Here is a 106,429-nt window from a genome sequence, read left to right on the forward strand (position 1 = left end):
AGCGGCGCTTCGGAGCGGGCAGCATTTAGGAAGAACGGCTGCAAAAGGCAATCTTTTTTTTTTGTGTGCATTATGGCCACACAAAGGGGATGCCGCTGGGAAATTCGAGGCATTATCAAGTGCTTCTCAAATTGTGAATGACAGACTGGTGAAGTTATTTTTTCAAATCATCATTAGTTGCATCATGCAGCCTTACAATGTATTAAAAATCTAAACATATAGCCCAACGTTTGTATAACAACTAAATTTACATTAATAACTCAAAATTAAGCATATAGGAGTACCTATTTCTTTGTTAACCGCTCAACACAGAATAGCCGCATGTGCGCACTCCCTCATCGTTTAGAGAAAATATCCTTTCTATTTTATTCAGCTTTGTTCAATTGTATTCTTCATACTATAAAATAATGCCACGGAATTCTAAGCAAATCTTGTCTGCTAAATGAACTAGTGTAGCCCACAGCCGTATGGCATAGCCAGATCAGGACCTAACATAAGTACAACTCAGATTATGCTATTCTGAAATAGACTACATTTTCTTCATATCATGTTTCTTTAGACCTGTCTAACATAAATAATGGATTTATTGTGAAGGTGTAGGCTATATTACATGGCTTTATTAGGCTTTTTAAAATGTAGATCAGCGTCAGTGGCTTATAGGCTACGTGTGGAAGCCAGGAGATGCTAAATGTGTTTGTTAATTAACGGTCAGTTACCGTGAGACCGACCAGTTACTTGCTTGACAATCACCGGCTGACAAAATGTCATAACCGCCACAGCCCTAGTCATGACCCATAGAGATGGCTGCCATATACACTTTCAATATAGATGGGGACTTCCCTGCAGCCATACCCTCCCGGAGGAAAGTCAAAGTGACAGAAATTGGGCAGGAAGATGGTAATTCTGCATGGTCGACACACCACTTCCTGAACACATTCCATTTGTAGGAATACAGCGTTCGCGTAGAGGATACCCTGGCTGCCTGAATTGTATCAATTGGCAAGGACGGCAACCCTGCAGCTACAAGGCGGTCACATTCAGGGGCCACACCCACATCTTCGGTATGCTGAGTTTGGGGTGCCAAAGCTTGCTGTTCGCTTGTGACAGGAAGTCCACTCGAAGAGGGAATTCCCATGGTTGGGAGGTTGTCAACTGTACAAGGTCTGAAAACCAGTGATGCTGTGGCCAATGTGGAGCAACAAGTAGAACTGACGCGCCTACAGTGCCTTCAGAAAGTATACACACCCCTTGGCTTTTTCCACATTTTGTTGTGTTACAGCCTGAATTTAAAATGGATGTTGTGTCACTAGCCTATACACAATACCCCAAAATGTCAAAGTAGAATGTTTTTCAACAAATTTACAAATTAATAAAAAATGAAAAGCTGAAATGTCTTGAGTCAAAAAGTATTCAACCCCTTTGTTATGGCAAGCCTAAATAAGTTCAGGAGTAAAGATTTGCTTAACAAGTCATAATAAGTTGCATGGACTCACTCTGTGCAATAATAGTGTTTAACATAATTTTGAATGGCAACCTAATCTCTGTACCCCACACATACAATTATCCGTAAAGTCCCTCAGTCAAACAGTGAATTTCAAACACAGATTCAACCACGAAGACCAGGGAGGTTTTCCAATGCCTCGCAAAGAAGGGCACCTATTGGTAGATGGGTAAAAATGAAAGAAACAGACATTGAATATCCCTTTGAGCATGGTGAAGTTATGAATTACACTTTGGATTGTGTATCAATACACCAAGTCATTACAAAGATACAGACTCCAAAGTGACAATTTTAGGTTGTTCTGAATTCAATAGCTCAAATGTCACCAAATCTGTTTGTGCATGCTTTTGAAAATACATACGAACTGAGGTCAACTACTTTGTGTCTGTCTTTAGCTTCAGGTGGCGAGATTGGTTTAAGGTGCTTGATATGATTAAACAAGTGCAACAGTTTTTCCACCATCGTGAACATTTACAAAGATGGTACCTTACATTTACATTTTTACATTTTAGTCATTTAGCAGACGCTCTTATCCAGAGCGATTTACAGGAGCAATTAGGGTTAAGTGCCTTGCTTAAGGGCACATCGACAGATTTTTCACCTAGTCGGCTCGGGGATTAGAACCAGCGACCTTTCGGTTACTGGCACAACGCTCTTACCCACTAAGCTACCTGCCGCCACACCTTCTGTCATCAATACAAAAAACTTGGGCTTAACGTCAAGAAGGTTGATCTATCATGGAAAAGAAAACATACAAAACCTGAAAGGCCCTGGAGAGCCTGAGTGGAAAAGGCAATGTCTGACGCCCTCACAGCTTGAAGACGGGGATTTGGAGACTGATGTGGGTGGTGTCGGGTTACAATAGGCCCCTGAAGCAGAGAGAGAGAGTCCTGCTGAAAACATTCTTTCTATTAACAAAATATATTTTAAAAACAGTCTTTCCAACAAAAAGAATGATTATACATGTAAACATTTATTAGGTATTAAAGTGTAGTATTGTGTGATAATAATATGTAGGATTTATATAAAGGTTTAGTAAAAAACATTTGGTTTATAGTTTCATATTTAATATTGTATAATAAACTTTTAATAATAGTAGTATGTATGCATTTCTGTACTAAAGATTTTAGAAGAAAATAAAGGATTTTAAAAGAAAATGTTATTTACCTCTGTGTCGGTCTCCCCATTTTACATTTTAGTCATTTAGCAGACGCTCTTATCCAGAGCGACTTACAGTTAGTGAGTGCATACATTTTTTATACTGGCCCCCCGTGGGAAACGAACCCACAACCCTGGCGTTGCAAGCGGCATGCTCTACCAACTGAGCTACACGGGGCTGTTTCTCTCTCTACACAATAGTCAAGGTTTCGTTGTGTGTGTGTGGTGTGTCATTGAAACAACTGTTTTTCAAACCTGTTTAACCTTTCAACTTTAAAAAAAAAAGAGTTGTCGGTGGGGGGCATCCTAGGTTGTCCGGGGGATATGTCCGGTGAATGCCCCCCCCCCAAAAACTATATGTACATAAGGCGCGCCCCAAACAACTGTCTGAAAACAGTTGTTTGGGCATGCTGGAATGTCCAGTGTATGTCTGTCAATCAAAACAAATAAAAAACTCCAGAGGCCTCACACCCTCCTCTTTGAAAGGGTCATTGTACTCTTTAAGATGGGCCCTTATGCCTTAAACAGATCATTTTACCCCCTTAATAACCTTTTAATGCAGTGGGCTAAATAAGGGGCACACAGTGTTTCTTGGTAGTCTTAAACAAATCTACTGTGAAACAAAAGTATACACCTCACACACATGGTTATGGGCTTAAAAAATAAGACACCAGTAACATGTCAGATATAGTTTAAATTGATAATTTTTTTCAGTTTGCATCCCAATATGACACTTTAAATACATCTTAGAAGACTGAAATGTAGCAAAACGCCTAGTGTTTATTGAGCTGTACACTGAGATGCTCAGTTGGTCAATATTCCCCTCCAGTGATTCCCCCAACATCTTGTCAACATGTGCCCCAGAAATGGAGCAGATATCTTATACCAATCTATCTTTATAGACATTTAGCCATAACAAGGCCTAGGAAGCCCCTATAGTGTCCAGACATCTCTCCAAAATGTCACATTTTTTAAGCATATTTTATTTCCCTTGTGAAAAAGCATTTTTATGACCAAATTCACATTATTTAGTGTAGACAATTTTTTCATGAGTTTTTGAGATTAGGTCCATGAATGCTCAAAAACCTCTTCAAATAGAAGTATGTTTGTAGCACAAAATATCTTACAGGTAGGCCCTCTCTTACTCTTTCATCATGTCGCAAGCTGACAGGCTCCCAGAGGCAGGGCCATAAAAGGCCCCAGCTCACTCAACTGCCCCTCCCCTCTCCATCAGCCCAGAACATCCTGAAGACATAACATCTAAAAGATAGAAAGTCATCATGGAGCTTTTTGAAGGTGAGTTGAATATTTAATGTGATGTTTGTATATAGATATATATTATTTAAGACTAATATACAGTTGAAGTCGAAAGTTTACATACACCTTAGCCAAATACATTTAAACTCAGTTTTTCACAATTCCTGACATTAAATCCAATACAAATTCCCTGTCGTAGGTCAGTTAGGATCACCACTTTATTTTAAGAATGTGAATTGTCCGAATAATAGTAGAGAGAATGATTTATTTCAGCTTTTACTTCTTTCATCACATTCCCAGTGGGTCAGAAATGTACATACACTCAATTAGTATTTGGTAGCATTGCCTTTAAATTGTTTAACTTGGGTCAAACGTTTCGGGTAGCCTTCCACAAGCTTCCCACAATAAGTTGGGTGAAATTTGGCCCATTCCTCCTAACAGAGCTGGTGTAACTGAGTCAGGTTTGTAGGCCTCCTTGCTCGCACACACTTTTTCAGTTCTGCCCACTAATTTTCTATAGGATTGAGGTCAGGGCTTTGTGATGGCCACTCCAATACCTTGACTTTGTTGTCCTTAAGCCATTTTGCCACAACTTTGGAAGTATGCTTGGGGTCATTGTCCATTTGGAAGACCCATTTGCAACCAAGCTTTAACTTCCTGACTGATGGCTTGAGATGTTGCTTCAATATATCCACATAATTTTCCTTCCTCCATCTATTTTGTGAAGTGCACCAGTCCCTTCTGCAGCAAAGCATCCCCACAGCATGATGCTGCCACCCCCGTGCTTCACGGTTGGGATAGTGTTCTTCGGCTTGCAAGCGTTCCCCTTTTTCCTCCAAACATAACGATGGTCATTATGGCCAAACAGTTCTATTTTTGTTTCATCAGACCAGAGGACATTTCTCAAAAAAGTACGATCTTTGTCCCCATGTGCAGTTGCAAACCATAGTCTGGCTTTTTTAATGGGGGTTTTGGAGCAGCGGCTTCTTCCTTGCTGGACGGCCTTTCAGGTTATGGCGATTATAGGACTTGTTTTACTGTGTATATAGATACTTTTGTACCTGTTTCCTCCAGCATCTTCACAAGGTCCTTTGCTGTTGTTCTGGGATTGATTTGCACTTTTTGCACCAAAGTACATTCATCTCTAGGAGACAGAACGCGTCTCCTTCCTGAGCGGTATGACGGCTGCGTGGTCCCATGGTGTTTATACTTGCGTACTGTTGTTTGTGCAGATGAACGTGGTACCTTCAGGCGTTTGGAAATTGCTCCCAAGGATGCACCAGACTTGTGGAGGTCTACAATTTTTTTCTGAGGTCTTGGCTGATTTCTTTTGATTTTCCCATGATGTCAAGCAAAGAGGCACTGAGTTTGAAGGTAGGCCTTGAAATACATCCACAGGTACACCTCCAATTGACTCAAATGATGTCAATTATCCTATCAGAAGCGTCTAAAGCCATGAAAAACATTTTCTGGAATTTTCCAAGCTGTTTAAAGGCACAGTCAACTTAATATATGTAAACTTCTGACCCACTGGAATTGTGATACAGTGAAATAATCTGTCTGTAAACAATTGTTGGAAAAATTACTTGTGTCATGCACAAAGTAGATTTCCCAACCAACTTGCCAAAACTATAGTTTGTTAACAAGAAATTTGTGGAGTGGTTGAAATACGACTTTTAATGACTCCAACCTACAGTGAGGGAAAAAAGTATTTGATCCCCTGCTGATTTTGTACGTTTTCCCACTGACAAAGAAATGATCAGTCTATAATTTTAATGGTAGTTTTATTTGAACAGTGAGAGACAGAATAAAAACAAAAAGATCCAGAAAAACGCATGTCAAAAATGTTATAAATTGATTTGCATTTTAATGAGGGAAATAAGTATTTGACCCCCTCTCAATCAAAGATTTCTGGCTCCCAGGTGTCTTTTATACAGGTAAAGAGCTGAGATTAGGAGCACACTCTTAAAGGGAGTGCTCCTAATCTCAGCTTGTTACCTGTGTAAAAGACACCTGTCCACAGAAGCAATCAATCAATCAGATTCCAAACTCTCCACCATGGCCAAGACCAAAGAGCTTTCCCAAGGATGTCAGGGACAAGATTGTAGACCTACAGAAGGCTGGAATGGGCTACAAGACCATCGCCAAGCAGCTTGGTGAGAAGGTGACAGCAGTGGTGCGATTATTCGCAAATGGAAGAAACACAAAAGAACTGTCAATCTCCCTCGGCCTGGGGCTCCATGCAAGATCTCACCTTGTGGAGTTGCAATGATCATGAGAACGGTGAGGAATCAGCCCAGAACTACACGGGAGGATCTTGTCAATGATCTCAAGGCAGCTGGGACCATAGGCACCAATAAAACAATTGGTAACACACTACGCCGTGAAGGACTGAAATCCTGCAGTGCCCGCAAGGTCCCCCTGTTCAAGAAAGCACATATACAGGGCCGTCTGAAGTTTGCCAATGAACATCTGAATGATTTAGAGGAGAACTGGGTGAAAGTGTTGTGGTCAGATGAGACCAAAATGGAGCTCTTTGGCGTCAACTCAACTCGCCGTGTTTGGAGGAGGAGGAATGCTGCCTATGACCCCAAGAACACCATCTCCACCATCAAACATGGAGGTGGAAACATTATGCTTTGGGGGTGTTTTTCTGCTAAGGGGACAGGACAACTTCACCGCATCAAAGGGAAGATGGATTGGGCCATGTACCGTCAAATCTTGGGTGAGAACCTCCTTCCCTCAGCCAGGGCATTGAAAATGGGTCGTGGATGGGTATTCCAGCATGACAATGACCCAAAACACACGGCCAAGGAGTGGCTCAAGAAGAAGTACATTAAGGTCCTTGAGTGGCCTAGCCAGTCTCCAAACCTTAATCCCATAAAAAATATGTGGAGGGAGCTGAAGGTTCGAGTTGCCAAATGTCAGCCTTGGAAACCTTAATGACTTGGAGAAAATCTGCAAAGAGGAGTGGGACAAAATCCCTCCTGAGATGTGTGCAAACCTGGTGGCCAACTACAAGAAACGTCTGACCTCTGATTGCCAACAAGGGTTTTGCCACCAAGTACTAATTCATGTTTTGCAGAGGGGTCAAATACTTATTTCCCTCATTAAAATGCAAATCAATTTATAACATTTTTGACATGCGTGTTTCTGGATTTTTTTGTTGTTTTTCTGTCGCTCACTGTTCAAATAAACCTACCATTAAAATTATAGACTGATCATGTCTTTGTCAGTGGGCAAACGTACAAAATCAGCAGGGGATCAAATACTTTTTTCCCTCACTGTAAGCCCACCTTAAATAGCATGAGAACATCCGGACAGGATGTCCTTAAAAGGTCATAAAAAAGTCCTGGACACAGGACTTTTTGACAGCAACCGTCTACTATATTCTCTCTGTTGCCATACGAATGTCCAGTGACTTAAATCTCCTTGAACATCTCAGTACGTGAAGATTGATGCCCAGTCGAGGATAAGCGATGGTGTTTATTAGGAGACCAGTCATTAGACCTGGAGCGTTTGGAATGATCATTGATCTGTGTGGCAGACTCATCTGATGAGCCTCATCCGGAGCCTCCACCCCAAACCGCGCAAGTCAAGATTTCAATGACAGTGAGTGCAAGAGCTGCTACCCTGTGCAGCTGCTTGAGCATGTTCAGCTCCCAAGCAAAGAATTCAAAGTTTGTTGGCTGCTTTTCCTTCACTCTGGCATCCGACTCATCCCAAACCATCTCAATTGGGTTGAGGTCGGGGGATTGTGGAGGCCAGGTCATCTGATGCAGCACTCCATCACTCTTCTTCTTGGTAAAATAGCCCTTACACAGCATGGAGGTGTGTTGGGTCATTGTCCTGTTGAAAAACAAATGATAGTCCCACTAAGCCCAAACCAGATGGGATGGCGTATCACTGCAGAATGCTGTGGTAGCCATGCTGGTTAAGTGTGCCTTGAATTCTAAATAAATCACAGACAGTGTCACCAGCAAAGCACCCCCACAGCATAACACCTCCTCCTCCATGCTTTACAGTGGGAACTACACATGCGGAGATCATCCATTCACCCACACCACGTCTCACAAAGACACGGCGGTTGGAACCAAAAATCTCAAATTTGGACTACAGACCAAAGGACAAATGTCCACAGGTCTAATGTCCATTGCTCGTGTTTCTTGGCCTAAGCAGGTCTCTTCTTATTATTGGTGTCCTTTAGTAGTGGTTTCTTTGCAGCAATTAGACCATGAAGGCCTTATTCACTCAGTCTGAACAGTTGGTGTTGAGATGTGTCTGTGACTTGAACACTGTGAAATATTTATTTGGGCTGCAATTTCTGAGGCTGGTAACTCTAATAAACGTATCCTCTGCAGCAGAGGTAACTCTGGGTCTTCTATTCATCAGCTAATTCACAGCTAATTTCCTGTAATTCTACACATTTTGTCATAGGGTGGAGGCAAATGTAAGTTTTTTTTTTTTACCTCCTTTTTCTCCCCAATTTCGTGATTTCCAATTACCATCTCGTGTCATCGCTGTAACGCCCCAACGGGCTTGGGAGAGGTGAAGGTCGAGTCATACGTCCTCCGAAACTTGAAGCTTCTTAACACCCGCCCGATTAACCCGGAAGCCAGCTGCACCAATGTGTTGGAGAAAGCACCGCCCAACTGACGACCGAAGTCAGCCTGCAGATGAGCCAAGTAAAGCCCCCCCGGACGACGCTGGGCCAATTGTGCGCCGCCCTATGGGACTCCCGGTCACGGCCGGTTGTGACACAGCCCGGGTAGTGACACCTCAAGCACTGCGATGCAGTGCCTTAGACCGCTGCGCTACTCGGGAAGCACGTTTGCAGTTTTTAATATGATAACTGATGATCAATGGCCCCACCCGGGTCGGTAATTCGACCATGCTTACTACAAGTTTAGATAGCTGGCCGCTAAACTAATTTAACAATCTAAAAATATTTTGCTGACAATTGAGTGACTGCTGATGCGCAACCAAATTTCAAAATTGCACCTTGTGTATTGTATTATTCTAACTCTCAACAGTAAGTTGAGACCCCGACTAAGTTCCTAAAAAAGTATAAATTATATTTTTTAATTGGTCCGAGGGCCTACAAAAGGGAGGCAATGCAGCCCGCCAGTTGCCCATCTCTGGTTTAGACCATGGTCTAAGCAAAAGTTCACAAGTATGGCCCCGATGAGTTAGACTACAGTCGTGGTCAAAAGTTTAAAAAATGACACAAATAATAATTTTCACAAAGTCTGCTGCCTCAGTTTTGATGATGGCAATTTGCATATACTCCAGAATGTCATGAAGAGTGATCACATGAATTGCAATTAATTGCAAAGTCCCTCTTTGCCATGAAAATGAACTTAATCCCCCCAAAACATTTCCACTGCATTTCAGCCCTGCCACAAAAGGACCAGCTGCCATCATGTCAGTGATTCTCTCGTTAACACAGGTGAGAGTGTCATGCTGATTGAGTTAGAATAACAGACTGGAAGCTTTAAAAGGAGGGTGGTGCTTGAAATAATTGTTCTTCCTCTGCTAACCATGGCTACCTGCAAGGAAACACGTGCAGTCATCATTGCTTTCCACAAAAAGGGCTTCACAGGCAAGGATATTGCTGCTAGTAAGATTGCACTGAAATCAAACATTTATCGGATCATCAAGAACTTCAAGGAGAGAGGTTCAATTGTTGTGAAGAAGGTGTCAGGGCGCCCAAGAAAGTCCAGCAAGCGCCAGGACTGTCTCCTAAAGTTGATTCAGCTGTGGGATCGGGGCACCACCAGTGCAGAGCTTGCTCAGGAATGGCAGCAGGCAGGTGTGAGTGCATCTGCCCGCACAGTGAGGCGAATACTTTTGGGGGATGGCCTGGTGTCAAGAAGGGCAGCAAAGAAGCCACTTCTCTCCAGGAAAAACATCAGGGACAGACTGATATTCTGCAAAAGGTAAAGGGATTGGACTGCTGAGGACTGGGGTAAAGTCATTTTCTCTAATGAATCCCCTTTCCGATTGATTGGGGCATCCGGAAAACACCTTGTCCGGAGAAGACAAGGTGAGCGCTACCATCAGTCCTGTATCATGCCAACAGTAAAGCATCCTGAGACCATTCATGTGTGGGGTTGCTTCTCAGCCAAGGGAGTGGGCTCACTCACAATTTTGCCTAAGAACACAGCCATGAATAAAGAATGGTACCAACACATCCTCCGAGAGCAACTTCTCCCAACCATCCAAGAACAGTTTGGTGACGACCAATGCCTTTTCCAGCATGACGGAGCACCTTGCCATAAGGCAAAAGTGATAACTAAGTGGCTCAGGGAACAAAACATCGACATTTTGGGTCCATGGCCAGGAAACTCCCCAGACCTTAATCCTATTGAGAACGTGTGGTCGATCCTCAAGAGGCGGGTGGACAAACAAAAACCCACAGATTCTGACAAACTCCAAGCAGTGATTATGCAAGAATGGGCTGCCATCAGTCAGGATGTGGCCCAGAAGTTAATTGATAGCATGCCAGGGCGGATTGCAGAGGTCTTGAAAAAGAAGGGTCAACACTGCAAATATTGACTCTTTGCATAAACTTAATGTAATTGTCAATAAAAGCCTTTGACACTTATGGAATGCTTGTAATTATAATTCAGTATACCATAGTAACATCTGACAAAAATATCTCATAACACTGAAGCAGCGAACTTTGTGAAGACCAATACTTGTATCATTCTCAAAACTTTTGACCACGACTGTAGAGTTGCATCCCAAATGGGCCCTGTTCAAAAGTAGTGGACTTTATAGGAAATAGGGTACCATTTGGGATGCAACCACAAATATTGTGCAAATGTATTGAGTAAAAGTCACTAGAGAATTGAGACCATTGGTAATTATTATGAGACACCCACCAAACAACATCAAAATGATCACTTATTGTTTAATTAAGAAACATGGCATGAACACAGTACTGTCTTCGTAAAGCAAGATGCACAGAAACATTCAAATTGTAACCATGGACACCAGTAAGGCCAAAACCCATTTATAAGACAATATTGAATATTATAACCAAAATCGGTCGCTCTAGGGGGTTCGATTCAATCCGTATCGCCGAAGTTCAGCACTATAGTGCGCTTGAAATATAACGGTAATTTCAGGTTGAGCCAGCATAAACAAGAATGTAGTCTGCTTCAATCACACTATAGTGCTGAACTTTGGCGATATGGATTGAATCGAGCCCTAAGTCTCCTTATAACCCATGTGTTTATATGGTAATTACGTACTGGTAAGTAGTTAGTGTAATGAATTAGTACTTACAGCTTTTAAACTGTTTGTACCTATGTAACAATGTTTGCCTAGCTGCCTACAATGTAATTACACGGTACCTACTACTGTATAATGTAGTTACGACATAAATACATGGCTTTTACACCTAATATAAAGTGGGACCACAATATCTACTGGAAAAAGAGTGGGGACAACATTAATTGTTGCACCCTTAGATTGATATAAAAGACAGTCTGGTTCAAACCAAACCCATAGCATGCAAAACACACAGGTCCAAAGGTAAGATAAAAATTTTTTTTTATATATATATGTATTTGGGAAGGTTTCCCAGACACAGATTAAGCCTTATCCTAGATTTATAAACATTTTACATGAAGATACTTCATTAAGCTGGCTTTTTAGTCCACTAGGAAAGCATCCCTTTATGCCCTAAATCAATAATCATTACTATCCTATCCCTTTGGCTGGTTGAGAATCCATGATAGCACCACATGATAAAGGGTATGTATGATACTTCAGTCATCTTTGATGTACAGAGGACAGGCCGTAGCGTGGCTCTTTCGTTCTTCATGGTACTTAAGAAAGGAGAAAGAAAAGAGAGAGGGAACAAGCTGACTGACAGAACTTATAATGATGGGACTGTGACACATTGGTATCATCCCAAATCGCACCCCATTTCCTATACAGTGCACTACTTTTGACCAGGGCCCTATATAGGGAACAGGGTGTCATTTAGAACGCACACATTGACCTCCTAGTAGTGTAGATTATCATGGCTTCCAGGCCTCCCTTAAAAAAAAGAGATTCAATGGGAATCACCTGGTTAAATAAAGAGTAAAACATAAAAATGATTGTTGAATGCTATTCAGCATAGGATTGGTGGGTGAGATGAACTGAACTGGATGAGGTTGAGGATGGGGAGCTGAGCAGGGCAGGTCATCTGTATTGGATGCGACTCCGGCTGACTACATGGGATGCATTAACATAATCAGCTACCACATCATATGGGGATGAACTGGGCAGAGTAGGCCATCTATAGTGTTGTGACTCAATCTCAGTCCGGGGGGGTCTAACTCATATAGGAAGGGCCAGGGGGTGCTGGTTAGCGTTAACCTTTATTTCCAACCTTCTTCATGTCCGATGAGAACAGCGGAGTGGTGAACTTGGGTGTAGTGTATGGTAACGAGAGACTAGGTCAGCGTAGATCGAAGCTGTGTTATGCTCTTTGACTGCATGGCCTGCCTCAGTCCGTCTTGGTGTTGTTTAGCCTGGCCTGGCCTTGGTCAGCCTGGTTTGGTTACGTCTGGCTCATCTACCGGACTCCCATGGCTGATCCTGCCGAAACATTAACAGGAAAGCAAGCGCCTTCAGAGCACCTTGTGACACAAACCCAGTAGCTTCTAGAAGCCTGGTTTGGTTACGTCTGGGTCATCTACCGGACTCCAATGGCTGATCCTGCCGACCCAGGGCTATGAAGATCAGCCACTGTAGGGTGGGTGGGCGGGTGCTGTGCCCCCCCCCCCCTCCCCCATAGCTAGCTTGTTAGTGCTCCAGTATATGTGCGTTAGAGATGTCGACGATAAGTATGACGTGTCTCTAATATCCAGGAACCTCCGATTCAAACTCCCATTAGACAGCTCTGCAAGCGTTATAGGTTCGTTACTCACCAAATATGGACTTTCGTTGAGCAACTATCTTAATTTACTCCTGTACCGCCAGTATGTACTTCCAAAAATTATCTAAATAAAAATGTACAAGCAACCGAAAATCACTCATTACTGCCATGCACAGGTCAGAAGACTACAACAGCTCAATACATTGAAGGTGCTTTTTTCGGTTTCTTGTAAATTTTTATTTAGACCTTTTTTGGAAGTACATACTGTCCGTAACGGGAGTAAATGAAGCTAGTTGCTCAGCTAAACTTCACTAGCGCTAGCGGAGCTGTCTAATCTGAGTTTGAATTTGAGCTACCTGGGTTAGAGAGGAGACACGTCAAACTCATCGTCGACATCTTTTAGCGCACAGATACTGGGGCAGCTTGTTAGCAGAGGTATGGCTGTACATTGAGCAATAGATCTGACACATAGAAGGGGAGGAAACATTAACAGGAAAGCAAGAGCCTTCAGAGCACCTTGTGACACAAACCCAGTAGCTTCTAGAAGCATGTTCCCAATTTTCAGTTCAGAGAAAAGGGGTCAGCGACACACAGTACAGTACACTCCCTTGTCACCGCCAGATACTATTTGTGTTGTCAACTACCTACCAAATGGTGTTTAATGACCCAAAACCCTATAACCCATAGTGTCTATTCTAACACCACGACATTACAATCTACTGTAAGGCAATCTGACTGGTATCTAGCAGCAGAGGACTATAATGATACTAGTAAAGAATAAAGGCAAGCCCACATCTGATACCGGCTGCGACATTCAGACACTGTAGCCCTCAGCAGCCGACTATAGCAGAGAACCCACAGTAAAATGACAGTATGGGAGGGCAGCGCAGTGGGACAGCAAACAGAAACATCAAGTTGGAACGAAGAAACAGATATATCTAGTTTTCGGGGTTACGGTACTCAACTTTAAATTCTAGGTTTACTGTTAGGTACATAACACTAGAAATGTTTCTTTCCGTAGAAGGCGGCGGCACTCATATCAAACTGGTAATCACCACAAATCCACTCCCTGTCCAGAATAAGGGCAGTTCTTTGTGCCACAGCGCCACCGCGAGGCTGGAGAGGAGGGTGCAAGGCACCAGGTACAACAGGGCCGGCTGACCCATCTGCATCAGGGCCAGAGCTACAAAGGTGATGAGTAGCCCGATACCATAACCTGGAGAGAGGGAGCGAGGGAGAGGGTGAAAGAGGTAGGGGAAGAGCGAATCAGGAGTGTTACTGCTTGGTTGGAACAAATACTGTCTGTTATAAAGACTATCAAAAAGATGATGCAAATAAAAATGAATTGGTCTTACTGATAGTGCAGGCCAGGAAATAGAACCGTGAGGACTGCATGAGGATGTCAAACCTGTGACAGTAGGCTACCAGCAGACCTGACACGCACAGAGAGACAGCGAGGTAGAGAGCGAGAGACCCTGTCAGCTATGCCGGGACGAGTTCAGACAGAAAGATACTGTATGATATAAGGCCAGGTCAGGGAAAACTCCTGGCCCTAGTTGAGATTTAGATTAGGCACCATGGTTGTTACCTGGTACTAAGACAGGATACAAGAGTAGAGTAAATCAAATCAAATTGTATTTGTCACATACTTCGTAAATAACCGGTGTAGACTAACAGTGAAATTATTAATTACGGAGTTATGCATTCGGAAAAGTATTCAGACACCTCGGCTTTTTCCACATTTTTACGTTACAGCCTTATTGTAAAATTGATTAAATTGTTTTTTTTCCCACTCATCAATCTACATACAATACCCCATAATGACAATGCAAAAACAGGTTTTTAGAAATTTTTGCAAATGTATTGAAAATAAATAACTGAAATATCACATTTACATAAGTATTCAGAACCTTTACTCAGCACTTTGTTGAAGCACCTTTGGCAGCGATTACAGCCTGGAGTCTTCTTGGGTATGACGCTACAAGGTTGGCACACCTGTATTTGGGGAGTTTCTCCCATTCTTCTCTGCAGATCCTCTTAAGCTGTCAGGTTGGATGGGGAGCGTCGCTGCACGGCTATTTTCAGGTCTCTCCAGAGATGTTAGATCGGGTTCAAGTCCGGGCTCTGGCTGGGCCACTCAAGGACATTCGGAGACTTGTCCCGAAGCCACCCCTGCGTTGTCTTGGCTATGTGCTTAGGGTCGTTGTCCTGTTGGAAGGTGAACCTTCGCCCCAGTCCGAGGTCCTGAGCAGCTTTTCATCAAGGATCTCTGTACTTTGCTGTCATGTGTCTTTTGCTAAGGAGTGGCTTCCATCTGGCCACTCTACCATAAAGGCCTGATTGGTGGAGTGCTGCTGAGGTGGTTGTCCTTCTGGAAGGTTCTCCCATCTCCACAGAGGAACTCTGGCGCTCTGTCAGAGTGACCATTGGGTTCTTGGTCACCTCCCTGACCAAGGCCCTTCTCCCCTGATTGCTCAGTTTGGCCGGGCGGCCAGCTCTAGGAAGAGTCTTGGTGGTTCCAAACTTCTTCCATTTAAGAATGATGGAGGCCACTGTGTTCTTGGGGACCTTCAATGCTGCAGAAGGTTATTGGTACCCTTCCCCAGATCTGTGCCCCGACACAATCCTGTCTTGGAGCTCTACGGACAATTCCTTCGACCTCATGGCTTGGTTTTTGCTCTGACATGCACTGTCAACTGTGGGGCCTAATATAGACAGGTGTGTGTGTGCCTTTCCAAATCATGTCCAGTCAATTTAATTTACCACAGGTGGACTCCAATCAAGTTGTAGAAAAATCTCAAGGATGATCAATGGAAACAGGATGCACCTGAGCTCAATTTCAAGTCTCATAGCAAAGGGTCTGAATACTTATGTAAATAAGGTATCCGTTTATTTTTTATTTTTATACATTTGCAAACATTTCTAAAAACCTGTTTTTGCTTTGTCATTATGGGTTATTTTTATTTTAATTTTATTTAACCTTTATTTAACTAGGCAAGTCAGTTAAGAACAAATTCTTATTTACAATGACGGCCTACACCGGGGGGTTCAATGCAGATAGTCCGGGTAGCTATTTGGCTAAGTATTTAGCAGTCTTATGGCTAGGGGGTAGAAGCTGTTCAGGTTCCTGTTGGTTCCAGACTTGGTTCATCGATACCGCTTGCCGTGCGGTAGCAGAAGGAACAGTCTATGACTTGGTGGCTGGAGTCTGACAATTTTTAGGGCTTTCCTGACACCGCCTGTTATAGAGGTCCCGGATGGCAGGGAGCTCGGCCCCAGTGACGTAATGGGCCGTACGCACTACCCTCTGTAGTGCTTTGCGGTCGGATGCCAAGCAGTTGCCATACCAAGCGGAGATGTAGCCAGTCAAGATGCTCTCAATGGTGCAGCTGTATAACTTTTTGAGGATCTGAGGGCCCATGCCAAATCTTTTCAGCCTCCTGAGGGGGAAAAGGCGTTGCCGTGCCTTCTTCATGACTGTGTTGGTGTGTGTAGACCATGTTAATTCCTTAGTGATGTGGACACAGAGGAACTTGAAGCTCTCAACCTGCTCCACTACAGCCCCGTTGATGTGGATGGGGGCGTACTCGGCCCTACGTTTCATGTAGTCCACGATCAGCTCCTTTGTCTTGCTGACTTTTAGGGAAAGGTTGTTGTCCTGGCACCACACTGTCAGGTCACTGACCTCCTCCCCATAGGCTGTCTCATTGTCGTCGGTGGTCAGGCCCACCACCATCGTGTCGTCAGCAAACTTGATGATAGTGTTGGAGTCGTGTGCGGCCACGCAGTTGTGGGTGAACAGAGAATACAGGAGGGGACTAAGCACGTACCCCTGAGGGGCCCCAGTGTTGAGGGTCAGCGTGGCGGATGTGTTGTTGCCTACCCTCACCACCTGGGGGCGGCCCATCAGGAAGTCCAGGATCCAGTTGCAGAGTGAAGTGTTCAGTCCCAGGGTCCTGAGATTAGTGATGAGCTTGGAGGGGACTATGGTGTTGAACGTTGAGCTGTAGTCAATTAACAATATTCCTCTTATCCAGGTGGGAGAGGGCAGTGTGGAGTGCAGTAGAGATTACGTCATCTGTGGATCTGTTGGGGCGGTATGGCGTCTGGGATGGTGGTGTTGATGTGAGCCATGACCAGCCTTTCAAAGCATTTCATGGCTACAGATGTGAGTGCTATGGGGCGATTGTCATTTAGACAGGTCACCTTGGCCTTCTTAAGCACAGGGACTATGGTGGTCTGCTTGAAACATGTACAGTGGGGAGAACAAGTATTTGATACACTGCCAATTTTGCAGGTTGTCCTACTTACAAAGCATGTAGAGGTCTGTCATTTTTATCATAGGTACACTTCAACTGTGAGAGACGGAATCTAAAACAAAAATCCAGAAAATCACATTGTATGATTTTTAAGTAATTAATTTGCATTTTATTGCATGACATAAGTATTTGATCACCTACCAACCAGTAAGAATTCCGGCTCTCACAGACCTGTTAGTTTTTCTTTAAGAAGCCCTCCTGTTCTCCACTCATTACCTGTATTAACTGCACCTGTTTGAACTCGTTACCTGTATAAAAGACACCTGTCCACACACTCAAACACACTCCAACCTCTCCACAATGGCCAAGACCAGAGAGCTGTGTAAGGACATCAGGGATACAATTGTAGACCTGCACAAGGCTGGGATGGTCTACAGGACAATAGGCAAGCAGCTTGGTGAGAAGGCAACAACTGTTGGCGCAATTATTAGAAAATGGAAGAAGTTCAAGATGACGGTCAATCACCCTCGGTCTGGGGCTCCATGCAAGATCTCACCTCGTGGGGCATCAATGATCATGAGGAAGGTGAGGGATCAGCCCAGAACTACACAGCAGGACCTGGTCAATGACCTGAAGAGAGCTGGGACCACAGTCTCAAAGAAAACCATTCGTAACACACTACGCCGTCATGGATTAAAATCCTGCAGCGCACACAAGGTCCCCCTGCTCAAGCCAGTGCATGTCCAGGCCCGTCTGAAGTTTGCCAATGACCATCTGGATGATCCAGAGGAGGAATGGGAGAAGGTCATGTGGTCTGATGAGACAAAAATAGAGCTTTTTGGTCTAAACTCCACTCGCCGTGTTTGGCGGAAGAAGAAGGATGAGTACAACCCCAAGAACACCATCCCAACCGTGAAGCATGGAGGTGGAAACATCATTCTTTGGGGATGCTTTTCTGTAAAGGGGACAGGATGACTGCACCGTATTGAGGGGAGGATGGATGGGGCCATGTATCGCAAGATCTTGGCCAACAACCTCCTTCCCTCAGTAAGAGCATTGAAGATGGGTCGTGGCTGGGTCTTCCAGCATGACAACGACCCGAAACACACAGCCAGGGCAACTAAGGAGTGGCTCCGTAAGAAGCATCTCAAGGTCCTGGAGTGGCCTAGCCAGTCTCCAGACCTGAACCCAATAGAAAATCTTTGGAGGGAGCTGAAAGTCCGTATTGCCCAGCGACAGCCCCGAAACCTGAAGGATCTGGAGAAGGTCTGTATGGAGGAGTGGGCCAGAAATCCCTGCTGCAGTGTGTGCAAACCAGGTCAAGACCTACAGGAAACGTATGATCTCTGTAATTGCAAACAAAGGTGTCTGTACCAAATATTAAGTTCTGCTTTTCTGATGTATCAAATACTTATGTCATGCAATAAAATGCAAATTAATTACTTAAAAATCATACAATGTGATTTTCTGGATTTTTGTTTTAGATTCCATCTCTCACAGTTGAAGTGTACCTATGATAAAAATTACAGACCTCTACATGCTTTGTAAGTAGGAAAACCTGCAAAATCGGCAGTGTATCAAATACTTGTTCTCCCCACTGTAGGTATAGAGTAGAGGGCAGAGTATAGTACAATATAGTGTTACCTGGTACTAAGATGTCTCCAAATCCCAGCAGAGAGAAGGGCCTGTCACACAAAGCCAGGGGGGAGGAGTTGAGGCGGGGCACTTTAAGCACCATAGGAAGCTGGAGAAAGGACAGGAAAGACAGCGAGCATAGATTACTTACATTTTTTCTTACTTCTATTCCCACATTGGTTCAAGTGAAAAAAAACTATTGTGACGCAAAATCAACAACAAAACATATCAAATCAATTGATTGATGGATTTATTCATGATGCCAACTGTACCTTTTCATGTGTAGAGGAGTCAGAGGGACCAGCCGCAACCTCCACCATTATACTCTCACCACTCTGAAGAGAGAAACACAGGAAACATGGTAGCGGCTTAATGTATAGTACAATTATCTAGCAAGTTATAGTTCTTTAAGTTCGTCCTGTAACAAAAAGCGTTTTAGAATGAAAATGTATGAGTATTTCTTATTGAAAAGTTGGGCTCAACCGCGAATGACTGTAACGTACCTTGGTAAAGAGAGGTGTAATAAATACAAAGAAAACATCGTAGACAAATAGGGTCACCAACAGCATGGTGCAGGCCTGGAAGAGAGAACATGGAAGAAAACATTAATATGACTGTCTTTTCCTGCCCATGGTTAGATACACAGGTCATTGAGTGTCATAAGGCCTGGTCATTAACACACATGCATGATCATCAGTACAACTCGTTACACTAGTTAGTTATTAAATGTGGTCAGTACCAGTAAATTGATTTGCATTTTAATGAGGGAAATAAGTATTTGACCCCCTCTCAATCAGAAAGATTTCTGGCTCCCAGGTGTCTTTTATACAGGTAACGAGCTGAGATTAGGAGCACACTCTTAAAGGGACTGCTCCTAATCTCAGCTTGTTACCTGTATAAAAGACACCTGTCCACAGAAGCAATCAATCAATCAGATTCCAAACTCTCCACAATGGCCAAGACCAAAGAGCTCTCCAAGGATGTCAGGGACAACATTGTAGACCTACACAAGGCTGGAATGGGCTAAAAGACCATCGCCAAGCAGCTTGGTGAGAAGGTGACAGCAGTTGGTGCGATTATTCGCAAATGGAAGAAACACAAAAGAACTGTCAATCTCCCTCGGCCTGGGGCTCCATGCAAGATCTCACCTCGTGGAGTTGCAATGATCATGAGAACGGTGAGGAATCAGCCCAGAACTACACGGGAGGATCTTGTCAATGATCTCAAGGCAGCTGGGACCATAGTCAACAAGAAAACAATTGGTAACACACTACACCGTGAAGGACTGAAATCCTGCAGCGCCCGCAAGGTCCCCCTGTTCAAGAAAGCACATATACATGCCCGTCTGAAGTTTGCCAATGAACATCTGAATGATTCAGAGGAGAACTGGGTGAAAGTGTTGTGGTCAGATGAGACCAAAATCGAGCTCTTTGGCATCAACTCAACTCGCCGTGTTTGGAGGAGGAGGAATGCTGCCTATGACCCCAAGAACACCATCCCCACCGTCAAACATGGAGGTGGAAACATTATACTTTGGGGGTGTTTTTCTGCTAAGGGGACAGGACAATTTCACCGCATCAAAGGGACGATGGACGGGGCCATGTACCGTCAAATCTTGGGTGAGGACCTCCTTCCCTCAGCCAGGGCATTGAAAATGGGTTGTGGATGGGTATTCAAGCATGACAATGACCCAAAACACACGGCCAAGGCAACAAAGGAGTGGCTCAAGAAGAAGTACATTAAGGTCCTGGAGTGGCCTAGCCAGTCTCCAGACCTTAATCCCATTGAAAATCTGTGGAGGGAGCTGAAGGTTCGAGTTGCCAAACGTCAGCCTCGAAACCTTAATGACTTGGAGAAGATCTGCAAAGAGGAGTGGGACAAAATCCCTCCTGAGATGTGTGCAAACCTGGTGGCCAACTACAAGAAACGTCTGACCTCTGTGATTGCCAACAAGGGTTTTGCCACCAAGTACTAAGTCATGTTTTGCAGAGGGGTCAAATACTTATTTCCCTCATTAAAATGCAAATCAATTTATAACATTTTTGACATGCGTTTTTCTGGATTTTTTGTTGTTTTATTCTGTCTCTCACTGTTCAAATAAACCTACCATTAAAATTCTAGACTGATCATTTCTTTGTCAGTGGGCAAACGTACAAAATCAGCAGGGGATCAAATACTTTTTTCCCTCACTGTAAGTAGTAACATTAACACTATGCCATCTAATTGCAGTCGCTGTACTCATAATATACAGGAGAACTATCGCCTTATGGTGAGGATAGCCGTGTTGCAAGCACAGCTTCAGATGCAATCGTTAGGCAAGGGCAATTTAAGTGTAGGAAAGAATGAAACAGCGTCTGTGCCACCAGTAAGTAAAGATAGTAGTATAAATCCCCCCGCACATTCCCCGCAGCCGGACAATTTTCTCAAGGCTTCTGGAAAGAAATGCTGTCATCATGCTTAACCTGTGTCGCTCATTCAGCCGACAGAAACTTTCAACCGGATCTCCCCATTAAGCAATGAGTCGGAGTCAGAGGCCGAGCCTTCTCAGGTCTCTCCTCCACCCATTACAGGGTCTGAGCCGTCGAAGCCTCCCACCATTAGCTCTGACAAACTGAAAACTCTAGTCATTGGAGACTCCATTACCCACAATATTAGACTTCAAAAGAATCATCCAGCGATCATACACTGTTTACCAGGGGGCAGGGCTACCGACGTAAAGGCTAATCTGAAGATGGTGCTGGCAAAGGCTGAGTGTAGAGAGTATAGGGATATTGTTATCCACGTCGGCACCAACGATATTATGATGAAACAGTCAGAGATCACCAAGCGCAACAAAACTTCAGTTTGTAAATCAGCTAGAAAGATTTGTCGGCATCGAGTAATTGTCTCTGGCCTCCTCGCAGTTAGAGGGAGTGATGAGCTCTACAGCAGAGTCTCACAACTCAATTGCTGGTTGAAAACGGTTTTCTGCCCCTCCCAAAAGATAGAATTTGTATTTAAAAGTCGGCCCTCTTTCTGGGACTCACCCACAAACCGGACCAAGCCTGGCCTGCTGAGGAGTGACGGACTCCATCCTAGCTGGAGGGGTGCTCTCATCTTATCCATGAACATAGACAGGGCTCTAACTCCTCTAGCTCCACAATGAGATAGCCAGCCTGCCAGCTTAGTGGAGTCTGCCAGTAGCACAGTCAGTGTAGTCAGCTCAGCTAACCCCATTGAGACCGTGTCTGTGCTTCGATCTAGGTTGAGCAAAACAAAACATGGCGGTGTTCGCCTTAGCAATCTCACTGCAATAAAGACCTCCTCCATTCCTGTCATTATTGAAAGAGATTGTGATATCTCACATCTCAAAATAGGGTTACTTAATGTTAGATCCCTCACTTCCAAGGCAGTCATAGTCAATGAACTAATCACTGATCATAATCTTGATGTGATTGGCCTGACTGAAACATGGCTCAAGCCTGATGAATTTACTGTGTTAAATGAGGCCTCTCCTCTTGGTTACACTAGTGACCATATCCCCTGCACCTCCGGCAAAGGTGGAGGTGTTGCTAACATTTATGACAGCAAATTGCAATTAAAATAAAATAAAAATGACTGCGTTTTCGTCTTTTGGGCTTCTAGTCATAATCTATGCTACTCAATCACTTTTTATAGCTACGGTTTACAGGCCTCCTGAGCGTTCCTCACTGAGTTCCCTGAATTCCTATCGGACCTTGTAGTCATGGCAGATAATATTCAAATTTTTGGTGACTTTCATATTCACATGGAAAAGTCCACAGACCCACTCCAAAAGGCTTTCGGAGCCATCATCGACTCAGTGGGTTTTGCCCAACATGTCTCCGGACCTACTCATTGCCACAGTCATACCCTGGATCTAGATTTGTCCCGTGGAATAAATATTGTGGATCTACAAGTTTTTCCTCATCGGACCACCATTTTATTAAGTTTGCAATCACAACAAATAATCTGCTCAGACCACAACCAAGGATCATCAAAAGCTGTGCTATAAATTCTCGGACAACCCAAAGATTCCTAGATGCCCTTCCAGACTCCCTCAACCTACTCAACGTCGGCGTACAAAAATCGGTTAACCACCTGAGGATCTTAATTTAACCTTGCGGAATCCCCTAGATGCAGTCGCACCCCTAAAAACAAAAAAACATTTGTCACAAGAAAGTTGCTCCCTGGTATACAGAAAATACCCAAGCCCTGAAGCAAGCTTCCAGAAAAATGGAACTGAAATGGCGCTCCACCAAACTGGAAGTCTTCCAACTAGCTTGGAAAGACAGTACCGTGCAATATCGAAGAGCCCTCACTGCTGCTTGATCATCCTATTTTTCCAACCTAATTGAGGAGAATAAGAACAATCCCCCCCAAAAATGTATACTGTCACAAAGCTAACTAAAAAGCAGCATTCAACAAGAGAGGATAGCTTTCACTTCAGCAGTGATAAATTCATTAACTTCTTCTATGAAAAGATCATGATCATTAGAAAGCAAATTTCGGACTCTACTTTGAATCGGCGTATTTCTCCAAAGCTCAGTTGTCCTGAGTCAGCACAGAACTGCCAGGACCTAGGATCAATGGAGACACAAGTATTTTTTAAATCCTCTATCTCTTGACACATTCATGAAAATAGTAATGGCCTCTAAACCGTCAAGCTGCATTCTGCACCCTATTCCAACTAAACTACTGAAAGAGCTACTTCCTGTGCTTGGCCCTCCTATGTTGAACATAATAAATGGCTCCCTATCCACCGGATGTGTTCCAAACTCACTAAAAGTGGCAGTAATAAAGCCTCTCTTGAAAACGCCAAACCTTGACCCGGAAAATGTAAAAAACTATCTTTCTATATCGAATCTCCCATTCCTCTCAAAGATTTTAGAAAAAGCTGTTGCGCAGCAACTCACTGCCTTCCTGAAGACAAATAATATATACAAAATGCTTCAGTCTGGTTTTAGACCCCACCATAGCACTGAGACTGTACTCGTGAAGGTGGTAAATTACCTTTTAATGGCGTCAGACCAAAGCTCTGCATCTGTCCTCGTGCTCTTAGACCTTAGTGCTGCTTTTGACACCATCGATCGCCATATTATTTTGGAGAGATTAGAAACCCTAATTGGTCTACACGGACAAGTTCTTGCCTGGTTTAGATCTTATCTGTCGGAATGATATCAGTTGTTCTCTGTGGATGGTTTATTCTCTGACAAATCAATTGAACGTTTTGGCATTCCTCAAGGTTCTGCTTTAGGACCACTATTGTTTTCACTATATATATTCTACCTCTTGGTGATGTTATTCGGAAACACAATGTCAACTTTCACTGCTATGTGGATGACACATAGCTGTACATTTCGATGAAACATGGTGAAGCCCCAAAATTACCTACCCTGGAAGCCTGTGTTTCAGACATAAGGAAGTGGATGGCAGCAAACATTTCACTTTTAAACTCTGACAAAACAGAGACGCTAGTTGTAGGTCCCAAGAAACAAAGAGATCTGCTGTTGGATCTGACAATTAATCTTGATGGCTCTACAGTTGTCTCAAATAAAACTGAAGGACCTTTGGTGTTACTCTGGACTCTGATCTCTTTTTTGACAAACATATCAATATTTCAAGGACAGATTTTTTCCATCTTCGTAACATTGCAAAAATCTGAAACTGTTTGTCCAAAAATGATGCTGAAATGCTCATCCATGCTTTTGTCACTTCTAGATTAGACTACTGCAATGCCCTACTCTCCGGCTACCTGGCTAGAGCACTAAATGAACATCAGTTAGTGCTAAACACGGCTGCTAGAATCTTGACTAGAACCAAAAAATTTGATCATATTACTCCAGTGCTAGCCTCTCTACTGGCTTCCTGTTAAGGGCTGATTTCAAGGTTTTACTGCTAGTCTACAAAGCATTACATGGGCTTGCTCCTACTTATCTCTACGATTTGGTCCTGCCGTACATACCTACACATACGCTACGGTCACAAGACGCAGAACTCCTTATTGTCCCTAGAATTTCTAAGCAAACAGCTGGAGGCAGGGCTTTCTCCTATATAGCTCAATTTTTATGGAATGGTCTGCCTAACCATGTGAGAGCTGCAGACTCGGTCTCAACCTTTAAGTCTTTACTGAAGACTCATCTCTTCAGTAGGTCCTATGATTGAGTGTAGTTTGGCCAGGGGTAGAAAGGTGAACAGCAAGGCACTGGAGCAACGAACCGCCCTTGCTGTCGCTGCCTGGCCCGGCTCCCCTCTCTCCACTGGGATTCTCTGCCTCAGACCCTATTACAGGGGCTGAGTCAATGGCTTACTAGTGCTCTTCCATGCTGTCCCTAGGAGGGGTGCGTCACTTGAGTGGGTTGAGTCACAGACGTGATCTTCCTGTCTGGTCTTGCGCCCCCTCGGGCTAGTGCGATGGAGGAGATCTTCGTGGGCTATACTCAGCCTCGTCTCAGGGTAGAAAGTTGGTGGTCTGTTGATATCCCTCTAGTGGTGTAGGGGCTGTGCTTTGGCAAAGTGGGTGGGGCTATATCCTGCCTGGTTGGCCCTGTCCGGGGGTATCGTCGGATGGGGCCACAGTGTCCCGCGACCCACCCGTCTCAGTCTCCAGTATCTATGCTGCAATAGTCTGTTATATCTGGTGTAATTCTCCTGTCTTATCTGGTGTCCTTTCTGAATTTAAGTATGCTCCCGCTAATTCTCTCTCCCTCCCCTCCCGGAGGACCTGAGCCCTAGTATCAGGACTACCTGGCCTGATGACTCCTGGCTGTCCCCAGGATATTTACTGCTGAGGTACTGACCTGTTGCACCCTCTACAACCACTGTGATTACTATTTGACCCTGCTGGTCATCTATGAACGTTTGATCATCTTGAAGAACAATCTGGTCTTAAATGGCCATGTACTCTTACAATCTCCACCCGGCACAGCCAGAAGAGGACTGGCCACCCCTCAGAGCCTGGTTCCTCTCTAGGTTTCTTCCTAGGTTCCTGCCTTTCTAGGGAGTTTTACCTAGCGACCATGCTTCTACATCTGCATTGCTTGATGTTTGGGGTTTTAGGCTGGGTTTCTGTATAGCACTTTGTGACATCTGCTGATGTAAAAATGGCTTTATAAATACATTTCATTGATTGACTGACAGCTTTCCACACTCTTGGCAATCTCTCAACCAGCTTCACCTGGAATGCGTTTCCAACAGTCTTGAAGGAGTTCCCACATATGCTGAGCACTTGTTGGCTGCTTTTCCTTCACTCTGCGGTCCAACTCATCCCAAACCATCTCAATTGGGTTGAGGTCGGGTGATTGTGGAGGCCAGGTCATCTGATGCAGCACTCCATCACTCTCCTTGGTCAAATAGCCCTTACACAGCCTGGAGGTGTGTTTTGGGTCATTGTCCGGTTGAAAAACAAATGATAGTCCCACTAAGCCCAAACCAGATGGGATGGCATATCATTACAGAATGCTGTGGTAGCCATGCTGGTTAAGTGTGCCTTGAATTCTAAATAAGTCAAAGAACAGTGTCACCAGCAAAGCATCACCACACCATCACACCTCCTCCTCCATGCTTCACGGCGGTGAACCAAAAATCTCAAATTTGGACTCAGACCAAAGGACAGATTTCCACCCGTCTAATGTCCATTGCTCGTGTTTCTTGGCCCAAGCAAGTCTCTTCTTATTATTGGTGTCCTTTAGTAGTGGTTTCTTTGCAGCAATTCGACCATGAAGGCCTGATTCACACAGTCTCCTCTGAACAGTTGATGTTGAGATGTGCCTGTTACTTGAACTCTGTGAATCATTTATTTGGGCTGCAATTTCTGAGGCTGGTAACTAATGAACATATCCTCTGCAGCAGAGGTAACTCTGGGTCTTCCTTTCCTGTGGCGGTCCTCATGAGAGCCAGTTTCATCATAGCGCTTGGTGGTTTTTGCGACTGCACTTGAAAGAAACTTTCAAAGTTCTTGAAATGTTCTGTATTGACTGACCTTCATGTCTTAAAGTAATGATAGACTGTCGTTTCTCTTTGCTTATTTGAGCTGTTCTTGCCATAATATGGACTTGGTCTTTTACAAAATAGGGCTATCTTCTGTATACCACCCCTACCTTGTCACAACACAACTGATTGGCTCAAACGCATTAAGAAGGAAATAAATTCTACAAATTAACTTTTAAAAAGGCACACCTGTTAATTCAAGTGCATTCCAGGCGACTTCCTCATGAAGCTGGTTGAGAGAATGCCAAGAGTTTCCAAAGCTGTCATCAAGGCAAAGGGTGGCTACATTGAAGAATCTCAAATATAAAATGTATTTTGATTTGTTTAACACTTTTTTGGTTACTACATGATTCCGTAAGTGTCATTTCATAGTTTTGATGTCTTCACTATTATTCTACAATGTAGAAAATTGTACAAATCAAGAAAAACCCTGGAATGTAGAGAAGTACATGTCGAAAGTATAAGTCATTTGATAAGTCACGTAGAATTAATACCGGGAGTGAGACCTAGGAGTTTTCCATTAGCAGCACCCTTTAGGCATAAGAAACTGTCAGTATCTGGTAATGTGTATGGAGTTAGACCGTTGCCTGTGAGTTCTGGACGGGCCTGACCTCTGTGGTTGGAAAATAACAGCAGTATTAAGAAGTTATTTGATTTCGGTTCGTGCCCTATTGGGGTGGGTAATAGAGATTGACTGTGCAATAAAATAACATTGGTTGTCAATATTAGTAATGGAACTTGAGGCATGACACAGGTGATAGGACATTAGGTCTCCTGTATTCCCCAGTAACACATTGGCAGACGCTTCAGTGCCGTTCTCAACACAAGGTATCACGTCCTGTGACCAAATTATTAGGCACATACTGTATACCGTAACTACGCTCCGGAGAAATGGGTATCACTACCTGGGAAAAACAGTTAATAGAGGGTGTGCATTAGAGCTGTGGGTGAGGAAATCTAAAACACCCTAGACATCGGGAGGGGCGCAGAAATAATAACTATTGAAATGGCATCCGGGGGTCCTGACACTCCTGTAAAATGGGGGATAGAAGAGGAACATTTTAACAAAGCCATTGAGGCGCTAAAAGAGGCGCACAAGTAATCTACCAATTCGGCTTGAATATGGGGAAAGTTTAACAAATTGGTAAGTACTTCCCTGCTGATGGAAGATTCCGATCTAATAAAGAACTCATAGATGCTATTGTGGTGTGGCACAGTGACATCAAGGAGAAATCACAAGCTCAATACACAAGCGTTTTGATGTCGATGTTTTATCAACAGAAAGGTAAAACAAATAAAGCTAAAATTAAAGATATGCAGTGTCAGCTACACCAGACAACTGACAAGTATGAGACAAGTAAAAAACTAGGAAAAGCAGAGGGGCGCGCACACAAATTGGATGAATGGAACAAGGATCTTGCAGATGTGCTGGAAAGGTGTCAAAAACTAATTCAACTACTTACAGTTACCCTCCAACAGTATCAGAACACCTGTGGACAGGGTATATGGCTTAAGGTGTCTGCATGCTTCCCAGCCGAAATAGTTGGGAACAGTTTGTGCATTATGATGACATTTAGTGATTTTTTTCTGTTCGTTTTGGACTTCGGCAAGGGTTTTTTCTGCTGTTCGGACACACAAAAAATGTTTGAGGCAAGCTGAAGTCGGTAGCCGAAGTCTATGCCCCCTTGTCGGTGATTGGGCAACAGTAGGGATTTTTCAATGAAGTGCCTATTGTCATTCAACGAGAGACGACTCATCCTCATGCACATTTATTCACTTAAGAAATACTGCATCAAACATCCTAGTCAGATGCTAAATTGCGCAACTAAGATCTCCTAGGCAAAAATGTCAAAATTAATGACAGATTTCTTGAGTTATCTTAGATTAATCCAGACTATTTTGAGGAAGTGGGCTACGGCGTCTCAAAATGGACAAACAGTACTATTGCAGGAAACCCCATACTGCCAGATGGCCAGCCTAGAACACGGCTCCAAATGCAACACCAACATCAGCCGTTGAAGATTGGAGAAATGCACAGCATAATGCAAGAAGCACCTGACCCAGTTAAAGAGGGTCAGGAATGTGTCAGCTTCATGAGGAAACAGGGCCAGATTTTTTGGTTTTCATGCGGGCGATTATGATCACGTAGTCTGCTCTCTCCACCCAGAGCAATGTTGGCGCAACTCCTGGCACCTCACCAAAACCCTGCTTTGTCCTCCAGCCACGAGGCATGTGATCCAGCAACCTCACGTGGCGGTGGAAGGATTCTTAACCGCTGCAGGGAATCTTCTGTTCAGACCAGGTGAACAAAATCAGTAAATGTATTCAGGGTCCAAAAGAGGGAGTCCGCGAATACAGCGATAGGATGGAATAATTTGGCTCTTGCTGGCAATTTTGATGCTAATGCAGGAATTTGTACCTCCGCCTGGGATCAACACTCCACCTGGGAACAGATAGTACCATTCTCATCGACGGGGCTGTAGTGGAACAGGTTGAGAGCTTCAAGTTCCTTGGTGTCCACATCACCAACGAACTATCGTGGTCCAAACACACCAAGACAGTCGTGAAGAGGGCACGACAAAGCCTATTCCCCCTCAGGAGACTGAAAAGATTTGGCATGGGTCCTCAGATCCTCAAAAAGTTATACAGCTCCACCATCGAGAGCATCCTGACTGGTTGCATCACCGCCTGGTATGGCAACTGCTTGGCCTCCGACCGCAAGACACTACAGAGGGTAGTGCGTACGGCCCAGTACATCACTGGGGCAAAGCTTCCTGCCATCCAGGACCTCTATACCAGGCGGTGTCAGAGGAAGGCCCTCAAAATTGTCAAAGACTCCAGCCACCCTAGTCATAGACTGTTCTCTCTGCTACCGCACGGCAAGCGGTACCGGAGTGCCAAGTCTAGGTCCAAAAGACTTCTCAACAGCTTCTACCCCCAAGCCATAAGACTCCTGAACAGCTAATCATGGCTACCCGGACTATTTGCACTGCCCCTCCACCCCATCCTTTTTACGCTGCTGCTACTCTGTTAAGTATTTATGCATAGTCACTTTAACTCTACCCACATGTACATATTACCTCAACTAGCCGGTGCCCCCGCACATTGACTCTGCAACGGTACCCCCCTGTATATATAGCCTCCCTACTGTCACTTTATTTTACTTCTGCTCTTTTTTTCTCAACACTTTTTTTGTTGTTGTTTTATTCTTACTTTTTTTGTTTAAAATAAATGCACTGTTGGTTAAGGGCTGTAAGTAAGCATTTCACTGTAATGTCTGCACCTGTTGTATTCGGCGCATGTGACCAGTAAAATTTGATTTGATTTGATTTGATAGTACAAGCTGCATTGCGAGCGGAATCTAATTCTGCTCACTTTGCAGCAGTGCGTGTAGTCGCTGCTACCCATACATTTACATTTTTTACATTTTTAGTCATTTAGCAGACGCTCTTATCCAGAGCGACTTACAGTTAGTGAATACATATATATATATATATTTTTTTTTTATACTGGCCCCCCGTGGGAATCGAACCCACAACCCTGGCGTTGCAAACGCCATGCTCTATCAACTGAGCTACATCCCTGCCGGCCATTCCCTACCCAAGCACCGGTAATGGATTAGAGAGAAGGGAACATAAAAGCATGCAGAGGTCAATCTGACAGAAAATCCATTCGGCAGCGAGGAAACAAAACCCTTGCCACCAACGTGGCGCATTTGGCCATTTGTGTGAAAAACGGTACGGTGGTGCCTGAGCCCTCTGAGCCGACTCATTCCGGGGTAAGTGATGCAGTGCAGACATTTTCTTCACGGACTAGTGAGCAGCAGTAAACACTCCTGAAAACAGACGAAGTTGAGAGTAATGCATAGGGGTGTTTGGCCTCTGTGCAGTCGCTCTAGGTTTGGTGAGACAACGGTTTCTATGTGGAAGGGAACGTAGGAGGCAACGTCAGACACAACTTCCTAGTAGACACCAGAGCTCAAATATCACCGATTCCTTACAATGAAAAATTAACAATTTTCGATGGGAAAAAGCATTACGTTCAGCGAAGTAAGTGGGGTGGTATCTAAAGCTATGCAACTACTACCCATGCCATTAACAATAGGTCCAATAACAATACCGGGCTCATTCTTTATGGTAGCTGCGGTAGAACCGATTTTGGGTTGGATCATCTTTGTGAACTGTGGGCAAAATAATGGAAAGGGGTATACTTATACAATAGTCAAACCGTTGTAACAGCCCTTTATTCCCAGTGAGAAAGGGAAGGAAGTGGGATAACACGGATTTTGGTCGTGTCCGGTGGATGAGGGTTCATAAAGCATGGTAAAAAATAAAGGAAATTGGCAAAACAGTAGTTAATTTATCTGGGGGGGCATGAAAAACATTACCAGCACCCGCATCGACACTATTCGTTCACTGGCACGACCAAACACTCCTATCACGCTCACAAAAAACCCAGGGGGTTTTCAATTTCACGAAACACTTGAATTCGTCTTACTCGGAAAGAGCTGAATCTCTTGCAGAAGTTATGAAAGGGGGAGAGGTTCACACGAGAGAATAGGAAGAGTGGAGTTAAGATAGTGAGGAAGCGTTTGTAGAGTTAAAGAAACAAGTGTGTCAAGCACCTGCATTTTGGTAACCTAAAATTGCCCTTTAAAATGTTTGTGCATGAACAGGATGGGCAATGTAGCGCAGCAGTTACGCAAAACAAATGAGGAAAAGACAGACCTGTCATGTACTGGAGTAAGTCTTTAGACTCAGTGGTAAGAGAAATGCCACCGTGCTTAAGAGCAGTACAAGCAACCGATGGTTCTGCATAACACCGCCTCGATTGCTATGGGTCAAAAAGTAGATTTGTATGTTCCACATGCAGTAGGGACTATAGTTAACATTACAAAAGCCCAACATGTTACTAGCGACTGCTGGACAAAATGGGAAACGACACAGAAAGCGGTAAGGGGTAGTTCAATCGATACAGAACGTTTTAATGTGGAAAACATTGGTATCTGGCTGATGTATTTTATAATTTGGGCGCATTACATATTAATCTAAAAATAATAGACATTAATAAGTGTGAAGCAAATAGTGACTATCCAATGGAGATCGGTAATAAATATACTGAACAAAAATATAAAACGCAACATGTAAAGTGTTGGTCCCATGTTTCATGAGCTGAAATAAAAGATCCCAGAAATGTTCCATACGCACAAAAAGCTTATTTCTCTCCAATTTTGAGCATTTCTCCTTTGCCAAGATAATCCATCCACCTGACAGGTGTGGCATATCAAGAAGCTGATTAAACAGCATGATCATTACACAAGTGGACCTTGTGCTGGATACAATAAAATGCCACTCTAAAATGTGCAGTTTTGTCACAACACAATGCCACAGATGTCTCAAGTTGAGGGAGAGTGCAATTGGCATGTTGACTGCAGGAATGTCCACCAGAGCTGTTGCCAGAGAATGTCGTTTTAGAGAATTTGGCAGTACGTCCAACCGGCCTCACAACTGCAGACCATCTGTAACCACGCCAGCCCAGGCCCTCCACATCCGGCTTCTTCACCTGCGGGATCGTCTGAGATCAGCCACCCGGACAGCTGATGAAACTGAGGAGTATTTTGGTCTGTAATAAAGCCCTTTTGTGGGGAAAAATCCATTCTGATTGGCTGGGCCTGGCTCCCCAGTGGGTGGGCCTGGCTCCCAAGTGGGTGGGCCTGCCCATTCATGTGAAATCCATCTATTAGGGCCTAATTTATTTATTTAAATTGACTGATTTCCTTATATGAACTGTAACTCAGTAAAATCGTTGAAATTGTTGCATATTGCGTTTATATCTTTGTTCAGTATATACACAGTCAAAAACGTTAGGGTAGATTAAAACACAAACAATACCTTCCAATAAGGAGAAAGTAAAGGGGGACAGTGGCCTCCTTGTAAACATAAGTTATCATGTTTTGTTCTGTCTGTATTTAGGACTGATTAAGATTTTGCATACTGAAAACTAACAAAATGTTTATTCTCTATTCCAGGAGAGGATGGGGTGTCCCTTTGAAATGCTTCCTGAGGTCGCTGCCTTGGGAGAGCAGTTTAGACCAAATTACTCCAAAACCCCAATTTAAAAGAACCAGAACTAGAATTCTACATACAGACACTCTAGTTACATGACAACAGGAGGAAAGTGAGTAACTGGGTATTCTGTATGTGATGATGGGGGAGTAGTGATAGCTGGCCCATTGCCAGCCTCCGTTTCAGCCCAGGGTGCTGAGCTCTACTAGCAGAGGCCTGTAGGTTGTCGGCAGGGGAGAGGGTTACAATATACACAGACTCTCGCTATGGGTTTTAGGTAGCTCATGATTTCGGGACACTGTGGTCACAAAGGGGCATGTTAACAGCGACAGGGACTCCAATTTAAAATGGCCATGAAGTAGAGGCATTAGAAGCGTGTCCATTACCCAGTCAATTAGTCGTGGTAAAATGTGAAGCTAACACCAATTGTACTGATAAAATAGCAGTAGGGAACTCTCAGTTCAAGACCGCCTGTTGGGGGCGGGAAGTGTTGCCTACACCCACCAAACAGCTACCACTACCAGACAGACCCTTTACATCATTGCAGATGGACTTTATAGGAGCAATTCCTCAAAGTAGGGGAAGACTCACGCACTGGTAATTGTGGACCAGTTTTCAGACTCTCCTAAAGGAGGTGATTCCACGATGGGTAAATCAATGTTGTCATACTGTCAGAAATGTACCCATGCCTGTGTATTCACAGGTAAAAGTAGCACACAAGGAACGGATCCCAGGAGATGACCGCGAGCACGACCTGAGTCCGGGAGGCCGAGTGTACATCCGGGCCCCACACGGTACTCCTCACCATGCCTACAGCTGTTAAAACTACAGCTATCAGAAAACCCACTCTAGATTACAGCTTGGGCAATGGGGGAAGTCTCACATGAAACGAGATCCGTCTGACTAATGGGTGAGCTGGAGAGTAGGAGTTTATGTTAAGAAAAGTGTTGTCATAACAGCATCCATCTGTGTACTGATAACAGTATTCCTAGCACTAGCAGTAGTGAGTGATCTATTGGAACAATGATAATGACAACATTTCACTGCCAGTACAATGGATAGGAGAGTGGGCAGATGAGTGGGTGAAATGGGTGAGAAGTGCTATTAATGTCACGGGGCAAGCAGAGCATTAATCACAGAAGTCATGTTGTGTGGGTGGTTCCGGGAGATAATCAAACCAGCATTTTGAGGGTGGGTTGTGCCCGAGACGGAGTAATTGTTTTCCAGGAAGGAATCTGGTGAGCAAAATGGCACTTCATGACTGAAGGATCAGACGAGAATGTCTTTCCTGCCTGCACTCAAACCAAACCTGTGTAACGGCGCTGATAGTAACCTCACTGAACCCTTTCATGTCCTCCAAGAGGGAGGTTATCAGAAAACCCACTCTAGATTGCAGCTTGGGCAATGCTAACCATAATTGGGATCTTGATGGCAGGGGCTTTGTTCTACCATGCCATAAAAGCTCTAAATATAAAGCGCATTAATACATATGGGCTTGCCGGACGATACAGTCCAATGAATTACTTATAAGTTTACGTCTTTCTATGACACCCGAGGATGAGGATATAGGGGAGGGTGCGAGTGAGCTGTCTCTGATGATCTGAAGGGAAATGGGGGAAGTCGGAGGGAACATGCGAGAGAAAACCAATAGGGGTCCTATTTTCACGGAGCTCTGCAGAAGATCTAGCATCCCATTGGCATAGAACAGATCAGATGGATGGTCCTGGCCCCAATCTCATTCTAATCAAGAGCGGTGTGAAATTATTAAACATGTATTTTCCTTCCCTCTTCTCTTCTCAAGTCGTGTTTTTCAAGTGGTGTGGAACACGTTAGTGTTCACTGTTCCAGATGAGGGACTGTTGGATACGGACTTGAGCCCGTTTTAATATAATTGTTTAATTAGCCTAGCAGTAGTAATTATTGTGTTATGGGTTAGATGGAATGTTCTATATGCATTGTTTATGGGCAGAGGGAAAGTACAAAGGGGGCCCGTCTCTGAGGAGCCAATTGTCTGGAGTTAGAGCTGATAATTACTGTTCTATAACACTGTCTTATATCTTTACTGTACCATTATATACTCTTAAAATGAATATACAGCACACACACATATACAGTGCAGTCGGAAAGTATTCAGACCCCTTGACTTTTTCCACATTTTGTTACGTTACAGCCTTATTCTAAAATGGATAAAATTGTTTTTTCTCCTCATCAATCTACACGCAATACCCCATAATGACAAAGCAAAAACAGGTTCTTAGAAATATCACATTTACATAAGTATTCAGACCCTTTACTCAGTACTTTGTTGAAGCACCTTTGGCAACGATTACAGCCTCGAGTCTTCTTGGGTATGACACTACAAGCTTGGCACACCTGTATTTGGGGAGTTTCTCCCATTCTTCTCTGCAGATCCTCTCAAGCTCTGTCAGGTTGGATGGGGAGCGTCGCTGCACAGCTATTTTCAGGTCTCCCCAGAGATGTTCGACGGGTTCAAGTCCGGGCTCTGGCTGGGCCACTCAAGGACATTCAGAAACTTGTCCCGAAGCCACTCCTGCGTTGTCTTGGCTGTGTGCTTAGGGTCGTTGTCCTGTTGGAAGGTGAACCTTCACCCCAGTCTGAGGTCCTGAGCGCTCTGGAGCAGGATCTCTCTGTACTTTGCACCGTTCATCTTTCCCTCGATCCTGACTAGTCTCCCAATCCCTGCCGCTGAAAAACATCCCCACAGCATGATGTTGCCACCACCATGCTTCACCGTAGGGATGGTGCCAATTTTGAGTCTCATAGCAAAGGGTCTGAATACTTCTGTAAATAAGGTGTTTCTGTTTTTCATTTTTTATAAATTTGATAACATTTCTAAAAACCTGTTTTTGCTTTGTCATTATGGGGTATTGTGTGCAGATTGAGGGGAAAAATGTATTTAATCAATTTTAGAATAAGGCTGTAACGTAACAAAATGTGGAAAAGGGGAAGGGTCTGAATACTTTCCGAATGCACTGTATATATTCTTAGGGATTGAAAGTCGTGTTAAGTTTAAGCTCTTTGTGTATGAGAAGAGTAATTATCTAGTGGACTGCAGTAGACTTCAAGAATATGTACTCATTAACGCAAGGCCTCTACTGACTGATAAGACCTGAGAGAGGCGTGGAGGAGTACCGGACTCAAGCTGGGACGATAACACCCCCTGCCCAGCCACAGAGACTGATTGTTCATCCTAGACCCAGAAAAGGGGTCTGTTTGGGAAGGGGGCCTAGTCGGAGGTTATAAATACATGTGCTTGTGACGTTGCATCTTGTCTTGGAAGCAACAACGCCCAGTGTGGTGAATAAATCTAGCCTGAGGTTTCTTTGGTATCCATCTGGATTATTGAACCAGAATTTAGAACCTAACAACTTGAATCGGGATACCCATTCTAGTTATTCTACTTCTATGGTCAGTACATTATAGAGCTCCATCTATGCTGGTGTACCCATAGAATAACATATAGTCATATTATTATTATAGGATCTCTATACAGGTGTACCCACCTTAAATGTGGGCAGTCTGATAGTCTTGAGCATGTAGAGACAGAAGGATATGCCCAGGGCGTCCTGTAACACCCACGCCCACCTAGGTGAGGACACAGCAGATGGAAGGAACCAGAGTTAGCCTGGCACACACACAAGCATGCACACAGTCGGTAATAGCCGGCTTTTGGCCGATAAAATAAATAAAAAGCAGATAAATAAAATCACCACAGGCCAATTGTCAAGGAGAATAAAAAAATCACATAGCAAAATACTGCTTTTTCGACTATTAATTTATGAAAATACCAGTTGATGATAAATATATTTGATCAGTCATGCTTATCAGTCTATGGGTTTATTTGCATAATTTAGTGGAATTAAATTGGTGTGTGTATTTTCATTAGTCGTTATGATTTATATTCATCACACGTGCATTTTATTCATCAGACAGCGCGAGAACTGCTGCTGGAGTGAAACATGCTTTTATAAGCCCAATCATTGCGCAACAATTCTAAATGAAATCTCATGTTAAAAACAGTTTCGATGTTTACGATTAAAAAGAGCTTCCCATTCGCCATTTAAGTGCATAGGCAACAGTAGGAAGGCTTCAGCGAGTCACACTTTACAATGCGAGTTGGAGACAAGTATATATTTTCAAAATGCATACTAATTGTGTGAAACCTGAATGTTTTACTTTATATTACATGGGTTAAAGCAACAACTAAAAAATCCCATGACTGAAACATAAGTTGTCTGGGGCCAAGTTAACCTCCCCTTTCATGTATGTAAGAAAGTCATGACTATCATGCTTTGATTCAGAGGGGTTGGATTAAATGCGAAAGACACATTTCAGTTGAATGCATTCAGTTGTACAACCCCTTTCTTTATTTATTAAACTGTGAGTTCGACCAATTCCAGTCCCCTTGCTTATGGGGTCCGGGGTCCTCCCCGTATAATTTTTATGTAGAAGGACTGAAAAGCTTATTTCTGGTTACTTTTTAAAAAGGACATTCTACTCCAAAATTTATGAAAATAAAATGGATGCCGACACCATCTAAAATATAATTTCCACCTCCAGAAATTGCTCCATTAACATATTGGTAAAAACTATGTTAAAATTATTAAGTTATTGGACCATGCATATATAGCCTATGGTCTATATTATCAGATGTGCTATTAGCAATAAGCATTATCACCTGTAGCCTAACTGATGCAGCATAGTGGCTATAAAATGTACTTAGGATGAAGCATGGGGTTTGTCCATCTGCATTTACCCCACTGGACACAACATCCTGATTGTTATATATTTTTTTACATATATTAATTATTATTCACTTGAAAAATTTGATTTTTTGGTTTCTATTTCAAAGTATGTCATTGCCCTTTTAAGATGTCATTGCCCCTTTAAGAGCTCTGTTGGGCAGCTGCACCTAAACCATTCCTGAAACTCTGGTTGTAAAACTGCATTTGTAAAACGATGCCACGCGCACAATTGAAGGAGCAGAGAAATAAACGTGGTAGCAAAGGCCAAAACTGCTTTCAAAATACATATGCCAAAACTGCTTTCAGAAGTGTTTTCCAGCGATTGCATTAAGAATTGTTGCACACAGCACTGACTGCTTGTCAGAATACATGTTTCCCTCCTATGGGTCTCCCAACTTGAATGCACCTCGAGAGGAATATTACTCTCGCATAGAACACACAACAAGCAGACTAGGTAAATAGGTCAACTATTCTACTATGGGGTTGTCTGATTTAGGTTTAATAACAACATTACATGGCAAATATAGTAGCACTGGAAAGTTACATCCTGAGTGATAATATATACAGTGGGGAAAAAAAGTATTTAGTCAGCCACCAATTGTGCAAGTTCTCCCACTGAAAAAGATGAGAGAGGCCTGTAATTTTCATCATAGGTACACGTCAACTATGACAGACAAAATGAGAAAAAAAAATCCAGAAAATCACATTGTAGGATTTTTAATGAATTTATTTGCAAATTATGGTGGAAAATAAGTATTTGGTCAATAACAAAAGTTTCTCAATACTTTGTTATATACCCTTTGTTGGCAATGACACAGGTCAAACGTTTTCTGTAAGTCTTCACAAGGTTTTCACACACTGTTGCTGGTATTTTGGCCCATTCCTCCATGCAGATCTCCTCTAGAGCAGTGATGTTTTGGGGCTGTCGCTGGGCAACACAGACTTTCAACTCCCTCCAAAGATTTTCTATGGGGTTGAGATCAGGAGACTGGCTAGGCCACTCCAGGACCTTGAAATGCTTCTTACGAAGCCACTCCTTCATTGCCCGGGCGGTGTGTTTGGGATCATTGTCATGCTGAAAGACCCAGCCACGTTTCATCTTCAATGCCCTTGCTGATGGAAGGAGGTTTTCACTCAAAATCTCACGATACATGGCCCCATTCATTCGTTCCTTTACACGGATCAGTCGTCCTGGTCCCTTTGCAGAAAAAAAAATGATGTTTCCACCCCCATACTTCACAGTAGGTATGGTGTTCTTTGGATGCAACTCAGCATTCTTTGTCCTCCAAACACGACGAGTTGAGTTTTTACCAAAAAGTTCTATTTTGGTTTCATCTGACCATATGACATTCTCCCAATCCTCTTCTGGATCATCCAAATGCACTCTAGCAAACTTCAGACAGGCCTGGACATTTACTGGCTTAAGCAGGCGGACACGTCTTTCACTGCAGGATTTGAGTCCCTGGCGGCGTAGTGTGTTACTGATGGTAGGCTTTGTTACTTTGGTCCCAGCTCTCTGCAGGTCATTCACTAGGTCCCCCCGTGTGGTTCTGGGATTTTTGCTCACCGTTCTTGTGATCATTTTGACCCTACGGGGTGAGATCTTGCGTGGAGCCCCAGATCGAGGGAGATTATCAGTGGTCTTGTATGTCTTCCATTTCCTAATAATTGCTCCCACAGTTGATTTCTTCAAACCAAGCTGCTTACCTATTGCAGATTCAGTCTTCCCAGCCTGGTGCAGGTCTACAATTTTGTTTCTGGTGTCCTTTGTCAGCTCTTTGGTCTTGGCCATAGTGGAGTTTGGAGTGTGACTGTTTGAGGTTGTGGACAGGTGTCTTTTATACTGATAACAAGTTCAAACAGATGCCATTAATACAGGTAACGAGTGGAGGACAGAGGAGCCTCTTAAAGAAGAAGTTACAAGTCTGTGAGAGCCAGAAATCTTGCTTCTTTGTAGGTGACCAAATACTTATTTTCCACCATAATTTGCAAATAAATTCATAAAAAATCCTACAATGTGATTTTCAGGATTTTTTTTTCTCAATTTGTCTTTCATAGTTGACGTGTACCTATGATGAAAATTACAGGCCTCTCTCATCTTTTTAAGTGGGAGAAGTTGCACAAATAGTGGCTGACTAAATACTTTTTTGCCCCACTGTATATATTTTTTAAATACTTTAAGTTATGTCCCCCCCACACACTTCTAAAACCAAAGTTGCACCCCTGGATGAGACCATTTTCACATCAATAGAGACATCCAGCCTTCCAGGTAGTGTTTGAATTGGGCCTGGGGCGAGAGACTGGCTATGTCTCGATTCTCCTCCCTTTTCCAGAAGTGTGCACTTGCAATGGTGGAAAGTCCCACCAGCCAATGCTTAAACCAATCCTAAGATTTTTTTAAATCCATGACAGGGAGTGAGTGTTCAAGTGCACACTTCGGGAGAGGGGTGGAGAATTGGGACGTGTTGAATGTCAAAGGAAGGTCTCATGTTAACATGCTACATGTGGAAGTCATTAGGCTAAGTATAGGCTTTGAATTACTTTGCCAGCACCTACAGTAGGCTACACACCGCTGTTTGAGTTGAGCACAGCATTGGTGCGCGTTATACACTATTTAATTCTCTTCATTTGAACATCAGTGTCAACAACAATCATGCATGTCAGTTCAGTGCACACTGCGTAAAAGAAAATACCATATTTGAGGCTGTCATATCCAAACCAGTGCATAGCCTACTGCTGCGCTTACAATGTGCAGAAATAATAGTTTAACACATTTTAAGCTAAATGTTCTGATCTGTTGCATCAGTCTTATTGCTTTTCAACCTTTTTTTTTTATGTACTGGTTGTATGAATTTGGGATATATCATTCCACAACTGTCCCAGAGTCTGTTTGGAATAGGCTATTCCTTTCTCGCACAGAAAGACAAGCTGACCAATAGAATAGGTCAACTTTTCTACTATGGGGGATAGTAGATTGACATAGGATAGTGATTTTGCTGTTTGCTACTCGTCTTGTTGGCTGAGGAAAAGTAAATGTCTTCAAAGTGCGCATCGGAATTCGGTAAGAAGAACACGCCGTTGCATCCTTGAGTTGCATGTTCGGTTAAGATTATGGGAATTAATCTAAATGTGATATGTCATTCTGCCCTAATCAGGTTACACACCCAATGCATATGGGTCCGGTAAACTTCTCAAATGTCTGGTAAATTAAAATGCTTCCGGACAAATGTCCAGCGACACATTCTCCCAACGGAAACCCTGACACACACACAGACCTCAAGAAGACTATGTTAGCCTACTGAGCTGAAACCACCTGAAGCCTATGCATTCATTAGCTCTGGGAGCTAAAGGGCTAAAGGCTAAAGCCAGTCTTCAAGTCTCAGGCAACGTTACTCATCCCTCTAGCATAGTTAACCAGTGAGACAATTGGAAGATTCCCGGAATCAGGAGAGAATAAGCAGGAAATCTGGGAATCCTTTAACCATTTTCGGAATTGCGGAATTTTGCAACCCTAATACTCACTGGTCTTTGTTGTGGAACACGCCCCTGGTGATGCTGACTGCCACATCCACCCTCCCACACTACACGCCCACAGAAACTACGCTACGCAGACGACAAACAATTCATTTTCTGATAACCAGGTGGCGAATCGCATCTCTGCATGTCTGGCAGACATATCAGTGTGGATGTCGGATCACCACTTCAAGCTGAACCTCGGCAAGATGGAGCTGCTCTTCCTCCCGGGAAAGGACTGCCCGCTCCATGATCTCGCCATCACGGTTGACAACTCCATTGTGTCCTCCTCCCAGAGTGCAAAGAACCTTGGCGTGACCCGGGACAACACCCTGTCGTTCTCCGCTAACATCAAAGCGGTGACCCGATCCTGCAGGTTCATGCTCTACAACATTCGCAGAGTACGACCCTACCTTACACAGAAAGCGGCACAGGTCCTAATCCAGGCACTTGTCATCTCCCGTCTGGATTACTGCAACTCGCTGTTGGCTGGGCTCCCTGCCTGTGCCATTAAACCTCTACAACTTATCCAGAACGCTACAGCCCGTCTGGTGTTCAACCTTCCATGGTTGACCATTGTGCTTGCCTATGGAGCTGTGAGGGGAACGGCACCTCCTTACCTTTAGGCTCTGATCAGACCCTACACCCAAACGAGGGCACTACGTTCATCCACCTCTGGCCTGCTAGCCCCCCTACCTTTCGGAAGCACAGTTCCCGCTCAACCCAGTCAAAGCTATTCGCTGCTCTGGCACCCCAATGGTGGAACAAGCTCCCCCACGATGCCAGGACAGCGGAGTCACTGACCACCTTCCGGAGACACTTGAAAACCTACCTCTTTAAGGAATACCTGGAATTGTATAAAAGTAATCCTTCTACCCCCCCCCCCCCCCGCCCCATTAAAAAAAAAGTGGTTGTCCCACTGGCTATCATAAGTTGAATGCACCAATTTGTAAGTCGCTCTGGAGAAGAGCGTCTGCTAAATGACGTAAATGTAAACTCACTGGTCTTCGTTGCGGAACACGCCCCAGGTAACACTGACTCCGATGCAGAAGGCTGACAACAGCAGCATGCGGACCTGAGGCCTCTTGTGGCAGTAGGGAAGGTTGTTCTCTGGGATCCTACACACACACACACAAAACCAGGAATAAGTTAGAAGTTGGAAAAAGTTAAAAATCGACAATAGTTAGAGAAGAGTAAACTATTTGCATTGATTCAGTTTGTGTTTTTGATTGGTTGATTGTATAGGCCTACTCCTCTTGTGATTTGTGTTAGGTTGATTGGGTACTCCTTAATCTGTGATTATAAAACAGATCTTTGTTAGGTTGATATGGTAAGTCTCACCTGCACTTGCCAAAGGGGAGTCTCCTCACAAAGGGCCAGAGACAGCTGTAGAGGCCAACAGAAGAGGCCAGGCAGAATATCCCAATGATGATATACACTAAACCGACAGAGAGAGCGAGGATTAGCATACACACACAGAGAGACATGAACAGGATGGCTGTGGTTAAAGCAACAAAAAAGAAAGTCTAACTCAGATTGTCTGTGGAGCCAAGTTAACCTCCCCTTTCATGTAAAAAAGGCATGACCATCATGCTTTTAGGGAAAGAGGATTACATCTTGTACATGTATTAAACTGTGCGTTTGACCAATGCCAGTCATTTTCAATAGGAAAAAAAGAACAAATTTGACAAATCTGTTGCTGTGACGGATAACTTTAACCCCTGCAGGAAGGGCAGTGTATTTCAACTAGCTTATTATAATGTAATTACTTATTTTTTCACTGACAACTGCAAAGACAGGTAGAGAGACATGGAGAAAGGCTGAGGGAGGCAGACAGACAGACAAAAAGAGAGAGACAGAACGCTACAGGTAGAGAGACAGGTACAGACAGACAGACAAAAAGATTAGAGACAAACGGACAGCTACAGGTAGAGAGAGACAGCTACAGGTAGAGAGAGACAGCTACAGGTAGAGATAACGACAGCTACGGGTGCATATCTAGGTGTGTACCCAGGTGGTCGTAGAAGAAGTAGAGCAGCACCAGCATCGAGCAGCACATGACCACAAACATAGAGATCATGATGGGCGTCACGTCCACCGTCTCCTCATCCTCCTTCTCCGCGCTGTCGTCACGCTTGTGCTTCATGTAGCGCCTGCAGAGGGACACAACAGGGACATGTGAGGGAGGGAGGATGCCCCTGGGATGCCGAAATTGACCTCTGATCAGTAGAGGCAATTTCACTCTACCCATCTCTCGCTCTCTCCAGTCTGCTCTTAGTCACCCCAGCAATGGCCACTCAGCCTTGCAGTGTAGCTGGCGCTGTCTCGCTGGTCAACATCAATATGGAGTCACTAAACGACAACACCAGTCACACAGCCTTGCCCTCCACTCCACATAGAATGTCTCTTCAGACAACACAAGGATTCACTCAGCCTTGCCCTGTGACACTGCCTCCACACACAGTAGAATGGGTCTTCAGACTGCAATGCAATGGAATAACATACAACAAGATGAGAGAGATGGGTGTGTTTTCCCCAGAGATGATAACTAGGGATGTGCATCTTTCCTTTTCAAAACGACTCTATACATGGGCTCCAATACGATACAGGAACGATCTATTTTAGTTTTAAACGATTCGGCTTGATTAGAGAACGAATCGACGCACTAACATTTGTTGCATAAACACATTCATTTTCCATTCTAAATTAACATCTACAGCTGATGGAGCTCATGAGCTTGGCCTCCCTGAGCTGACTTCTGTGTGTGTGTGTGTGTGTGTGTGTGTGTGTGTGTGTGTGTGTGTGCGCGTAAATTATGTACAGTATGTCTACGGTGTATACTTCCAAGATGGCGTAGCAGTGCGGTCGTGTTCTTTGTTGTGTGTCCGTGTATATATATTTTTTGTATTTTTCGAACATATTTCCCTATCACACTTTCCTGCAACCCGCCTCACTCAATGTGGAACGGATTCTATTATTTACTCACCTTAATCTAGAATCTCCAGTTGAAACTAGTTAGCCAGCTAACTAGCTACTTGCTATTAGCCACCGTTAGTGGTTTTCATCCAGAACATCGGATTTTCTGACGGAATAACTGAATCACTGGACCCTAACAACGGATCGCAACTAGCTAGCCGCAACCGAATGGATGTTGCTGTAGGCTAATCACCACTGCCCCCGAAGCAAGCACCAGTTAGCCGGGATATGGGCCTGGCTCAAGGCTATCTACCTCTTTGTCTACCGGACGGGAGTGGCCCGCTAACTAGCTACTTGCTATTAGCCAACATTAGCGGTTCTTCAACATTGTCCGTGGCCTGCACTACCTACCAGCCAGCTCTAGCCTGGACTATTATCGGCCAGTCTGCACTGTCTGCACAGCGCGTTATCGACCCAGAACATAATCAGATTTTCTGCCGGAATCACTAAAATCACTGGACCTTTCACACCTGATCATCGCAACTAGCTAGCTGCAACCAAATGGATGTTGTTGTTGGCTAATCAGCCTTGAGCTAGCCTCGAGTTAGGCACATCTCCCGGCTATCTACCTTTCTGTCAACCGGACGGGACCTCCTAGAGTCAACACGGAGCCCCGCCGATCCATCACAACTGGTCTGCCGACGTAATCGTATGTGGTTTCAACAGTCTTCTCGTTGCGACGACCACGAAGGTCCATCTGCTAGCCCCGGCATGCTAGCACACGCAAACAACAGCCGTGCTTCCTGCTCGCTGTGCTTTAGCACCAATTCAAACTGCTCTCGGACTCACATATTGCTGTTCACTGGACCTTATGCCTGCTGGACTGTTCCTTTACACGGTACCCTGTCCTGTTTATCTGTTTAGCCTCAGCCCAAACTATCATCGCCATTACCAGTTGTTGTCTTAGCTCTCTCTAATAACACCTGTGATTGCTTTATGCCTCTGTCCCATGTCAATATGCCTTGCCTATTGCCTATACAATTTCAATATAGAACCCCAAGTCATTCTCAAACTGCCTCAAATAGCTCCTTTGTTCCACCCCCCATACACGCCGAGACCGGCTAAATCGGTGCCTCCAGTGATGCTAACGCTTAGGTTTACCTACACTGTACTCATATCCTTCCATATCCTTGTCTGTACAGAATGCCCTGAATCTAGTCTACAACGCCTGGAAATCTGCCCCCTTTATTCTCTGTACCCAACGCACTAGAAGACCAGTTCTTAAAGCCTTTAGCCGTATCCTTATTCTAGTCCTCCTCTGTTCCTCTGGTGATGTAGAGGCTAACCCAGGCCCTGCAGCCCCCAGTATCACTCCTACTCCCCAGGAGCTATCATTTGTTGACCTCTGTAACCGGAAAAGCCTTGGTTTTCTGCACGTTAACATCAGAAGCCTCCTTCCTAAGTTTGAGTTATTCACTGCGTTAGCACACTCTGCCAACCCTGATGTTCTAGCAGTGTCTGAATCCTGGCTTAGGAAGGCCACCAAAAATTCTGAAATTTCCATCCCCAACTACAACATTTTCCGTCTAGATAGAACTGCCAAAGGGGGTGGAGTTGCAATCTACTGTAGAGATAGCCTGCAGAGCTCCATCATACTATCCAGGTCTGTGCCCAAACAGTTTGAGCTCCTACTTCTAAAAGTCCACCTTTCCAGAAACAAGTCTCTCACTGTTGCCGCTTGCTACCGACCCCCCTCAGCCCCCAGTTGTGCCCTGGACACCATATGTGAATTGATTGCCCCCCATCTATCCTCAGAGTTTGTACTGCTTGGTGACCTAAACTGGGATATGCTTAACACCCCGGCCATCCTACAATCCAAACTAGATGCCCTCAATCTCACACAAATTATCAACGAACCTACCAGGTACAACCCTAAATCCGTAAACATGGGCACCCTCATAGATATCATCCTGACTAACTTACCCTCTAAATACACCTCCACTGTCTTCAACCAGGATCTCAGCGATCACTGCCTTATTGCCTGCGTCCGTAACGGGTCCGCGGTCAAACGACCACCCCTCATCACTGTCAAACGCTCCCTAAAACACTTTAGCGAGCAGGCCTTCCTAATTGACCTGGCCCGGGTATCCTGGATGGATCTCATTCCGTCAGTAGAGGATGCCTGGTTGTGCTTTAAAAGTGCTTTCCTCTCAATCTTAAATAAGCATGCCCCATTCAAAAAATTCAGAACTAAGAACAGATATAGCCCCTGGTTCTCCTCAGACTTGACTGCCCTTGACCAGCACAAAAACATCCTGTGGCGTACTGCATTGGCATCGAATAGCCCCCGCGATATGCAACTTTTCAGGGAAGTTAGGAACCAATATACACAAGCAGTTAGGAAAGCGAAGGCTAGCTATTTCAAAACAGAAATGTGCATCCTGTAGCACTAACTCCAAAAAGTTTTGGGACACTGTAAAGTCCATGGAGAATAAGAGCACCTCCTCCCAGCTGCCCACTGCACTGAGGCTAGGAAACACTATCACCACCGATAAATCTACAATAATTGAGAATTTCAAAGCATTTTGCTACGGCTGGCCATGCTTTCCACCTGGCTACCACTACCCCGGCCACCAGCTCTGCACCCTCCCCCGACTCTTTTCTCTGTGTATATCAATGTCGCTCTTGCTGCTGGTGACTCTCAGATCCACCTCTACGCAGACGACACCATTTTGTATACATCTGGCCCTTCATTGGACACTGTGTTAACAAACCTCCAAATGAGCTTCAATGCCATACAACACTCCTTCCGTAGCCTCCAACTGCTCTTAAACACTAGTAAAACTAAATGCATGCTCTTCAATCGAACGCTGCTGGCACCCGCCCACCCGACTAGAATCACTACTCTCGACGGGTCTGACCTAGAGTATGTGGACAACTACAAATACCTAGGTGTCTGGTTAGACTGTAAACTCTCCTTCCAGACTCACATTCAGCATCTCCAATCCAAAGTGAAATCTAGAATCGGCTGATGTAGTTAGATGTAGTCTATCACAGTGCCATCCGTTTTGTCACCAAAGCCCCATATACTACCCACCACTGTGACCTGTACGCTCTTGTTGGCTGGTCCTCACTACATATTCGTAGCCAAACCCACTGGCTCCAGGCCATATATAAAATCACTGCTAGGCAAATCTCCGCCTTATCTTAGCTCATTAGTCACCATAGCAACACCCACCCGTAGTATGCGCTCCAGCAGGTATATCTCACTGGTCATCCCCAAAGCCAACACCTCCTTTGGCTGCCATTCCTTCCAGTTCTCTGCTGCCAATGACTGGAACGAACTACAAAAATCTCTGAAGCTGGAGACTTATATCCCTCACTATCTTTAAGCATCAGTTGTCAGAGCAGCTTACCGATCACTGCACCTGTACACAGCCCTTCAGAAATTAGCCCACTCAACTACCTCATCCCCATATTGTTATTTATTTTGCTCATTTGCACCCCAGTATCTCTATTTGCACATCATCTCTTGCACATCTATCATTCCAGTGTTAATACTAATTGTAATTATTTTGCACTATGGCCTATTTATTGCCTTACCTCCATAACTTACTACATTTGCACAAACTGTATATATACTGACTTTATGTTTTGTTTTACCCCATATGTATCTGTGTTGTTGTTTTTAAATCGCACTGCTTTGCTTTATCTTGGCCAGGTTGCAGTTGTAAATGAGAACTTGTTCTCAACTGGCTTACCTGGTTAAATAAAGGTTAAAAAAAAGAAAAGAAAAAAAAAAAACCTATGTAGGCACCTGAGCTGAGCCAAAGGGAGCGCAAACTGGCTCTAACCAGAATAGAAAGAGGAGTGGGAGGCCCCGGTGCCCAACTGAGCAAGAGGACAAATACATTAGTGTCTAGCTTGAGAAACAAATGTCTCACAGGTCCTCAACTGGCAGCTTCCTTAAATAGTACGCGCAAAACACCAGTCAACGTCAACAGTGAAGAGGCGACTCCGGGATGCTGACCTTCTAGGCAGAGTTGCAAAGAAACGCCATATCTCAGACTGCCCATCTTAATCTTTTATTGGCCAGTCTGAGATATGGCTGACATAAGTAATTTTCCAACAATTGTTTATTTCACATATAATTTTACGCCTTTTCTATAGGATTGAGGTCAGGGCTTTGTGATGGCCACTCCAATACCTTGACTTTGTTGTCCTTAAGCCATTTTGCCACAACTTTGGAAGTATGCTTGGGGTCATTGTCCATTTGGAAGACCCATTTGCGACCAAGCTTTAACTTCCTGACTGATATCTTGAGATGTTGCTTCAATATATCCACATAATTTTCCTTCCTCATGATGCCATCTATTTTGTGAAGTGCACCAGTCCCTCCTGCAGCAAAGCACCCCCACAGCATGATGCTGCCACCCCCGTGCTTCACGGTTGGGATGGTGTTCTTCGGCTTGCAAGCAGCCCCCTTTTTCCTACAAACATAACGATGGTCATTATGGCCAAACAGTTCTATTTTTGTTTCATCAGATGAGAGGACATTTCTCCAAAAAGTACGATCTTTGTCCCCATGTGCAGTTGCAATGCGTAGTCTGGCTTTTTTATGGCGGTTTTGGAGCCGTGGCTTCTTCCTTGCTGAGCGGCCTTTCAGGTTATGTCGATATAGGACTCGTTTTACTGTGGATACAAAGAGGCACTGAGTTTGAAGTTAGGCCTTGAAATACATCCATAGGTACACCTCCAATTGACTCAAATGATGTCAATTAGCCTATCAGAAGCTTCTAAAGCCATGACATCATTTTCTGGTATTTTCCAAGCTGTTTAAAGGCACAGTCAACTTAGTGTATGTAAACTTCTGACCCACTGGAATTGTGATACAGTGAATTATAAGTGAAATAATCTGTCTGTAAACAATTGTTGGAAAAATTACTTGTGTCATGCAAAGTAGATGTCCTAACCGAGTTGCCAAAACTATAGTTTGTTAAAAATAAATTTGTGGAGTGGTTGAAAAATGAGTTTTAATGACTCCAACCTAAGTGTATGTAAACTTCCGACTTCAACTGTATGTATGTGTATGTATATATATATATATATATCTATTGGTGAGCGACTACTGTTTAATGTCTGCCACACTTACTTCTTGATGTCCTTGCTGCTACAACTACCACCACCAGACTACTGCCAGTCTTACTTCTTGATGTCCTTGCTGCCGGCCCAGTATCCTCCGATGGCCACCGTCCCCACAGCCATGAGGAAGATGATGACCATGTTGTAGTCCAGGAAGGGCTCGCTGGGGGCGTACATGGCCACCTCTCGGCTCTGTCCAAACGTCTGCAGGGGACAGGAACATGGCATTTGGGTCAATTGATTGATATTTGTTAGTTAAGTTAGTTACAAACATGAAGTTTGTTTGAACAGGGTCACATACAGGAGGATACAACATACCAACCGTGGCAGATAGAAATGTCATAAATAGAACTGACCTGGTACATTACCCTCAATGTTTACTCTACAAGTCAGAGGTATCTCTGATCTATAGGATATATTTGTAACTGAACATTGCACAACCCAACGTTGTGCCCTGGTGAACAGTGTTGATGTAGCCTGGTCCCAGATCTGTTTGTGCCATCATTCTACTCCTTGACACTCCTTGTCATCCCAAACAAGCATGATGGCCAAAACAGACTGGTACCCAGGCTAATATTGGTTGGTCTCTCCTCTCACCTTACTGATGTCCAGCATGTCAGTGTAGCTGAGCAGCGCCACAGGGATGTCAATCTCCTCATACTGAGTCTTGTTTCCTGCTGGTGGGGTCTGTGATAGGAAAAACAGAAATGAATTAGCAAATACTGTACAGAACAGAAAGCCTTTCGGAAATCTACTAGGACAGACGATGACCTACAGTCACCTCCAAAATAATTGGCACTCTTGATAAAGATGAGCAAAAAATACAGTATAAAATAAATAATACTGCGCTATATTGTATGCTAAAATTATATTATTTTATACTAATACAATTGCTCAGAGAAATATATTTTGTTTAACAATTAATACCCCAAAAAAAAATAGGTGTCAAAATTATTGGCAGCCCTATTTTTAATACTCCGGCACCCTCCCGTTGCAAGGATACCGGGACTGAGTCTTTTTCTAAAATATTTCATGAGATTGGAGAACACATGGGGAGGGATCTTAGACCATTCCTTCATACATAATCTTTACAGATCCTTGATATCCTTCAGTCTGCGCTTATGGACTGCCCTCTTCCATTTAAACCACAGATTTAACATCAGGTTCAAGTCCGGAGACTGAGATGGCCATTGCAAAATGTTGATTTTGTGGTCAATTAACCATTTCATTGTGGATTTTGAAGTGTGCTTGGGGTTATTGATCCACAAGTTTCAGCCTCCTGGCAGAGGCAGCCAGGTTTTTGGCTAAAATGTCCTGGTACTTGGTAGAGTTCCTGATGCCATTGACCTTAACAAGGGCCCCAGGACCAGTGGAAGCAAAACAGCCCCATTACATCAAAAGATCCTCCACCATATTTTACAGTAGGTATGAGGTTCTTTCCTGCATCCTTATTTTGATGCCAAACCCACCACTGGTGTGCATGGCCAAAGAGATCTATGTTCAGGTCATCTGACCATAGCACCGGTTCCAATCCAAGTGTCAATTCCATTTAGCAAACTCCAGGCGTTTACATTTGTTGGTTGCTCTCAATAAAGGCTATTTTTCTGGCAACCCTTCCAAAAAGCCTATTGGCATGGAGGTGGCGTCTAATTGTAGATTTGATTTTGAGACTTAATGAAGATGCGACCAAGTTCTGTAATTCTCCAACTTTGGCCCTTGGATTTTTCGTTGACTCCCAAACCATCTTCACTTTGCGTAGGGACACTTGCGTCCAATCCAAGGCAAGTTTACCACTGTTCCAGTGGTTTTAAACTTCTTAATTGTTGCCCTAATAGTGGTAAGTGGTATATTTGTTTGTTTCTTATTAGCAATTTTTGTTGTACCCATTGCCTGATTTATGAAAGTGAACAACCATTTGTCTCTTCTTTGCATTTTCTCACGGGGATGGATGACATACAGTGGGGGAAAAAAGTATTTACCGTAATTTTCGGACTATAAGCCGCGCCTTTTTTCCCATTTTTCGACCCTGCGGCTTATATAACGGTGCGGCTAATCTATGGATTTTTACAGCTAACGGCCACTAGAAGACCTCCTAAATCTATGGATTTTACAGGTTACAGTCCACCAACTTTAACTCTATGGGCTCTATGACCGGTCCGCGCCCCCCACCTTTAAGCGGCGGGCTCCAGCAGGAAAAGCTGGAGGCCGGAAAATCAAAAGTAACAGTCAGTATATGGTGTGGCCACCAGCTGCATTAAGTACTGCAGTGCATCTCCTCCTCATGGACTGCATCAGATTTGCCAGTTCTTGCTGTGAGATGTTACCCCACTCTTCCACCAAGGCACCTGCAAGTTCCCGGACATTTCTGGGGGGTATGGCCCTAGCCCTCACCCTCCGATCCAACAGGTCCCAGACGTGCTCAATGGGATTGAGATCCGGGCTCTTCGCTGGCCATGGCAGAACACTGACATTCCTGTCTTGCAGGAAATCACGCACACAATGAGCAGTATGGCTGGTGGCATTGTCATGCTGGAGGGTCATGTCAGGATGAGCCTGCAGGAAGGGTACCACGTGAGGGAGGAGGATGTCTTCCCTGTAACGCACAGCGTTGAGATTGCCTGCAATGACAACAAGCTCAGTCCGATGATGCTGTGACACACCGCCCCAGACCATGACGGACCCTGCACCTCCAAATCAATCCCGCTCCAGAGTACAGGCCTCGGTGTAACGCTCATTCCTTCGACGATAAACGCCAATCCGACCATCACCCCTGGTGAGACAAAACCACGACTCGTCAGTGAAAAGCACTTTTTGCTAGTCCTGTCTGGTCCAGCGACGGTGGGTTTGTGCCCATAGGCAACGTTGTTGCCGGTGATGTCTGGTGAAGACCTGCCATACAACAGGCCTACAAGCCCTCAGTCCAGCCTCTCTCAGCCTATTGCGGACAGTCTGAGCACTGATGGAGGGATTGTGCGTTCCTGGTGTAACTCGGGTAGTTGTTGTTGCCATCCTGTACCTGTCCCGCAGGTGTGATGTTCGGATGTACCGATCCTGTGCAGGTGTTGTTACACGTGGTCTGCCACTGCGAGGACGATCAGCTGTCCGTCCTGTCTCCCTGTAGTGCTGTCTTAGGCGTCTCACAGAATGGACATTGCAATTTATTGCCCTGGCCACATCTGCAGTCCTCATGTTTCCTTGCAGCATGCCTAAGGCACGTTCACGCAGATGAGCAGGGACCCTGGGCATCTTTCTTTTGGTGTTTTTCAGAGTCAGTAGAAATGCCTCTTTAGTGTCCTAAGTTTTCATAACTGTGACCTTAATTGCCTACCGTCTGTAAGCTGTTAGTGTCTTAACGACCATTCCACAGGTGCATGGGAAACAGTGTTTAAACCGTTTACAATGAAGATCTGTGAAGTTATTTGGATTTCTACTAATTATCTTTAAAAGACTAGGTCCAGAAAAAAGGGACGTTTCTTTTTTTGCTGAGTTTACATGCGTGTTACCATTTGCCTGTCTCTCATGGTGATGGATGACATACGTTGTACATGCGTTACCTCATTTTTATACCCCCAGTGAACCGGGAAGGCATGGAAGGCCACAATACAGTACAAACAGAGATTACATTTTTATAAAGTAGAATATTATAGCAGATTTAATTTTGTTTGATTTAATTTATAAGAATCTTTAGGGGTGCCAATAAAATCTATTTCTCTGAGCAATTGTATTACTATAATAAAATATTATATATTTTTTTGTTGCATACAATATAGCTCAGTATTTATATTATTTATTTATACAGTCTTTTTTGCTCATCTTTATCAAGGGTGCCAATAATTTGTGGTGACTGTATATAACCTGAATACTAAGGTGTGTCCCAATGCTCTTATTCTGCTCCTCTCCTTCCAAGCCAATTAGAACTGCAGTAGTGAAGTTCAAAGGGAACAGGCCAGCTAGCTAAAGCACATAGACAAGTCTGGAACCACAAGGCTAATATGATAGGACTTGACTCCTACCAGCCTGTTTACTGAATGATATGGTTTGAATCTTACCAGCCTGTCTATGCTATGAGTTGTCTCTTACCAGCTTGTCTTTGCTGAATAATATGATTTCACTCTTACCAGCCTGTCTTTGCTGAACAATATGAGTTGACTCTTACCAGCTTGTCTTTGCTGAATAATATGATTTCACTCTTACCAGCCTGTCTTTGCTAAATAATGAGTTGACTCTTACCAGCCTGTCTTTGCTGAATGATATGACCAGTAATGTAGTGGTAAACGCTGATTGCCATTCGCTGTATGTAAAGTAGAGCTCCCTATACTTTCAATGCCTTTTTTTGCAAAAGGTGGGTAAACGCTTGTGCAGAATAAATGGTTTTACCCTCCACTACACCCTTGGATATGACTCTTACCAGCCTCTTTGAAGAATTATATGGTTTGACTCTTACCAGCCTGTCTTTGCTGATGATGAGCAGGCCTTTAGCTCCGTTAAGCTGGGCCAGGCGGACCTTCTCATAGAAAGTGCAGTTCCCCCTCATTACCATGGGGATACGATTGGGGAAGCCCCCCACGGGGACGTCCGACGAGGAACACAGGGCTGACGGTGTCAGGTCATAGATCTGGAGATGGGACTGGAGACAAAGGATAGGTTAATAATGGGTGCCGCTCGCAATATTTCATCATGCACACACATCAGTATTCTGATGAACTTGTCAGGGCAGCTGTATTTTGAGATTATCCACCAGAGAGCACACACACAAATGTTTGTCCAACATTGCTCAAGAAGTGACAATGACTTAGTAGTCATAAGTTAGGTTAGGTTACTCCACCACTTACTGCTTTGTTGAGGTCCAGAGGTAGACGAGCCCACTGGGAGTTGAAGAAGATGCAGTAATCTTTTCCTTTGCTCTGGCCTTTGTTTCTGAAATGGGCCATGCCATATTCCCCCACAACCTGGCATGAGAGAATGAAAATGTATAACAGATAGTGTCTTAAAGAGGGGTGAGAGCAACAAACATAGATGTGACAGAACAACTTGTTTCATAGACTGGCCTAGGATAAAGTAATCATTCTACCGAGTGGCGCAGTGGTCTAAGGCACTGCATCGCAGTGCTAGCTGTGCCACTAGAGATCCTGATTCGAATCCAGGCTCTGTCGTAGCCGGCCGCGACCGGGAGACCCATGGGGCGGCACACAATTTGCCCAGCGTCGTCCAGGTTAGGGGAGGGAATGGCCGGCAGGGATGTAGCTCAGTTGGTAGAGCATGGCGTTTGCAACGCCAGGGTTGTGGGTTTGTTTCCCACAGGGGGCCAGTATAAAAAAGAATGTATGCACTCACTAACTGTAAGTCGCTCTGGATAAGAGCTTCTGCTAAATGACTAAAATGTACCCCCCTTACCCCACCCCAAAGAAGAAAAAAAAAAGAAAAAAAAAAAATATATATATATATACACAGTGGGGAAAATAAGTATTTAGTCAGCCACCAATTGTGCAAGTTCTCCCACTTAAAAAGACGAGAGAGGCCTGTAATTTTCATCATAGGTACACGACAACTATGACAGACAAATTGAGGAAAAAAAATCCAGAAAATCACATTGTAGGATTTTTAATGAATTTATTTGCAAATTATGGTGGAAAATAAGTATTTGGTCACCTACAAACAAGCAAGATTTCTGGCTCTCACAGACCTGTAACTTCTTCTTTAAGAGGCTCCTCTGTCCTCCACTCGTTACCTGTATTAATGGCACCTGTTTGAACTTGTTATCAGTATAAAAGACACCTGTCCACAACCTCAAACAGTCACACTCCAAACTCCACTATGGCCAAGACCAAAGAGCTGTCAAAGGACACCAGAAACAAAATTGTAGACCTGCACCAGGCTGGGAAGACTGAATCTGCAATAGGTAAGCAGCTTGGTTTGAATAAATCAACTGTGGGAGCAATTTTTAGGAAATGGAAGACATACAAGACCACTGATAATCTCCCTCGATCTGGGGCTCCACGCAGGATCTCACCCCGTGGGGTCAAAATGATCACAAGAAAGGTGAGCAAAAATCTCAAAACCACACAGGGGGACCTAGTGAATGACCTGCAGAGAGCTGGGACCAAAGTAGCAAAGCCTACCATCAGTAACACACTACGCCGCCAGGGTTTCAAATCCTGCAGTGCCAGATGTACTGGCTTAAGCAGGGGGACACATGTCCAGGCCCATCTGAAGTTTGCTATAGTGCATTTGGATGATCCAGAAGAGGATTGGGAGAATGTCATATGGTCAGATGAAACCAAAATAGAACTTTTTGGTAAAAACTCAACTCGTCGTGTTTGGAGGACAAAGAATGCTGAGTTGCATCCAAAGAACACCATACCTACTGTGACGCATGGGGGTGGAAACATCATGCTTTGGAGCTGTTTTTCTGCAAAGGGACCAGGACGACTGATCCGTGTAAAGGAAAGAATGAATGGGGCCATGTATCGTGAGATTTTGAGTGAAAACCTCCTTCCATCAGCAAGGGCATTGAAGATGAAATGTGGCTGGGTCTTTCAGCATGACAATGATCCCAAACACACCGCCCGGGCAACGAAGGAGTGGCTTCGTAAGCAGCATTTCAAGGTCCTGGAGTGGCCTAGCCAGTCTCCAGATCTCAACCCCATAGAAAATCTTTGGAGGGAGTTGAAAGTCCGTGTTGCCCAGCGACAGCCCCAAAACATCACTGCTCTAGAGGAGATCTGCATGGAGGACTGGGCCAAAATACCAGCAACAGTGTGTGAAAACCTTGTGAAGACTTACAGAAAACGTTTGACCTGTGTCATTGCCAACAAAGGGTATATAACAAAGTATTGAGAAACTTTTGTTATTGACCAAATACTTATTTTCCACCATAATTTGCAAATAAATTCATAAAAAATCCTACAATGTGATTTTCTGGAATTTTTTTCCTCATTTTGTCTGTCATAGTTGACGTGTACCTATGGTGAAAATTACAGGCCTCTCTCATCTTTTTAAGTGGGAGAACTTGCACAATTGGTGGCTGACTAAATACTTTTTTTCCCCACTGTATATATATATATATATATATATATATATATATATATATATATATATATAGTAAAGTGGTTGTCCCACTGGCTATCATAAGGTGAATGCACCAATTTGTATGTCGCTCTGGATAAGAGCGTCTGCTAAATGACGAAAATGAAATGAATGACGCTCAGTCTGAACCAGTGGAGGCTGCTGAGGGGAGGATGGCTCATTCCAGACATTATTATGAGCCGTCCTCCCCTCAGCAACCCCCACTGATCTGAACATTAACACCCATCTCGTGGTACGGTTTTGGAAGCAAAAGGACCGTATCCTTCATAGCTCAGTTGGTAGAGCATGGCGTTTGCAATGCCAGGGTTGTGGGTTCGTTTCCCATGGGGAACCAGTATGGGAAAAAAAAAAATGTATGCACTCACTAACTGTAAGTCGCTCTGGATAAGAGCGTCTGCTAAATGACTAAAATGTAAATGTAATATAAGCAAGACATTTTTTTTTAAACTACAGGTTAAATTGATACACACTTTTATAGGGTTAGTGTTCCCACGCGGCCATATCTCCATGTTACAGCGCGTTTACGGAAGACAGACAGAAGACAGAGGGACCACCTGTGCTAATTAGCTATCTAGCATGTTCCGAACACCTGGGTAACAGAAGAAGCGGTTTTAACACTGTACAATAAGTGTATATTTTGCATTTGGCAAATTATTTCGATGTGATATTAAAGTAAAGGGCTTTATGTTTCTAGAACGGTATCGCAATTGAGAATCGATTGACGTTTAGATGGAGTATTTGGCTGTTTTGGCTGCCAGAGCCAGTCTACCTCTGAAAATAACAAGGTCATTGGACCTTAAAGTGGCAATCAGCATTAGAAACAATAACAAAGGTGATCCCCGCCCCTGTTTCGGTAAAATGCTGATGGCTAGGGCTGGAGAAATGTAACCACCCTCAAATTCATAGACAGACCTTGTACATTTCAGGTAAAATAACAGCCCAATGTTTATTTCCCAGGACAAATTAGCTAGCAACAGCAAGTTGTTAGCTAAATTGCCATACATGTTTAATGCTTTTCGACCTGTCCCCAAGTTAATATAGTTGGTTCAGAGTTCGTTTTGATATTTCAACCTGCGTGTCCTTGATCGCGTCTGGTGTGGGGGGAAAAAATCTACATGCACGCTGACAATATTTGGTAGGCGCAAAGCGATGCGGTACAGAGCTAGATTTGGCCTTTGCAAGCATCTGGAGGCTCCGCAATTGCGTCAAACCCTCCGTATGGCGCCTCCGGTTCGCATTTCCAGATCAAGCATAAACTAGCTTTAAGACTGGCCACACTAACGTTAACTGTGGGTGCAATATTGCATATTTCCACCACCAGTTTACGTTAGCTAACTAGCTTTACTCTTATGCACAAGTTTAGCTAGACAATTTCCCAAACTGATAATACCCGCAAAAACGATATGAGAGGCGTCTAAACGTTTAGGAAATTAATCTTAAACCACCGCGATACTTTAAAAAAAGGATCAAAGTCATGTTACATAAGGATTTACAGACTATGTCTTGCAGATAGGCCCTAGCTAGGAATATTCTTAGCTCCCTACTGACTGTACTCAATCGTTGGTGATCTCCGCAAGCTAACAGTTTTGTATGAGAGCACGCAAGCTAATTACCTCAACAACAAAGTACAAGTACTGACTGTTTAGATAAGCCACATTATCTTGGGTGAATAGACATGAGACCAATCTCACCTGTTTTATGAGAAAAACTGCCCAAACCAGGCTTCGCGAAGCCTTCATGTTGCCAAGCTTGTTGTTGTCTCCCCATTAACCGCACTGCTCGGGTCCGGTTGTCACACAATTATGGCTAAACCCCGCCTATTTCTAAAAAGTATCTTCTTAAAATCTGATTTTAAACTTAACCTTAACTACCCTTCTAACCTTAAATTAAGACACAAAAGCTCATTTTAGTTTTCATGAACTTTTACGATACCCACTGCTCAGCACACACATTGCTGCCACCAGCTGTTTTGCCAGCTCCCGCCCATATTATCCAATGCGTTTGTCATTGGTTAATTTGGATCCAGCGCCGAGGTACATACATTTTGATTGGATTACATGGATGTCAATTAAATTATTGCGATAAAATCCAGAGGTTTTCTGTCAGCATACTAGCTAAAGATGTGATTTACAATATATTGAGGCCTTAAAAACGGTCTAAATATAGGCAAAATGTTATTGAATGTATATAGAACCAACTTGAAACAGCTGAGAGAAATAGATTATTTTAGCTTTTTCCGGGTCAGAGGTTAGAGTTCGAAAGGCGTGGCTGGAACAGGTTAAAAATGGCGGTGAGTCAGTCGTATCTTCCATAAACTTTTCTAAAACGTCTTTAGCTATTTATTGTCTATTTTATGTTATTTACTTAGCAATTGAAAATACGTGTCTCTTTCAATCTAGCTACAGTTTTCTGGTAACAAGCAAGTGCAAGAAAGAGCAGAGTAGAGATATTTGATAGCGTGCTGTTTAGACTGCATCGTGTTGTCAATGAAACCCACAAAGAAAAGAAAATAATCCACTCACTTGAATATATCACTTGAAACCCTGTTAGGACGTTGCAGAAGACGACAATATATTCAGCAAAACGTGCAACATAAGAAAATGCCGTATAGACATCATAAAAAAAAAACCATAAGCATCAATTTAAGGCACTGCATCGCAGTGCTAGCTGTGCCACTAGAGATCCTGGTTCGAATCCAGGCTCTGTCGTAGCCGGGCGCGACCGGGAGACCCATGGGGCGGCGCACAATTGGCCCAGCGTCGTCCAGGGTAGGGGAGGGAATGGCCGGCAGGGATGTAGCTCAGTTGGTAGAGCATGGCATTTGTAATGCCAGGGTTGTGGGTTCGATTCCAGTATATAAAAATGTATGCACTCACTAACTGTAAGTCGCTCTGGATAAGAGCGTCTGCTAAATGACTAAAAATGTAAAAAAATGGGCGGCAGGTAGCTTAGTGGTTAAGAGCATTGTGCCAGTAACCTGGTTCTAATCCCCAAGCCGACTAGGTGAACAATCTGTCGATGTGCCCTTGAGCAAGGCACTTAACCCTAATTGCTTCTGTAAATCGCTCTGGATAACAGCGTCTGCTAAATATATAAAAAATAAAATATATGAACTCAAGCTGTCTGAGAATGATGGGCATCTACTACAAAACAGGGCAGTTCAGACAGGCGGCAGGAGGTTGCGGAAGATTTGGTGAAGGCTTTTATACTGAACAAAAAATGTAAAGTTTTGGTCCCATGTTTCATGAGCTGAAATAAAAAATCCCAGAAATGTTTAATACGCACAAAAAGCTTATTTCTGAAATGTTGTGCACAAATTTGTTTACATCCCTGTTAGGCAGTGCTTGACTTGGGATGGAAGAAGTGCAGGAGCTGTCTTTTTCCAAATCGGTCCATTAGACTATGTTAACTGAAATTCACAAATTACATTATGCTAGAGACCTCTGATTATTCACTGTTAATGGTTTATACAAGTTTTCCATGACTTCATAACCTCATTTTCATGACTTATTATTATAGCCTACATGAAAAAGTAAGCATTATTGGCACTGGAAAGCTGCTGTGTCTGATCCCATGTAAACCTACCACCTCCTGCTGTGGTTGTGCCCTTGATCAAGGCATTTAGCCCCCCACATAAACTCAGCAAAAAAAGAAACCTCCTCACTGTCAACTGTGTTTATTTTCAGCAAACTTAACATGTGTAAATATTTGTATGAACATAACAAGATTCAACAACTGAGACATAAACTGAACAAGTTCCACAGACATGTGACAAAAGTAACAGTCAGTATCTGGTGTGGCCACCAGCTGCATTAAGTACTGCAGTGCATCTCCTCCTCATGGACTGCACCAGATTTGCCAGTTCTTGCTGTGAGATGTTACCCCACTCTTCCACCAAGGCACCTGCAAGTTCCCAGACATTTCTGGGGGGAATGGCCCAAGCCCTCACCCTCCGATCCAACAGGTCCCAGACGTGCTCAATGGGATTGAGATCCTGGCTCTTCGCTGGCCATGGCAGAACACTGACATTCCTGTCTTGCAGGAAATCACGCACAGAACGAGCAGTATGGCTGGTGGCATTGTCATGCTGGAGGGTCATGTCAGGATGAGCCTGCAGGAAGGGTACCACATGAGGGAGGAGGATGTCTTCCCTGTAACGCACAGCGTTGAGATTGCCTGCAATGACAACAAGCTCAGTCTGATGATGCTGTGACACACCGCCCCAGACCATGACGGACCCTCAACCTCCAAATCAATCCCGCCCCAGAGTACAGGCCTTGGTGTAACGCTCATTCCTTCGACGATAAACGCGAATCCGACCATCACCCCTGGTGAGACAAAACCGCGACTCGTCAGTGAAGAGCACTTTTTGCTAGTCCTGTCTGGTCCAGCGACAGTGGGTTTGTGCCCATAGGCAATGTTGTTGCTGGTGATGTCTGGTGAGGACCTGCCTTACAACAGGCCTACAAGCCCTCAGTCTAGCCTCTCTCAGCCTATTGTGGACAGTCTGAGCACTGATGGAGGGATTGTGCGTTCCTGGTGTAACTCAGGCAGTTGTTGTTGCCATCCTGTACCTGTCCCGCAGGTGTGATGTTCGGATGTACCGATCCTGTGCAGGTGTTGTTACACATGGTCTGCCACTGCGAGGACGATCAGCTGTCCGTCCTGTCTCCCTGTAGCGCTGTCTTAGGCGTCTCACAGTACGGACATTGCAATTTATTGCCCTGGCCACATCTGCAGTCCTCATGTTTCCTTGCAGCATGCCTAAGGCACGTTCACGCAGATGAGCAGGGACCCTGGGCATCTTTCTTTTGGTGTTTTTCAGAGTCAGTAGAAAGGCCTCTTTAGTGTCCTAAGTTTTCATAACTGACCTTAATTGCCTACCGTCTGTAAGCTGTTAGTGTCTTAACGACCGTTCCACAGGTGCATGTTCATTAATTGTTTATGGTTCATTGAACAAGCATGGGAAACAGTGTTTAAACCCTTTACAATGAAGATCTGTGAAGTTATTTGGATTTTTACGAATTATCTTTGAAAGACAGGGTCCTGAAAAAGGGATGTTTCTTTTTTGCTGAGTTTAGAACTGCACTGTTAGTCACGTGGTCAACCCTCCATCTAGAGAGCTCCAGGGTGTGCAGGCTTTTTCAACATTACAACCAAATACTTTTGTCTTTATAAAATGATTCCCTCATTCAATAAATCAGGGATCAAATGGATACGGTAGGCTACTTCAAAGCAAGGTATCTCACTAGACATGTTTATATATATAAGGCTAAAATATTCATGTTTTGGGGGAGATCTATGCACAGCAAGATATTTGTCAATTAGGCTATTATAATATTTTTCATGTTGCAATTACATTGCTACTGTTTAATAGAGAAGAATCCCAGCTTTCCAACGGTGCAGATTTATTTAGGCTCTACAGTGCCGGTGGAAAGGCGACAACGAAATGAATGCTTAGTTAGCTATAGTTACCTAGCCTGATAACTGCTACTAGTTATCTTTTGAATTGGTGATCTAGTTAGTCTCTGTCTCTATTTTATACCTACTGCTGAAATGTCTCGCTCTCTCTCCTCGGGCAACGGCCCACTCGCACTGGCACACACGCAGCAACACAGACCTGCACTGAAGGGTAATTCCGATAATGGCTGATATGTCATTTTTTAAATTGATTGATCATATTTAAAAGTGTGCTTTCATGAATTACATAAACAACAATTATGAAACTCATTTCCATGACTTTTCATGCCCGTACAAACCCTAATTTGACCATTTGGAACAGCGCACCATGCCATTCAGGCTGGCACATTTTCAATCTGGGCGATCTGGAACAGCCTACTGTCACTCACAGGTTCACAGACTAGCGGCAAATAAACTTGAACAAAGCAGAATCAAGAAATGAATGCCCGCTCTCCATTGCTATTCAATGAAGATCCCGCATTCATTTAGCTTTGATCAACCTTTTTTGGCCTTGGTGTCTGCATCTGGGGCCAGTGATAGGCTACTTTGTTTTTTATAGAGGAGCCGGTATGCAATAAAAGGCCACTCTAAAATGTGCAGTTTTGTCACACAACACAATGCCACAGATGTTTCAGGTTTTGAGGGAGTGTGCAATTGTTAAGAGCTGTTGCCAGATAATTTAATGTTCATTTATCTCCCCGGACTATTTGCATTGACCCCCCCTTTTTTTTTATGCTGCTGCTACTCACTGTTTATTATCTATGAATAGTCATTTTACCCCTACCTCCTACATGTACATATCACCTCGACTAACCTGTACCCCCATACACCTTGTTATTGTCATTTTATTGTAACTTTTTTATTTTTTTAACTTTAGTTTATTTAGTAAATATTTTCTTAACTCTTATTTTTCTGCATTCAACTGCATTGTTGGTTAAGGGCTTGTAAGTAACCATCTCACGGTAAGGTCTACACCAGTTGTATTTGAGCATGTGACAAATACAATTTGATTTGATAAGCTGCCTCCAACGTCGTTTTAGAGAATTTGGCAATATGTCCAACCGGCCTCACAACCGCAGACCATGTGTAACCACGCCAGCCCAGGACCTCCACATCCGGCTTATTAACCTGCGGGATCTTCCGAGACTAGCCACTAGGAACGCTGATGAACATGTGGGTTTGCACAACCAAAGAATTTCTGCACAAAATGTCAGAAACCGCCTCTGGGAAGCTCATCTGCATGCTCGTCGACCTCATCCGGGTCTTGACCTGACTGCAGTTCAGCGTCGTAACCGACTTCAGTGGGCAAATGCTCATCTTCGATGTCCACTGGCACGCTGGAGAAGTGTGCTCTTCACGGATGAATCCCGGGCAGACAGCGTGTATGGCATTGTGTGGGCGAGCGGTTTGCTGATGTCAACTTTGTGAACAGAGTGCCCCATGGTGGAGGTGGGGTTATGGTATGGGCAGACATAAGCTACGGACAACGAACACAATTGAATTTTATCGATGGCAATTTGAATGCACATAGAGACTGTGACGAGATCCTGATAGCCGCCTTCATGTTTCAGCATGATAATGCACGGCCCCATGTCGCAAGGATTTGTACACAATTCCTGGAAGCTGAAAATGTCCCAGTTCTTCCATGGCCTGCATACTCAACAGACATGTCACCCATTGAGCATGTTTTGAGATGCTCTGGATCGACGTGTAAGACAGTGTGGTCCAGTTCCCACCAATATCCAGCGACTTCGCACAGCCATCGAAGAGGAGTGGGGCAATATTCCACAGGCCACAATCAACAGCCTGATCAACTCTATGCGAAGGAGATGTTTCGCGCTGCATGAGGCAAATGGTGGTCACACCAGATACTGACTGGTTTTCTGATCCACGCCCCTACTTTTTTTTAATGGTATCTGTGACCAACAGATGCATATCGGTATTCCCAGTCATGTGAAATCCATAGATTAGGGCCTAATGAATTTATTTCAATTGACTGATTTCCTTAACAGTTTCTAACCCCAAACTATAAAACTGCTGAACAATTAATCAAATGGCCACCCGGACTATTTACAGCTGATACTCGCTGTTTATTATCTATGCATAGTCACTTTACCCCTACCTACATGTACAAATTACCTCGACTAACCTATACCCCCGCACGTTGACTCTGTATTTTTTTTACTTTCGTTTATTTAGTAAATATTTTCTTAACACTATTTCTTGAACTGCATTGTTGGTTTAGGGCTTGTAAGTAAGCATTTCACGGTGAGGTCTACACCTGTTGTATTCGGCGCATGTGACAAATACAATTTGATTGTGGGGCCCCCCACCTCGCCCCCTTCTTGACATTAATTTCCTGCAATACTACACATTTTGCCATGGGGCGTAGAGAAAATAACCAGATTTCCAGCTAACCTTTTTTATGCGAGTAAAGTACATGTTGGATAAAAAATGTCATGACAGGCCTAAAGGAAATAGCTAATTTGTCGGTAAACTTTCCAAATGTCAACAAAACAAAATACTCTAGACAAGGTGGGATCTTTTTTTGTCAGTAAAATTAATTATTCGCGAAATGCCGGTGGAAACGCTTTTATGTACAAATATTTATATAATAACCATCATATCGAAGTAAACTTGGATGAGCTTATGCACTCAAAAAGTATTTAGACCTACTGGAAACAGGTTATTTTGACTTGAAATTATTATTGCAGATTTACTTAATTTACTTGTGTTATTCAAACATCATTGAATTGAGAAATAATCATTAAAAATTATTGTCAGATTGACAAAATGTATTTAAGTATTCATGTATCTAACATAACTGGGTCAAATAACTCTAAAATTAATAAATTACTCCTTTCCAATAAATATTGAGGGTCTTATTCTGGTGACATGATGATAGATGCTTGGCTGCCAGCTGTTGGCTAGAGTGCACGTGCCAATACCAGAATGTGCACGATCGCTTTTTAAAGCAATTTTTTTTGTGACAAAACCATCAGTAGAGTAGAAAAACTTTAAGTTTTTATTCGGTACATGAGAATTTAACCACAAAAGTTATTTTTATGTGCACTACGTCATCACACACAGCCTTTTATCTGCTACAAGTCAATTTGATGGAAAATGTGCATATTGTTTTTAATGCAGATTTTAGAATATTCACATAAAAATCTGATGCCAATTGGATGGAGACTTAGCTAATGTTGTAGTTTTTACGTTTTCTGCAATTCTACACATGTTGCCATGGGGTGGAGAGAAATTGTTGCAATTTTATAACACATTTCGTGCAATTCTACTCCTTTTGCCATGGGGCAGAGATTTTTTTTGCAGTTTTACAGCTAATTTCCTGCAATTCTACACATGTAATGACTTATGCCATGTTAATATGATATTTGATTGAGAATGACTAACAAAATTAATGGTGGCCCCCTGGAGGTCAGGGCCCCTGAGCATGTGCCCTGCATGCCTGTTGGTATTCGTTGATGATTACTACAAGTTTAGATAGCTGGCTAGACTAACTACCAATCAAGAAATTGTTAGCTGACATGGCTAATTAATTCAGTGACTGACATAACAAGAGAAACTAATCATGCACAACCACATTTTTTCATTGCTCCTGGTGTTTTTTGGTCGGGGCTTCCTAGCGGCCAGGGGCCCTAAGCGACCGCTTATGCCTGGAACCGGCCCTGCATAAACTTATCCAAAACCACCTAAGTTACCCTCCACTATCTGTTCTCTAGTTCTTACAAATTTAAAATAGGTGTCTTTCAATCTAGTTACAGTATTCTGACCACTACTAGCGAGAGATGGAGTGGGTTGAGATCTTTGTTAGCGTGAGGTGCAAATTTGTGATTGATTCATAGCAGCGTGCTAAATAAATGTCATGCCATGTTTGTAGTGCAGTTCTCCCCACCTCAATCTTTAGACTACATTTGAGATAAACCGCACAACCTAGATGTTTTCTGTTAAAAATCCATCCAGTCCTCATCTCCTTCCCGTCATCTGCTCTGATTTGGAAAGGACTTGACAGGTGAAAACAATATGGTGGAACTCAACTTTGATTGGCTGGCTGTTCCCTGGTCAATGCTTTCAGATCAGTGCAATGAAGGAGAGGAGGCGAGGGGAGGACGAACCCCTTACCATGGCCTATACCAGGGAAGAATCTCTATTGCATTTCTTTGATTCCTCGCGTTGGATGAGAAGTTCGGAGGGCAGGGACCTCTGCCTGTGATTAGGCCATAGGGTTCAATCTCAGCCCAATCCTAAATTATACTAAATGTTTTCCTTTCAGGACAGAAACCAGGACAGAAACAAGGAAGGAGAGAAGAAGAAGAAGGAGAGTATCTTTGACCTGTCAAAGTACATTGATAAACAAATCCGTGTGAAGTTTCAGGGAGGACGAGAGGGTAGGCCTAAATCACAGTTTTTACCTTTTGATCAAGCTATTGAAAAGAAAGTGAAGATAACATTTTACTTAGTCCGCTTCATTACTATGTGAAACATGAAAAAAATAATACAGTGACAGGCTTTCAGAAGAGAACACTGACAAACTTTTGCCTGTCTGGAAATGCTGTTCCATGACAGGCCACAGTCCTCATCTTCTTCTGTAGTGTTCTTCTCCATGATTCCATTCAATATAATAATCCTAATTTATTTGTCTCAGCCAGTGGAGTTCTGAAGGGGTTTGACCCCCTGTTGAACCTGGTATTGGATAGCACCATCGAGTACTTGCGGGGTATGTAGCAGAAACTAAGACTTGATTGTATGATCTCATATCACTTCTACAGAATTGAAAATGCACTCCTGGGTTGGTGAGGAGACTGTTGCCCACAGACTTAAATGGAACACATATCTGTGATGTAGCCCCTCAGTATAAAAAAATTGACAATGAAACCAAAAGGTCATATAATTTGCTAATTTTATAAAGAAGGTTGTGCTGGGTCATTCATGGTGAAGTTGCACATACTGTCAATGACCTCTGGCCTGTTATGTCACTTCCTTCTGTTGTTTCCAGATCCTGACGACCAGTTCAAGCTGACCGAGGACACGCGGCAGCTGGGCCTGGTGGTTTGTAGAGGGACGTCCGTGGTGCTCATCTGTCCTCAGGACGGCATGGAAGCCATCCCCAACCCCTTCATCCAGCAGCAGGACGGATAGTCGGCCAGCCTCGTTCTCTAGGATGACCTTACAGTAGTCCAATTCCTGGTGTGTATGTCAATTGTATTTCCTTGATTCCTTGCATCCTCTACTTGCCTCCTCCTCAAAATGCATTGGAGGAGAAGATCAGAGGAGAGGAACCTAAGATCTACTCTAATGTGCTTTGAGAAGGAGGGAGGATGTGAGGATTCAATGAAATATTATTGCGGTTATTATGAAAAAAATATATATACAAATAAAAAAAATGGATGCACTCACTAACTGTAAGTCGCTCTGGATAAGAACGTCTGCTAAATTACTAAAATGTAAATGTAAAATGTTAACTCCTATGCTCCCCTGTCCCATCTCCCCAAGGTGTACTTCATGTTTACTCTCACCATCAGCCCCACACATCTTTGAGTCCCTATAATCAGGAAAATAATTTTGTTGTAATTTAATTGGTGTTGCCAACCTGAATATTGATCTAGCAGGGAATGGTGTGATAGCATGTGTTTTGTTTATAAATGAAGAATGGTGATTTAAATGTTCTTTTTTTTGTTGGGGGAAGTTTTTCTGACTGCAGAAAACATTTTTGCTCTGATGGTAAACACTGAAAATGGTTTTATTACTTTTTACTACTGTTTTCCCAGTCAGGCCAGGATTGAACGATATGGCATATTATGTTTTTGCATTCCAAATGTAATAAATTGACTATTTTCTTTATTGACGTGTCTTCTGTGTTTTGCATTGCCTTTGAGCCTCAATGGAACTGGAGTAAATAATTGTGATTAAAGACAGACCCATACATGTGCCAAGATGTCCAAGTTGTGGAAAACATAATGTAATGTGTTTTAAAAGTGATGAAAATGTGACATGTTGCAATTGTGGTGGGAACCATGAAGCCACAGCTTTGGAATGCTTGACAAGGGTGAAGGAGAATGAGGTGGCCAAAGTCAGGGCTGTCCAGAGCATTTCATATGCTGCTGCTGTTAAAAGGGCTGAGGGTTCAAAAGGTGTTCCAGAAGAGTCCATGGTGGTGGATAAGCCTTCACTGCAGGCTGCAGGGGTTATCTTTCACCAGCAGGACCCAAATATTTTAAAGGTTAAGAAGGTGGACTTTGTGGCCGTTATAGCTCTGGTGATTAATGGCACTGCCAAGGTGGAGAGAAGGTCCAGGAAAATAGATTATTGTGGCTGCGGTGGTGCGGTTCCTGGGACTGAAAGAGTTCTCGGCGGAGGAGTTGCATGGAGTATTGTCACATGCCAAGCCATATGGAGATTTGAAGGAAGAAGTGGGAGTTTGTTTTGTTTTTGTCAATGTACTATTTTTATTTGGGTGGATTAGGTTAGTTTTTCCTATCACGTATGGATTTACTTTTTACCTTGTTTTTTCAACCCGTCCAATTGGTGGCGGCAATACACATTTTGGGGTTATAGTACGCAAAAACCCCTATAAAACCCTCACGCCATATGGTCCATCCTGAAACTGAACATGCTGCCTGTAATTATCTTTAACCATCTCATATTTGACTCCGGAGAGGAATGCGGGACCCGTAGCCAGTTAAAGTTATAATGTAAGTAGCTATCTATCATTATTGTGATTTAATGACGCCCTTTAAAAAAAAAAAAAAGTGCTATGGTGTCGTTTTACACAAATGTTCGCTTCGAATCCCGACCTTCTGGATAACAAGCACTGCTAGCATGCAGCAGTTCCTAAACTGGATAGCTAGGCTGGCTAATGTAAGTTAGAAGTTAACTAGATACATAGTTTTGTCAAATTGTAACTATAGCTTACATTTTATGAATAGTTATCGATTCGACCCATTATATCAGTCCGGTGTTTTAGCTAGGTTTGCCGGTGAGTTGTTATTTTAATCTAAAAGGAGTGGCCAGACGTAGCTAGCTCGTTCGCTAGCTGGATATTTTTATTATTATTATTTAATCTTTATTTAACCAGGTAAGCCAGGTGAGAACAAGTTATCATTTACAACTACGACCTGGCCAAGATAAAGCAAAGCAGTGCGATAAAAACAACAACAGAGTTACATATGGGGTCAACAAAACATAAAGTCAAAAATACAACAGAAAATATATATACAGTGTGTGCAGATGTAGCAAGTTATGGAGGTGAGGCAATAAATAATGATAGATGTGCAAGAGATGATGTGCAAATAGAGATACTGGGGTGCAAATGAGCAAAATAAATAACAATATGGGGATGAGGTAGTTGGGTGGGCTAATTTCAGATGGGCTGTGTACAGGTGCAGTGATCGGTAAGGTGCTCTGACAACTGATGCTTAAAGATAGTGAGGGAGATGAGTCTCCAGCTTCAGAGATTTTTGCAGTTCGTTCCAGTCATTGGCAGCAGAGAACTGGAAGGAATGGCGGCCAAAGGAGGTGTTGGCTTTGGGGATGACCAGTGAGATATACCTGCTGGAGCGCATACTACGGGTGGGTGTTGCTATGGTGACCAATGAGCTAAGATAAGGCGGAGATTTGCCTAGCAGTGATTTATAGATGGCCTGGAGCCAGTGGGTTTGGCGACGAATATGTAGTGAGGACCAGCCAACAAGAGCGTACAGGTCACAGTGGTGGGTAGTATATGGGCCTTTGGTGACAAAACGGATGACACTGTGATAGACTACATCCAATTTGCTGAGTAGAGTGTTGGAGGCTATTTTGTAAATGACATCGCCGAAGTCAAGGATCGGTAGGATAGTCAGATTTACGAGGGCGTGTTTGGCAGCATGAGTGAAGGAGGCTTTGTTGCGAAATAGGAAGCCGATTCTAGATTTCACTTTGGATTGGAGATGCTGAATGTGAGTCTGGAAGGAGAGTTTACAGTCTAACCAGACACCTAGGTATTTGTAGTTGTCCACATACTCTAGGTCAGACCCGCCGAGAGTAGTGATTCTAGTCGGGTGGGCGGGTGCCAGCAGCGTTCGATTGAAGAGCATGCATTTAGTTTTACTAGTGTTTAAGAGCAGTTGGAGGCTACGGAAGGAGTGTTGTATGGCATTGAAACTCGTTTGGAGGTTTGTTAACAGTGTCCAATGAAGGGCCAGATGTATACAAGATGGTGTCGTCTGCGTAGAGGTGGATCTGAGAGTCACCAGCAGCAAGAGCGACATCATTGATATACACAGAGAAAAGAGTCGGCCCGAGAATTGAACCCTGTGGCACCCCCATAGAGACTGCCATAGGTCCAGACAACAGGCCATCCGATTTGACACATTGAACTCTATCTAGATATAGCTAGAAAGGTTTGTTTCTTGATGACAGAAGTGAGCAAATGGTTATCTAATGTCATGTTAAAACCGCATTGAGAGCCTTTAATCAGCTAGGTAGTTGATGGAAGAATATGACGTAATATGACTGTGGAATCATCAGCCTGCTATGTTGACTTTGGCCAAATAAGGACGGCCACTGCTGTTGGGGTTGAATGTGCACACTGTCATACATCCATACTGTATGTGTTTGTTTGAGCTGATTTGATTAACCCTGCCACCTAATGATGCTATAACATGTCTACAACAACAATCATACCTGTAGTTCATTTAGGCATTTCTGCTCATGTCAACATCGCATGAATCTGTCATTGGTCTTAAACCTTTGTGCTCTTTCTCTGGCAGTTACTAAAACTAATTTTTTCCCCTGTTCTGTATTTCAGTTGGATTCAAGACACAGCTTCTATCAGCAGCAACCCAGTCAGACTATGGCTGGCTTCAGGCAAGAGGATGTGGAGGTATTCTACGATATGGGGGAGGAGCTGGGAAGGTAAGTTCTGACAAGTGTAGGACTAACTACTACTACTATCTGAGAGCACACAGATTTTTCTGCCATTTCAAGATCGGACGTGTGTGTGTGTGATACTGTATTGCTGGATGATACTAGCCTTGACTTGATTCAGCTTGCCCGTTGCATCAGTGGGTAGATGTCACGAGAATGATGTATCTCAATATTCAAACTGAACTATTTTATATCTCTGTCTGAGTCCTGAAGGTTGTAAAAGCTCCAGTTCAATGAATCAGACAGAGTCCCAACATACAATGATCAGTATTTATTCAGAGAGCGCTCTGCCACAAAATGGGCGCACAGTCTCTTTATACTCACACATACATACACACACACACACACACACATGTTCTTATCATAGCCTAGTCCTTGCTCGGGCAAGCTGCATTTTTTTCTCTATTCCCATACATAGTTATCGCTGTTCTCACAATATTCTGCAAGCCTCTCAATCCCCCTCCCTGTGTGGGGACATCTGTTTTTTGAAACCGGTCTCCTGTTATTGGTTTCAACGTTTGCACTTCTGCTTGCCTAATTACAAGACACAAATCCTCTGTTGCTGGGCAAATATGCATCTTATATATATATATATAGTCATACATTATTAGTTTAACTGAGGGTGTGACATTTTAGTCATATCTTACTCACACATTTCTTTATCAGTAGAGTTCGCACTTCAGGGCAAGTGAGGGAAACTCGAAACCTGGCCTACCCAGCACAGCAGACAAGCTCAATCAAGTGTGCCTACTAATGAATATGTTTTGAATGAGGTGGCAGAATAATGCAGATCTCTTGTCACCTTTTAGTTCTCGCTTGCATGTTAAGTGAAACACAATTTCTCCAAACAATCTTTTTAATATAGAATCCGTTGTTTGACTCTCATAATGATATACCAGTATAATACCACTTATTTAACCTGAAAATGCATAGCTGGAGGAAAACATCCATTGGCACATCCCCAGTGTATTTGTGGGACTGTTTATTAAACTGCATCGCACTCTGCCTTGTTATGCAAGCTCTGTTTTTAACAAGTCCTTTTAAACTAAACAGAGCTAGAGCAATAGAATGAGTCATGCTTGTAGAGGATTAAACCTGACTTCATCCCAAATGGCACCCTATTCCCTACATAGCGCTCTACTTGAACATAGTGTACTATAAAGGGAATAGGGTGACATTTGGGACACACTAAACCTGACTTCCTACCTTTATATGGAAGTAGGGTTGTTTGCTACAGCGTTGCAGCAGAAGAATGACATCATTGACATCATAGATCCGCTATAAAAAATCTCTGGGGGGGGGGGTGTGTGTGTGACATGGCCTAATACAGAAGCATGTCTGTTCTACGAAATATTTTCCTAAATAAATGTTTTCTCAAGTGTTTTATTTTCTCTGTTACGCTGTGTGCACTGAACTGACATGCGTGATTGTTGCTGACACTCCGATGTTCAGATGAAGGGAAGGAAATAGTCTATAATGCGCACCACCGCAGCGCTCAATTCAAACAGTGGTGTGAGGGTTTGACTGTGGTTAGGCCTTACTCCTACTAGGGGGAGGGGTAGGACCACAGTCAAGCCTTCACATCATAACGGGGTGGTTTATGATCCCCAATCAGAGACAGCTGTCTAGAGTTTGTCTCTGATTGGGGATAGTATTTAGGCACCTCTCACATCCACCTGTGTGTGGATCATTGTTCGTGTTTGTGCCTGTCTGCAATTGTGTTCACAGCACGCAAGTCACTTGGTGCTTTTCTCTCCTTGTTTATTTTTGAATACTTAGTGTGACAAGTTTAAATGAAAAGGATGTCACTCCACGAGCGTTCTGTCTACCGTCCCTTAACTACGCACTGTGACAAGTGGTGTGTAGCCTACAGGGAAACGTATTCTGGCAAGCAGTCAATGCACAATAATTCTTAATGCAATTACAGGAAAACGCTTTTAAAAGCAGTTTTGGCAAATGTATTTTGAAAGCAGTTTTGGCCTTTGTTAAAAAAAGAGGGGCAACACAGTTTTCCATTGCTACTACGTTTATTTCTCTACTCCTTCAATTGCGCAAGTGGCATCGTTTTACAAATGCAGTTATAAGCATGTTAGGCACAGCTGCATAACAGAGCTCTTAAAGGGGAAATGGCCTCTTAAAAGGGCAATGACGTAGGCCTACTTCGTGATAGAAACATCAACAACACGGGGGCCAGTATGAAAAAAATAAAAATACATGTATGCACTCACTAACTGTAAGACGCGCTGGATAAGAGCGTCTGCTAAATGACTAAAATGTTGTGTCCAATGGGGTAAATGCAGATGGACAAACCCCATTCTTTAGCCTATGTACATTTTCAGTGGTGATGCGTCACGTTGGGCTCAAGCAGATTTCCATTCAATTCTGTTATTTCATGTCACAACAATATTGTCATTGGCTACAGATAAATCAATGTCTTATGCCCGGTAACTCTGATTGGACTGATGTGTTAACTTCATAGCTAGCTAGTTGTTTACCACGCACTGTTACCACGTCTTCAAGCTAGGTAGCTAAGCTAGCTGAAACATGTCGACTAGCTAAGCTATGTCCTAGCAAATAATTTTCTAACTTAGCGTTATAAAGGAAATGTAGAGAGAACGTCTGGTGCTCATTATTCTCCTAAACTATGTCCATCCAATAAAATAAAGCAAGCTGGAAAAGAAGATTCAAGTCGAGTGGTTGGTGGTGGATCATGTAGCAGTTGCTAACATCTGTTTTGAGGTAGGCTAGCTATAATATCCTATAGGCTACATACAGTGGGGGGAAAAAAGTATTTAGTCAGCCACCAATTGTGCAAGTTCTCCCACTTAAAAAGATGAGAGAGGCCTGTAATTTTCATACATTTACATTACATTTACATTATTTAGCAGACGCTCTTATCCAGAGCGACTTACAGGAGCAATTAGGGTTAAGTGCCTTGCTCAAGGGCACATCGACAGATTTTTAACTTAGTCGGCTTGGGGATTAGAACCAGCAACCTTTCGGTTACTGGCACAACGCTCTTAACCACTAAGCTACCTGCCGCCCATCATAGGTACACGTCAACTATGACAGACAAAATGAGATTTTTTTCCAGAAAATCACATTGTAGGATTTTTAATGAATTCATTTGCAAATGATGGTGGAAAATAAGTATTTGGTCAATAACAAAAGTTTCTCAATACTTTGTTATATACCCTTTGTTGGCAATGACACCGGTCAAACGTTTTCTGTAAGTCTTCACAAGGTTTTCACACACTGTTGCTGGTATTTTGGCCCATTCCTCCATGCAGATCTCCTCTAGAGCAGTGATGTTTTGGGGCTGTCGCAGGGCAACACAGACTTTCAACTCCCTCCAAAGATTTTCTATGGGGTTGAGATCTGGAGACTGGCTAGGCCACTCCAGGACCTTGAAATGCTTCTTACGAAGCCACTCCTTCGTTGCCCGGGCGGTGTGTTTGGGATCATTGTCATGCTGAAAGACCCAGCCACGTTTCATCTTCAATGCCCTTGCTGATGGAAGGAGGTTTTCACTCAAAATCTCATGATACATGGCCCCATTCATTCTTTCCTTTACACGGATCAGTCGTCCTGGTCCCTTTGCAGAAAAACAGCCCCAAAGCATGATGTTTCCACCCCCATGCTTCACAGTAGGTATGGTGTTCTTTGGATGCAACTCGGCATTCTTTGTCCTCCAAACACAACGAGTTGAGTTTTTACCAAAAAGTTATATTTTGGTTTCATCTGACCATATGACATTCTCCCAATCCTCTTCTGGATCATCCAAATGCACTCTAGCAAACTTCAGACGGGCCTGAACATGTACTGGCTTAAGCAGGGGGACACGTCTGCACTGCAGGATTTGAGTCCCTGGCGGCGTAGTGTGTTACTGATGGTAGGCTTTGTTACTTTGGTCCCAGCTCTCTGCAGGTCATTCACTAGGTCCCCCCGTGTGGTTCTGGGATTTTTGCTCACCGTTCTTGTGATCATTTTGACCCCACGGGGTGAGATCTTGCGTGGAGCCCCAGATCAAGGGAGATTATCAGTGGTCTTGTATGTCTTCCACTTCCTGATAATTGCTCCCACAGTTGATTTCTTCAAACCAAGCTGCTTACCTATTGCAGATTCAGTCTTCCCAGCCTGGTGCAGGTCTACAATTTTGTTTCTGGTGTCGTTTGACAGCTCTTTGGTCTTGGCCATAGTGGAGTTTGGAGTGTGACTGTTTGAGGTTGGGGACAGGTGTCTTTTATACTGATAACAAGTTCAAACAGGTGCCATTAATACAGGTAACGAGTGGAGGACAGAGGAGCCTCTTAAAGAAGAAGTTACAGGTCTGTGAGAGCCAGAAATCTTGCTTGTTTGTAGGTGACCAAATACTTATTTTCCACCATAATTTGCAAATAAATTCATAAAAAATCCTTCAATGTGATTTTCTGGATTTTTTTTCCCTCAATTTGTCTGTCATAGTTGACGTGTACCTATGATGAACATTACAGGCCTCTCATCTTTTTAAGTGGGAGAACTTGCACAATTGGTGGCTGACAATACTTTTTTTCCCCACTGTATATTATTGTTGATGTTTGATGGCAGACTGTAATACGCATGGAACCACATGTAAAGGAAGGGTTAGTTATAAATGTATTTGGAACTGTGCAATAGATTAAGCAAGAGAATAGCCTTATAAACGTTGCATATTGTTAACCGGGCCCCTTTGTATCAGGCAGGCAGACGCACATAATATTGCAGACAGGTTACTAGCTAGTTAACTCTATAAAAGTATGCTCGACTACCGTGGTCTTCCGTGCAATAAGAGCTAAAGATATGGGAAGTAGCCATAAACTGATAATAACCCATGTTGTAACGTTTGTGTGTGGCTCAACTCTTTTCTGGGACTCAATGTGTAGCCAGTGTAGTGTACTGGTTTCGATGCCTATGAGCTTTGTTGATTGAGTTTGCCCCACTGATATTTTCATTTAAAATTCACCACTGTACATTTTATAGCCACTTTGCTGCATCAGTTGGGCTACAGGTGATAATGCTTATTGCTAATAGCACGTCTGATTATATAGACCATGCATAGGCTATATGCATGGTCCAATATAAAAATAAATGTTTCACCAATATGTTATTTGACTAATTTCTAGAGGTGGAAATTATATTTTAGATGTTATCAGCATAATTTTATTTTCATTCATTTTGGAGTAGATTGTCCTTCTACATGATAATTATCCCAGGGAGGACCCCGGACCCCCAAAACAAGTGGACTGGAATTGGTCAAACATCGTTTTGTACATTAATTAACTATCCTTTTCCCCTAAAAGCATGATGGTCATGACTTTCTTACATGAAAGGGGAGGTTAAATTGGCCCCAGACAATCGATCTGAGATCGACTTAAAGTGGCACTCCAGGCTTCTTTTCACCTCATTTAACACCTGGCTCAATAGGTGGTCCAGGTCAGTCATGACACAGCACGAGGGGGGGGGGGGGGGTTGTTCCTCAGCAAGGGGGAGGCCGGTGACATCACGACTACCCATCAAACCAACACCTTGAATGCCCTCCTCCTTGAAGTTTGCAGTTGTCTAAAAAAACAGTATTTTGCTAAACTTTTTTTTTTACTCTTTAGTGTGTACTTTACTGTGTGTATACTTGTAATATCACTTTTCAACAGGAAAAGTTCAAAAATCACTGGTGGATGCCTTTAAGTTTCAGTCATGGGAGTTTTGTTTTAACCCCTGGGAAAGGGCTTGCAGACACATTAAATGTCAGAGCAGAAAATTCAGTTATTTGCAGACAGACAATAACCCAATACATTTCTATAGGAACATATTGACTCACTGGAATGCAGCATTCATAGCTTATTCTTCCTATAGCATTACCATGCACTAAATCAAATGTTGGGTGTTTTTTTTCCCGCCCACTTTACATTTGCTTAGGGTCTTCGTCTTATTACATTAAAGTTATGAAACTGCCAGCCAGTGCTGCAATGCGGCCACTGAACACTAGCCTATACAATCTGTAGTCAAGATTGGTATATTGCTTCAAATCTGGATTTTTCTAGATGAGCTATCTGATTGTGGCCCAGTCACTCTTTCCTGTGTATTCTATGTTCATGTTTTACTTTGTATCATCATTCTCATTATGTAATTTCCCCTCTCCCCTCAGCGGACAGTTTGCCATCGTACGGAAGTGTAAAGAGAAGCCCTCTGGCTCAGAGTACGCCGCCAAGTTCATCAAGAAGCGTCGCCTGTCGTCCAGCCGCCGGGGCGTGAGCCGCGAGGAGATCGAGAGGGAAGTGAACATCCTGGGAGAGATCCAGCACAGCAACATCATCACGCTGCACGACATCTTTGAGAACAAGACTGACGTCATCCTCATCCTGGAGCTGTAAGGGCGACTAGATGAGACCAGGGTCGTATTCATAAATAGTGTCAAAGTAGAAATTCTGATCTAGGATTAGTTTTGCCTTTAAGATCACAATTAATACGATTACATAGACAGGGGGGATGTGATCCTAGATCAGCACAACTACTCAGACATTTGATACGTATGGCCACAAACCTGGGTTCAAATTAGCCTGGGTGCCAGTCTGTTCCTGCTCTCTTGTAAAGTGAAAAATCCAAAAACATCCTGATGTGGTTCTGTTGAGATGCTAGTTGTGTGTGTTGTTTTAGAGATTAGTCTGTGTGTTGTGTTTCAGGGTGTCTGGAGGGGAGCTGTTTGACTTCCTGGCAGAGAAGGAGTCTTTAACAGAGGAGGAGGCCACACACTTCCTCAAACAGATCCTGGCTGGGGTCCACTACCTGCACTCCAAACGCATAGCTCACTTTGACCTCAAGGTACACACACACACACACACACACACAGATCTCAGATGAGGTCTACTACCTGCACTCAAACACATTGCACACTTTGATCACAAGGTGGACTGTAGGCTGTGGAGCTGGGTAAGCCAGGGTCATGTTCAACAGAAAACGTTTTGCAGTGGAATACGAAAATGAGCGCTTCTTATTCTTAAGTCCAGGTAGTCTCTGCCTGGTTAGCTGTTTGGTGCCTAGTGAACACGATCCAGGCTGGTGTTTTAAACAGTCAACAGTTGTCTTTATTAAACACATATGCTATATATACAAAAGTATGTGGACACACCTTCACATTTGTGGATTCGGCTATTTCAGACACCCGTTGCTGACAGGTGTATAAAATCGAGCACACCGACATGCAATCTCCATAGACAAACATTGGCCTTACTGAAGAGCTCAGTGACTTTCAACGTGGCACCGTCATAGGATGCCATCTTTCCAACAAGTCAGTTCGTCAAATTTCTGCCCTGCTAGAGCTGCACCGGTCAACTCTAAGGGCTGTTGTGAAGTGGAAAGGTCTAGGAGCAACAATGGCTCAGCCGCAAAGTGGTAGGCCACACAAGCTCACAGAATGGTGCTGTAGCACGTAAAAATCGTCTCCTCAGTTGCAACACTCACTTCCGAGTTCCAAACTATCACTGGAAGCAACGTCAGCACAAGAACTGTTTGGTTTGTCTGGAGCTTCATGAAATGAGTTTCCATTGCAGAGCAGCCGCACAAAAGCCTAAGATCGCAGTGCCAAGCGTTGGCTTGAGTGGTGTAAAGCTTGCTGCCATTGGACTCTGGAGCAGTGGAAACGCGTTCTCTGGAGTGATGAATCACGCTTCACCATCTGGCAGTCCGACGGACAACTCTGGGTTTGGCAGATGCCAGGAGAATGCTACCTGCCCAAATACATAGTGCCAACGGTAAAGTTTGGTGGAGAAATAATGGTCTGGGGCTGTTTTTCATGGTTTGGCTAGGCCCCTTAGTTTCAGTGAAGGGGAATCTTAACGCTACAGCATACAATTACATTTTAGACGATTCTGTGCTTCCAACTTTGTGGCAACAGTTTGGGGGAAGGCCCTTGACAATGCCCCCGTGCACAAAGCGAGGTCCATACAGAAATGGTTTGTTGAGATCGGTGTGGAAGAACTTGACTGGCCTTAACAGAGCCTTGACCTCAACCCCATCGAACACCTTTTGGATGAATTGGAAAGCCGACTGTGAGCCAGGCCTAATCACCCAACATCAGTGCCTGACCTCACTAATGCTCTTATGGCAACATCTAGTGCAAAGACTTCTCAGAAGATTGGAGGCTGTTATAGCAGCAAAGGGGGGACCAACTCCATATTGATTTCCATTATTTTGGAGAGAGATGTTCGACGAGCAGGTGTCCACATACTTTTGGTCATGTAGTGTACCATGATAGTATACCGTTTAGGATATAATAATAATTCCGGTCAGGTATTTTTGACATTTTTATTATATTTCAATACATATGTAGTGTATCCATTCTCTTCTAACTTGTATTATGGAATGCTTGTTTGTTTTTGTTTCAGCCGGAGAACATTATGCTGCTGGATAAGAATATTCCCAACCCCAGGATCAAACTCATCGACTTCGGCATCGCTCATCAGATCAAAGCTGGGAACGAGTTTAAGAACATCTTCGGAACGCCAGAATTCGTTGGTGAGACCCTCTCCTACCCCTCAAGACCAAAAGAGCCATGAACTGTCAGTACGGCTTTTATGTTCAAATGTATTATTTTCACTTCAGGTTCAGATTCCCTTTGGAAAAAATAAAGTTGTTCTATTCTATCCTACACATTCCTTGTTAACACATACAGTATCCATAAAATGTATATTTACACAAATATCTTATTGTTATGGTATGCCCACATAGGGTAAATATTCCTTCACATTTATCTTATTAAGTGGAGGTCTGTGTGTTGGGATATCCTTGACGACCATCTGAGTTGAATTAAGGCTTTAAAGCGATCCCGGTAATAATGCTGCTTGTTTTACAGCTCCAGAGATAGTCAACTATGAACCGCTAGGCCTGGAGGCTGACATGTGGTAAAATGGACTAAGATTATTTAAAATGTTTTTTTAAAATGTTTTTGAGAATGTTTTCTTGTTGTTTTGCTCTGAGGGTACATTTCACTAAGTTCTGTCCCTCTTGTCTCTCCAGGAGTATTGGAGTTATCACATACATTCTGTAAGTACTGGTTCACATTATAATGTTCGTCTCTTTTCATACAGTCAGTTGAGCAACATAAACAGTGTTATGTTAAAGTGTTTCAAATCTATATCCATTTTTGCATTACAAATGACAACTATAGAAGTGACAGTTATTTCTCAGTAATTCCATCGTCAAAGTTATGACATAGCAAGTAAGCCAATATACTGTATATAATGTTTGGCCATGGCCTGAAAGATGACATAATACTACTGTTTTACCTCCGGTATGGTGGTCTCACCATGCTGTCTGTTGGTCCTCAGGTTGAGTGGTGCCTCTCCGTTCCTGGGGGAGACCAAGCAGGAGACTCTGACCAACATCTCAGCAGTCAACTATGACTTTGACGAGGAGTACTTCAGCAACACTAGCGAGTTGGCCAAGGACTTCATCAGACGGCTGCTGGTCAAGGATCCCAAGTAAGCCTGGTTTACTCTGGACGGAATATGCCAGGGAATGCTTAAAATAACATACACAGGAACCATGCACTTTATCTGTCTTTTTTAATAGCATATTATCTTAGGGAACCTAGCAAGAAATGAAGGTTTGTACCTTTCTGCACCATAGCCTAGGTGAACCTTGGTCTTGGGTGGAAATGTTAGAATTGCAAATACCAAGGCATAAAAGTAAGGAAGAAATGAGTCATTGATTTTCATATCCTAATCATTTACAAATGCTCTTATTTCTCCAGGAAGAGAATGACCATCGATGAAAGCCTTCAACATCCCTGGATCAAGGTAGGCACCTCTCACCATCTCCTCATACATACTGTATCTCACATATCAGTAATCCCCCAAAATATATCACTAATCCCCAAAAATATATGCAACTCCTGGCTTATAGCACCCATTATACTGAAGTTTTTTGGCTAGACAAAAGAATTGAGCACATTTCGCCCCCCTTTTTTTCTACTATCTATTAAACCCCCTCTCCTCCCAGGTGATCAAGAGGTGGAATGTGCGCCAGGAGGAGAGCGAAAAGAAGCCGGAGCGCAGGCGCCTGAAGACGACGCGTCTAAAGGAGTACACCATCAAGTCCCACTCCTCCATGCCCCCCAACAACACCTACGTCAACTTTGAACGCTTCTCCCAGGTGCTGGAGGAGATCACTGCTGCCGAGGAGGGGCTGAGAGACCTGGAGCACAACCAGAGGTGGGAGGGATAAACGGATGGATAGATGGATGATTCAATGAATGGAAGGATTAATTAATTTATGTGATTATTAAAAATACATATAAAGCCGCTCTAATTAGATACAACAATACATCTATCCATTCATTCTAACATCCCCCTCTCTTCTCCAGGTCATGTCAGGAGGACGTGGCTGCTCTATTCTCTATCTATGAGGAGAAGGAGGGCTGGTACCAGGAGGAGAACCAGAGCATCGCCAGCGACCTGGGTCACATCCGCCAGGCGCTGCAGTGTACCCAGGCCCAGTGCAGACAGAGCCAGGAAGACGCCCGCGCCGCCATGCTGGCCGCTAACTCACTCAAGAGGAAGTTTGGGCGCCTGGAGAACCGCTACGAGGTCCTGGTGGAGCAGGCGGCGTCGGAGGTGCGCTGGGTGGAGGAGCTGGTCAGAGGGATAGAGCGGGAGAAGGACAGTCTGGTCATCCCCTGAGACCTGGCTCCAGCTTGACTTTTAGAATTGTCCTGAGCCTGGCCTGCCTTCTAGAATCACTGACATTATTCTCAATCTACACTCTCAGCTTCTTCCTTATAGGTTGGTCTGGTCATTTTTTATTTTTTTGTCATTTAGCAGACGTTCTTATCCAGAGCGACTTACAGTTAGTGAGTGCATACATTTTTCATACTGGCCTCCCGTGGGAAACGAACCCACAACCCTGGCGTTGCAAGCGCCATGCTCTACCAACTGAGCTACAGGAGGCCCTGGTCATGGCCTGAAGGCGAAGTCCAACCGGGCTGGGTCTGGAATCACTGAATGACATTATTCTAGCTCTCAGCTAACTTCCTAATGTGTCTGTGTGTTTGTATGGTACAGTCAGGACTGTACATGTACACCAGTTGTCATCACATTTGGAAGTAGGGCCCAGAGTTTTTCTGGTGTTGGTGTGGTTGTTGGAATCACTGACATTCTTCTTCTTTCTGTGTCTGTGTGTTTATGGCACAAACAGGGCTCATATTTACACCAGCTGTCATCAGATTCAGAACGAGGGTTGAGAGTTCTTCGGGTTAGAGAAAATGCTGGGCCCCCGATCATAAGCCATGCTGCCCCTCAGACATTTTATCGGGGAAAGGTTGCTCCTCCTGTATCACTTTAATGAGAGAACTAGCAATGCAGAGTCCCTACTATGAATATGTTTGGTCAACAAAATACATATTTTAATAATACATTTTCTAAATTAATTTTTACGTTGAAGATAAGGAATATTGATTGTTATACACAATACTGACACATTGTTTGTAAAATATGCTGTTAGTTTTTGCAGTATATTTGGATTTCTGCACATGCAATCATTTTCCTCTTTAAGCCCCATAGTTGAAGGAATACGTGGTATAAGTCTGTTCCTGTGTGACAGCCTTAGTCTGGCTTGGTATGCCAATTTCATGTAAGCAATATTCTCTCGCCTCATAACATGTATCATTCACAGCTGACTGTTATTTTACATTTTAGTCAGTTAGCAGACGCTCTTATCCAGAGCGACGTACAGTTAGTGAGTGCATACATTGTTATAGGTAACAACATAGTACAAATTGCACAGAAATAACAGGAAATGAATGTTGATGTATTCTAGGGAGATCCCAGTACTTCATCTTATTGACAGCAGGCTATCTATTCTGTACCATATGTCACTCAGCTGACTTGTAGTACTGCGATGCAAATGAAGCAAATGCAAACGCTATAGTTGTCTTCCGTATGGAGAGAGTAGTCTTAAGCTATATAGATTGTATAAACCTGTTTTGTCATTTGTACGCTTTGCCTGGATATAGAAGACCTTATTGCCTATACATAAGCAAAAGCAAATATGTAGTAATGGCTAGACATGTTAGTGAAAATGCAGGTGTAGTAACTTTCCCTCAAAACGTTTTGGGACAGTTTCCTGGATAAAAGCATGCTCAATGGAAGTTCTCTATTGAATTTGGTTTTTAGTCCAGGACTAGGCTTAATCTGTGTCTGGGAAACTGCCCTGTTTGAGTACAACTATTGCACATAAGCTTCATACCAAATTATCTGCATGATAAAGTATAAAACATATACTTATTTTCATTACGACCATAATAACCCACACACTTCAGACATTCCATGAGTAAGTCATTAAATCTATGCATCACATTCCATGTTCACCATAGAACTATAGAACCCTATATACTGTATATTTCCCTAGTTTAGTAAAAATACTTTAAAGTACTACTTAAGTAGGTTTTGGGGGTATCTGTACTTTACTATTTATATTTTTGCCAACTTTTTTTTACTACATTCCTAAAGAAAATGATGTACTTTTTACTCAATACATTTTCCCTGACACCCCAAAGTACTCATTACATTTTGACAGGAAAATGGTCCAATTCACACACTTATCAAGAGAACATCCCTACCTCCTCTGATCTGGCGGACTCACTAAACACAAATGCTTTGTTTGTAAATTATGTGTGCCCCTGGCTATCCTTCAATAAAAAAAATTGTGCCGTCTGGTTTGCTTAATATAAGGAATTTGAAATGATTTATACTTTTTATTTGTTTTAGCAATTCCATTTACTTTTGATACTTAAGTATATTTAAAACCAAACACTTTTAGACTTTTACTCAAATAGTATTTTACTGGGTGACTTTTACTTGAGTCATTTTCTATTAAGGTATCTTTACTTTTACTCAAGTATGAAAATTGAGTACTTTTTCCACCACTGGTTTAATATACTAATTTGCACTTAAGAATACAGCAGTGTTCCAAACTATCTCCTATTCAATTATTTTTATGTACGTAAAACGTATAATTGGTATGTATTGGTAAGTTTGAACGATGACAGGTTTGTTTTAAATAAACAAGCTTAAATACATGTAACTTAACTTTCCTTGTGCATATTTATTGTGTCCATTGAGATGAGTTTACATTTCAGGTCAAATGAAGGAATGTGGAAAATAGTTTAGGGAAAAATTATTACAACTTAATACACATTTGACCAGCTAAAATCTCATCTCTATGGGCCCTATGTATTTATCTCTAGGCACTGTGATGCCATAGGAGTCTACAGCCATTTCTCAGGGCAAAGTAAAGGCTTATTTCTAGAAGTAGTTGGCACGTGAACAACCCTCTACAAAAGGATTTGTTTAAAAACGAGTGAGATGGAATGTGCAGTGATGAGCACAGAGTGTACTGTACACTAGTCCTGGCATGGTAAAATAAACACAGAGAGGCTGCTATGGTTCTTCCTCCGTAAAAGCATTCGAACTAAGAAGTGGCGAAAGACTGGGTATTGGTTTTATAGTGACATTTGGACAAAGGTAAGTGAGGTGTTTTTGTTGAAAAAGGACTACAGTTAAACGGAAAACCTTACAATATACAGTTCTTCTTCAGCCTATGTAACAAGGGTCGTTAGGCTCAGTTGATAAAGTGTAGACTTCTGTCTGGAGCTACTGCTGGCTTTTTCTTCTCTAGGCACAACTTCTGGGACTCAGAATTCTCATCTTGTTTTCATCACAGTGGACACAAAAGAGTCCTGCTGCCTGGAGCTTGTACAACTGCTGTCTGTCTCTGTTGGCAAACATAACTGACAAGGGATATGATCTTTGTCATTCCCAGCGCAACCACAGCTCCTGCTCCCTTCAACACCATGGCTCGGTCCAAGAGTTCCAAGTCATCCGGGACCTGCTGTAACCTGGTGATGGCACTGCTGACCCTGTGGTCCATAGTCTCCCTCATTGTTATCGTGGTGTGGGCCACCTCTCCTCACATGAAGGGTGTGGCCCTGTGCAAGGTAGCCCAACAGGTGTGTGGACCACAGTGTGCCTGCTTGTTTAGCAGTATGGTGCCCTCCCTATCTGGGTACAACCCAGGGTACACTGTCTGTACAATAGCTCGAGCCAGGGCTTACCGGTACAATCTTAACTCTGTTACACAGGCCCTGACAGAGAAGATGGAGGGGGCAAAGGTTGTGTGGGAGAAGGAAAAGCAGGCCTTGCTGGAGGCGATAAGGCTGAGCCAGGAGAACCAAACCACACTGCAGCAGGAGATGGAGGTTGTCGCTGAAAGACTGAGAGAGACTAATGTGTCCCTGAGCCTCAGCCTGCAGGAGAATGTGTGTTTACATGTAGCCTTCAATGACATTTACATGTTTGACATCCTTGTTCATGTTCAGAATACATAGATTATAGATTGTATGCTGTTCATGTTCAGAATACAACTCCTTGGAATCAAAACTTTTGGTCAAAACGATCCATTCTAAAACAACATGTCCATGTAGATTGTCAGTGACTCTAGTATTGCTTTGTATACAGGCGATGCTGCATGAGAATGAAACAGCACTAAGGAATGCTATTTGCCTGCACAGAGAGACACGGAGAAATCTGTCCCTCGATCTGAGTCTACAGAGAGGTACAGTAGGACTGGATCAAATAATATTGTTTATTATTTTATTTAACCTTTATTTAAGCAAAGTCCCATTGAGACACAGAGTCTCTTATACAAGGGAGACCTGGCCATGAATCATATCACTCTCGTGATAGTGATTACAGAATAAACAACATTATAAATCTTACATTATAAATGTTATTTTATGGAACTGGAAGATGTTGTTTAATAATGTTCCGTTTTTTTTATTTCTGTAGACCTATTTGAGTGGTTACAATTCAACTTCACCCAAGCTGTCCACCAGTCCCACTCCTGCTCTGCTTCATGTGATGCTTCAAATAGCCAGGTGGTGGCAGCAATGAGTCAAATGAAAGCCTGCGAGTCCAGCAAACACTATTTGAGGACACAAATGTGAGTATACAGCAGCTCATATGTAAAAAATTAAAAAAAATAAAAATACATACATACAAAAAAACTAAACTAAAAGGTGTAGTTGTGCTGTGGACACCAGCAATCCCATTATTGTTAAGTTTCATTTCCACTAAACAAAGATCTTAAAAAGTACATGATGTTTTGTATTACAGGGAAAGAAGAGGTTGCAAGATCAATGGTAATTCACCACAAGAATCACTTCTGTTTATTGCTCATACATACTATGATTGATAACCTCATATAAGTAGGCTTGTATCAAACCAACATGGCATAATAGTTTGCAATTGCTTTAGTTTATCTGTGTCCTGCTGTCTTTTTTCCTACTTTCTCTCAGGATTGTCAACCAGAGCTTTTTTTTTTGACTGTGAGGAGAGAACAAGGATGGCCTCCTCGTGAATCTGAGGGGTTTAGTAATGTGATTAACACATACTTATACCACTGTGCTCTGTGTGTACTGTTATATATTATATTTTTCTGTAGGGTTGGAAACATTTTGCACTGCTTTGCCATATGTCTGTGTTGAATTATTCCTCTGTGGATAAAACACTCTTGGGGGTAGATCAGCTTTAATATTGCAGATAGATTGTGGGTTCTATCAATGTAATTGTCTGCATCATTTCTAATCCCCCATATATCTTTCACAATACAGTATTAAAATCATGACGTGATGGAATAACATGTAACATTTTCAAGCCATGACCAGAACCCTATAGATATAGGCTCAGACTGAAATGTTCAATCACTAGTTTGTTACAGTAAATGCCTTTTGGTATGTGTTGTGTTTCTTTGTTTATATTTGTATATAGTTTTCTGCCCAAATATTTAATGTTGTCAACTTGTCTTGAAATAAAGGAAAATAAAATAGCGTTGCTCCTAAATTCAGTGTAATGTGCTACGTATGCCATGAATCAAAGGGCGCAAAACCTGACGATAGAGGTTGTTTTGGCTCAGGAGTTGCATTAGCGTCACGGCTGGAACATTAGTGTCCCGACAGCAACATTAAGACTTCCGTTTTTCCGATTTTGCCTTCAAAATAAAAGTATGCGGTAAAACTCTGTGTATGATATGAAATCAATTATTTTTGCAGCTTTGCATAGTGCATCATGTTAACACTAAAGAGAATTACTATTTCATATAAGATACATAATATTATAAGGTGGAGCATATTGATACATTTTTGGAGCTTAAGTAAATGAATGTAACTATTGATGTAGCGTCTATAGATGGTGTTATTTCTTGGATGACTGTAGTCTAAATACCCAGCAGCCCTTTCTACTCCACCCACTCCATTGGTCCCAATGCAATACACTGTAGGCCTATAAATTACATATTGGTTTATAAAGAAAAAAATATTATAGTAGGGTCTGTATAATCTATATATGGTGTTATTTGATGAGGCTCTGAATAATACTGAGTGTTGCTGGCCTTTTACTGTGGTCAAATAGCTTAAAATGGTGCCTGGCCACTATATGGTACAAATATAGCACTGTACAGGAAAAACGATTATTTGTGATGATGTAAAAGTAGGGAAAGAAGTACTAAGTAGGGTCTGTATTATTTATATGTGGTGTCATTTCATGGGGCTTTGAATAATACGGAGTGTTGCTGGCCTTTTACTCCACCCATTCCATTGGCGGCCACAATGCGAATCACTGTATATGGAATACATATTGGCTTATAGAGCAAAAACTATTCTGGGTGCTGCAGTAAAAGTGTTGTAGTATTTAAGTGCCTGCTGATAGGCCATCAATTGTGGATGGGCTTCCCATTGTATTAAAACGGGTTAGGTAGGTTTATACCACCAGCACACACCTGGCCCAATGGGCAAATCCGCAAGCAGTTGTCTGGACTTCACAGAAAAGTGAACATTCACACAGTTGCAATGTATTTTCTACGAACCAATATGATATCAATATTGAATCGAAAAATGCAACTGATACCGATTTTCCATATTGGTGGCCATCACTAATTTAATGGATTTATTCGATGAGGGATTGCTATGAATGAATGTATCATAAAGTGTGTTAGACCATAAATATTTTGCCAAAACTTTTTATGAAATGGGGGATGGAAATGAATGAATGTATCCTAGAGTGTGTTTGACGATGAATTGTAACTGACACATTTGATAAAATTGGTGACTGTAGTGACTGTGTGCCTATAGCCTGGTTGATGTTCATTACGTTTAAACTGTAAATAAATTAGATTTTTGTTTTGACTGAAAAGTTTGCCTTATGCGTTTGTTATTTGAGTGTTAATAGTTTAGTGTGTATATCGGCATTGACTTCAGGACCATAGATGGCACCGGGTCATTTGAAGATGGTTTCTACAGACCTTACTGAGTACTCGCAAACACACTTTTACCTCTGCACATATAATAATTTATTTCTATATAAGCTCCCATTTTAAGCTATTTGACCACAGTAAAAGGCCAGCAACACTCAGTATTATTCAGAGCCCCATGAAATAACACCATTTATAAACTGGGTGGTCAAGCCCTGAATGCTGATTGGCTGACAGCCGTGGTATATCAGACCGTATACCACTGGTATGACAAAACATTTATTTTTTACTGCTCTAATTACATTGGTAACCAGTTTATAATAGCAATAAGGCACCTCGGGGGGTTGTGGTATATGGCCAATATACCACGGCTAAGGGCTGTATCCAGGCACTCTGCTTTGCGTCGCGCTTTAGAACAGCCCTGGTATATTGGCCAAATAGCTGTGGTATATTGGCCAAATAACACACCCCCTCGGGTCTTATTGCTTAAATGTAGATTCTACAGACTCTACTAGAATACTTTTTTCTCTCTAAGCCAATATTTAATTTATAGGCCTACAGTGTGTTGCATTGGGACAAATGAAATGGGTGGAGTAGAAAGGGCTGCTGGGCATATAGACCAGAGACCCCCACGGAATAACACCATATATAGATTCTACAGACTCTACTAAGTACTCTGCACCCCACTTTTACATCGGCACAAATAAAAGTTTTTTATTTTGTGAAAGAGCACAGTTAGAATGATATGGCATATAGAAGCAAACTGGATGGACATTATGAAAATGATCGGAGAGGTTGAGGGTAAAGGAAGTTCAGGAGTAAAAACAAGCAAAATATAATTATTGTAAAATTGACTGTCCATAAAATGTATATAGTATGTATAAGCTGGAAGTAGAGGCCTAAGCATTGTTGTTCACTAGTTTACTCCAATTAGGGAAGGGGTGGTGGGGTTGGAAAGTAATAAAGGGAAATATATATATATTTTAAAGGATATGTATATGTGTATGTATATGTATGTGTATGTATATATATATATATATATATATATATATATATATATATATATATATATGTATGTATGCATATATATATATTATGTATGTATGTATGTATGTATGTGTATGTGTATGTGTATGTGTATGTGTATGTATTTGCAAGAAGAAAAATAACATATGGGGGATTGGAAATGATGCAGACAATTACTTTTATGGAAGTTACAATCTATCTGCAATGTTAAAGCTGATCTACCCCCTTAAAAAAATAAAAAAATAAAAAAGTTTTTCCTGTACAGTGCTATATTTGTACTGTATACAAATAGTGTCCATGCACCCCATTTTAAGCTGTTTGACCACAGTAAAAGGCCAGCAACACTCTGTATTATTTAGAGCCCCGTGAAATGACACCATTCTACAGACCCTACTGACTATTCCCTACAATACTTTTAGTGCGGCACCCAGAATAGTTTTTGTTCTACAAGCCAATACGTATTCCATATACAGTGATTCGCATTGGGGGCATTTATTTGACCTTGGAACATGTATTAAAACCCTAATTTAATGCAAATGCCACTTAAATATGAATAAATATGAATCATTGTTAATGTTTAAACAATTATTTACAGGTTACTTGCACTTTTCTACCATAAAGTGGGTGAATTTTATTTTGAAAATGTCCGAAATTCCGTGAACCGGAAGTACTTTGTTTTAAAGTTGCTGACGAGATGCAGAGAGGAGTTGCAACCTTTCAAGTATCTAGAAGAAAGTATTCCATCTACCTTGCTGTGTCTATGTGTATGTATACATCTTTATGCAAATCAGTATTTGGAGCCTACTATGCTACTATTATTTCTTGCTAGGTTGTAAGCGAAATATTAATTGCAATCCGATACAGTAGCTAGCTAGCTGGTTAGCCAGTACAGAGTAGGCGATATAATTATCATTAGCTTGCTACCGTTGCTTGACCAGCAAGCACGGTGGGCATGCATATGCGAATGCAAAGTCAATACATAAAGCTAGGCAACTGTCTGTAATCTCATTCGATCATTTTTGTTGTAAAATGTCCGACGAGACTGATCAGTGGAGTGTCGACTAACAGATGTGTGCTAGCTAATTTACTTTATGTGTTACTGTGTTGGTATTGTTGTCTATGGTAAACCCACAATCCCCACAACTAGCTAGTTACATGCAAATGCATTTAGCTCTGTTGTTAAAGTTATAGCTAGCTAAGCAGAACTTTCAATTATTCACAAGCTGTGGTTAGCTGACTAGATTGTTGCTAAAGTGTTTCTTAGATGCACACTACAAGCCTACAGATTACACCCCTCTCTGAAATTCACATGGCTGTTATTTGATCAACACAAAGAATAAACCTGTTCTCATCCTGCATGGTTCCACCACAGCTCAAGATGACAAGCTTTGCCCTCCTGAGGAGCTGAAGCACTGGAGCTCGCCTGGCCCTGAACATGAATTCTCCAGAGGACAGTTCTTCCTCTTCCACACAGAAGACCTCGGATTGGTCCAACCAGCAAACAGCCACTCCACAGCCAGGAGTTAGCCCTCCGTCTCCCACACACTGCTTTGGGGATGGGGAAGGAACAAGCTCTGCTAAGCCAGCTGAAACACCTGTTTCAACCAACCCTGCAACCCCATCTGAAACACCAGTTTCAATCAACCCTTCTAGCCCGTCTCAAACACTTGTTTCACCCCAAAAAAAGAGGACAGCAGAGAAAATAACCTCTGATGCGTCACAGCCACAGGGTGAACGTCGCAAGAGGGGGAGGCCACCCAAACACAAGAAACCCCAGACTGACACAGAACACCAGATCCATCAGGCCCAGTCCCCTACAGTTTCACATCCATGTTTACAGCCAGAGGACCAAATAGAGGCTGTGACACTGACACCCAACTTGCCTGTGATACCTGAGGACAGGTGTCAGTCACCTGATGCCCAAACAAAGGCTGAGACACAGCTCCTGTCACCCAGCTCACCTGTGCCTGAGGATAGGTGCCAGTCAACTGAGGCCACCTCTGAACCACCATGCCCCACCTTGGACTTACAGAGCCCCAATAAGGGACAGAGTAAGAATGGGCCCCATCTCTCCAGTGCTTCTGTTGGACATGGAGACACAACAGGCCCTAATGTTCTAATCACTGGTGGATACAGATACTCACAGGCCACTGAGGCCAGGGTGCTGGGGGATAAACCCAGCCAGAATGACAGTATCACAGCCCCTGGGATATTTTTAAACAAATGTGCCAAAGAGCAAAGGACTCTGTGCCAGTCACCACAGAATCTGAGAGATGGGAGAAAGGCGGCAAAAAAATCACAAATTCATAAGGTCGACCAGCCACAGGAGAGTGAGACTGTGAGAAATGGGGAAAATACATCTAAACCCTTACCGACCATTAAGGTAGAACAGGGGAATTGCCTAACACAAAAGACAGGGCGAAAGAGGAAATATACAAAAAAATCACAGAGCCATAAGGTAGACCAGCCAAGGGACACTGACCAGTCACAGGAGAGTGAGACTGTGAGAAATGGAAAAAATACATCTATAAAATCACCAACCCATAAGATAGACTGGTCACAGGAGACGGTAAGAAAGAGGACGTATACAAAACATTCTCAGACCCCTAAGGTAGACCAGTCACAGGAGGCTGACCAGTCACAGGAGGCTGACCAGTCACAGGAGGCTGACCAGTCACAGAAAACTGTGCGAAATGGGAAAAAGACATCTATAAAATCACCAACCCATAAGGTAGACCAGTCACAAGAGTCTGTAACAAAAAGGAAAAATATGTCTAAAATATCTTCAACCCACAAGGTAGACCACTCACAAGAGACTGTGCAAAAGGGGAAATATACAAAAAAATCACAGACCCAGGAGACTGACCAGTCACAGGAGGAGACTGGAAAAATCACATCTATGAAATCACAGACGAATAGAGTAGACCAGGCGGCATCTAAAACATCACAAAGCCATACGGTAGAACGGTCACTCGGGATTGACCAATCACAGGAGACAGTGAGAAAGAGGAACTATACAAAAAAATCACAGAGCCATAAGGAGCACTCACATGAGACTGTGAGAAATGGGGAAAATACAACAAAAAAATCACAGAAGCATAAGGTAGTTTTACGAGACACGGAACAGTCACAGGAGGAAACTATAAAAAATCGGAAATATACTAAGAAATCAAATATCTATAAGGTAGACTCAGGGGTCCCTTCACTCCCTGTGCTATCTGCAGACCTCTCCACCAACCTTTCCTCTCCCACACTCAGTCCTCCTTGGGTCCCAAAGAGAAAATGTACCAAAAAATCACAGACCCACAAGGTAGACTCAGATGTCCCCTCCTCACTCCCTGTACTGTCCGCAGACCTCTCCTCCAGCCTGCAGAGGAGGAGCTGCCTGGCCCTGAACATGAATTCTCCAGAGGACAGTTCTTCCTCTTCCACACAGAAGACCTCGGATTGGTCCAACCAGCAAACAGCCACTCCACAGCCAGGAGTTAGCCCTCCGTCTCCCACACACTGCTTTGGGGATGGGGAAGGAACAAGCTCTGCTAAGCCAGCTGAAACACCTGTTTCAACCAACCCTGCAACCCCATCTGAAACACCAGTTTCAATCAACCCTTCTAGCCCGTCTCAAACACTTGTTTCACCCCAAAAAAAGAGGACAGCAGAGAAAATAACCTCTGATGCGTCACAGCCACAGGGTGAACGTCGCAAGAGGGGGAGGCCACCCAAACACAAGAAACCCCAGACTGACACAGAACACCAGATCCATCAGGCCCAGTCCCCTACAGTTTCACATCCATGTTTACAGCCAGAGGACCAAATAGAGGCTGTGACACTGACACCCAACTTGCCTGTGATACCTGAGGACAGGTGTCAGTCACCTGATGCCCAAACAAAGGCTGAGACACAGCTCCTGTCACCCAGCTCACCTGTGCCTGAGGATAGGTGCCAGTCAACTGAGGCCACCTCTGAACCACCATGCCCCACCTTGGACTTACAGAGCCCCAATAAGGGACAGAGTAAGAATGGGCCCCATCTCTCCAGTGCTTCTGTTGGACATGGAGACACAACAGGCCCTAATGTTCTAATCACTGGTGGATACAGATACTCACAGGCCACTGAGGCCAGGGTGCTGGGGGATAAACCCAGCCAGAATGACAGTATCACAGCCTCTGGGATATTTTTAAACAAATGTGCCAAAGAGCAAAGGACTCTGTGCCAGTCACCACAGAATCTGAGAGATGGGAGAAAGGCGGCAAAAAAATCACAAATTCATAAGGTCGACCAGCCACAGGAGAGTGAGACTGTGAGAAATGGGGAAAATACATCTAAACCCTTACCGACCATTAAGGTAGAACAGGGGAATTGCCTAACACAAAAGACAGGGCGAAAGAGGAAATATACAAAAAAATCACAGAGCCATAAGGTAGACCAGCCAAGGGACACTGACCAGTCACAGGAGAGTGAGACTGTGAGAAATGGGAAAAATACATCTATAAAATCACCAACCCATAAGATAGACTGGTCACAGGAGACGGTAAGAAAGAGGACGTATACAAAAAATTATCAGACCCCTAAGGTAGACCAGTCACAGGAGGCTGACCAGTCACAGGAGGCTGACCAGTCACAGGAGGCTGACCAGTCACAGGAGGCTGACCAGTCACAGAAAACTGTGCGAAATGGGAAAAAGACATCTATAAAATCACCAACCCATAAGGTAGACCAGTCACAAGAGTCTGTAACAAAAAGGAAAAATATGTCTAAAATATCTTCAACCCACAAGGTAGACCACTCACAAGAGACTGTGCAAAAGGGGAAATATACAAAAAAATCACAGACCCAGGAGACTGACCAGTCACAGAAGGAGACTGGAAAAATCACATCTATGAAATCACAGACGAATAGAGTAGACCAGGCGGCATCTAAAACATCACAAAGCCATACGGTAGAACGGTCACTCGGGATTGACCAATCACAGGAGACTGTGAGAAAGAGGAACTATACAAAAAAATCACAGAGCCATAAGGAGCACTCACATGAGACTGTGAGAAATTGGGAAAATACAACAAAAAAATCACAGAAGCATAAGGTAGTTTTACGAGACACGGAACAGTCACAGGAGGAAACTATAAAAAATCGGAAATATACTAAGAAATCAAATATCTATAAGGTAGACTCAGGGGTCCCTTCACTCCCTGTGCTATCTGCAGACCTCTCCACCAACCTTTCCTCTCCCACACTCAGTCCTCCTTGGGTCCCAAAGAGAAAATGTACCAAAAAATCACAGACCCACAAGGTAGACTCAGATGTCCCCTCCTCACTCCCTGTACTGTCTGCAGACCTCTCCTCCAGCCTGCAGAGTAGCCTCTCTCCTACTCTCAGCCCTCCTGGCAACCCCTTCTCACCAAACACACCTAAGAGAGTCAGAGGCAGACCTCAGCGGGTCCAGCAGCAGCTCTGTCTTAGCTCCACGCCAGGCCCTCACCCCAGATCCTCGACAGGAACAGACAACCCCTTCTCTGTCTCCCTGTCTCACATGGGACTGGGCTCCGAGATGGAGGGCCCCCAGAACGCCTCACCCATCACTCCCTGGAATCTGTTGGAACTAAGCCCTCTGGAAAAGGTACTGGATCATCATCATCTTCATCACTGATTAGAAACATATAATACGTTGTCGGGTGAATTGTCATACACTGAATAGTGCTCTAGATTGTGGTCAGTGTTTAAAAGTAATCACCATTCAATAACCGTCTCTCTTGCCTATTGCGTTTCAATCTGTTTCAATTAAATCCCAGTATTTATATGTTCAATACAAAATTGTTCACAAAAATGTATGTAATCTCTCCCAGACACACTTAGCTTTACCCGGCAGTAAACCTCGCGGTAGGCCAAGGAAGAACCCGGCTACTGTGAAGGGAGTGAAGACTCAGGGTGGTAAGACGAAGGTGAAGGCTGCAGCAGAGGGAGGGTCCCAGACCTTCAGTTCTGAGGAGGGCCCCCCAGCCAAACGCAGGCGTAGAAGCAGGAAGGGCCAGACAGCAGAGGGAGCTGGCCTGCAGAGCGACGGCACTACCAGCGCTGAGCCTCTCCAATGCTCCAGACCCAGGTTTGAGCTGCAGGAGTCAGACTCACCAGACAAAGACACAGGAGACGCCGCCCTGTCCTCAGACCTCTCCATCGAGCTAAGCGTACAGGAAGACCATGTAACATCACTGACTCTTGAAGAGGAAGAGGAGGAAGAGCAAGAGGATGAGGAAGACCTACCCAGTTTCTTAAATAACACAAGTGAGTAACATGCTGACTAGACTGGCTACGTTGTGTGCGTGAGCATTGCTAAATAAATGTACACATGCATGTTATTAGGGTGGAACGTACCAGTATTGCTGTACTTGTTAGTATCGTGGCAAGGAAACAAAACACAAAGCAGATTTAATTTCTGTAGGAAAACAGCCCTAATGTTGGAAACAAATATCATTATGTTTGTCATCCAGAGTAACGTTTATTTGTTTTCCAAGCTATAGCACAGAAGATTTGACATACAGCAGGTTTTTAAAGGACCAAAGAGTTTGACTGCTTCGTGTTTTCATTTTTGCCATTGGAAAAATATTGTGATACAGGTATCGTCCCGGCCCTACATGTTATTCAATCATTTAATCCAAACTGCTCGCACGCTTCAACGGGCGTCTGCATAGCCAGGCACTTAAATAGAGCTTGGTTCTATTTGAGATGCTTGATGCACTGCAAGTCCCTCCTCGCCCATCTACTCATTGGTTTTCACAATCCTACTAACCAGCATGGGAGATTGAAAGATGAACGAGGAGAGATGAATCAAAGAACTAACTAGGTTTCCCGTTTTATCTGTGGATTAATTGTCGGAGTAGAGAACACAGATCCAGCAAAAAAAAAAGGACCATATGCATTTCAGGTAAAATGACAACCCGGTGTTGATCTCCCAGGACAAATTAGCTAGCAACAGCAAGCTAGCTAAATGTCCATCAATGTTTTATGTGTGTTTCGACCTGTCCCCAACCCAATATAGTTGGTTCACAGTTGGTTTTGGTATTTTAACATGCGTGTCATGAACACGTCTGGTGGGGATAGCCAATATCAACATGCACGTGGGGGCCGGTTTGGTCAAGGTGTAAGAGAGAGAGCGAGAGTGTGCGCGTGTGTTGGTAAACTCCCTTGCTGATATGATGCCTTCCTGCATGTGTACTATAGCTTATGTTGAGTTGTTAATTAATACTAAAACTAAAATAACCCGTAGTTATTTATCTTTCAGAGCCGCTGTCCATAACAGAAGGAATATGTGTTTGGTGCAAATTTAGAAGCTATCCTTTCTGGCCGGCAATGGTGAGTATTGATCGCTGTGCTCCAACTAAATTAATTTGGAATAGTCATCAGTAGTAACTGAACTAGAAACTGTTTGACTCCATAGGTGAAGAGTGTGAACCATAAGCTGAAAAAAGCCAGCATTGTGTTTATTGACGACCTGCTGTTTGACAAGAAGAGGATACGAAAAGGGTAGGAACCAAAACTCTGTAGGAACCAAAACTCTGTTCAGCTCTTCCCACAGTCATTTCCTTTGAGCTGTAACTGGTGTCCATTCCCTGATTGCCCGATTACCTTCTGCGCTCCAATATAAACTGTCGTCTTTTTGTGTTTCTTTTAAAGCTTTTCTGTGGCCCTAAAAACATTGAAGCCTTTTGACTGTGAAGAGGCTGCTCAACTAGAGGTAAGGATAACTGAGGAAAACAGTTTCTTAAGAATACTGACTCCACAGAACAAATATATAATATAGATACAGCTGATTTTTTATATACACTGAACAAATATATAAACGCAAGGTGTAAAGTGTTGGTTTCATGAGCTGAAATAAAAGATCCCAGAAATGTTCAATACGCACAAAAAGCTTATTTCTCTCTAATTTTGTGGACAAATTTGTTTACATCCCTCTTAGTGAGTGTTTATCCTTTGCCAAGATAATCCATCCACCTGACAGATGTGGCATATCAAGAAGCTGATTAAACAGCATGATCATTACACAGGTGCACCTTGTTCAGGGGACAACAAAAGGCCACTCTAAAATGTGCAGTTTTGTCACACAACACAACGCCTCAAGTTTTGAGGAAGCGTGCAATTGGCATGCTGACTGCAGGAATGTCCACCAGAGCTGTTGTCAGAGAATGTAATGTTCATTTCTCTACCATAAGCCACCTTTGACGTTGTGTAGTGGAAATTCTTAGCAATAATGAGGAGAGACAGGGTCAATCACCAATCAGGATATTACTTTATTCAAAACGTATTAATAAGGTAATAAGCGAGGCTGGTTGGCCCAACAGTCTTGACTGTTGGCTGAGAGCCCCGACACAAAGAATACAAAGATCTTTTATAGGAAAGATACACCCTCTTAGTCTACATGACAAATAACAGATGTATGGAATGGGTAACACGGTGAGAATTGATATATGAGAAATGAGTATCTCCCATCCAGATAGCTTCCTCTCATCATTATCCATACCCAAGCCATCTCTACCTGGTTCCTCATTACACAAACGCCAACTCATTCTATGGAATGAATGCTCAGTCATACCGGAGCCATCTTCCTCACATGAATGGAATGTGGCTTGTTAGGTTTATCACCAAAGGCATCGTAAATCTACTTTCAGTGTTAACACAGACACATGAGAGTTTCTAAGAACCCTTTTCTATTGCAGAAAACAACCATTTGATGCAATAATAGTATTATAACGTCATCTAGTGATTTTTGTTCTCACAGTTGTTTTAGAGAATTTGGTAGTACATCCAACCGACCTCACAACCGCAGACCATGTGTAACCACGCCAGCCCAGGACCTCCACATCCGGCTTCTTCACCTGCGGGATCGTCTGAGACCAGCCACCCGGACAGCTGATGAAACTATGAGTTTGCACAACCGAAGAATTTCGGCACAAGCTGTCAGAGACCGTCTCAAGGAAGCTCATCTGCGTGCTCATCGTCCTCACCAGGGTCTTGACCTGACCTCAGTTCGGCGTCGTAACCGACTTCACTGGGCAAATGCTCACCTTCGATGGCCACCGGCAAGCTGGAGAAGTGTGCTCTTCACGGATGAATCACGGTTTCAACTGTACCGGGCAGATGGCAGACAGCGTCAATGGCGTCGTGTGGGTGACAGAGCATATGAGCGGAGTGGAGCAGTGAGAATCTCAGCTCCTCGCTCACGGAGCTGTTCACCCCTCCGCTCCCCCCGCTCAAAGCCACATCAGGCCAGTCCGCTCATTATTGCTCAGCGCTCAACGCAGTTTGCATCGCGCTCCACTCAAATCGCCCCCCCGCTCGCTCCAAAAAAGGAAAGAAATCTGCATGTATTTCACTTTTAGCTTAAACCACAGCCTTACCTCCCAAAGAACTAAAGAGCAACGACAACATTTTCCAAATATAAATGTTTTATTACAAATTAGGCCTAGCCTATGTAAGAAGGAATATACACAAAAAGTCCTGTAAAATTAAACGAATCAATGGGCCTAATTATATAAATAAAAATATACAGGCTATACATCAAAGTTTTAAAAGTAAATTAACTATTAGGCCAAAATTCTGATAACTGAACTTTTGCGCAGCGTGCATGTGGATAAAAATTTAAATTGGCTTATATCCATTGTCAAACTTTATTATATATTTTTTTTAATGAATTGCTTCCTTATCTACAGTTCTTTTGAGTTCACCTTCAAGAACACAAGTCTGGCCAATGTCTGAGGCTTCAGACTCACGCGGTGGTTTCTTGACAGCAGGCCAGCAGCGGAGAAAACCCTCTCTGCGCTCGCAGACCCGCTTGGGATGCTGAACACAATGCGAGCTACTTTAGCCAGGCGGGGAAACGACGTGGCGTTTTCTTTCCAAAATCGAATAACATCTGCGTCCGGGTTCTGTCTCGGGGATGAGAGGAAATTTTCGACTTCACCTTTGGCGTCTCCGGTTATGCGTAGTTGCTCGCTGAAGTATGACCCGAACAGGTGAGCTCTTTTTGGTTCAGGCTCGGGATTCAGGTCAGCGGCAGGTGGGGTGTCGGTCTCGGGTGTCCCGCTGGGAGTGTTAATTTCCTCAGCTTCTTTTATGAGGAGGTCGCGGATCTCCCCGAGTTTGTTGCATACAGACTCATGTCGGATTATCCATTCTGTCTTGAAACGGGGATCTTACACTGATGCTAAAATGAGATGTTTATCAGTATATTCCATAGCGAATTGACACGTTGTTTGCCAATGTTTCTGCAAAAGCAGCGATACCCATTGGAAGTGCAGCGTGAGTGTCATCGGAGAGCAGGGATTTGATTTCTGTGACAGCAGGGAGGATCATCCCCAGGTTCCCCAGCTCCTTCTGAATTTTGTCGGTGAGGTCTGCCAGTGGTGTCAGCACACTGACAAGGTGCGTCAGCTGCCGTACTTGATTCAGGGTGATGTTAGCAACATTAGACTTGAGTTTGTTTTGCCATAACGGGTATTTTTGGAACAACCGGATGAACGACTGAATCATCCGCAGCTGGCTGCTCCATTGAGTGGTGCAGGCATTTGTGGGGCGGACACCTAATTGGTCGGTTTCCTCTGTGTTCAGGGTGCTCTTGCGTACACTTTTCACCAGGTGCCCGACTTTTGTGCTTGTTAACGGCGTCTTTGATCGCCAGCTGAAGCATGTGAATGGGGCATCTCAGATGTAAATTTGACACAGTAAAGTACTGATTTATCATAGTTTCTACATTAGTGGTAATCACTTCCACATGAACTTGCGAGGGTGCAGGTGGTCCCTCATCCTCCTCTTCATGTTCTACGCTGCTGCTGGCATCCGCGGTCACTTCATCCTCCGCCTCCTCTTCAGTGCCAGGGAGGAGGTTAAACGCCTTGATCATGTTGCTGGCACTGTCAGTGACGACCCGAATCGCACGTCGTTGCACGTTCCAATATTTCAGTACACTTTCATACTTTTGGTAAATACGATCTGCGGTATGGTGCCCCTGTATGTGCTCACAGCCCAACAAAACCGTGTGCCCCCGGATCGTCCCATCAATGAAACTGGCCACGATGCCAAGGAAGCTGTGCCCTCTTCTACTGGTCCAAATGTCCGCAGACAGAACGAGCCCATCACCATTTTGCAGTAGGTCTTGCAGTTTGGCTTCCATCTCTTCCAGGGCATGTGGCATGAGCGTGTCCCGTACGGTGTTGTAGCATGGGGGGGTGTAGCCCGGTTGAGCTGCGCTGGCAAAGTGTTGCATCCCTTCGCGTTCTCCTTTACTCAGTGGTTCATAGTCCATGTAAATCATTTTAAAAAATGCTACATCCAGCTCTCTTTTTCTCTCCCTTGTTATGGTTGGGCCTTTGCGTGCAGTGAAGAAACTTTTGAATTCCTCAACCCTTTTCTCTTGTTGCTGCTGCTGCTCCTCTTGCTCTATAAAATACAAATTCACGGACGACACAAATTAAATTAAACAAACCATATATTAGGCCTACTTTAAATGACAAAACAAATTTGTTTGAATATTAGGCTATATTTACTTTACACTTTTGTAACAAGTTACCGTATTCAACTTGCTAACCTTTTGCTTCCTTCCCAGCGTGTTCACGTAGCACACTTTCGTGTTTTCGAGAGATGTGTATTTTTAGATTCCAAAATGAAACTTTACTGACTGAAAGGATGTCACCACATTCTTTTTCTTGTACCACATTATCATTGTTAGTTAGTTTTATATTAATAGTACACCTGTATGACTTCTCATTTTCCTTTTTGAAGTACTTGGTGAACTCCATTATTGTGCCGAGTTTTGACTGAAAATAGTCTACTGTTGATGACTGTGCAAGACACAGATGGATTCTGGGTCAGGCTTGAGCATGCTTCGGACTCGTGGTGTGAACGGAGCGAAATTGGAGCGGGACATAGGGCGACGCTCCGTCATTTTAAAAATGCCGCTCTGCGCTCTGTCCAAAATCCGCCCGCTCGCGCTACGTAGAACGAACACAATTGCATTTTATCGATGGCAATTTGAATGCACAGAGATACCGTGATGAGATCCTGAGGCCCATTGTTGTGCCATTCATCCGCCGTCATCACCTTATGTTTCAGCATGATAATACACAGCCCCATGTTTCAAGGATCTGTACACAATTCCTGGAAGCTGAAAAAGTCCCAGTTCTTCCATGGCCTGCATACTCACCAGACATGTCACCCATTGAGCAAGTTTGGGATGCTCTGGATCGACGTGTAAGACAGTGTGTTCCAGTTCCCGACAATATCCAGCAACTTTGCACAGCCATTGACGAGGAGTGGGACAACATTCCACAGGCCACAATCAACAGCCCGATCAACTCTATACAAACGAGATGTGTCGCGTTGCATGAGGCAAATGGTGGTCACACCAGATACTGACTGGTTTTCCCAGTCATGTGAAATCCATAGATTAGGGCCTAATGCATTTATTTCAATTGACAGATTTCCTTGTATGCAACTCAGTAAAATCTTTTAAATTGTTGCATGTTGCGTCTTATATTTTTGTTCAGTGTATATTTTTAAAATATTTCTGGTGACTGTTGTGTTGATGTTTCCTATTGTCTGTAGTGTAAAGCCAGGGAGAAGTATGATGCTGCCATCCAATGGTGTCTCGCGTTGATAGCCGACTATAGAATCCGTATCGGTAAACTATTCTCCACTTCTCTTAGAATGAGCACCTTGACCCAGATTAAACTCAGTGTTATATTGCCCATTACTGTCGTTGATGTTTGTATTGTCTTTGCAGGATGCGGCTTCACCGGTTCCTTCATTGAATACTTTTCTGATGACATAAGTAAGTTCACGTCCATTCACTCAAGACATCTCAGCTGCTGTCTGTCCTCAGTTTAAACAGGTCGTTAGTACAACATCATGTATTCTCCGTGACTGACCTGACTAAATAAAGGTTAGATAGATCAATACATTACCTCTCTGATCCCTCCCCCACCTCCCCCAGGCTGCCCAGTGAGAAGGCGCTACCCCCAGGGCACCTCAGACCTGACCTTCCCCAGTAAGCTAATTCTGGAGGAGCAGCACGTAACCTCTGATCCGGAAGGGGAAGATCAAGAGGGCAGCAAACGGCAGGAGGAGGAGAGGAGGAGGAAGCTGCTGCCTGACCGTTCGAAGGCTGCACGTAACCGTGCCAACGAGAAACTGGTAGACTTCATCGTCAGGCAGCGCCGGGTGGAGACACACCTTCTGGTGAGTAACCATGCTGATGCCTCTCTCACTCTCCCAGGCACTCAGTATAGCAGTTGTTCTCTCCCTCCATCTGTCCATCCCTCTCCTTCGTCTGTCAGTATCTTCTCTCCCTCTCTCCATCCCTCTCTCCATCCCCCTCTCTCTGTCCATTCTCTCTCTTTCCTTCCATCTTTCTCTGTATGTAATATGGTCTCCAAACTGGAGTAGCTCAGTTGGTAGAGCATGGCGCTTGCAATGCCAGGGTTGTGGGTTCGATTCCCACGGGGGGAGAGTATGAAAAAAATGTATGCACTCACTAACTGTAAGTCGTTCTGGATAAGAGCTAAATGACTAAAATGTACATGTAAATAACCCCTCTCTCTAACCCCAGGGTGTGATCAGCGGTCAGCAGCAGTCTAAGTGGCTGCGTTGGTTCCTGGCGGCCAGTCGGTCAGTAGTGGACACCTACCTGGAGGACGAGGAGCAGCTGGACCAGGTGTACCAGTACCTGAGAGGGGTGTACGAGACCGCCCCCCTCACCGCACCCTGTCTGGCCGATGTAGACCGCATCCGCTTGGTACTGGACGTGCTCTTACCAGAGGTCCGAATGCAAGAGAATAGAATACAACTTAATTGTCCCATCGAAACACAAATGTGTATTTTTGCTGTCTGTTTTTATTACCATTCTTTATTGTTGAAGTGACGTTAAAAGTCCTACTCCAGACTCCTTTTCACCTCAATTAACACCTGATTTCCTTAACAAAAGGCACATGTCAATAGGTGGTCCAGGTATGACATGACTTGGCACAAGTAGGGGGGATGGGCCTTTCCTCTTTTGTTCTCTATTGTTCCTCAAGCGTTGAGGGAGGCCGATGACATCACATCAGACCATCAGACCAACTCCTTGAATACCATAATCCTTGAAGTGTGCAGTTGTCTAAAAAACACAACATTCCTCATAAATTAGTCTTCAATTAGTTATTATTCTGAAGGGTGAGGTCCAAAAGGCTTCTCAACGGCTTCTACGCCCAAGCCATAAGACTCCTGAACAGCTAAACATGGCTACCCGGACTATTTGCACTGCCCCCCCACCCCATCATTTTACGCTGCTGCTACTCTGTAAATTATTTATGCATAATCACTTTAACTCTACCCACATGTACATATTACTTCAACTACCTCAACTAGCCGGTGCCCCCGCACATTGACTCTGCACCGGTACCCCCCGTATATATAGCCTCCCTACTGTTATTTTATTTTACTTCTGCTCTTTTTTTCTCAACACTTTTTTGTTTTATTCTACTTTTTTTTATTAAAAATAAATGCATTGTTGGTTAAGGGCTGTAAGTAAGCATTTCACTGTAATGTCTGCACCTGTTGTATTCGGCGCGTGTGGCCAATACAATTGGATTTGATTTGATCTTTTTGTGTAGGCTATTATCTATGCGATAGCTGGAGTGGACGAGTTGTCACTGGTGAAGGCAGAGGACAAATACTTGAAAGGGCCCTGTCTGAGTAAAAGGTAAGTGATGAGTTAAAGCCTAGGCATTAGCTTGGGGAGCTAACGCAATCAGGTTTCCGTTTACACTTATTTCTGGTTCTAAATCTGTTTTCCTCTCCTTGCTTCTCTCCTCAGGGAAAGAGAGGAGTTTGATGCGATGATCGAGCAACAGATGAAGATGAAAGCATCGATCCGTCAGCGTCCTGCACACTGAACGTAACACGGCCTACTTGGCTTCCAACCCTCAGACTAAGAGTGCCATAGGGCACTGGTCAAAAGTAGTGTGAATACAGTGCCATTTGGGATGCAGCCTCAGAATGCTGGTGTCCTAATCAAACGATCCTTCTAAGCATTATAGGACAATACGTAAGTAAGTAGCCTTGTCCAAGCAAGAACCGCTAGTAACGTAGGAGGCTATCACCTTTTTCTGTACCGTGAAGCAGCTTGAAGTACAAGTACACCCTCTGGCCAGGACACTGGTCTATCGCAGAGAATAAGAGCCATATATAACTCTCTCTAAATGTGGCTCTGAGGACAATCAACTGCTGTTGTACATGCTAGCAGTGGTGTGACTGAACAAAAGTACATTGAATTACCAAGTGAATCGAATCATTGTGAAATCATCTGTGATCGACTGATCAAGATTTACAGCTTCAACACGAAACTCCTGGGAGGGTGGGACCTCGTATCACTCAGACAGACGTGCGCCGCTGGTTGAACCTGGGACTTCATTTTAGACCAACTGCAACAGTATTTGATCCAACATGGTTGCCCGTTTAGGCTGGTCGACTGTAAATTCAGGACATAAAAGAAAGCGCTCTATTTTTATATGGAAAAGTCTGCTCTTTTTTAAATAAATAGTCATATTTGAATGTTCCAGCCTTATTCTATGGTCATGTAAGTTTAGCTTGTCAGTAAGTTAATGTACCAATTTTCGGAAAATCAAGCTATACAACATTCTGAATGTGAATCATGTCAACTCATCTATAGTGAATCCCAAATGACACCCTATTCCCTTTAGTGCACTTATTTTGACCAGGGCCCAAGTAGTGCACTATATAGGGAATAGGGTGCCATTTGGGACGCATCCCATGACTTGCAATGACAGTACAGGAACGAGACTATTCCCCTATGATAGATCAATAATGAATACATGCAAGTCTGATAAAGGATTTTATTTGTATTATATACTGAACAAAAATATAAATGCAACATGCAACAATTTCAAAGATTTGATTTGAGTTACAGTTCATATAAGGAAATCAGTCAATTGAAATAAATTCATTAGGCCCTAATCTATGGATTTCACATGACTGGAAATACAGATATGGGTTGTGGGTTCGTTTCCCACGGGGAGCCAGTATGAAAAATGTATGCACTCACTAACTGTAAGTCGCTCTGGATAAGAGACTGCTAAATGACTCAAATGTAAATGTAAATATGCATCTGTTGTTCAGAGATACCTTAAGAAATAGGTAGGGGTGTGGATCAGAAAACCAGTCAGTATCTGGTGTGACCACCATTTGCCTCATGACATCTCCTTCACATAGAGTTGATCAGGCTGATGATTGCGGCCTGTGGAATGTTGTCCCACGACGCCATACACGTTGTGGTATCCTGGAAGGTCTGCCCTGGGGGTTGGTGATAGAGGGGAGATACGAGCTGCGACGTTGGCTCCCTCTGCTGGGAGTATCCGGGCTGGGCACCACGACGCTGATGGCACCAATTAGGGGAGAGTGCCAACCAGCCGTGCAGGCCACATAAATGGAACACAGTGGAAGAGAAAAAGAGAGGCAGGGAGAACAGACGGGAACGAAGCTCCGGGGGCACGGAACCGAATACGAGGAGGCGGCCCTAAGTTATTTTGTTGTTACGTTTATTTTATGTTGCCAAGTAAAGGTGTGTTTTCTGACTAGAACCTCCCTGTCTCTGTGTCCATCTCTCTGCGCTCAAACCCAACAACCCACGGTTTACCACAACGTGGTCTACAGTTGTTGGATGTACTGACAAATTCTCTAAAATGACGTTGGAGGCAGCTTATGGTAGAGAAATTAACATAAAAATATCTGGCAACAGCTCTGGTGGACATTCCTACAGTCAACATGCCAATTGCACACTTCCTAAAAACTTGAGACATCTGTGGCATTGTGTTGTGTGACAAAACTGCACATTTTAGAGTGGCCTTTTATTGTCCCCAGCACAAGGTGCACCTGTGTAATGATCATGCTGTTTAATTAGCTTCTTGATATGCCACACCTGTCAGGTGGATGGATTATCTTGGCAAAGGAGAAATGCTCACTAACAGGGATGTAAACAAATTTGTGCACAGAATTTGAGAGAAATAAGCTTGTGCGAATGGAACATTTCGGGGATCTTTTATTTCAGCTCATGAAACATTAGACCAACACTTTACATGTTGCGTTTATATTTTTGTTCAGTGTATTTATTATAGCAATAATAAACATGTTACTTGATCTAATGTCTCATCAACCTTGGAATTCACAAGGCAATTCCTGGTTGCTATGCAGTTGCTATGCTACAGGGGTTGGAAGTGGATTTCCTCATATGCAATTTAAGTCAATCTGGATACATCCCAAATGGCACCCTATTCCCTATATAGTCCACTCCTTTTGACCAGAGCCTTATGGGTCCTGGTCAAAAGTGGTGCACTATAAAAGGAATAGGGTGGCATTTGGGGGACACACCTTGAGCCGTTAAATCCCAACTCCTCTCAGGCTTGGAAAACAGTCTTCAGAGAGTAACATTTTGAAAACATTTAAATACAATTCTTTAAACCTTTGTATGTTTAAACAGCATGTACAGTACTTACAATGTA

The 106,429-nt window shown here is 43.4% G+C and overlaps 5 protein-coding genes across 7 annotated transcripts; 4 read left to right on the top strand and 1 right to left on the bottom strand.

The window, feature by feature from the left end:
- Positions 1 to 10,812: 10,812 nt before the first annotated feature.
- On the bottom strand, positions 10,813 to 58,129 carry LOC311146856 (signal peptide peptidase-like 2B). 3 transcript variants are annotated; one of them, XR_014614717.1, is made up of 15 exons: positions 57,854 to 58,129; positions 53,909 to 54,025; positions 53,521 to 53,703; positions 49,674 to 49,763; positions 49,141 to 49,280; positions 43,029 to 43,171; positions 42,360 to 42,456; positions 42,020 to 42,136; positions 36,264 to 36,345; positions 19,192 to 19,266; positions 18,961 to 19,023; positions 18,698 to 18,797; positions 14,150 to 14,227; positions 13,760 to 14,010; positions 10,813 to 12,514 (listed from the first exon to the last, which is right to left on the bottom strand). XR_014614717.1 is itself a non-coding variant. In XM_084183463.1 (15 exons), the coding sequence occupies exons 1-15, from the start codon at positions 57,899 to 57,901 to the stop codon at positions 12,488 to 12,490; spliced, it is 1,521 nt and encodes a 506-aa protein (XP_084039589.1). In that variant the 5' UTR covers positions 57,902 to 58,129; the 3' UTR covers positions 10,813 to 12,487. The 3 variants fall into 3 exon arrangements, 2 of the variants coding, with proteins under 2 accessions (XP_084039589.1, XP_084039590.1); XM_084183463.1 differs by having other exon boundaries at positions 13,850 to 14,010; XM_084183464.1 differs by lacking the exons at positions 13,760 to 14,010; positions 14,150 to 14,227.
- A 282-nt stretch (positions 58,130 to 58,411) lies between these two features.
- Positions 58,412 to 67,481, top strand: LOC311146205 (U6 snRNA-associated Sm-like protein LSm7). Its single transcript, XM_084182711.1, has 4 exons — positions 58,412 to 58,452; positions 65,914 to 66,028; positions 66,286 to 66,357; positions 66,637 to 67,481. The coding sequence occupies exons 1-4, from the start codon at positions 58,447 to 58,449 to the stop codon at positions 66,777 to 66,779; spliced, it is 336 nt and encodes a 111-aa protein (XP_084038837.1). The 5' UTR covers positions 58,412 to 58,446; the 3' UTR covers positions 66,780 to 67,481.
- Positions 67,482 to 67,963: 482 nt separating this feature from the next.
- Positions 67,964 to 83,298, top strand: LOC311146526 (death-associated protein kinase 3-like). The gene is made up of 11 exons (XM_084183045.1): positions 67,964 to 68,332; positions 70,429 to 70,535; positions 76,708 to 76,929; positions 77,243 to 77,381; positions 78,944 to 79,073; positions 79,411 to 79,459; positions 79,575 to 79,601; positions 79,886 to 80,038; positions 80,311 to 80,356; positions 80,559 to 80,770; positions 80,923 to 83,298. The coding sequence occupies exons 2-11, from the start codon at positions 70,474 to 70,476 to the stop codon at positions 81,236 to 81,238; spliced, it is 1,356 nt and encodes a 451-aa protein (XP_084039171.1). The 5' UTR covers positions 67,964 to 68,332; positions 70,429 to 70,473; the 3' UTR covers positions 81,239 to 83,298.
- Positions 83,299 to 83,955: 657 nt separating this feature from the next.
- On the top strand, positions 83,956 to 86,442 carry LOC311146542 (uncharacterized protein). Its single transcript, XM_084183058.1, has 7 exons — positions 83,956 to 84,079; positions 84,378 to 84,564; positions 84,697 to 84,873; positions 85,073 to 85,169; positions 85,403 to 85,556; positions 85,730 to 85,755; positions 85,912 to 86,442. The coding sequence occupies exons 2-7, from the start codon at positions 84,409 to 84,411 to the stop codon at positions 85,971 to 85,973; spliced, it is 672 nt and encodes a 223-aa protein (XP_084039184.1). The 5' UTR covers positions 83,956 to 84,079; positions 84,378 to 84,408; the 3' UTR covers positions 85,974 to 86,442.
- Positions 86,443 to 89,560: 3,118 nt separating this feature from the next.
- LOC311147075 (uncharacterized protein) lies at positions 89,561 to 105,511 on the top strand. The gene is made up of 12 exons (XM_084183694.1): positions 89,561 to 89,650; positions 90,259 to 94,503; positions 94,730 to 95,165; positions 96,163 to 96,233; positions 96,319 to 96,404; positions 96,555 to 96,615; positions 101,481 to 101,556; positions 101,659 to 101,706; positions 101,869 to 102,113; positions 102,484 to 102,693; positions 103,526 to 103,614; positions 103,729 to 105,511. The coding sequence occupies exons 2-12, from the start codon at positions 90,322 to 90,324 to the stop codon at positions 103,805 to 103,807; spliced, it is 5,583 nt and encodes a 1,860-aa protein (XP_084039820.1). The 5' UTR covers positions 89,561 to 89,650; positions 90,259 to 90,321; the 3' UTR covers positions 103,808 to 105,511.
- Positions 105,512 to 106,429: the final 918 nt, after the last annotated feature.

The sequence above is a fragment of the Coregonus lavaretus genome (genome assembly GCF_964263955.1).
Source record: "Coregonus lavaretus genome assembly, chromosome: 19".
Classification (NCBI taxonomy): Eukaryota; Metazoa; Chordata; class Actinopteri; order Salmoniformes; family Salmonidae; genus Coregonus; species Coregonus lavaretus.

What these genes read in the sequence shown, in the direction of transcription:
- LOC311146856 (XM_084183463.1), bottom strand. Translation starts at nt 57,901, where the DNA reads ATGAAGGCTTCGCGAAGCCTGGTTTGGGCAGTTTTTCTCATAAAACAG. An exon ending in GGCAGCAAGGACATCAAGAA is followed by an intron (nt 43,172 to 49,140) that starts GTAAGACTGGCA and finishes GTCCCTCTGCAG; the next exon opens with GCGCTACATGAAGCACAAGC. An exon ending in CTCCCCTTTGGCAAGTGCAG is followed by an intron (nt 42,137 to 42,359) that starts GTGAGACTTACC and finishes GTGTGTGTGTAG; the next exon opens with GATCCCAGAGAACAACCTTC.
- LOC311146205 (XM_084182711.1), top strand. An exon ending in GTTTCAGGGAGGACGAGAGG is followed by an intron (nt 66,029 to 66,285) that starts GTAGGCCTAAAT and finishes TATTTGTCTCAG; the next exon opens with CCAGTGGAGTTCTGAAGGGG. An exon ending in CACCATCGAGTACTTGCGGG is followed by an intron (nt 66,358 to 66,636) that starts GTATGTAGCAGA and finishes TGTTGTTTCCAG; the next exon opens with ATCCTGACGACCAGTTCAAG.
- LOC311146526 (XM_084183045.1), top strand. Translation starts at nt 70,474, where the DNA reads ATGGCTGGCTTCAGGCAAGAGGATGTGGAGGTATTCTACGATATGGGG. An exon ending in CTGCTGGTCAAGGATCCCAA is followed by an intron (nt 80,039 to 80,310) that starts GTAAGCCTGGTT and finishes TTATTTCTCCAG; the next exon opens with GAAGAGAATGACCATCGATG. An exon ending in TTCAACATCCCTGGATCAAG is followed by an intron (nt 80,357 to 80,558) that starts GTAGGCACCTCT and finishes CTCTCCTCCCAG; the next exon opens with GTGATCAAGAGGTGGAATGT.
- LOC311146542 (XM_084183058.1), top strand. Translation starts at nt 84,409, where the DNA reads ATGGCTCGGTCCAAGAGTTCCAAGTCATCCGGGACCTGCTGTAACCTG. An exon ending in GCCTCAGCCTGCAGGAGAAT is followed by an intron (nt 84,874 to 85,072) that starts GTGTGTTTACAT and finishes CTTTGTATACAG; the next exon opens with GCGATGCTGCATGAGAATGA. An exon ending in CACTATTTGAGGACACAAAT is followed by an intron (nt 85,557 to 85,729) that starts GTGAGTATACAG and finishes TTTGTATTACAG; the next exon opens with GGAAAGAAGAGGTTGCAAGA.
- LOC311147075 (XM_084183694.1), top strand. Translation starts at nt 90,322, where the DNA reads ATGAATTCTCCAGAGGACAGTTCTTCCTCTTCCACACAGAAGACCTCG. An exon ending in ATCCTTTCTGGCCGGCAATG is followed by an intron (nt 96,234 to 96,318) that starts GTGAGTATTGAT and finishes TTGACTCCATAG; the next exon opens with GTGAAGAGTGTGAACCATAA. An exon ending in AAGAAGAGGATACGAAAAGG is followed by an intron (nt 96,405 to 96,554) that starts GTAGGAACCAAA and finishes TTTCTTTTAAAG; the next exon opens with CTTTTCTGTGGCCCTAAAAA.